The sequence below is a fragment of the Sparus aurata genome, chromosome 6 (assembly GCF_900880675.1).
Source record: "Sparus aurata chromosome 6, fSpaAur1.1, whole genome shotgun sequence".
Taxonomy (NCBI): Eukaryota; Metazoa; Chordata; class Actinopteri; order Spariformes; family Sparidae; genus Sparus; species Sparus aurata.
The window spans coordinates 10,963,117-11,077,283 of NC_044192.1; the positions used below are offsets into that span (position 1 = coordinate 10,963,117).

The window sequence follows — 114,167 nt, forward strand, 5'->3', positions numbered from 1 at the left end:
GCATGACTTGACAACGTGGCTATAAAAGTCTGGGAGTTTTTCTGAAAGCGACTAAAAATGTGCTTTTGGGGTTTTTTGTTTTGAGCGTTCTCATTTAGCAGAGAGCTGACAAACTCAAATCTTTGTCAAAAGAGAAAATTAAGCAAAGACAGAACAATGCCCAACAGTGGAAAAGCGTTCCTCCCTCATAGACTTCGACAAAGATGGGTTTTTTGCTCATTTCGAACGAGAGCCGAGTCCTTGTGTTAAACACCATTATATGCATGAATGAGATGGTAACAGATGATGGGTTTTTCAATGTCACCATGGGCGCATATTGACTGACAGAAGAGAACAACAGACATTTCTGTAGGGGAGATAAGCAGACAGACACTTGATTGCAAAGACAGCTTCCCGATAGAAACAATTTGGGTTACTTCAGGCAGTTTCGTGTACGCCTCTGAGGCTGGAAAAGAAGTGATTTGTGAGACTTCTGTCCTCCCTGTTTGCTGGTAATCTTCCACGATCATTACGGGTAAAACTGCAGATTTCGCACCTTCACTCTGGATTCGTCGTGTAGTGTGTTCGTGTACAAGAAAGGACTGAAGTGAGGGGGTTTTAAGATTGTTCTCGCTGCTCCTGATGAGAAGAAAAGACAGTGGAAGGCTCCTTCTGGCACCACATTTTGTCATTTTCAGCATTTTGACGGGGAGCAGTAACTACAAAGGCAGCAGAATTGAGAAGTTTTCAGGCTGGGTGGCAAACTGCATAAGAGATACACAGGTTGCCTTCCTTTTACACCTTTTTTGGCTACTTACAAAAATGTAGAATGTGCACCTTGCTTTGGGTTAACTTCACAAAATGGAAAATGCGGTATCTACTCACAGAATCTCCATTCAGCTTTCATTTTTAAAAGGAAAAAAACAAACATAATATTGATTGTTTACAGGATCTGTTTTTTGCTATGTGTCTGTCTCATGTCTATATTATTTAACTGTAAACCAAAACAATCTGTGTCTGTCTGTTATTCGCCTGTCTTAAGAATTGTTGATCCGATCAACTTCCCTCTTGGCAGGTTTGTTGCTGAAGACCCAACGTGATCACACGTGATCCCTCCCACGTGATCTCATGGGGAAGTAGACATAAAAACTTGTTGTTTTAAACGTGTTGCAGCGTGGAAAAAAACAAAAGCAGAAGTTTAAACACGAATCTGGGGGTCTGTTGCTCAGTGGGAGAGCCAGCGTTTTGTCATCGGAGGGTCGCTGGTCCCATTCTCCGGGTCTGCACATCAAACAGGAGCGTGTCAAACTGCTCCTGATTTGCTGGACTGCACCTTGCATGGTAGCCACCGGCATCAGTACATGAATGTATGTATGAAATACTGTAAGTTGCTTTGGACAAAAACATCTGATAAATGCCCTAAAATGTAAATGGTTGACTGTGGAGACGCAGTCAGCAGGGGTTTTCTCTTCTTCAATGAGAACTGGAGATGCCACGAGCCTCTCCTAACAGTAGCATGCTAGATAACATTAGCCTCAGGGGCTGGAGTGTTTACCATTGATTGGCTGCACCGTTTGATGCTCCAGGATGACTTTTATTCAAATATATAGACAAACAATAAACTAATCTACAACTACTGAACCTGTGGTGTAAAGGTAGCTTAACCACACCGAAATCACATTAATTCCATGAGGCAGTTACTGAACAGCTGAGCTAGTTCCGTTAGCTTAACCAGAAACTTAGCTACTTTTTTTCTCTCCATCATGATGCCTGGAGTTAGAATAAAACTTTAAATGACAAAAATATCACTTCATCAAAACTGATAACAGCTTTTGATAACAGTTCATCAAAATATAGCATTGTTTGGCTTTAGCTGTGGCTAGCAGCAAAGCTAAATTTCACTTGATACAGATACAGTGCAGTTTAGCCTCTAGCTCGGCTTTGCTGCTCGAAATCTGTTAAAAAATTACACATGTCCATCGAAAAGCCTAATATTTTTTTTACACATATGATTTAAAAAACGGTGTCACAAAGCCAGATTAACATCTTAACTGACTTTCGACCACATGTGTAGAGACTCTGTAGTTTTGAAGAGTAGTCCTTATCCTTCTGAAATAATTCAACTTCAACAGACTTGCTACAGTTACCAACTCTAGAAGGATGAATTGTGCGTGCATGTTGTATTAGAGCAGAAATGAAACACAACTGGGACAGGAATCATGTAAAATGAGGGATTAAAAAAACAGAATAATTCAGGTTACACATCATGAACCATTACACAAACACAGGAGAACAGTGAGCTTCTGAACACGGACAAGAGAGCACGAAAATGAAGATTTTTCTTATGAGGCAAAGTGATAAAGGCTCCGTGACGGCCAGGAACACTCTTAAGAGGCAGACATTTGCAACTACTTTTATATGCATGTATGGATGAGAACCATATGTTTGAGGTGATGAGGACCCTGATAAAATATTCAAGTCCTAAGCTGGAGGTGAGGTTATATGAAAAATTCATCGAGTCATATTCCAAATTTAGATTTTCAGAATTGGGGGAAACAAAAACAAACAGAAAACAGAGTGTCACAATCTCATCACCTCACGTGCACTCGAGCCTTTCACTTCGCCAAAATGACCTTTTACTGTCAGAGTTGTTTGTGGCGCCTGAGGGATACGATATTTATCTTACCAGGTGAACAATCAACGATTTAACGAAACATTTTTGTTTTATTCGTTTGGGAAAACTGGATTACCGTGATATTACACGACGGTCAGTATGAATGTAGATTTGTGAAGTTGCTTGGAAAATGACTAAACAATGAGCGAGAGACAGTTGTTGAATAAATTGTGATTGTTTAACCGTGTAATAACAACATCTGTGGGTTCGATTCCAGCTGTAGATCTTTGCTGCCCGTCACCGCTCTGATAAAAAAAAAAAAAACTCTCAAAAACACTTTGAAGGAAGAAAAAAACCACAATATTCGTAGCAGCTAATACGCTTTTCTGGAAAGTGAAGCGTGAAATACAGAATGCTCTTCTCAGTTTAAAGGGGCTCTACGCAACAATTTGTCCGTATGTGAGCGGATTGTAACGTGACGTGAAAGCTGAAACCCTCCCCGTCTCTCTCTCTCTCTCTCAGTTGCCTTTACAGGCCTGTAGACGATTTGTTTAAGTTGTTTGACTATGACTTTTTTTTTTTGTGAAGGACTGGGATTGGATTTTCTCAGCTAACAGAGAGCAACAGTAGCCAACGTTCGTTTTGAAATGGAGTCTGCCAACATAAAACTAACGACCTGCTTCCACAGAGCCCCTTTAATTAGATTTATGAATATTGACTGATGCCGGCTTCATTTATCTTAATCCTGTTGCTGAATGAATGTTTCCTCTGAGCCTGCACACAACACTGACATAAACAAAACTAAAAAAATTTGCAAATAACATTATTGTCCACTCAGAAATGCATTAAACACTGGTATGATATTCTGACACATCTGTCACCCATTTCTCTGTGTTATTTCACACACACCTTGTTTTTATCACGCTGCCGGTGAACCGTTGCGTAGATTGTTTGCTTGTCCTTTTGACTTTATGAAACTCAGCTGTGAAGTACAAAACACTTTGGATGCAAATGCTGACGGATGAATATTTAACGTGGTTATTTATAAAACATGGCAATGCACAACGCAGCGGAGCAGGTGAAGGAGAATCACTGTCAGTGTCCACAGAGCGTACAGCTGGCCGGTGGCAGGCCGCCACGGGGCCGGCTAAAGACAGTTTACACTGAAGTAGGGCAGCTAACAATGTTATGTGCGCTGAAAATGTTCAGCCAATGGCGGCGTGTGACTAATGCTTACAGTCACATTTAGACTCTCAGCTGATGACGTGTTGCTATCTTGCTCAAGGACACTCTGGCAGGACACACAGGCTTGTTTGTAGCGATCGGACCTTTTCTCACTGTGGTACTGTTAAGCTAACCGACATGCCTGTATGTACGCCGCACTGTGCCGACAGTAAATCAATCCTGGAGGGAGAAGTAATAATAATTCCATCTTTCTTCCTGGTCACTTACAAGGCCCGCTAATCAAATTAGCCCTAATTGAATCTAATTTGGTGTCATTCATTTGCTAACCAGCCAGGCGTTGCATTTCAACATCTGAGTGGAAGAGAATCATTCAGCTGGGATCATGAGGAGAGCCTTTTGATGTAAAGCGATGCAAAGTGCGACAAAAATAGTTTGTAAAAAAAAAAAAAAAAAAAGTATAAATGCATATCATTCTTCAACACCTACTGCTGTGTTTCGTGCAGCAGGTAAGTGAGAGATTAGATGTGAGCTTTGTTTTCTCAGATGCTGTGTTGTACTACATCTGTATCCAGCCCGCAGGCCCATGGGAGCCCCTGCTGGCCAACAGCACCACTGTCTGAAACAAGAAAATTCAAGAGGCTCTCCCGAAGGCCAGGGAAAATGGATATTGATCTGGAGCCATGACTAAATGGATTAAATTACAGAGTAGTGTTGGTAGCAGGGCAGCGGAGAGAATGAGACGAGATGAAGGAGGAGGAGGTGGAGATAGAGAGGAGAGAGAGACAAAAGAAAGGAGAGACAGGAGGTATTGAAGGAGTCAACCAAAGTATTTGCCTCGCAGACCGCTTTCTGTCTCTCTGACTCTTTTCATCAATAGCCCACCCAGCAGCCCGTTGAAATCACACTCCAGAGCATCATCCTGGTCTTTATGCAGTTATGAGCCAGTTGGCTTCGCAGGAATCGGCAGTCGGGGGATTATCACTTTCCATTCAACCAAGGCTGTTGAGTGGTAAGAACGCCAACTGCATGCTGGGAGGAAAAGAACACACACATCTTGAATACATAACCCCGGACGATCCTTCAGAGAGTGTAAATCTGGCGAGATCTGGTCGGCCCGGCAGCCGCAGTCAAACCTGTTTGGTGTAAACAGTTAATCAATCAGCAGTCCTCCTCAAGCTGCTCCTCTTCACGGCCTTGCTGATTCGGCTCTGAGGGCTGCAGAGAATCTCTCTCTGAGCACCTCACCTGTGAGACCTCAGAAGGTCTTGATATTCAGGACATTCACACGTTCACATGTATGACAGGAATATCAAAGAGGTGAGCGTGAACTGCACTGTAAAAACGAAAAGGTCACGTTGATTTCAAGACAAAAAAGGTCAATTTAACACATTTCCTTGGGTTCCGTCTTTGAACCGGAACCTTTATTACCAGGTCATATCACTACAATGTTGGTAGTATATGCAACTGAAGAATGGTAAACATATCCATTTTGTCTGCCCCCAGAGAAACACTTCTTTGCCAGCAAAAATCAGCCTTGCGATCAAATATGAACCACAATCCAGGTCATTGTTTATTTCCCGCCTAAAATGTTTTAAAAAAAAACATATTTTAGCGTCCTGTTTGGCTGCCTTACTGTTTCCTGTTTCAAAACTAGTAACCTAGAAATGTATCATGTGGTTTTGCTCAGTACTGGTGCAAACACGGACTCAGAAGTGGCTCAAGAACAGGATCAGTCTTTAATGATGTTGCATCCATTTCAGAAGATTGTTTCTTTGTTTGATTGTCTGTAGAAAAACAGTGGGATGTGGTTGTTACCCTTCATCGTAGTTTACACTGTTTTCATTTCAGTTAGAACACCATAACTTATTATCATCATAACCTTCTTCAGTTGGGAAAACAATAAAGCCAAATGATTAAACATAGTGTCTGAACAGGAACTAGATCATGTTATTCATCTTGATTTGACTTTCAGATCTATCCAATTACAACACGTTAATGATAGAAGATGAGTTGGTTTTACATAACTGATGGAGGCTTTACAGTGTCGACAACATCCTCTATAAAATAAACACAGAGTGAACTTGTGTTTTCCATGTTTGACATGTAAAGATCACAAGATTACAAAACATCAACAACAACTTTTAAAGAGGTCAGCTTCAGGCAACAAGTTATCAGGACCCGATCACTCAGGTTGAAGTTTTGTTTGTTGGCACTTCCTCAGTTTACAGCCTGCCGATTAATTAGAAAGAATACGAGCTATTGTTTATACGGTGTAGAGAAATACAACAGCAACAACAACATGACCCAAACGGTCAGTTCTCCTGCAGTCTTGTGCGAATAACTGTTTTTTAGAAAGCCAAACTTTTCTTCTCATCTACCGCTCAAAATATTCTGATCCAGCCCCACAGTGTCTGCCTGAGTAAGATTTATTATAATACATACAGTGTACATCATGATGGAGGCTTATTTCCTCAACTCCTGAGCTCTAATCATAAACACTTCTCCCCACTCCACTTCATTCCCTTCAGGGCAGCGCTCCACTTCGTGGACTAGATTGAATATTCATAAAGACTCTTCCGATTCTCAGCTGACACACGCGCGTTCGCCTATGCTCGACATATGCATAAAATGTGCATTAACATGGTTTTATTCCTGTCTCGCTGATGTGGAGAGTGGATGTTTATAGGACACTTAATGGAATCCATCCCTTGGAGTGGCCATCAGATTGCATGTAATCTGCCAGAGTCTCTTTGAAAATCACAATTTACAGCATGCATGACTGACAGCTACCAAAAGTTATCTGATGCGCTCGACACAGCACTGTAACAGTTCGGATCACCGTCACACTGCCTTTGTCCCAGTCTGCAAGTATATAAATTGGCAAACACGGCGTGAAGCATATGGCTACTGCCCCCAAAGAAATGGGTTTCTTTTTTATATGTGGCCTAGAAATTTACAAAACCATACAGTCACAAAAATGTCCTCTGGGAGTGTGAGATACAAAGAAATTTGACAGTCCATGGAAGCACATAATCAGTCACTGCACATCATTCCAGTGTCTTGGTTCTAATTGCAAAGCATTACGACTCTCTAGCTCCATCTGTTGAGACACTTCCATGACCATGGACAGATGTTTGCGATGGTGGATACTGGGGTTACGGTCCGGCCGAGTGGAGGAGAGCGCTGCCGAGCTCTTGGGAGGCATTGTGGACACAAATGTCAGCCGAGATAATGATTCACTAACAGCCACAGATTCTTATGTAAGAGCTGTAATTCTTCAAACATGCTTCACTGAATAAACTAATGAGGGCTGGGTCAACTTCCTCACTTCATTCCCATTTTCAGCATCCGGCTGTTTTGAAATCTGCTTGTAATATCCAGCGCTCCAAGAGGACGAGGCTCTTAAACAGAAATGCAGTGGGCTGACACACTTGACGAACACATTCACACCCCCAGGCAAAGAGGACATGTCAAATTCATTTAGGAGAAGCCCAGGTGGCTGGGACTGGCCCAAATCAAGGACCTCTTTGCTGTCCAATGACAAAAATAATGTTCTCAGTTTGTTTAAAATGGAGAATGTTGTCAACCCCGAAAGGATCAGCAAGGATATGTGAAGGTAAGATTATGCAGACATTCGGTTAATGTAAAGTGTGCTGTTTTCTTATCAGGATTCAACTAAAATGTAACTTGCTTTCTTCCTCTTAAAAAGCAAACAATTGATTTTGAAATAATTTTTTGGTAAGTTCAAGGGGAAAGCATGTTTTGCAATGCTTCGTCAATCTACGGTATGGAAAAGTAATCAGCAACTAGTTTGATAATGAAATAACGTGAGAATTTGATGCCAAGGTTCCAACACCTGCTTCAAATGGGCAGCTTGTAGTTTTGGAGGAAAAATTCAAACTCAGAAAACTGTTTGAAGCTGGAAAGGTGGCAGGGTCCACCATATGTAGACACAAAGTAAAAATGAATGGGAATTTCACTTCTGATTAAAATGTCTTTACCAAAACTACAAAGTGCACCTTAAACAAATTCAAATTCAAAAACTCTCCAAGCTATATTTGAACACGCCATAATTTCAGGCCACTGTTGGGTAGAGTTATTTTAGAAAGTAACTCAATACATTATAAGACTGCTGCTACCGCTGCTTAGCTTAGCAGAACCAGCCAGTTCTGGAGGGATAAACACCCGGAGTGGCATCAGACTGCTGATTTCCCTCCCCGCTCTGTCCTGGAAGTTGTAGCGGCAGGTGACCTAATGAAATACACCATTACCTTGAGAAACCTTTTGGATTTCTCTGGTTTGAACATTGTTTGAAATATTTGGGAAAATTTAACTAAACAACTCAACAAAATATATAACAGACATTTCAAATGCAGAATTACTGCATTTTCTTCTATGTTTAAGGACATTTCACCCACAATTTCGACATATACAAGGGCCCAACATGTCATAGTTTGAGACACAGAACACAGTTAAAGGTGCAACTTTTTTAAGAAAAGGCAGCTCCAAAACTATACCAGGGGGTGTATATGCCTAAAGCTGCTCACTATACTGGACTTGGTACTCTTTGGCTGTAGCCACTAGCTGCCGTTGGCCATGGAGCCAAGAGGCCCCATTAGTTGGCTGGAGCTTGCCAGTACCACAACCTTGGCTGATGGCAAGAGTCACAGCCGGCATTGGGGTTCATTCAACTGGCCTCCCACTGAACATGACAGGGCACCAGACTGGGCCTGAACACAGCCTCAGAGATCGACAGATGCCAGTTTGAAGACAGGGGAAACACTATGGAGGCGAGTTAAAGCAGCTCTGACTGACTGTGGGGACGAAAAGACATGACAGGCCGGGACAAGGAAGCCAAAATGCAGAGGATGTTCTTTTTTGCAAATATACACATATGAGAGGACAAGAACTAATTCTCCCTAATCCTCCTGTTAGTTTTGTTGCACCAAATTAGAGAAGTTAACCTGTTTTCATGCCAAATAAAGAGCTTCAACCAGACTAGAGTTTGAACCAGACAGAATAATTGAAGACACCCGCGTCTGTCAGTCCTTTAAAAACATGAGAACTGGCTTTGTTGATATGGACTACAATCTGAGAGCAACAGGTTTGAAATCACTGTTTTATTTATCAAAGCAATGCAATGAAAAACAACATAACGTGTAAAACCTAGAATAAAAGAAAAATATAGTAACAAATATTGTCAAATCAAACATCACTTTGAATGCGTGCTGAACAGTTTGTCAAAGTGAGACGAGATATTTTAATCTTGACAACACAGGAGGACATAAACAAAACATCTTTAAAAAAGGGGGTCTAAAATTAATTCTGATGAGGTGAATTGGAATAAATATCACGACTCCGGCACAAAATGAAGTAATTACACAAAAATGTCATAATTACATCAGGGACTTCCAGATCAAGGTTGAAGAGAAATAAACAGAATTTTAAAAAGGTCGTACTCATAAATTCGAGTGTTAAACCAAGTGTCCTCACTAGACAGAGTCTGTTCATGGCAACAAAGAGCAGAGAAAAATCCACTCGCTCTTATCTGTCTGGTCGCATCATGCCGGGCCTGACTGGCATCATCATCGGTCGAGGGTGACGCATCATGTGTGGTGGTCCTGGCATCATCTGCATGGGCCCTCCCATCGGCGGCCTCATGCCTCCTGAAAGTGACAGTGACAGGATACACAGCTTTATGTGCTGGATTGTGGCAACAGATATTAAATGTGACACTGGGGGGGGGGATATCTTAACCTTTTCTCTTTTAGTTTGCTGATTCTGTGCAAACTGGAATTTGATCGGCTTACGCCTGCAGCATATTGGGGCTGCAACTACGGATAATTACGGATGATGTAAATGATTTTTCATGATGATTCAATTCATCATCCAATCCATGAAACACCAGAAAGTTGTACAAATGTCCACCCATTAGTATTTAGAGTGAAAATTAAGTGTAAAACAAAAAAATATTTGAAAGTACATAAAGTACTTCATTAAAATACATTTGGATTTATGAAGATTACGTGTCTATGTCAGGCGATGCACCAGGAAGGGATGTTTCCTCAAGGGAGCGAGAGAGAGGCAACATGATGGTGCTTGTGCTTTTAAACTGGAAATATAAAATCATCCCAAAAACGTGAATCTTCCCTGGACAATGGACTTCTTGATTGCCAGAGCACAAGCAAACTGAATTGGTGCTCCAGTGGCCTTTTGTTGTCAGGTATATTTTTTGAAGAAACTCTTAAAAAAGGAAACAGAAATGTAGGGCAATAAAAAATAAAAAAAATCATGGAAGAAACCCTTTGTGACCAATAGTATGCTTTGCTAAAAGCTGACCGAATTGAGGTGAAAGAAACGGCTTTGTTTGCCTGTCTTGTTTGAATAAAATGTATCTGCCGAACACATCCAGGTTGTGAAAGCACTATTAAGCACATCAACATCAACTGCAGCTTTGTCAAAAAAATGCGTTTCTTACCAGGTCCTCCAGGCATCATTCCATGTGGTGGAGGCCCCATCATGGGCATCATAGGTGGACCTCCCATGGGGGGTGTTGGTAGCATTCCCGGACGAGGAGGACCGCCTGTATTATAAACAGGAAAATGTTAGAGTACAATTAATATTAAAACCGTCTACAATGCACATGAATATGAAATGCAAATGTTCTAAAATCTCAACATGATTATAAACTTCATAGAAAATATTTATTGCAGGACTGTTGCATTTTTCAGTGCACATTTATCCATGTGAACCTAATAAACTATTATCCTTCGACAGTTTTTTTTACAATAAATCTGCAGGCTATACAATAGACTTACTGAAGTCATCAAATAAATAAATTAATTCAAATTCAGCCACCAGTGATTTGGCTTCTATGGATCTCTATGTTTTGTAAAATTCACACATCAAAGGGGTGAAGGAAAAAACTATTTAAAATAGACAATGAAATAGAAATGCGGCTTATTTGCATCCAGTAGACATAGAGTGCAACTTAAATGTTTTGCTTCTTTATCAGCAGAACTCATCTGTAAAGTTGGTGAGTAAAATGTTACAACAAAGAGCAGAGAGGAAAACACTAAAAGTAAAAAGTTTATTTCTATGAGGTATCATTATCATGGAAAGTGATGTGATTTTATGTGGTTGCAGCTATTTAAATTAGATGTTTGTTGGAAATTCTCTATGCATTTTATTTCAATTGTCTCGATATGGAGCTAAATGCTCAAAGTCATTCCTACTCTATCAAGAGCCAGTGCCTATGTTACGGTTCCTTAATCAAATTACTGCAGAGCTGAAAGATGATAGACTCACCTGGGGGAGGGCCACCGGGGAACGGTGTGGGAGGAATCTTTCCCTGTTGAAAGGCCGCCGCTGTTGGGAGAAAAGACAAAATGTTAAGACATAAACAACCATACAAACATTTCACGGTGAGAATATTATTCACGCTTCTTGTGTTTGTAAAGAATTATTTAAGCCTGTTTTGTATTGTATGTGTGGAATGTGACAAAACGTGGAACACAAGGAGCTTTTCTAATAATATAGCATGGCAAAATAAATACTGTAGAGAAAAACTTGTGCTGCAGTGCTTCTGTCCACTTAACTGCAAAATTTTGACATGCTGAGAGGCTGCGTGGACTAAGATCATCATGTTGTTTTACAGACCAAATTCTCAGCTGCAATAAATCCCTTCAGAAGTGGACAATACTACACTCTTGCCCCACATGGGCTTTGAATCTCTTATGTGGATTAGCTGCTTGTAATCTCAGAGGGGGCCCAAGTAAGCTGGTGTACATAGTGCAGTTTAAGCAAAGAGTGTGTTATCCCACACACCTGCATTAGCATGCCTTGTATGTGGGCTATGAAAAAAGGCTTCACTAAAACACCTAATAACAACCGAATAAATCATCATTAGTGATATCATACTGCCACTAGAGGTCACTTTCACATTTGAGTTAAACTAACTGCCCACATGAGCCCAATCCTGCTTTGCACACTGAAAAGGTTTTTTTAATTCTCAGTAATCTGAATTATAGGGTATGCATAACAGAAACATGATTTGATTCTGTGGCAACATATCTCAACAAACAGAGTATGTTAGATGACTGAGACAATCATTTGCTCACTTGTTTTATCGATGAGGCTCTGGGCCTGCTCCTCCATCCATTTCTGGTAGTAATCTTTCACATTTTCTTTGTGTTTTCGGCCGCTGCAGTGGGTCTTCCTCACTGATGGCTGGAACAGAAAAAGAGCAAATTTTGTAGGTATTTATCAGGAGCAGAATAAATGCTTATATGCTTGTTTTTTCAACATTATAATTAGGTACTTGGCACAAACACAACTTACCGAGTCATGTGTAAGGTAGGTGTCACAGTAATCACAGTAAAACCTGTTAATAAACGAAAAGATTGAGGTTAGAATAAAAAAAATGTGGAGTTGTAGACATGATCTGTCCCCAAACAGCATAATTTATATCAAAGTTGGAGCATATGTTAAAGGTATTAAATCAGACTTGCTAGTGGGCTCTAAAACTAAAGAATCAAGAGATAGTGAATGCGATGAGTCCCCAAAAATAATGTGACACAGTTTGACTTTTATTGCATATCAATGCATATATATATGCATTTCACAATATCCCTAACTATTTTCAGTGGTTTATGTTTCAGATGCGAAGGGATCCTGTTGGGGGGAATAGGGTACAAATACATCATGCAGATGTAATAAGATGTCATTTTACGATGACCAACATAGTTTTCTGGTCAGCAGGACCTCTTACCAAGCAAAATACTTTCACACATCCTACAAAGAGGTTATATTTATATTCAAAATAATGTTTTAACATGCCACCCCAGACATACGGTGAAATAAAACACGTGTGATACTCTTTATCTCTATTAACCATCTTAGCTAAAACACTTATTTTGTGATCAGGTGTTGGTCTCTGCAGCTGAAGCTCCAGTCACGACGTCCACCATGGAGGTAAACTGAAGTTGGATCCAGTCAGAAGCCTGATCCCATGTTAACGTTACCAACTACTATCTAAAAACAGAAGAACAACCTTACTGTTGGACTCCACGTGGATAAAGATAATCCTTCAGTCCTACACATACGATAAAAATTTAATTCATAATTTTAAACCACACCGTGTTGTTTTGTCTTTGACATATAAGCTAACTGTTACGTTCACGTCGAGGTTGGCTCCAGCAAATAGACGCAGCCCAAACAAAGCTCACCTCGGTCATTCTGGAAACAAACCGCTCTGTTTCATTTGTTTTTAAATTAAATGTATCATCGTTCGTCACTTTATATACATATGGACAATATTTCAGTTCGCTGTAAAGTGGAAATCGTAGATTAAGCATTCATGGGAGATAATAGAAGAACTTACTTAGGCATGATCGGCAGCAGAGTCGGCACCTATCTCCGCCGAGAGCGCGATTCCGGTGTTCCCAATAAGTGTTCCCACCAGAACAAAAGGCCAACCCTTAGAGGTTCCGCCTGATTTAAAGCAGAGGTTCTGTTTATTTTGTCCTGGTTTTAGCCTAAATCAGACACGATAATCCATTCAGAAATAAGGTGCTGCACTAAAAGATAGTTTAGTAAGCCAGTCTACCCAATTTTACATTTTAAATGCCAAACATTACGTGTTAAATTTAACATGATATTTCTGAAGGCGGCAGTGTCTGACTGTGATACAGATTTCAGTCAACCTTTGTTTGTATTCAACCCACTCTAAATATAATTTTATGATTATTCTATTTCAACTTACTCAATGCTAAACTAAAGTGAAGGAAAGCATAACAAACATACCTTGAAGGAAATTTACCAAGTCAAAGTTGCAATTCCTCTAAATTAGATGTAAAATTCCTGCATTCATAAGTACAGACGTAGTCTCAGCTGAATTAACTAAAAAAAAAACAAAAAAAAAAACTTTATTTACTTGCTTTGACAAACAAGCACAAACAGGAAACTCAGGAAGACAATGTTACTGAATGAACCACCAAACAAAAGACAGCCATGTCTAAGGTGAGGTAACACAAGAAAGCCGAACAGAAAATGTAAAAATACAAACAGACAACATGAGTAATTACAAGTAAAAGGAATTAAATCCATAAAAAAGGTAAGATCACAGAAAAAGAAAGAGAGAGGAAAAGTGATGCAAATATAGAGATATTTAAAGGATACAATCAGTAAAGAATGATGACATCACATGAGTGGAATTAAAAACAGATAAGCAGTTAAAGGAATAAAAAGATAGAAAGACGAAAGTTGGTTTAAGGGGGAGATGTCTCCTCATGTAGGTCTTTCTGAAGTTGAGGAATGGCCCCAAATGAATAAACAAGAAAAACAATCTGACCTGTAGTAGAAAATCCGAACCAATGTTGGAAAGAAAAAGTGTACAGACGAAGCATTATTCTTATGTTTCAAGAAGACATATATAATTTATACACTTCATTGTTTATGAATGATGTCAGGTACCTGCACCAATAACAAAAATACCTTCCTATTCTACTATTCACTTTCCTTGTCTTACCCTACAGCTATGAGTCGGTAATACCTTAAATGATAGGTTCCCCCAAAAATGAAAACTCAGTCATAATCTACTCATTCCCTGTGACGATGGAAAGTCAGGTGGAGTCCAAAAAACATTTTAGGAAATTCACAGCAAAATGGTGATTCAACTTTGTTCTAAATAAGTAAAGAATATGGAGACTTGTTTAAAAACTTAAAATAATATATGAAAAAAAACACAGCTTGTCCAGCATAACTCAAGTTTCCAGAAGCTTGAAAACCCAAACTGATTTGATGCAATATCGTCACTATGGCTGCTAGCTAAAAACCTTAGCACGCACCACATCAGAAGTGGGGGCACAAGGTCAGCCAGGCTTATAGGGTGTAAGCTTATAGCCTCCAGACGCAAGTTTGTTTTTTTGAACGGTGCTATTCCCTGCGGTGCTGACTGCTGGATGGGTGCTCCATTTATTCTTTGTTTTATTTGTTCCTCTTTGTTAAGTGTCCTTGGGTACCCTGAAAGACGCTATATAAATTAAATTTATTATTATCATTATTGAAGATAGTCTTTTTAAGTCAATTTGGGATCTGATGGCTCCTGGAGACATGGACTGTATTCAAATGTCCGTACTTCGCAGGAGTCTTGACTTCCTGCCCACTTTCAGAAAGTCAGCTTGGACTGCAGACCTCACTGGACTTCACTGATTTAATTACCCACGATTCATTGCAATATGGAACTGACATGGTAAAACTTATTATGTGTAAAACAATTCAAAATAATATTCAGCCTGCAAGTCCAGAGGGTGGAAATTTGGATTCAGCGTGGAAGTGTGGAAATCACCATGACAAACTGGGAAGATGACTCCATCACGTGACACTAGCTGGAGTTTGGCCACATTGAAAATATTCTATTAGATCTGTGTAGTTTTACAGGAATAAATCATGATCATTAATCATCAGTCTCATTTTTCAAAGAAAAATTCTTATGCACACAGTATATGTCAGTCTATTTTTTTGTTGAGCAGGATCAGCAGCCATCTAATAAAGAAAATCCTGGTTCCAGACTAATTTCGTGTCAGACCATACAGTTCTCCCTCTCAAATTTCCACCAATTTTACACATAAAAATCAGTTTGGTACACATGTACTAATCTGTCTGTGAAAACAATTGTATAATGTGTTTCGGGGCTCTTGAGGAGCTTTGTTGAGTCCAAAACGTAATCAGTAGTTCAGGGAATTGGATTTTCAGCAGAAAGTCTGCGAGACAAAACAGAGGTGTGGTGTTTTGTGGATGGGTGTTAAACTACCATGCAACAATGCAGTACTGAGTCCCCTCCCCAGGCAGCTTAACAACCATTCACACCTGGGCTCACCTAGCCTTAGAAACCCCCATGAAGGCCATTTAAGTCAACGACCCACAAGAGGCCTTAACGACTCTGAAATATAGAGCATTCAAGTGTCCTTAACATTGTTTGGGAGAAAGCTGCGACGTTATGTTACTGTAAAGCTCCAGAAATGTTTTTTGGACAATGAAACTTCACCTGACTGTCCATTGGTATGGGGAGTGAGTAGATAATGACTGAATCTAAAATTTTGGTTGAATTTACCCTTTAAGTTTATCTTCAGAAAAGTAAAGCTGAGGAGAATCTACATGTGTAATCGTGTTTTAATGATTTGATGCCAGTATTTTTAATGCAACAATAATAAAAAGAAATGTATCCGATATTAAACTTATGACATGTATGGGAGTGAAAACCTGGACTCATTGATAAACCAATGAAAAGATGGCTGCAAATAGCAACAGATGACGTCGACGCCCACTACGTGATTGGTGTAGGTGACGCGCGGGCTGTTGCAACGTCAAACATCGTCCCTCTGGTCGTGCCATGCGCACTCACGGTTGTTGTTGTTGAGCTGGTTGTTATGGCTGGACAAGGCCTCGGAATAAACTGAGAGAGGACCCCCGTACCACCCCGTCTCTGTTGCGGGACACCCGCCACCCATGGAGGGCACGGACATGGACGTGGACGCGGAGCTCATGCAGAAGTTCAGCTGCATGGGCACCACGGACAAAGACGTCCTCATTTCGGAGTTTCAGAGGCTGCTGGGCTTCCAGCTCAACCCAGCCGGCTGCGCCTTCTTCCTGGACATGACCAACTGGTAAGTGCGGGGATGCGGGGGCCTGTTGTCGGACAGCAACCTGACGCTAACCTAGCTGTATAATTAGCTCGTTAGCATACTTTAAAAACGCAGAAACAAAAATGGAGGCAGGCGCACGGGGTGCTAAGTTGGAGCTGTTAAAAGTCGCGAGGCTCATTACATCATTCCGACACGGGAAATGGCAGTTAGGTTAGTTAGCTAACTCCTCGCGATCATTTCAGGGGCAAACGGAAGTGAAACGGTAAAGTTTGTCCCAACCGCGGGGTGTCTTAAGGTGAAACAACTGGAAGAGCAGAGAGCAAGGTAGCTAAGTAGCTAGGTGGCTAATTTAAGCAGAGTTAGCCCTCGGTGTAGCTCATCAGCCATATTACATAATACTGTCCGGAGCCAGTCCAAACCACGCTCTTTGGGAAGCCACAACTCAAGACGAGCGCCAGTCGCTTACCGTTAGTGCGATGACGTAACCAGTCGTGATCTATCAACAGCTGACAACAAGTGGTATTGACCAAGACGTCTCGGTGTCATCAACACACATCATGATTTCACTTAATCAGCTGTACAATCACAATAGCCGTGAACAGAAGTGAGAATCCAGCCAAGAAGGAGAATTCACAGCGTTATTTTCAAGTTTCATTATGGAGCATAAAGTGTGGAAATCACCGTGACACACTGGAAAGATGACATCATCACGTGACAGTAGCTGTTTGGCCGGTGAAACTAGTTGACCAGTTCTGTGGAGTATCACAGGAATAAATCATGATCATAAATCATCAGGCTCACAAGTTTGTTTGTTTTTTTAAAGAAAAATCATCCTGCCCACAGTCACATTTTGCACAGGATCAGCATCTTACTAATATAGAAAGTCAGATGATACATTTCTTCCTCTCATTAAATGTTTTCAACCCATTTTACACATATAAATCAGTTTATGACAATTTTATGACAAGAGCTGCTCAGTCTGTGAACACAGTTGTATAAAGTATTCTGGGGCTCTTGAAGAGCTTTACGAAGTTTAAAAAATAACTCCTGATAATGTTGATGATGTTCTTCAGGCTTACCTCAACTTCAGAGACTTTGGATGTCCAGCAGAAAGTCTGCCAGACAAAACAGAGGTGTGGTGTTTGTGGATGTTAATACGGCAGGATGGGTTTTTATAGAGAGCTGAAGTTATGTCCCTCCAGCAGACGTGGTGGGACCATATTTAAAATATTTGTACAGTAATTGTTGGAGAACATTTTCTTTAATCCCACTTGAATTGTGCGATGAATTACACATTTGGTGTTTGTGAATTAAAAATCTTTTTTTCAAAGTAACTATTGTCGCAGTTTGACATAAAGAGTGAAATATCACCTATCACTGCTAAGCGAACCACATTGTTTCACTCAACAAATGTCACCAACACCAAGATGGCACAAAAAGTATTGACAAAGGTTAAAATCCAAATAAAACGTGCCATGTTGACAACTACACTTAGGTGAAAGGATAGTTTATCTGTTATGTGGATAAAATTCAGTGTTTTGAGGTGACACAGACTGAAAGTTCCTATCAGAACGATGTTGCATCTTGCCCCTCTCCACCATATTTTGAGGTTAATTTCGCTTTCAACTGTGACCATTCGAAACAAGCATTAACATGTTTAAAATGCTTTCAGATGTTGTCGGTCAACGTACTCGTGGTTCATTTTGGGTGCACTAGCACCTCACCGTCAGGAGATCTTGGCCAGATATGGGCTATTTCCGTTCGATTTAAAATTGCTTCCCTTGGTTGTCTACCAGCTTTATCACCAGACGCTGCAAAACTGCTGGAGTACCTCCTAAAATATCTGCAGTCTGCAGCATCCCTGCCCTTATACCCTGAAGGAAATGTTTAATCTCATAAAACTGCATTTGAATAGGCCATAACAATTTCCAAAAGTCCAAGCTGACATTTATATTGCTTGTTTTATTTCCTCCAACACCCAAAGCACAACAATATCCAGTTTTCTATCATATAATTGCATCTTTCAAATTTTGAAACTTGAATAAGTGAACAATCTAACCATTTTCTACTCCGAAAATTAACAATTAATCGAACAATTGCTTCAGTATAAAGTGCTTTGCATACAAAATTAAATAAAAAGCACCATTAGAAGATTAGAAGCCAGTATCCCAGTTTTCTCTCCTTTTTACTGTGTATTAAGGAATATCAGGGTTTTCACCAGATGCTCAGTTTAAAGACAGAATTGACAATGCTATAACTGAGCTGTGTAATCTATGTGATTTCTATTTTGGGATGGATTTTTCTTGTAGTTGTCAGTGTCACATTGGTGGACTGTCACACTCTATCAAATAACTTTTGAGGGATACGATTAGAAATCTGGTGAGCTCTCTGTCACCAGGACCCATGACTCAGGAATTATGAAAAAGTATCCTGAAGAACAAACAGTCTGCACACAAAAAAAACTTTTCTTTGTTAACTTATGTTGTAATATTCACAAATCTTGAATGAATGCTCCTTACAACACAATGCTCTATCTCTTGTGTCGGAACAGGAACCTGCAGGCTGCTATTGGTGCATATTATGACTTTGAAAGTCCTAACGTCAACACGCCTTCCATGTCCTTCGTTGAAGATGTGACAATTGGGGAAGGAGAGTCAGTTCCTCCAGATACACCGTTCACAAAGACCTGGAGAATACAAAACACAGGTGTGCAGCATGTCACTACATTCACATGTTTAGTATTAGTGGCCTTTGTGAATCTGTATTATCTGTCTGCCTGAGAAAATGTCAGTTACAACTGTTTTTCTGACTGCTCTCCTCTTTGTGCATTACAGGTGCAGAGTCGTGGCCACCTGGGGTTAGTCTCAAGTACATTGGTGGGGATCAGTTTGGGCATGTAAACACAGTTATAGTAAAGTCACTAGACCCACAAGAAATATCAGATGTCAGCGTGCAGATGCGAAGTCCCACAGCTCCCGGCATGTACCAGGGCCAGTGGAGGATGTGTACAGCCACCGGATTATTCTATGGAGGTAGGAAATCAACAATCTTTATGTGTTTCTAATAAATGTATTGCTTATTGTTTTTTTTAGCATTCTGGTTATCTTCTTTTTGTCACAATTCCATTAAACTTATAAACTTAAATGGAGGAAATTCTTTAAATTGCTGGTTTTGTCTTACCATTCATACATGACTCCTGGGTGCGACTTAACATATTCATTGGTCACACCGATACGCCACCTGGGTGTGTAGACAGTTGCCTTTGAACAAATGTCATTCTGGTTTTTTTTTTGTTTTTTTGGGGGAATTATTCTGTCAGTGTGGAATTGCAGGATTTTATGTGTGACTTCTACTAGAAGGCTCTGCCCAGGCCTGACATCATTGGCACTCCACCTTTTCCTCATCCTTATGTGCTGTGATTCCTCTGGAAATTTTGCCAATGGCACTTCGCAGGAGAGGATGAGGGAGTTAGATAGCGGCTGGATGCAGTTGGGGCGGTGACATGACCAGATTATCATAGTTTATGAATTAAATTTTGGATAGTGTAATTCAAGGGCGTAACCATGGTATAGATATTGGGGGGGGGTCCAAATGAGATCCCTTCCCCCGAATTTTTGTTTTTTAAAGTACATTTCCCACGATTCTATGATATTTTATATATGAAAATTCGCACATTTAGAAGTTTTGAGGACAACATTGACCATTTGAATTCACATGTAAAGGAATATTCTGTGAAATTGCATGGATTCCTACAGAATCAATATAAAGCTTCTCTTTAAATTCCCATTAAGTGAAAATCAATATTTTTATCTCAAAGGTTTTGCTCTATATCTCACCTAGATGCCAGTATCAGGCCCAATGTTACTAGTTTTATTTACTGCTGACATGTAGGCCTAGGTCAAAACTGATGTTATCATGCTGTTTAAGTTCTCATTCAGATTTCTCACCTGATCATCTGTATCTCCAGAGCATGTCCCTGCCTGGCCACTGCTTTCACCTGCCTCTCCCTGTGTCTCTGTGCTGCCTACATTGTGACCAGATACCATTATTTTACCAGAAGAACAATGGCTGACCTTGATGATCATTTTAATTTAATACATTGATTTCTCTGCTTGTGTTACTAGTTTATTTGCTTTAGCTAAATAGTAAGTGCATAAATAACAGTGTACAATGTACAGCAGTGTAGCCCCTTTCACACATGCACTGCTATTCTAAACTTATCTGGACATTACCTGGAGGAGCTGTATGTGTAACAAATGAGAGCAGTAACAGGGATGAGTTTATGTAGGAGATTTTCTTCATTGAAAATAAGGTTTTAAGCTCCAACAAACCGCTTTAAATTACGTAAATTAACACCTACATGGCATTAATGCAAGAATATGAATGTACTCCTGTCACATAACTCCACTTACATGACAATTTGACTTGAAAAAGAAGTCAATCTTCTGCTGCCTCTTCCTTTTTGGCATTCATAATCATGCTGAATAATATCAAAATCAGTGGATGTTTCTAGAAAACTATCTGTCAGTTACCATTAACTGTACCTGGCGTACCTGGCTTGGCCTAATCCATCTGGCTTGCTTAATATTAGCAAACATGCCACGAAGCAAGACAAAGTTATTTACAGACAAAATTCTACATTATTAACTAGTTAAACAACAGTTTCATACCTCCACTCTGTTCGCTGTCTGCAGCAGCGAGTGAGGGCAGCTCCGTGTTAGCATGTTTTTGTTTACTTTCCCGGGCGTCCGGGACTAGTGGGTTTGATCAAATGGCTGTGATTGGCTTGATGGTTGTCAATCACTGTAACTTGACCAATGGGCTTTTCATGTATGGGGGAGCGACTCAGCTACTGAGGTGCACTCCATTTCAGTATGCTATTACACCGCGAGGGCGGGCGAACAGTTTAATACCTTAGGATGGGCGCAACCAAGTTTACAATTGGGAGAGGGGGGTTCACATAATTGTGTTTTCCTTAAAAACGGAAATAAATTGAAAATAAATAAGAAATAACGAGACAGATCTTTTGACAGGGATTATAAAAGAGTGCATATTTAACATTTTTTTCTGTATATTGGGGTGGGGGAAAGATTGCCATTTTCTCAATATTGGGGGGACACGACCCCCCCCCAAAGAATGCGTGGTTACGCCCATGGTGTAATTTCATATACAAGATGTGAGCTTTATAACATTGTTAGCGCTATTTAAGTGAAGAACAAATATTTATTTGCACAGTTATTCGTGTTTAAAATCATTCACATAATGTGTCAAGAAATGTCATTAAAATGTACCATTGGTTGCACCTACAAGAAGTTACGCATACCAGTGCAACCAGTATTAAAAAATGAGTCTGGAGGTTGTTTCACAATGACAGATTGGTAGGTTGACATTTGCTTCTTTTCTCCACAGACGTAATCTGGGTGATTCTTAGTGTAGAAGTTGGAGGTCTCCTCGGCGTGACCCAGCAGCTGTCTTCGTTCGAGACCGAATTCAACACCCAACCCCAGCGCAACGTGCAGGGTGACTTCAACCCCTTCGCCTCGCCACAGAAGAACAAGCATGACACCACTGACAACAGCTTCAGAGACCCCGGCGGAGCCTGGGAACATACACAAGAGCCAATCCAGCAAGATCAAAATGGACTGTCTCATAATGCTGTAAATAGAGCGTCAAATGGTCTCCAAACCAATCTTTCTGTGGTGACTTATGGTCAGGTATGTATGAATCAAATATCTGGTTTCACTTTCACACTCCATTCATAAAGTTAGCTCAGATCTGAAAGTAGCCCTTGTGATTAATTGTATGTGAGCAGGCTTTTCCATGACAGTGCCCACATCTGCACTCTCTGGTGTCAATTATATGCTCAGTTTTATACACTTGTGCCCTGGTGTGGCTTCTGTAAAGGAGAGATTTATAAGATTTTTCATTGAAACGATAATGATACCATTCTGTATCGCAGAAGGTGAGTCTGATAGCTCCCAGGGTTTTAGCTGGTAGTTGTAAAAGCAGTGCATCTGCTAGTGTATAAGTAAAGGAAAAAAAAACGTACACACTTTCCACACTAAACAGAAAAAAAAGACTGTCGGCATTGAAGTTTTCCTCTTTTACCAAACTAAGACAAGATAATTTCCTTTCCTAACTCATCATAAAAAAACACCTCATTCGCCAAAACAGTTGATGGGTTTGGTTTGTCTTGTCACAACCCCCTCTGGTTTGGTAGAGTGATATATTGCCACTCATGCCGGACTCGTATTGCCCCTCTGTCATTTCATGCCCTCTTTGTGTCCTTGGAGCAATTGTTCAGGTCAGAGCTGCTGTAAATCACCTCCTTACCTGACGCCCCGTCTTCAAACTGGCATCTATCAGTCTCAGAGGTTATGTTCTGTCCCTGTCTGGTGTCCAGCTGTGTTCTCTGGGAGGTGGCATAGGCCAGCTGAGCTGAGTCCTGTTGACAGTAGTGACTTCACTGTCACTTGAGGTTGCAGACTGAGTCAGCTAATATGTCCTTTATTTCAGCTCCTTGCTCAGGCCAAGTGTTACAAAGTAGCCCCACTAGTAGTGCCCAAGTATAGATGTTTTCTCTCATAGTTTTCTTGTGTTTTATGATCATTAGAGCCTGACGAGTCTTGTTACTGTGGCTACAGACTTAAGTCTTAAAATTAATATCAACGATGATATTAATGTACTATGACTTAGACTATGATGATGAGGTATACGGAAACAACCACGTGAGTATTTGTTCTGTTCATTTGCATTGCTTATATAGAGTGCAGCATCATTGACCTATTTTTGTTGGCTAACCTGAAGGTTAGCAGCACCCCATTTCTGGTCAAAAAGCCTATGGGTGTTTCGTATTGGATTTTGAATTATTGCAGGAAACAAGTTCTGTTTATGGTACCTACACATTTAGTTCCGTGAAATAATCTTCACAGATAATTGCTATTTTTGTGATTCTTTTTGTTTTTTTACGCAAAAATGGAACCACCAAAAGTAAAAAGCTAACGTTATGCTGTACACGAACTACATCGCAGTCACATTACTTCAACATCATCATCATACACCACAGTTTACTATAAACTGATGAATTCCCGAGTTGTTAAGTTAGAGTTAGAATAGCTTGCAACTAACTAGTGAGTAGAGTCTCCTGTTTTACGTGATGACCTTTAACATCTTCGTCACCTTCTGTAGTCTTGTTTAGCCACTTGTTAGCAGATGCCTTATTATTTAAACGTTGAGCATTTTCATGCATTTTCTGTCATAGAAGGAAAGGTATAAATATCTTAAGCCCATGGTAACCACAGACCTTTGTTCAGGTATTTAACTGAAAACCTCATTGACTCTGAGTTGAGGGAACTGGAAGTACAGAAATGCTCACTCATTTCCAGTTCTTAGGACGCATTCCTGCAGAATTTTTTTCCTAATTCATTGTGACATGCATAAAAAAAGCCACACATCTATCTTAGTGTTTGTGGTCTCTTTTGAGGGGAAACTCCTGTTATCACTGGTGAGTCGACATGATTAGATCACCTTAATCTCTCAGGGGGCCACATTAGTGGTTCAGAGCAGTATCACTTCACACCTCTCATAGCTGAGCCCTCTTTCAGTTTTGACTGATGGCCTCTGCTGGGTGGTTTAAGTGGACTGATGAGAATCCCATTTAAATGAGGCATTAATTCAAATGGACATTGACTATGCGAGTTCCTACTTGTAATGCTGGTTTTGTTACTGCCCAGAAACGGCAACAGATAATCTTTGCAGTTTGCAGCATGCAGACACTGAAGTTTTGAATCGATGCATTGATTTGTTGCGAGTGATACAGCAGTCTACTTCCATTTCCACATATATCCAGAGCTTCTCACAGGAAAAACCATAAACTGTTTACGACTGTAACCACCTTTTCTCTTGTTTTTTTCCAGGGTATTCATGGACCCTATCCATTTGGACAGAGCTAGAATGACAAAGACCCCCCCCTCATAGTGGATGATGACCTTAACACCCTGGGAGTCCTTAAACGCAGAGGAGTCGGAGGGGGGGAGGAACAGTTGTTTTATATTGACTCATGACAACCCTCTCCCCAGCCTCATGGCCCTTTCCACAGAAACACAAACTACAGTGGGGTGACGGATTACATCCCATCTGACATCAACACCCGGATTCGCATGTGTGAATGCTTCATTTACGAGTGCTATAAACCCTTGAAAAATGGATACACACGAGTATTTTTATTTTCCACCGTGAAACACAGCTAATTTAAGGGAAAACCAACCCTAAACAATTTGCATACAATTTGATAATCCCGTGAGTCAATCTCATACTTCAGTCTGTCTCCTTGGGGTTTCTACACAGGTATGTAAATGTTGGAAAACTGCAGGAAATGTTACAAAGTTAATTGTTATAGTAGATCATTTTGAGGCCTTGAAAAGTGTTCGAAAGAAACTGAAAAATATTTGGTACTAAAAGTGTGTGGATATTTTGTAGTTCTCTAGGGGAGAATCATAAACCAGTTCACCACACAAACATGGTGAACGATTTGTGATGTTATACAAGTTTGACCAGTTGTATCAGACGGATTAATACCTGAGCTTTGCCATTTAAAAAAGACAGAATAATTAACAGAACTGCTCTAAATTCATGGTTAAATCTGGACAGTAGAGACTGGCTGACTTGGCTGTCATGAAGCGTCCACAGCCGTTATGTTTCTAGACATTTTGATATTATTCGACACCCAGATGAAACTGCAGAGAAAGTTTCAGTTTTCCTGCTTCAATTACAATTTGAGATTGTGACATGAACACTATTTTTATGAGTAGGGAACATAACTACAATTACTCAAGTGTGCTAAACCTTAATGATATTTTGAGAACGAATAATCGGTCTTGTTTAGAGTATTATTGTAATGCAGATAAATGTAATTAAAGACAGAGAGGACTGTTTGTGACCTCACAAACCGCTGAATTACATTTATTCCAAAGGTTTCTTGTTGTAAACAGCGTTCATCCTTTCATACTAAAACTGAGCAGTTTTGGACCTTCTTTGAACCCAGGCTGCTGAGCCAGGTCAGATAACACTAGAACTTAATCATGACATTTAATCTATTTTGACAGTTGATGAAGACAGAAGACGAAAGAAGTCCAAACTCTTATTCCAGCATTTAAAATGTGATTATTTCCAAACTATTTGAAGCCTATGACAGTCACCTGAATATCTTTTGGGTTCTTCAGACAGACATTGAACCCCACATACTCTAATTCAAACATAGTCAAAGATCGTAGCAAATGTCCTGTTTTCTGAATATAGAATCTGAGTCACTCCTGTGTAGGAACCCTGTCTCTCCCAAAGATAAAATCCCGAGAACCAAGACACTAATCTGTTCAGTCGTCAAACCACACCGACTGCAGGCTCTGACTGCACGAGACGTGTGTTTTCTTTTTAGGGTGGGTTTTCGCTTTAAATAGATGCTGAAGTGCGAAAAAGGATGCGAGTGAGTTTGAGCAAATGAGGCGAGAGGAAGGGTTGAAAAAGCCATCTAAATCTATTTTGCCTGACGAGTGAGTGTATTTTCTGAGACCATGTCTACGGTATGTGTTGTAGACGTATGAGAGAGTGTGTGTGTGTGTGCGTGTGCGTGCACATGTATGTCATGGTTTCTCTTTGGATTTAACTGACATAAAATGGTGTATACTACTTGGGCAAAGGATGACGTGTCTATTTACATTCACATCACTATCAAGAGAGCTCTGCTGGGCGTGCGCCGCTGAAGTATTGTCGAGTGTTTCTGCACCATTTGGAAGAACTGACTCACTAATTGCCCTGTTGTTATTTATTTGCTGTCTTACTGTGCACTGCAGATACAAAAAAGTCCTATACACAACCAGCAGGTGGTGCTAAAATTCAATGACCAACTTTAACTTGACATCATGTTGAGTGAAGGAAAAAAGATGTAAGTTGAGGTTTCGAGTAAGACTGTTTGTTTAAATATGAAAATTAATGGTTTGCATCAGGATTAGCACTGATGTTCTGTTACTGCTATTTGCACAACGCTGTCCACCACCTCTGAGGAGGAAATGTGGTGATTTCTTTGGCTGATTGTGGATTGTGATACCAGCATTTTCTGGAAGGTTTTTTATTGATTTGTTTTGCCTTTCAACTCTCCCCTAAAGGCTCATGTTCTTCACAGCTTTAAGGTTTTTTTTCATGGTATTTTTGTAACCACATTTTTTTTTCTAACATCAACTCCATCAATGTCTGATCTTAAAAAAACGAAGATTGATTTTTCATGAGGTTTACTACAAATAAGTTACATGGTCTGTCTGCTATCACACCTGAATTTTGCTTCAGCTTTCAGCGGGTTTCTTCATGTATTTTGGGCCTTAAATAAAATGGTAGATGTTGATTGAAATGGGATATTTCATTCAAAAAAAGAAAAGCCTTTTCTGAGGGTTTAATTGATCAAACTTCCCCTGGTTGCAATTATGAGCACCTAAATGTTACTGATGATCATGTGTTCCCGTTTGTAAAATTCACCAGCATTCTGTGTCACATCGCTGCTTTTATTTGTACTGAGAGTCCTCCTCCCAAACAGTATACACTGTTCTGCATTGCCTCTTTTAGTCACGTCAGTCTTTTATTTTTTCTTTCCTCTTTGTGTGTGTGTGTGTGTGTGTGGGTGGGGGGGGGTTCCTTCTTGTGAGCTTGCTTGCGTGTGTGTGAAAGAGACAGATGGTGAGAAATCAGAATATGGCTGGATTCATTCTCTAGTTTTAGTTTGTGACTATGTACGGATCTGAGATGGGTGGCTGGCATGGTGTGTGGATGAGATGAAAGTTTACATAGTCCTAAAATAGCACATTTATCTGAAGAGAAACTGTCAAAATAAAGCTTTTTTTTCCTGTATCTATAATTAAGCATTTGTATGATTAAATTAACACTGAAACAATGAGTAAGTAGTCTTTTATTTTTGTTTTGAGAGGGGTTAATACCAGACATGCTCATTATTTTACTTCCTCCACCACTTCGACCTGAAGTTGCGCCAGCGTTAGAGCCACTGTCATCTAATTGTAAAGCTGCAGTTCGGTCGGTTTCGGGGTCGACATGGACTCGAGGATGATCAGAGTAGATTGGTAGCTAAAGGTCACTGCGACCTCACGATAACTCAAGAAGTCATACACTAATTATGACGAAAGTTCACGTGAATGTCTCATAGAATAAAATGAAGTGATGACATTTATATCCAAAATGTCAAAGTTCAACTTCACTGTAACAGAATGTTCTGCACCACAATATTCTTGCAGCCCCTGAACTCGGGTCCAAAGGGGGACACAATGTTGTATTTGACATTTAATTGGATACATAATCAGTGACACTAATCATGATTGTATAGATCAGGGCTGCCCACAGTGGAGCCTTGTGGGCCAGACACACAGGTGAGAAAACAAATACGATCAGACTTGGACTTTTTTTCTCTCACATGCTTCTCTGGGCTTCCATATCATACCTTTTCGCATTATAACAACACAACATAACCATTTTGATTGTGAGATCAATGAATGTAATGCGCGCTTGCCGGCTAGCTTGGCCAATTGCCCTCATTAAGTTTCAGGTTCGACCTTTGGGCATCCTTGATAAAGATCAGTTGTGCTGCCAGGTCAAATTGCACTCAATCGGTAGCAGCTACCTAAATGCAACTTAAAAAAATCAAGATTCATGTTTTTAGTTTTTGTGTAATCCTGCAGACAAACCAGCTGACCAACAGGCAACAACATGACCTCCTCGACAGAAGTAATTTTACACCCGCTTTAAGTCCATGGAAGATTGAGTAACGTGATGTAAGCAGAGGAGTGCACGTTTTAGCTGATACTAAGGTATCTTGACAAACAGTGTCAGGTATCAGTCTCGCGTACAATCCAGAGAATAGACGCATAACAGCACACTTCCAGAGAGGTGGCTACACATGCAAATATTCAAATTCCTTGTTTGTTCAGTGATGGTGACTTACTTGACACTTCCTTCTGCCACAGCTTTGATAATGGATTCCCCCTGCTCCTAAAGACACTTACTCATATATCCACTGGTTGGTTTGTTCTCACATGTACATTGAGAGCAACTTCCTCCACTAAAAGTAAATTCATTTCGAGTAAGAGCGTTATTCTTTGGTATCTAGCGTGAAACCTCTTCATTTGAACAGCATCAAAATGAAGTGAGTTGATACTTTATTCTACGGTCTTAAAATTGGGTCACTGTAATATTGGATGAGCCTGGGGATGCACACAGTAACACAGGTATACAGTGTCTGTGTGTGTATATGAGAGACGCTGTGTATGCGGGTGGGTGGATGTGATGGCAGTGTGCATGCAGGTGGCAAGCACCGAGGGGAGTGTTTGAACGGAGCTTGTGTAGACATCGTGTGACAGGGTAACCAAGGACTAATATTTACTTTTCTTTCAGCGTGGATTCTCCAGAGCTCCTATCACATCCACGATCTGTCATCGCTTTTGTGTCAATAGTATTGTTTTGTTAAAGATGGATAACTGCCAATCATTTCTGTGAAGTCAAACAGGCCCTCAGCTCGAGGCTCCAGGAGCATGAATGTGAAGGAATGAATCACAGGTGTCAGAGACGGACTTTGTTTTATGCATTTATTAAGTAATTCAGTTTTATTTGTAGTAGCTTTTTTGCAACTTCGGCGGCCTAAACGAGCATAGAAAAGAAATGCATGTATGGGTGAAAACATGAAAAAAAGGCACAATTTACAAGAGTTGCGCACAGTAGAGCGTATACCTCCACCAAAGGCTCACGGTCACCTTTAGTTCAATCGAGCCTAATCCAGAATCCAAAAAGGCATATTCAAATCTGATATATCTGAATTTTTATTTGGATCAGCTTCAAATTGTACTCATTCATAGATCCCAGCCACCTAAATACGCCTGGTTTTTTTTTCATTAAGAGCCAATGCACCAAAATTGGCGCCTTTTTTGAGCAGATACCCGTCCTCCAACCAAGTTTCATTGAAATCTGTTTAGTAGTTTTTGTGTATTCTTGGTAATAACCAACCAAACTACCAACTAACTGACCAACCAACCAACTAATCAACCAGCCAAACAAAATAATTGACCAGCCATTGAACCATGATGTCAGGATTTGAGGTCCTTGCAATGAGACTAAACAATTAACTAACTTGAGCTTCAGGTGGCTTTGCACTGGAATGGCCAGTCGAAATGTCCTTCAGAGGGATGCTTTTCACTTAGTACATATACACAAAGATGTACCTGTTTAAAGACACTGGAAGAAGTGCTTGAGGCAAACTGAAGTGTTTAGTTTAAAAATCTCTTCCTTTGATTATCTGTCAAAATTCAAATTACACCTCCCCGTTCCTTCCCGCCCACAGCAATGGAAAACAAACACGACTCCTCAAATATGTGCGTCACGACACAGCAGTGATATTAGATTTTACTGTCTCATCAGAAATCAGAAATTCAAGATCAAATATAAAGTTATTAAAAGGCAACTCCCACATTTATGCATTCAGTTTAATGTAAAGTGTTGCAGTCTGGTTGGAGACAGGAAGCCTTCGCGCGTTACCGTACACCATCTGGTTGACGGAGTTCCTACAGACTCGGAAGTATCAATGTGATTAGATTAGGGATTTTATTTGTCTGGGTGGGGAGCGCTGCAAGGTGTCATAAACGACGGACAACGTGAGCCAAACTTTTAGTGAAGGGATGGCTCCGAGCACCAAGAACTCAGAAGAGAGGAAATGATGGAAGATATTGACACAAGAAAAACAGGCTAATACATTGCTGATTAAAAAATTCCCAGTGGGAAAAGTTCAGAAGAATTAGCATCAAAAGTAGACGAACTTTTACAAAAAACTGGCCCCCGTAAAAAAAATGTTTTAATGTTCTGACTGGTCCAGGTGCCTGTTTAGTTTTACTGTTTTATATACGTCTGTTAGGAGATTATGGCAAGTTTTTGTCTGTAAAATCTCTGAAAGTAAATATTCACTACGGCTGTTGGGTAAACATAAATGTAAACATTTACACCAGGAAACCCATCACAATTTAAAAGCACAATAAAAAAAGGAGTTCTGTGTTCTAGCTCTAGGTTGCACAAGGAAATGTTTTATTAACGATTCAGAACCCTTGGCACTTTATTAGAAGCTGCAGATGTGAAACTGACCGATGTAAAATTTATTTGACCCAGGACCTTCGCAACAGCCTACGTGAAAGTACCTCAGACTGTGCATTTAAACCAATTGTCTTCCCACCTACTTTGTGTAATCTGCATCCTAATGGCAGACAGTTTAAACCTTGATCATGTTTTTTTTGTTCCCCCCTCCGTCCAGGCTCCTGTAAATTTATATGAATGTAGAGAATCTGACAATTTGTTAACATTTCACTGCTTCCTGGTTTATCGGCATCTGAAAAGATTACGGATAATGACATCTGGAGGGACATTAAGCGTATTTCAGAGTGAAATCAAAGTATTTGGTGACCCGTTAGCTTCTGTTTGGCGGCAGCTAACGTTAGCATTCAACCACTTCCCAGCTCACACACCGTTTGATAGTGTCACACGATTTGATATGAGGGGCAAAAACATTCATTCTAAAATATCAACACACACATTTATTAAAGCCAGCAAGTAAAACACGCTGGATGTAATCAAACTGTAGGCTAATGTTAACTAGAAAGTCCTAGAAAGGGTCAATTTTTTCTGTTGTTTTTTTTCCCAGATATTTTAGTGCTATCTGTCATCAGTGGAAACACAATAGAAGAGTCTGTGCGCTCCGGACGTGTCTATTCTTGTGTGACACCAACCATCAAACAAATTAATCTGCTTCAGATCAGCTTTGGTTCAGCCCTTCTGTTTAATAGTGACATGCAAAGTTGCATCCCGTAAACCTTCGACTTCCGTGTAATAGACAAGCTTGCACGGATGTAATTCAAGAGTCTAACTGAATACAATCACAATCTACTGATCAGGTAACATGAAGCTGGATAAATCATTAAGTTTGACAGTGTTGGCATTGTTAACTTCACAGGTGCAAACCAACAATTACCCCGGGTCAACGTTTTCAATCTCGCAGTACGAGGCACAGCTGCAGAAAATGCAACGTCTTTAGTGTCACACCAACATATCAACATTAGTATTTTATGACCATTTAGCAACTACAAACACATTTTTTTTGTCAAATACTTTTTCACTATCCTTGTTGATGTCATTGAAGCAGCGATTAATCAGTACTTTTCTGCTAACAATAGTTTATATGATATTGAATGTGTTATTTATCCATTTAAAGATAAAAGTTACATCATATTCATCATCATCAGCCAAAAAAACGGCAAAACTACATCCACAAATATTTTAAAGTGAGATGGAAACACCTAAAGTTGCAAATCACAGCTTGAATTTTTCACGTTTGTTGGAACGGTCACCGCTGTATGAAGGCTTCTCCCTCTCTGTCACACAAACTACATTTTCTTGATCTGCAACTACAAACTTTCCTGTTAGTATTGACATTTTTTAGACAAAAATCCACATAGTGTTACTCTCTTTGTTCGGTCTGTTTTATCAAAAGAAACCTGGGAAATTAAACGTGTAAACACTGTAACTGTATGATAAAAAAATACTCGAAACAACCAATCAGATTACAAGTACGCAGGAGTTGATACACATATTTTTGACACTTACGGATAGAAAACACGACCTGCACTGCACAACAGCTACCTGTTGGAGCTGATGTTACACAATAAACTGTCAAGAAGACTGCAGATCATTCACTGATACTTGCGAGGTTTGGATCATTTTGTCGAAGGAAACTTTCATCCGTGCACAGGGGGAAAACATTTTCTTTGTTAAAACTCCTCCACACCCTCCCACTGCTGCAGGTCACGTCTGCACCTTCTACTACGTAACTGTCCGTACCATTTTTTTCCCACCTCGTATCTGCTGGTCTGTGGTTTCACATCTGCAGGATCAGACACATCTCTTTAAAAGTGGCATCATGTCTTGGCAAGCTGCCTCGGCTGTTTTATGTAAATCACCAGGAAATAGATCTCAAACTGTCTTTGTGACGGTAAGATGAATTTGTCACTGTCAGAAAACCTCTCTCTAGTTTCAGGAGGATGTCTTGTAATCCAGCGCTCCATTTCTGACATGCTGTTAACAAGTTGTATCCATTAATGTGGTCATCAACGTGCTCCAAATCAACAGCAGGCATTCAGTCCTGAGGCATGCCTGACATGTGCCAAATGTAGTGAAGTAGTATTACAGCATGTTTTTAAAGGTGCAACATGTCAGAGTTGTCAAAGTCATACTCGAAACAAATGGTCTGCTCAGTCAGCCGTGCAGCTAGGCCGGGAACGGGCACAGGAGCTTTGGACCAGGACGAGCCGTGGCTAGCTGGTTAGCATGCTGACTTAAGTCAGTACCTCTGCAGCACAACACAGAGACAGGGTGACATCAAAACTGTTATTAATTCACCTTCTGTTGATGCTTTTTATAAATGTTTTCAACTAGATTTCTCACATGCAGCCCCTTTAATAGCACTAAAAGTAGTGTGAATGACATGTTTCCAGACTTAAAGGAAAGGTTCACTCAAAAATGGAAACCCTCATGATTTGTCTTAAAATAGATTTGAATGATTGTCTGACTGTGTGAGTCAAAGTGTGCATGCACGGAAGTCCTGATTGGACACAGAGATGTTCCAATGTTGTGATTTTGTCTGTTTTTTTCAGGGATGTTGTGAGTCACGTGGGGCATCGGAACACCAACCTGATTTTTCAAGGTAGTGAATATGAGTGAAGGCCTCAAAGAAGTTTGAGGTTGAGAACCACGGCCCTGAACAACTTAAGTAAGAGGGGATTTGTTTTAAATTATCAAAAAAAAAAAAAAAAAGGCTCCTCACTGCTCATCCAACATCGTCTACAGAAGCCCTGAGATCTCAAATTGAATTGAAAAAGATCCTCGTCGGGATCAACAGTCCTGGATCTCAGCGGTGTTGTTAAAAAGTACACAAAACTCATTCTTTTGTAAAAGTAAAGACATCACGTGATAATGTTACTCTGGTAACCGTGATAGTCACCTATGTAAATAGAACTGGAGTCAAAATAAAAAGTCTAACATTTGCTTATATGTGGAGTACCTCAAAATTGTAGGTAAAGTGATAATCTCAAAGATTCCCATGTAAATAAATATCTGTTAAGTCGTTAAATAATTTTGCCTAATGTTAGACAAAGAATAAGTATATCAATTTATAGCAACCATTTTTTATTCAGTCAATAGCAGGTTAGGGTTACATCATTCCCTTCTTGTTATCACGTGGTGTTGTTACGGAGGCTTAGCAACGCTGACAACCGACGACCGTCTGACATCACGTCGTCCAGATCGCCACTTTAAGCACAGCGCTTGATTCCCTGTGCTTAGTTACATTCCATCACCGGATCCCAGGGTTCTGCCGCAAAGCTCGAGAAAGGTTTTGTGGACTACGAAAACTTCACCCACTTCACTTTCCATCAGCATTCCTCGTATACAGGAGCAGATTTTCCTCCTGATTTTTCCCCGCTAAAGCAGTTGGAAGAGCTGTCATAGCCAAAGTCAGAGACAATATCTCACTTTATACTCATAATCTAAGTTCATCTGCCCCCAAAGCTCAACAACCATCGGGGCTTTATTGACTTTGCTAAGGCAAGTCAGGTCGGCAATTTGGCACCGGTTGACAGCAGGGACACCTGCACAATCATTACTCACGTCAAGATAGCAGCGCACCGATCGTGGCTTCAAACTTGACATCCAGTCTGTTGCCTTCGTTTAGCTCATTGTTTCTCAACCATGACATTATTGTTCTTGAGCCAAGGAAAAGGTCAAACGCAAGTTGAAGAAAACTGCCATGCAAATTTTTGTTGATGGACTGGATGTGGGTGAAGCGAAAAGCAAACAGGCCATCTCTCCTCACTCGCGTCACCATGATTCCCGGCTCTCAAATATAACATTACATTCGGTTAAACTCGAGGAAATGTGTCCGCGCGCCACAGCTAACAGTATAGATCTGTACGTGTGTGCGCACTCAAGCATTATGTCCCAATGAGACACACAATTTCATATTGAAATGTCAAATGAAAGGAGGTTGCCATCGCTCACGGTTTGATTTGGTGTGTCTACAAACACTCAGCTGCAAAGAAGTCTTGACGCAGTGTGTGCACACCCTCTCTGCAGCTCACAATTACTCCATTCAGACCGTGTGGCTAACCATATCAAAGTCACAGCTCCTGTATTGGAAGCAAAAGAATAGAAAATGTGTCCAGGACCTGAAAAGAAAAGGAAACTTTAGGATTTTGCGGTCGCTATCAGAAGACGGGCCATTTAGGAACTTACACGGGGGATTAAAAGCGAGATTAGAGGGAGAAGATTAGATATACCGGAGTCTGAAAGTACTTTATTGTTGCGTGTTACCGCTGTTTTACTTCTGACAAGATTTTCTTTGAAAGCCGCAGCCTTTGTATCTATTTGACTGAGCCACATTGTTCAAACAAGCTTAAATTATGCAGAGAGGAAACAGTTTTTCATGACAATGCTTCACTCTGCCATCAGCAAACAGACAGTTTCTACATTTGCGGTCAACATTCAATACGTCTGAATGAATACGAACAATACGCGGCTTCAGAGGTGAGATGAGGTGCTGGCGACAGTTTCTCCACTTGTACGGGAGTCGGTGCTTTACAGTATAGTGCAGCGACAGAGATCTTTGTTTTCTGCAGTTGTTATTGTTGGTCAAGAAGTCATCCATGCAGCTGATACGCACCCTGGTTGTGAATGAGCTCCTGGGAACTGGTGTGGACGAGAGATAACGATAATTATGACTGTCGCTGTCACGTTACGACATGACCTCATGAGTTTTGATGATGTAAAAACAAAAACAAACGTCAAATTGTTGAACAAACTGTTTTATGAACTTTTTGCGCGCACAATTCAGACAGTTCAGTCCTTCAGGATTTACATGATGTGTGTGGAAAGCTTGTTTGGACGGTCCTGTCCTAAAACATAATGTAAACATAACCTGTTACAAGCCAAGATAACTCTAACTCTGATAAACAATGTGTGATATAGTTAAAAGCTCTGAAACAGGTGAGAATGTGAGCCTTGAGTTTTGTAAATTAACATCATGTTAATGAAAAGAAAGTCTGTTTTTGAGCTGCTTCACAGAAAGCTAAAGTAAATGTCAATAATATTTTTTTGTACTGACACAATATTCTCCAAGGAAGGCAAAAATAAAAAGTAATTGTGTTGTGATAAATGTTAGTTAAATAGTCACAATGACTAGCTATGTTAAACAGCTAGTCACATGTTAGCTTGCTATAAACAGAAGTTGTTAGCAGCTATGCTAGTAACAACAACCACATTATACCTAGCCTACTAACCTGAAAATAAAAGTTCAAGTTGAAATGACAGAACTCAAGTGAAAATATGACAAATGACATAAGTTTTGTACTGATATTATATTGTCCAGGGACAGTATACATAGTGGTAAGTCAGGTTGTGTTGTGATAGCTAAAATAGTCACAATGTCCAGCTATGTTAAACAGTTAGCTGCACAACCTACAAACATTAGTATTTACAGCTTTTTAGGGAAACAACATTTCTTTTTATAACATAATGACTGTATGAATGGACAACAGCAACAAATCCATGAAGGACGACACTATACACTTTTAGTAAAATCAACAGGAGGTGAGTGTTTTGATATTAACAGTAATAATGTTGACAAAAATAAATTGTAACTATTCTTAACTACTTCGGTGTTAACATGTGGCTAACTGCTTCACATAGCTAGTCATTGTGACTAACTAACACTGATTACAACACATTACTTATTATTTTGCTTTCTTTAGAGAACTTTTGACTTCATCAGCAGAATTAAGTCACTCTAGTATCAACTTGACCTATTCATTGATGATTAGCGTTAGCTAGGTACACTGTGGTGATGGTTGCTAGCATGTCTGCTAACTGCTTCTGATAAAGCTTATGCAGCTAGTTGTTAACGTGTGGCTAGCCGTTTAATGCAGTCATTGTGACTATTTTAGCGAACGCAACATGACTTACTAATATTTTTGTTGTCAATTACCAGCAGTGGAAAGTAGCCTAGCTAGCTAAATCCATCACATGTTTGTTTAACTTCAAATTAGAGGTAAACTTTATGCTATTTTACTCTTATTTCACTACAGTTAAGAGGGGATTTTTGACTTTTTACTCAGCTATATGAAGGCTACTATGTACTTTCAAGACTTATGATCTCCGACTGCTTCAACTACATTATTACAAACCTGGCTTAGAAGGCAGTGCTGATACTGAGTGGATTATTCTGGTTAAACAATAATTAAAATCAGTTGATGGTGGTGGTGTGGCCTTGCAGGGAATTACACAAGGTCACCAAAATTAATTTATGGATACAAGTGGTTAAAAAAGTGCTACAAAAGCAACCTGAGAAGAGGTCTTATGGGGACTAAATGAAGAATCACAATGCCGATTACATGTTATTGCATTAATAATGATGATATTAGTAAAAAAAATAATAATAATTACTCACAAACCCACATGTGTAGTGATAGAAAAATAGTTGTTTTATTGTTCCTTTTGCCCAAACTGACTGTGACGATATTCCTTGTTAAAGCTTTTTCTCTGTCAGTATGAGAGGAAACAATTCCAGCTGTCATTCTGCGTAAAACATTTATTTCAAAGTTCAAATGAAGTTCATATGAGGCTTCAGCAGTTAGACAAATCAGGCATGAGTTACATTTGTTGTACGAAATTTTCCCCTTTTAGATATATTTCCCCCGTCGCTCCTCAGCAAGAAAACATCCTTAGTGGAAGCACAAAAGAAAAAATGTGGTACTAAAAAAGATGAACTTACGAGGATGCAGCTCAATTTGTAAAAAAGCATCATATTGACCTCTGCTGACCTGAGGACTGTAGATTTTGTCTCACATCACTTAACACCAAAGTCGTTTCCAGAAAGAAGCCTCTTTTTACACAGCACGGACGAAGAAGAGTTGACAAATATGAATATTTCATTACTTAACCTGGTTAACTTTTAAATTAAGCAACACGTTTTTACCATTTTCTATCCTAAACTTATTTTCTTAAGTGGAAATTGATTTATGTCTTTCTAATATTGTCCGAGCAGAATCACCCGCCATTTATTTAGTCTGCCTCTGGACTATAAAACCAGGACCTTGAGCGAAGTATAGACAATTAAAGTGAGAATATGTGAAACGCCAAAAAGAAGATTCACAGCAAGCACTCAGATCTTTTACTTAAGTAAAAGTTTCAACAGTAAAATAATCACATGTAAAAGTTTTACAATAAAATAACACCTAAGTAATAATGCAATATCAGTTAAATGAACCTAAAGTATGAAAAGTCAAAGTACTCACATTGTTATTAGACTTTCAATACTGATGCATTAATGCTTAAGTATTCTTTTACTGCTGTGTTGTAGGCTGAAGTAGTTTTAACTATTCTTTATATTTATATTAGTCCTGTGTTTCCCAACCTATGGTACGAGTCCCTCCAGAGGGTCACCACATTCACCTGAGATGTTCTGCTTCACATATTTTTATTCCTATTCAGAACTTTTATTTATTATTTGCTTATTTGAAAAATATGATATTGGCTAATCTGTCAATAACTTAAAATGACCATAAATAATAAATGGTATCTTAATTAAAATATTAGTCAACAGTTATTTAATTGTTAACAAACAATGAAATGCTTTAATAACCATTTATTAAGCAGTTCTTTAATGCAAAGTATCAACTTTACTTTGTAAATGGTTAATAAATACTGTGCAGTTTGTCTTGAAACATCTGGATGGCCATTTTAAAATCGCAGCTAATGTTTTTAAACCTTTACAATTGCTTGATTAACTGTTTATAAAAAAAAATCAATACAGTTACCGTTCGATAATGATGGTTATTATAAGAGTTACTGATAATATAACCTCAGTCAGAGAGGATTGTCTTTAACCTCATGGATGTCTCAAGACAAAATGTTGTGAATAATGGTTTAATTCTTAATAATAAATTGTATTTCACTATATCTAATGAATAAATGTTGGAAACTAAAAGGAAGATAGCGTAAAATGGAAATATTGAAACAACTCCAGTTTGTACTTGACTCAACATAACGTGGTAATATTCCAGCACTTTATTATCTTACAAAGTTTGTGTTCAAAGTCTCTTATCACTTTGAATTGTCTGTCACCTAAGAGCTGAGGTCAACTAGTAGTGTTTGAAGAGGTCTGAGCTAATCTGCAAGACATTGGCACACACACACACACACACACACACACACACACACTCACGCACACACACACACTCAGAGGTTTGTGTGCATAAGTAAACACGACTGCCCTATAAATATAAATTGCAGTCAATGGTGCTGGAATTCCTTTGCAGTCACTGACTCAGTCACTCTCCCTCGCTCTGTACACACCCCCAGCAGGTGCTTTCACTTGAGGTTTAGTTTGCAGTTGTGCTTTAGGCTGTGACTTTCAGGTTTAGTGTAATTGTACCAAAGAGCCTGGTAGGGTCTGAGGCCTCAGACTGGAGGACACTCACCGAGGGGGGAATCAGACGTGAAGGGTGCCGCTCCTCTGCCCATCAGGTAGCGCCAGGGCGTCCAGTCTGAGCTGAGCTGAGCGTTCGTCTGCAGCGAGATAAAAGGCCGTCCTTCATCCTCTCAACACAACCAGCTACAGCTGCACCTGCATCATCCAGCCGAGCCTTTGCATCCAGCCAGCAGAGCATCTTTGCATCGGTAAGAAGACGCCAACATCCTAGCTATAGTGATGTGTATCCAAAGAAAATACAGGTTTTATTTGCATGTTGTTGTTTGAGGAGCGTTTGTGTGACACTTTTCTGGAGATCCGTGATATCATGATGTCTACAGTGAACGTTACAGTTACATTTAAGCTCTCCAACTTCAACATCGTCCTCTCATCTCTCAGAGAAAAGGACATCCTCTGTGCAACTTACCTGGTATAGGATTAACAATACCTAGACAACTTCAGTCATTTATAATTATTTATGATTATTAATTAAATATGGTGCAAACTTACAGTCAGTTAAAAGTCTGATTTATAGCCAGAATTTAAAACAAAACATCTAGTCTGTGACAAAGTCAGAGGGAAAAGAGGAGAAGATGAAAAGATGTTTTTAATTCACCTCATCAGGCTGTTTCCTGCACATTCGCTCTGGCTCTTGGATAAACTTTCCTGTTTTTCTTGTCAAATTGCATGTTAGCTTTCACACCAAAGATAAATAAAACAAAATGTGGTCAGATAACTGGTGACAAGGGGGGGTTTGTCAGTGGCTGGTTGCCAAAAACCACAAGCTAACATATTCAAAATAAATGTGTCGCTGCCGTCCAAGTTGTTAAGCATAAACATAAATAGAAAGAGAAGTGGATTTTCTGCTTTGTTATTTACGAAGGTGCAAGTGCGTCATCCACATGACACAATAGTGTTCAAACAACAGAAACTTTACATTTCTTTATTTCAGTTTTCAATTTTAAGTTCTGGCAACGCCGTGCTTATGGTCTGGTTAGATTTAGGCATTATAAAAACTTGGTTGTGTGTGTTTTGTTGCCACTAACACGGAGGGAAAATGTCCTGACATCTCGATAGATATAAGCGGTTTTGATGCCAAGAAGACGGCTTCAAAATGGCCCAACAGACGTTTTTATTTCCTGGCCCTGTCACTTAAAACGGGACCCAAACGGTTGTCTTCAAGTGATCATGAAACCACCATGCCCTCCTCCTCACCTGATAAGAAAATACCTTATATATATGTTGTATGAATGTAATATGATACATATTGTAGAAATGTTGATGTGATCGGTATGAAACGTATCAGGAGGCGGTTTCTAGAAAAGCACAGAGCCAGCGTTTTATCCTGGCAGCTTGGCTGTACGCCCTGATGACTTGTTTAACCCTGTTTTCTGCTGCACTTTGTCACATTTATAGCTCACAAGGCCGCATCCAGACATTTGGAAAACAAAAACATTTGGATGTTTGAGTGAAGAAGACCAATTTGATTTAGTTTGATTTGCCCTGAGAGTCCTAAAACATAAAAACACAGAGCAGACGCAATGATTCTAATAGATTGTGCAGCAGGTTCAGCATCACTAAAACAACAAAAGTGGATCAATAAAGTAAAACAATTACACTTGCAAGCTGCAGGAAACCCACCTCATGTAGTTATTGATATTTATATTATTATTAATCATACTATTGTCATGTGTTGAAGGTGCACCATGTAGTTTTGGGGGAAGTAATTGTAATCAGAAGAGAAATATCTTCATTGACTTGTTGAAGATTTATTTATATTTCCTCATTCATGTAGTAAATATTATAATTCTGAGTTTGAATTTTGTCTCCCAAACTACATAGTGACCCTTTTAACTTAGAAAGGACAAAACATTTTTATATCTGTTTCTCCAGTTGTGTTTGTTTATCCCACACACACTGACACACTCGGTTTTAAATGGCACCTTCTGGACCAGTTTCTGATTAAACCATATTTCTACGTAACTTTTAAAACTGTTGCCATCAGCACTCTGCTCTCTGGGATCGTCTGACAGCCACCAGGTTTAAACCAGCAGCACCAGCACACACCTCTGGCCTCAGATAAACGGGTTAATTTGGCCCTCCCCCAGTGCTTCACCACCAATCTTCACGTCAAATCTTTTATTATTATCTTTGTCATTAACTGTGAATAAAGCTCTCTTTAGAAATTAATTTAAACCAACAGTAAAAAGTGTTGGCAGTGGTTTGGCATTTACCTCCGAGGCTGGCCTGATGCCAGTGCACCTGACGATCAGTAAAAATGAATCACCGAGTGAACCAACATCCTCCACAGTTAACAGTTAACACAACGTCAGCGACAGGATAAGTTGACTGCAACAGAAAGGAAGTGCATGATCTGTAAAATACAAACTAAACAGAAGCTACTGCAAACACACATGCAACGCACATTTGCAATTAATACTTAAACCTAATTTATAATGTGAACAGAGCACCTGCACGTGTGGGTGTTACCGTGAATAAAACCTGCGAGGCAGCAGTCAGATCCTGAGCACTTCCTCCGTCCATCTCCATCTTTTTTCCTTCTTCTCAGAACAATGACTTCCAGAGTTGGTCCGAGTTTCCCATGAGAAACAATAACAAGGGGGGAAATCTCCCTTTAACTCTCGCACGGCAAACAGTCACGCCTGGCTGTACACACTCCTTTAACTCCAGACTCAAACAACACAGACCTTTAATGTGTGTGTGTGTGTGTGTGTGTGTGTGTGTGTGTGGAGCTAAACACAGGATCCACACTGCGGTCACTGTTAGATAGATGCTCTCGAATCTCACACGTGACCTTTTTTTCTTTTTTTCAACTTTTCAACAACAAGCAGGTCAAGCACGCTCTGGAAAAGACTCGACTTTCGCTTGTTTTAATCTCTTACTCATTAACCTTAATCTAAACACCGCGACGATGTCTGTCACACAACTGTTGCAGCAACAGTGATCGATGGGCTGACGGGTTCATTTGTGTCGGTCTGCAGCTTTCACCACTTTCATTTACGACTTTACGGCTCTTTAACTTAAACTTTTACATTTTTTTCCCTTTGCTTTCCCTTGGGGTTTTCTTTTGTGAAGGAAGGTTGTGAGTCACGTATCAGATGTAGGTTGGGGATGATATAAAGACGTTGTGTTAGGATTACCCTGTACAACACAAGTGTGGTTAATGATATTATGCTGATAATCATAAAAAATATTCCCCAAAATGAAAACTAAAATGCACTAAAACTTACTGGAATCACTCAACTTTGCAAACAAACAATCAAAGAGTCTTAATAAGTGATCATAAATCATAAATAGGTCTTAATGCACGTTTCCTGTCGTTTTACAGTTTTGGAAGTTAAACTTGTTTGCGGGGGTCCCAGTGTGCAAACCTTACCTCCAGGCGACCAGGTGACAGGCTGAATAAATCAGGAAACCAATATTAGACTTGTTTGTTGCGATTGTTCTGATAATGAAAATTCACAACAATTAACATTAACTGGAGCGTAATCTGTTAATGTCCCACCACTAACCATGCGCAGCTGAGAGGCCTCTGAAAGTTAAAAGGGCCACGCCGGTACAGATTCGAGATTACTTCTACTTTACTTGAATATTTTACATTTTAGAGGCAAATATTTAACTTTTCTCTCCACTAGATTGATTCAATAACATTATTTACCAGTTACTTTGAAAGCTGAATGCTGCATCAGAGCCAAAGTATCCACTTTGACGTATTGAAGAGCCGGAGACATCAAGGTTTAGGTGAAGAGATATTTTCTTTTATACGGTTTTCAACACATGTGATTTTAGGCAACGTAAAGGGGGATCAGTGTGAGGTCATATTGACAACTGCAGTGATGTGAAAAGCTTCAGGCTCCGTAATGATTCAGTTTTGGTGACCATTCAACAAGTCCTTTCTACAATACCACTCATGTGACTTAATTCTTGGCTGGTGTAACACGCAGGTAGAGCTTTTGTCAGCTCTGAAGAAAAACGTACTTTTGACAACACAACCACCAGTTAATAATGATACGAACCGCGTTTCAAATAACGGCATTCTTCACGTTAGATGAGACTGAGCACGTAGAAGAAATACGGTTCCCAGGGTGGAGGCCTGCGTGGAGGGAGTCCTCCTCCGTCTGTGTCAAAGGCTGACTTTGCAGAGTAAATGGAGCGAGCTCTAATGCTCCTGAAATGAATATCGCCGTCTTGACCAAACTCATTTAGAGATCAGTCAGGGTCTTAATCCCTCTCCATAGGGGTGTGTGTTTGTGCCTTTTTCTTATGCCCCCTCTTCCTTTTCGAAGAAGGTAATATGGCTAAATTTGCTTTGCTAATGGGCTTAGCGCAAGCTGTTACAGAGCAGAGTTGACACACAGGCAGCAGCCAGGCTGGGATACCAGTGGCTTTTAATCTGACTCCTGATGGAGTGAAAGGGAGTGTGGGCGATAGTTTACGAGAAGTCTGAAGATAAAAGGAAGACAGGGGAGGAGGTTTTACAGCAGGGGGCCGGCGACCAGAGAGTGGAAGGGAAATCCTTTTTTTTTTTTAAGGGGCGGGAGAGATAACTTCATTTGAGTTTGGTAAAAGAAAAAAAGACAAGATGTTTTCTTTTTCTAAAGTTTTTAGCAGCTTCGCAATTAAAGTGTCATTGAGGAAAAATAAAAAATAATCACGTGAATCATGATTTTTCACTCTTGAATTGAAGTTTCCAAGAAGTATTCAGACGTCAGTCTTTGTCTACTCGCCTCCTTGTCGATGGAAAGTCGGGTGAAGTTTCGCAGTCGACGAAACATTTCCGGAGCTTCACAGCAAAACAGCGTTCTCTTTAACTACTGAAGTAGAAAAAAATAAAGTGAAGTCTATGGAAGCCCTGAAACCCAAAAGACAAACTTTAGACCCTTGAAGAAACTTCACCTGACTTTCCATCAGCATGAGAGTGAGTTGATGATGATTTGGATGAAATTCTCCTTTAAAATCACCTGGACACATTTTACTCTACCCTCACAGATGATTTCTTTTGCTCACGGCTGTTCTCTGTTGTGACATTTTATGAGGCCTAACTTTTTTTGTGTCTCGACAAATAAAGCCGTGCCTCTCCTTGAACATGTGCGCGGTGGGGAGTGCACCTCCTTTACCGAGGCGTGAGCTACAACCGCTGATAACCCGGTGTGTGACAGCAGTGTGCCGTCCCCGTATGCCAGCTGTGGCAGCCACGCATTATGGGCGCCATATGCGAGTTTGCCCTGAGATTACAACACTTGTGCTACAGCTGACGTCCATAAATGACCACTTATGATGGCAATTTCCTGTCCTAGCTATCAGTAGAGTCTTCATAAAGCAGGCTGCCTCGGTGGTGTTGTGCGCGCTCTCCTCTCCACATTATCTAACTTGATTAAAAACTCCAGCTGACAGTGGAGACAGAGGGCTGCAGAGACGGCACCTTGAAAGCCGAGGCAGGCGGGCCGAGCTGCTTCGGGTCTCAATACGAGTCACCTTGCCCCCGAGGCATCAGCCATTCTGGGCCACTGACCCACAAATAAGAGACTCAGTCAAATCCATTTTGCCCCATGCCTGTCAGCACTGCGTGTGCTTTAACTCTCTTGAGGGTCACTTCACCAGTATCCCCAAGTTAGGCTTCTTATAGAGCATCGACCGGCGCTCACCTCAGATCTGCTCCCAACACGTTAAGAGAGAGAGTTCCGGCCTGCAGCCGCTCTGATGGAGTTTCTCACTAAACAAAAACAACTGCAGGTTTAGCAGCCAGAGAATTACAGGACAGGAGCTGCAGGAGAAGGTATTTTCTACTTTTTTTGACTCGAAGCATGAAATCGCTCGACTGTTTCATCACGGTGTCAGACAGGATTATCGTTTGGATGCAGATTTATATGATGCGCTTAAACACGGGTTATGAAATAGTCTCAATTTAACGCTGATGCCTCAAATATGACTCACATAAACACAAGAGAATATCAGGGAGTCGCTGTTTTGAAGACTTGCAGCCTGACTTGACGGAGAACAAATGACTTTAGACTCAACTTAGACTCTGAAGTTAAAGACTTGACACCTGGTGACTCGGCTGAGTCGTCTGTGTTCGTTTTGATGTTTTCAGTTTAGTTTGTAAAGTTATTTGTTTTTGTTTGATTATATTTGTTTAACTGAGTGCCAATACTTATCATGCAAATTCCATTCACTGTCATACTTGTTGAACAGGTTAGATAAACTGGCTTATAGCGTCATTATTTGACTGGTACTCATATTGAGTCTCTTCTCGTTATAAAGACTGCAGGTGAGATCTTATCTTGGCAGGAACAGAGTGACTTGACTTGCCCCTCTCCCCCCAAAAAATTTCTTGTTTGAGACTTGGACTAAATGACTATACGACTCTTTGACTGCATGAAACACTACATTTATTAAACACACTGGCGTCACAGGGTGGATGTCCGGGTGGACAGCAGACATACAAAGTCAAAGATTGTCACACCAGAATCCAGTCTGTGGTTTGGATCAGGCAACGAAAGCACTTTGGTTACAGTTAGGAAAAATATTTTCAGTTTGCCGAACAGTCAAGACATTTAATCTATAGGACTGATTTAGGTCAAGGTCGGGAAGGTTTGTGATTTTGAATATGTTAAATACATTTTTAATTTTATTTCAAGGACATAACGTTGTTAAGAAATGTCAATAACTTCAGCTGCAGCTCAATAAAAATGCTTCACTAACTCTTCATTTTACGGGCTCAATTTAATGGTTGGTTGATTCCATTACAACAATAATTACCTCAAAATGTATGAAAAAATTAGCCCAGCATAGTTTCATGATAATATGCTATTTTCCAACAAGCAGTCATTAAATAACTGGTAATTTATTTATTATATTTTTAGGAAACTTCAGTCAAGCTTCTGCTTAACTTCTGCTAATCGTTTCATTTTAATTTCCAACAAACTTCTGTTATATTAAAGTTATTAATCTGACTCTTCCCTGTGCATCTTACAAAAGTTACATTCTTCTGTCACTTGCTTCCCAAACAAATACGCATGTGGCAGGTGTGCTCATACCGTTTTCTTCCACAGGGGCTGCCAAAATCAACAAAGATTAAAGTTCCTTGTAGCGACTTTAACTTCAGAATAACTTTTATCGAGTTTGAACGTGCTTATGTTAAAGATAAGGGTGTCACAATGTAGCGACACTGACGATAGTCTTGATAATTAGAAGTGATATTGATATCATGTTAATGAAACACATACTGTGTATCATCCAAATAATCCAGTGCCCCTTAAATCATTTCTGTTTTGTTCCATTCTCACTTTATGTGGTTGCCATCCACCATAAACTGCAAAGAAAATAAGAAAAAGATGCCAGTTAGCTCATGGCTGTCACAGTGTGTGGCTTCTACCACACAGAGACAAGAGCGAGACACTGGAGACACAGTTCAGGCTCCTTGTTTCGGCAAATCTGCTGATTTTCTTCAACAAAGAATCTTTTTTTGAACATCTTGCAAAGCTTAAAGGACAAGTAAAAAGTTCACATGTCTCTCAGTTCATGTGAATTGACCTTTCTCGAAATATAAAAGTTTAATTGGACTTTTCTTGTCTCCCTCGCCTGCAGGTACCAGTTATGTCAAATCCAGCGGGCCCGGTGTATGGATCCCGGATGACAGAGGACTCCCTCGCCATCCTGGATCGAAACAGGGTCCCTGGGGAACCCTGGGATCTCGAGGAGACCAAACCGAGCCTCTACCTGTCCTGCTTCGACATGCTCCTCACCGAAGACGCCACCTGGCTGGTGAAAGTTTCCGAGGCTCCCCCGACGCTGGCTGTACCCATGACTCGCATGGAGCCCCAGGAGGAACCGGAGCAGTGCCCAGTCATCGACAGCCAGGAACAGGGACTCTCTCCTGGGCTGGAGGGTCAGGAGGAGGAGCGCTCTCTGGAGCAGGTGCAGAGCATGGTGGTGGGAGAAGTCCTGAAGGACATCGAAACAGCCTGCAAACTGCTCAATATCACTCCAGGTAAGCCGACTTCCACCACACCTGCTGCTGCAGTTTGTCATCCGAGACACATAACTGACAAAGACACCGATCTTTAAAGCACACAGGGAGTTTTTCACGGCACAAAAAAGAAAATGTTGCCCGTTATTTGCAGCTGAAGGGATCTTGAGTCAGAGACTTTTAAGCTTCTGGATCTCGCACTCAAAACCAACATATATTTGTGTGGATAGTCCAGGAAAGATGACAGATCAGATAAATCATATCCTTACTGACGCAAAGCTGTGTTTGCCTGCTCCAGGATCTGTTTAATCCTGACCTTTGCATGCGTTCGCTCTCGGACTGTGACAGTGATGGTTCTTTCTTGCCATATTAGACGTCGTGTACACAGTCTTAAGGGCGAGGCCTCCTGTTCACTGAGCAAACAGACGAAGCATTATGTACTGTAAGGCCTCCGGCTGTCATGAACCTGCGCAATCCCCAGTGATCTGTTCCACTGATTACGACTGCACTGGCATGAAAGACTGATGACTTTGTGGTTTCAGTAAATGTATTATGCGTTAAAGTAAGAGGACATAATAAACACTGAAGACACGTAACTAAACTTGACTTAACTAGATTCAATGTGACTTTAATCTCACTGGAGGTATAAGCTGGGGTTTTTCTCACCTTCCTCCCCTCTTTCCCTCTCTCTCTCTCTCTCTCTCTCTGTCTCTGTTTTTCGTAGACCCTATCGAGTGGAACACGGGGAACGTCCAGAAGTGGCTGCTGTGGACTGAACATCTGTACAGGCTGCCACACGCAGGAAAGGCCTTCCAAGACCTGACAGGAAAGGACCTGTGTGCCATGAGCGAGGAGGAGTTTCACCAGCGCTCTCCGCAGTGTGGAGACACGCTGCACGCACACCTGGACATATGGAAGTCAGGTGTGTGTTTAGCAAGTGGATCAGAGCCACCTGCAGCTCCCACGATGAGTGTATTAACCAGTGAATGAGTGTTTTTCAACTTGTCTTTGTGTATTTATGTGCAATATGAGCAGATCTGGATGGACAAGTCAAGTCATTTCTCTTACCTCACAGGACTTTTTCAATTTGTGCAGAACACGACGTGCTCCAAACTCGTTTTTTTTGTTGAGGAAACAACCACGCAGAAACAAATGAACAAAAACATTGTCAGAGAAAGAAGTTTAAGCCTTGAATTCATTTAAAATAATTTCTCTTCTCTCTTCAGCTTCCTGGATGAAAGAGAGGTGTTCGATCGGAGACACGAAAACCACCGGTAGGTTTGGTTTCCTGATACTCTGAATTGAATAATAAATCCATTATAACTTTGGACAGTGGTAAAATATATTAGACTCTTTTTGGATTTTTGCTTTCAAGCTAAACAAGCACCTTCTTGTTTTATCTCCTGTCTCCTGGTTTAGTTTGGAAACATAAGTGGCCTCACCTCACAACGTATCTGGCCTTGAATCCAAAAACTGTGGCCTCAAGGTCAATGAGTTGTTAATATTTGTGTTGTTGTCGTAGGTGGTGAGGAGCTTTGGTCCGAGGCAGACTCGTCTTGTTCGGGTCAGCCCATCCATCTGTGGCAGTTCCTCAGAGAACTCCTGCTGAAACCTCACATTCACGGACGCTGCATCCGCTGGCTCAATAAAGAAAAAGGTATCTTCGTGCTTTCAGCTCCGACTCCACTCACAGTTCAACTGCTTTCAGAGCTTAGACCGCAACTGAAGTGTTTTTAATGCTTACACAGAAAGTGACACTTCACCTGCCGCCGCTTGTTGCATGTCAACACAAACTTCAAGTGCTTTCAGTATTTACTCATAAACCAAAAGTTCAACTCCACCTTCAACTTCAATACTTATTTTGTTGATTAACATTCACACACCAACTGCTTTCATTGCTTACACTTCACTTTACTGAGCGACACTTTGGTTTATCTTCTTCTGCTGCTTTCATCTGTTTCACCTCAACTACTCAGAGCTCACGCTTTGTCTGAATTTTCAAATCCTTTCAACACTTCAACAAACACTTCGTCTACTCACATTTTATACGTGTTCATCTATTATTCTTCAGCTGAAACTTGTACGAAATCTGGTGATTGCACTTCGAATAAAAGTTCAGCTCATTGCAGTGAATATCCTTAAAAGTGACATTTGAGATCCTTTACATGCTTATAATTTAACCTTTTAGAATACTAACTCAAGTGTTAAACTCGAATTGAACCGAAACTTTTACCTCAGATGCAGAGAATTTTAAAGTTGTTCACATTCATTCAAATGCTATTTTTACATAATTTAACATGCAAGTTTTTCTTACAAAAATTCAGACTTTTTTCATTCTTTTTACAATCAATATTTGATATATAAGAAACAAGGGTGTGGCTCTAATATCAATTAAATGGCTTAACAGTGGTGACATTTCTATTGGAAGCGTCAATAGAGATCGTAGATAAGATAAAGCAAGGGCTTAATTGTCATTCTCCTCTCAGTCAATACAAATAAACTGATAAACAAGAAGAAAACATAACTTCTCTAGGTCTGCATTCTTTTTGATTATATGTCACAAGATTTTAAAGGTGCACAGAAAAGGTATTTTTACATTTTTAAATCTGCACATCAATTTTTTCTTACGAGCAGTCTTCCTTCTTTGTGCCTTTTGCTGGCACATTGCAGGGTTTTATTCCACATTACTGTCATGTGTCGATCAGTGGAACAGCATTAAATTATCGGCAAGGTGGACGTGAACAAATAAAGCAAGGACCCGCTGACGAAACATTCCTCTGTATCACCACTAGTGGTCAAACACTCCACCGAGTACCTTTAATCTCAGTGTGACTTCTGGTTCAAACAAACAACAAAGAATGTGTGTAAAATGTGTAAAACGCACTGTTTATTTCGTGGCGCTTACAAATGTCGATTCTCTTGTGATTCCACCAGGTATTTTTAAAATCGAGGACTCTGCTCACGTCGCGAGGCTCTGGGGGCTCAGAAAGAACCGGCCTGCTATGAACTATGACAAGCTAAGCCGCTCCATACGGCAGTACTACAAGAAGGGCATCATCCGCAAGCCCGACGTGTCTCAGAGACTGGTGTACCAGTTTGTCCACCCGGTTTGTGGCGGCAGCATAGTGGGAGGAGCGAGAGGAGGAGGAGGAGGAGGAGGAGGAGGAGGAGATGAAAACCTACCAAATTAAAAAGGACACATTATCTCACCGCCGCGCACTTGAAGACCTAACCCGAGATGAAGAGGTGACATAAAACACGTGCACTGACCAACCCCAATGGTACACACTTCCACTGCCAACAGCTGGCAGCTGCTGTATGAAGGCTTATCTGAAGAAACACAACAAAGGTGGCTGTTGAGGCTTTTTTTTCCCCCCTGCTGCAAAAAGAAACAAAAACAGATTAAAAAACGAACTGCCTTGTCTTTTGCATGGTCTGCCTGTTTATCTTTCCATAATGTGATTCTCAGTTATTCTTTTAGTCTTCATTTCACCAAACAGCTTGAAGCGACCGGCCCACAAGCTGCAGGGAAACGCCCAGCACTCACTTTGCCTTTCTGTTCTGCTCGTCCTGACCACTGTCTTCTGTTTGACTTAGAGCCAGTTCTCCTGACGCAGTTGAAAATGTGGTTAGGATTGTTTCGTTTCTTTTTTGGGCTTGGTCCTCGCTGTTAAATAAACAGTCAGGCTGCTCTGTTATCTCGTCTGCAGACAAAGAGACTTTATTAGTTTGCTGGATCTGGACCCCACATTTTGGAGGATCCTCACACCCTGCTGGGACTGTACTGATTATGCAACTTTAATGTAATATTGTAGTTGAAAAGCGATGCATTCTCTTTATATTGTTTGACTGCTGAGGAGCCCTGCTTTATAAACTGCATAATATACTCTGACATCTGGTCCATACTGCTGTACATGTTGCATTTTATGTTCTGGGTGTTCTATTGTTGAGACCCAAAGTGTTAAGATGAAATAAATTGATATAAAATAAATACTCACATGAATAAATGAACAAAACAGAAAAAAATGAATGAGAGAATCATGAGATTGTTAAATGATATAATGTGTTTTTAGCCTTGTTAGCAGCGCGTACACGGCGATCTGTTGGTCCAACACTTCTGGATGGTACAGTTCATGTTCCTCCTCATGATTAACTTACAAACTTTGATGATCTGTTAATGTTTCAACAGGTCGAAGTATGAGTTTGTCTGATGGTCAGAAAGCTGCAAAATAACACTCCCATCAGCCTCAGCTGGACCGAATGTTAGCATGCTAACATGCTAAACACTGAACATGGTAAACTGGTTAAGATGAGCATGTTAGCATTTAGCTCAAAGAACCACTGTGACTGCTCTACTGTTGACGTCTGTCTACATTTTTAAAAATAAGAGACTTCTTAATTGAGATTCCATCAGTTTAAACTTCAAAATGTGCCTTTTTTCAAAACAGATGTTCTTTAATTAACCTGGTGCATCAGAGGATATTGAGATATTCACAATAGCCATGACATTAAGAAATTAAATATTGATTTTATGATACACATATGATATCATGTGAATAATCCAGGATATGTTAGGCCCTGTGCGTCTTTTGATTATTAGTAATCAGGTCGCCTTTTCACGAGTAATTGTGTGTCACTGTTCTTTTTTTGAGTCATGGTTACAGACTCTCTCTCTCCAGCTCCCTTCACTTGTATTGTGATTGAAAGATAGAAGGATAAATTTTGCTTTTTTCCCCCGACATTTCTATAGAATTGCGATAATATCGTTATTGTGACAAACCGCTCACACGCTCAGTTCAAACGGCTGGTTAATCAGACAATTTTAAACTCTCACTCTTGTGCTTCTTATTTTCATTTGCCTAAAGGCCTGCCTGAGGTTCTCATTAAACTTTATTTTCCGACTATGACTCATGAAGTGTTTGTATATTCAGTTACACCAACGGTGCACTCTTAACTTTTATTAGCAGGCCGTACAATGATCATTTAATTATTTTTACTATGTTTACTTTGCTGTTTCAGATCTCCATTGACACTTGATCTCTTTATCTCACCACTAACTGCTCTGTTGTTTTAAGAAAAAAAACTGGTTTCAAAATGTGTCATAATTGCTCTTCTTTCTGAGGCGGGCAACAGGTTTGTTCTGCCAAGAAAAGATGGCCCTGAGCTTCACTGAGCGGTTTGGTCTTTCAGGCGAGAGTGGAAGTTAAACGTATCCTCGCTTTGACTGCGCCGAGATAAATCTCACTGTTCCCCCTCTGCTTACATTGCGGATCAAGTTGGGTTAAGGTGTCAGTCTTCAGGTGAAAGGATGCGATTATCATAGATATCAGCGCCATGGCGATGGGGTAATAATACAGATACAAATGTGTAATGACAACAGACAGGGTTTGGTCTGTGGGTAGGATGTATTAATGTATTTATAGGCCTCATCCGTCGCTTCACTGTGGCGAACAACAACAAAAACTGTTTTGATACAGCATCCACCCTACAAACACTCTCACTGTAGGGAGGGCAGCTGAGAATATTAATAAAACAGAAACCCGTCCTGAAACATTCACACTCACATATAGTCTGGGATACTAGGATATGAGTGCATATGTGCTTGTGTGTGTGTGGATATAAGATACAAGTCAAATGAAATGTGTTTTATTACTTTGGGGGAGCAGAATTATTCAAAAAAAACGCAAATAAAAAAAATCAGATATGTCACAGAATACTCACTAAATATCCCTGATTAGGTTTTATAGTATTCACTTTAACTTATTTTTTTACTAATTTTCAATGCGTCACACTGTTTGTAACTTCTTAACTTAAATTCCCAAAGTTCCATTTTCAAATCAGACACATCTCTCTGCATCGTATATGTGTGTGTTGTATTGTTGAGAGGTCTCATTAATCAAAACTGGTTTCTGACTGAGCAGCTGTTATTTCTTATTCTTCAACAATAAATCATCCCAAAAAGTGACAAAATGATATGTGTGCAGACAGAAAATGATGCTTTGTAAGGTCTCAATAAATAAATAAATAAAAATGTAATTGTTTCGTAGCAGTTGACAAGTTTACATCCACCTCCTTCTGGTCGATCACCTGGACCATCGCGGTGCAGCTGTCTGGTTTGTTTTGGTTGTTTCAGACATTTATTCACGTTCAAGCCTTTTACGTTCTCTTACAGTCTTTTGGCCCTTCGATCACTTTGTTGGTAGGTTCATTGATAATAGTCAGCTGTTATGTTGCTGCCCTGCTCAGAAATAATCTTATTTCATAAGAAAATCTGAATCAAGACTCTTTAAGGGTGGGAGTCAAAATGCATTTTTTTTCCTGCACTTCTGAGTGTATGTTTCTTTTTCAATTAAAAAAAATAAACAAATAAATAAATAAGAATAAAAGATGCATTGTTTTAACACATCTTAATACCAGTCTTTCCCAATCAGGAAGGTCTGCAGTAAGGTATGTATATATATATATATATATATATATATATATATATATATATATATATATATATATATATATATATATATATATATATACACACACACACACATATATATATATATACATTTTAATTTGTATTGTTGTAGTTGTTGTAGTAGACTTGTTACCACAGATATCAGCGTCTGTGTGGAAGAAAGTTGAAGAAAATCTACTTTGGTTACATAAAGCTTCTCAGATAAAGCGGTTGTGGTCTAACCACTCTGAGTAATCCAGGTCATGGTAATTCTATTTGCTGTATCATAGGCAACTTGATGTGTTTCAGTTTCTCATCCAAGAAGCTTCCTCAGTTCTAACTAACTGGGGGGGAGTTGCAGGGTTAGGGTTAGGCTTTCTGTGTGGGAGTGTCCTTACAGAGTTGTTAAGGACACCAGTTTACAATAAGTACCTACAGAAAAATTACTTTGTTAAACTGTGAATGTTGTTGAAACTACCAGCCAGCTGCTGCAACACGTATTCAAACTTCTCTGAGCGGTCCCCGTGTTTGATACGGTGTCAATGTCAGAACCCCTGTTGACTGATTGGACTGGATTCAGAGCTCCTGTTGTGTTCAGACCGGCTCCTGATTAATGATTGAGAGTTGCTCGGGGGGGCCATTCTCCTCAGAGCCAATCAGGGTGGTGACGACGCCCTCTCACGAAAGCTTTCGTGAGGTGAGATTTGGAAAAAGAACTCACTGTTTTTGTGCCTGATGCCTGCAGGTTTATTTTGTTGTTTATCTCCACTTAACTCCTTTAAACCCACTAAATTATTTTCCATTTAATTTGGGGAAACTTCAGAGGGAGGTGAAGTTTCATTATCGCCGAGAGGCATTAATAATTATTACTGAAGAGGCAGCTGTGAGATTTTGGATCCCCAGTACATATTTCTTTATAGTTTTATTAGTTGTACGACTTGTTCTCATTCTTCGTCCTGCAAGTACCACCACATCCTGGTTTTGATACATGTAGTTCTATAATCCCAACGCTGTAAATTGATTTAGTTTTTGTATTGCACCACCCAACTGCAAAACTTGGGTGGTGCAAAAGAGCTTGCAACAGTAAAAAGGTTGTCTTGTTTTTGTTTTGTTTTTTTGTTGGAGAGATCTGTATCGTTGGGAAAACAAATGTCCTCACCAGCAATTTGAATAAGTTGATCACCATGAAATAAGTTAAAACGAGGCTTATCGTCAAAGTCCTGATGACTGAACTCAAATCAACCTGAAGTCAACCTGCGAGAATTATGATGGTCCGCTGACGGGCAGCAGGTGTTGCTGATTCTCAAAGATTGTGGTCGTTTGTGAGAACCTGACTCACGAACATGGCCTCACATCTCTGCAAGGCCGCCTGACAAAGAGCTTGGATGTGGTCACTCCTGCCCTCCAGTGGCAGACCGTGTCACTGAGTCAGACCCAGGAGGAAACAGCAGATGGGAGCCGCAGCCTTAACCTTAATTTAAGTCTTTCTCAGACCAGATTAAAGGTGAGGAGGCTCAGACTGTCACTGCTAAAGACTTGTGTTCGAATGAATTCAAAAGGGGGCCACAGTTAGCTTTTAGATATTTAGACACTGTGCTCAAACATCATATTCTACTTCACGTTTACAGAGTCTCGTGTGTCTCAGCGTTCTGATGACATCTTTTTTTTTATTTTTTTGCGTATGCAGATGAACAGGCACTACAGTTTGGAAAGTACAGCACTACGCTAAAGAAAAAGAGAAAGCCTTCTAAAGTCCCCCTAAAAGGTTTTTTTTTTCCCCTTAACATTGCAGAACAATGTTTCCAGCAGACAGAAAAAAGAAAAAGGAGCATCTGAGTATTTTCTTCTTTTTTTTTTTTTTTAAACATGATTTCACCGTCCTTCAGTGTATCACAGGAGTTTCACAGTGGACGCTGCAGCCGTAGCTTATTACACACTTTAACAGTACACTTGTTAACAGTCCCATTCTGTTTTTGTTTTTTTTAAATACAGTTAAAAGTCCCGTGGAGAGGCTGGAGTCTTTTGAATTCATATCGTCCTCAGACAAAAGAGGGCCCTGCGTGTCGTGTCGGTGGAAACCGAGCTGGATAAGCCGGAGTCAGATTCTGCAGGAGCGTGCTCTCTTTCACTTTATTGGACGTGGTGGTCGAGAGTCTTTGGAGTGGCAGAGTTGGAGGAATTTTTAGTAAGGCAATATTGATTTCACCCGTCTGAGTCCACTGCTAACAAGGAGCAACACTTTTTAAGAAGTATACACAAGCATAAACCCTGCACAAGAGACGATTCCCTCCTGGACCTTCTTTTCATTCTCTCTTTTTTTAAATGGACTTCTCTCCTGCAGCAGAGAAGCCAGTTGTCTCATTAATATTTCAGAGACGGATCCTCTTTCTGCTTTCTTGTGCAGAGCTCGTCGCAGCTTTCTCTGTCTGCATCAGTAAGAGAACACCCGCCTCCCTCATCGACGAGGGTGTAGTTTTCACCGACACCTGTGGTAACCAGGGGTAACAAATCTGTCTCGTATAACACGTACCGTTCCGCCACATGCACTCATACTCTTTGTCTGATTCAGGTCATTCTGATTAAAACTAAAACATTTAACTATAAAGACGTGTACAGCCGTTATCTAATACAGCATGTGTGTCGGTGCCCATCAGGACCGTGTAACGCAACGTAAATCATCCTGATAAAGAGTTTTAATTCGATCAAGAATCTGTCAATAATTTGGTGGGAACTCAATCGAGGACATGCACTGGATCGGTTCAGATCAGAGCGATAAACAGTGTGTGGGAGCATCAGCATGCACATAATCACAGAGATAAGAGCTGGAAGCTGATAATGCCGAAGTCAATGACAGTCGCTCAGGGTAAACAAGTCTCACTGAATGCAGAGCTTAAAAAAAATAAAGAATAAAAAAAAAAAACCCTGATCGTGAAATGAAGCTAATCTCCATACAAAACAGCTCTGAGTTTGTATTTTTCCGAGCAGGTTCAGCTCTTGGCGCCTGCATTATTAACACAGTGAGGAGACACAGGAGGGGAAACTAAACGACAGGTAGAAGTTCTAACAGGCACCTTGTTAGAGACAGGTGGGACAGCCGAGGTTAATGTAAACAATCCTTTTTTCCATTTCAAAGAGAAGCTCTGCTCGGTGACTTTTATCTCGCTTCAAGAAAATGTTAATTCTGTGACATGTTGTGCAGCGTGGCAGGAAAAAACAACTAAAAGCATTAAAGGAACAGTTCAGCCAAAAATGAAAATCCATCGTCATCTGAATTGCTGACTTCCGATGGAAAAGTCAGGTGAATTTTTGTAGTCCGCAAAACATTTCTGGACCTTCACAGCAACACAGCGTTTGCAGCATTCTCCTAAACAACAGAAGTAGATGGGGACTTAATGCAACCCAAAAAATGACATAAAATGGCTTCTTACAGCTCGTCTGCTGTAATCCAAGTCTCGAAAAGCCCCTAGATCATACACTGATTTTAAAAGATGTCATTTACACCCCTTTTAAAGCAAAAATCTTCAGTGGAGCTGCTGAGCTAAAAGAATTAGTGCTTATAATAAGATCTGGATACAGTGTTGAAGGCACACTAGAGACTTCCTCCGACGGAGCCGGCTCATGAAGGGAGATAAAATGATTTAATCGTGCGACTCTTCTAGACTTTCCAAATATTATTGGACTGTATGTCTCAAATTACTAGACTGAAGCGGGTCATTTTGAGAGGTTGTGAAGCAAAAAAACGGTTTTACAAATGCTTCTTTCACAATGTAAGCAGATGGGAAAAGGTTGTTTTGGCTTCAAAGCTTCATGATCTTCCTGGGGAAAAAAACTACAGAAGTAGAAGTCCTCATATACTTCTGTTGTTTAGGAGAATGATTCAGCGCTGTTTTGCTGTGAAGGTCAAGAAACATTTTCCATCAGCATGAAGGAGAGGTCATTTTACAAAGTTTCCTGTAAAGGAGTAGATTGACATGGTGGGAAATATGCTGAGACGAGAAGAGTAAACAGGGGGAGATAGACACCGCTCATCTCCACACACTAAATATGAAGCTAGAGATAAACTATAAAAAGAGATATAATTATAAACTTTTGGGGGCTTTAGAGATGTTGGTGGTTGATTGATTTTGTTACCTTCAGATGGAGCCAGGCTAGCTGTGATACCCTGTTTACAGTATTAAGGCTAAGCTAAGCTAAGCGGCTGTTGACTGTAGCTTCATATTCACTGTACAAAGAAGAGAATGGTATCAATCCTCTTTTCGCACTCATGATGAAGTCGAAGCGTATTTCCCAAAATGTTGAACTTTTCCTCAAATGGTAAACATGTAAATATTTCACAAAGAAAAGAAAACACTGTCTCCAATGAGAACACAACTGTACAAGCATCCAGACTGTAAAAAAAAAAAAGATTAAAATATATACATGAAATGCACAATGCATAGCTCATTCTCACTATCCAGGCACAACTGATGAAACCATATCAATATTATGATGAGAGTTAAAATACTGTATGGCGTGTTAGCATCACATTGGAAATCAAACACGGCTACACACAAAAGAGGCTATAATATGTTGCTTCAGTTGCAGTATTTGGAGATGATGATGTGATCCTGAACAGTCCTCTCTGTGATGAGCGCTGAGATGAAGACACTGTGCCCGACAGCAAGAGGAAGCTTTGCTTTCAAGTCTCTGGCAATGTGCAGTTATGACCGGACGGTTCAGTCTGGGTTTGCCCTCAGGTGACACAAGCGTCCTCAGCCGGAACAGTTAGATCGGCTCCACGTAATTGGCCGGGTAAAGACCCAGCCGGCCGTTGTCTAGGCGACCTTTACACCAGCCCTGCTCGTCCTCCTCCTCCAGCTTCATCAACTCGTCCCCTGGAACAGAGAAAGGACAAAGAAATGTACAACAGGAGGACATTGTGTCAGACAGTTCCGCTTATTGTTATACAGAGTCAAAGTAAACATGGATCTTTTAACTGTCAGCAGGAAGATTAAAGGAAAACTCCACCAAAAACCTGTTTTCACTATCAAACATTCCCCCCCAATATTAAAACTTTTAATGACATAACACTAAAGGCATTATAAAAGGCTGCCCAGTCTTCTAGGTATAATGTTAGCAGTTTAACAACAGGTACGTCCCAGGTCGACATTTTTTGCGGACCATGCACATACAGTATTTCTTGGTCCATAATTTATCCTTTTTGGACTTAGAGGCTCAGAGGTAACAAAATCTGATTTCTCTTTCACTTTTTTATACCTTGGGCATTTTCCTAAAGGGCTGAGTAAAAGTGACACATACCCCTTTTTTTTTAAAGATTTCTTACAGCCGCAAGTAGAAAAAACAATTAAGAAATGCAGGCTTGGCGTGCAGGTGGTCGAGTGGTTAGAGCGCATGCCACATACGCAGCCGACCCCGGTTCGATTCCGGCCGGAGGTCCTTTGCTGCATGTCACATCCCCTCTCTCTCCCATATTTCCTATCTGTCTACTGCTTAATAAAGGTGTCTATGCTGGAAAAAATCTTAAAAAAAAGAAATGCAGGCTTGAACCCTCCGACCATTGGCATTCTAATCAAGATAATCACCTCTTCTCACTCAATGGATAGAATGGCGTTCACACTTTGTCTCTTTGAGGAATAAATGTCGGATATTTTATATTTTTCTTTGTGTTTCTTCTTCTTTTACTGATCGTGCAACGACGTTCGAGACCTCATCTGTCCTATGTTCTATTCTTTTTATATAAATGACATTTTTTGCAACAGTATATTGAATTTAATATTGAGGCCTTTCTCCTCGGAGACTCTGTGTCCTCACAGTGCCTGCTTCTGCTTATTACAGTAATCACACAGGTATGTCTGTCTCTGGTCAATCTTGAGTTGCACAAATAGTTTGACATTTTGTGAAGAAAGCGAATATGCTTGCTTGCCAAGTTAGATGAGAAGATAGACACCATTATCTAATCTGTCTGTTAAAGATGATATAACAGCTGGCTATCTTAGCTTAGCATAAAGACTGGAAACAGCTAATAAAATATATGCCATTAAGCAATCCTTCTTATTGATTATTGATCACCTTAGATATCACAGTTCACTTCTAACTCGTGTTTTTGCCAACATATGGCTAAAAAAACAGCTGCTGTTTGTTGTCGGTGCATGTTTATCTTTGTCACACCGACTACATTTGCTGACATTGACAACAAAAAGTTAGTGGTGTATTTCTTGGTAATCTGTGATGTTGTTGATTCAAGGATTCAAAACAGTTACAGACACTCAAAAGACTTGATCCTTTGACTGTCGCGCTCACCTGCTTTGAAGCTGAGCTCGTCCTGCTCCTGGCCGTCGTAGTCGTACAGCGCTTTCACTCTCACACCTTTGACCACATCTTCGTCGAAAGGGTTCGATCCTCCGTTGGTGTCGTTGCCTGAGTTCGGGGCTGTCTGGTCCTCGTCCGACCACTCTGTAGAGGCCGTGAACGCCTGGTTCTTCTCGTAGCTGCTGACACTAAAGATTACACATCACAGTCTCGATGTTTATTTTCAGTCTTACCAGAAAACTGTTATGATGTTCTCATACCAATTCTGCTCTGACTGTGTGTCTGTTTTATGGTGTTTTAGTGTGTGTAGTTTGTTGTAAATCATTTCTTCTATCACTGCTCATAATACTACTGTCGCAATTCCTATTATTCCTATTAGTATAACTACAGTACTTCTTTTAATCCTGCTATATTTGTGCAGTTGACAATATGACAATAGTTACTTAGTTATAAAAACCCTTTCAAACAAAACAAAATTACTTACAAAATGACATGAATACTAACAAATATTAAACATTTATCCGACACCATACAGGAAGGCAGACACAGGGCAGTGTGTAGAAAGATAAACTGGTGATTGAGAGTGTTTGAGAGCTTCTATTAAATATGTCAAAAGATATATTTGTGTTTAATTTTACCTTCCCCGGTCTCCAGTTTGAGCGTGATCTACTGCCGATGAGACGTTGGTCAGCATGACTCCATCACTGCTTTTCTTTGACTTTTCTTTCTTGGAGATGTTATGACTCAGGTCATGGTTGTATTCCTGAAAAACACGAGAAGAAACCTGTAAACTTTGGATCGCAAATTCACTTTACATAATGCTTAGCCCTCCCTTTGCAAATAGTATTTGTTTGTAATCTTTGCCTTCAACGCTACCTTTAAACTAACATAGAAACAAGGTGTAATATTAAAGGAATAGTTGAACTTTTTGGGAAACGCTTTTCTCTCCTGTCCAGAGTTAAGTGAAAATAAGTAATTTCCTAGAGTACTGTCATCACTGTGAGGATCAGGAGTAAAAAAATATCTACATGGCAACTTATCATATCAAACAAAAATCCTGCTTTTTGCCTTTTCCAGGGGTATTATTTCACCCTTCAGTTACACAGATATTATGATGAATCGAAGATGATTTATCACATTATTGCTGAATCATAATACCATTGCTATCATGAGCAACATATTGTGGGGCCAAGGAATAGTCTAGAACATAACATATTCCGACTAAACAAATGAGATATAACATTTAAATTAGCTGTTGATGAATGATAAGATAATCTAACCCGCTGCTACTGTAGCTTTGACCTCATATTAGGGTGAAGACATGAGAATAATGTAAATCTTGTCATTTAACTCTCAGAAAGAATGCAGATAAACGCATTTCCCAAGTATCCCTTTAATGATTGGACAGTAGAGGAGAATGCTGCAGGTCTGAAATGATGATATTGTCTTAACCCTGTAACTACTTATTGTGTTTCTGTACCTCAAACTGTGGCCAGTTCATATGCATGCCAGGGCCGTGAGTGTTGCTGAACCACTTCAGATCATCCTGTGCACTGGCTGATGTGATGGTGCGTTCAAGTTCTCTGTACACTGTAGCATAACTGTGAGAAGACAGCAAGGATTTAGTGTATGGCTAAAGATACGTTTCTGTCTTGTCATATTAACTGTATAATCGTCTCAAACCTTTGGTCTTCTGTGAGGTTGAGGTGGCGTTTGACGTCCAGCAGCACCTCCCTGAGGAAGCTCAGCCTCTTCTCTTCAAACTGCTGGCACTGATCGAACACCTGCTCCATGTTTTCCATGTAATTTGGAGTGCACTTACTCAGCTCGTCCAGGGCCTTCTCATACTTCTCCTTGGCCTACACACAAGAAAGAAAAAGACTCTTAACACCCTGAAATATTGATGATATATAATGTGTCACTCTTAGGCAGGGTTGACTAATGTTTTAAAGGCACATTTCTAGTCCACATGTTGCTGTTTTTCAGTTCGGTCGTCAAATGTGAACCCCATTAACCTTGGATGGACAATCAGTGCGTATTCAAGCACAAGAAAGAATTTAACCTCAAGAGTGTAAAGGTCAAGGCCGTCAAAGCAGAGAACTGCTAATGTTGGAGTCGTGAGGGAGAAAAACAGAGGGGGAGGTGTGGGATTCAGTCACACATTAACTGTGCTGCGCTGACTACAGCCACGACACGTTAATAACACTTAATAACACCCAGGCTGCAGAGGAACCAGCGCTACATCTCAAAATAGCCTCTGAGCTGATTTGCTTTTGGCTTGATTGTGGAAAACAACATTTGCATAATGATGATCCCATAGCAGGCCTGTTGGATCTGCAGCAGCTGATGCTCTCACCTTCTGGGAGTCCTGTTTGCACTTGTCCACCTTCTCGTGGAGTTTCTTCTGTTGGTCGGCTGTCACAGAGGCCTCTCCCTTACTGTTGGCCTCCCTGATGGAAGCCAGCTTCTCCTCTTTGCAGGCCATGTGATAGGACTTCTTAGCAGCCTCGAGCTAAAGGAACAAGATGACATAAAGCATGTGTGTCGGCTAAATCGTAATTCCCAATAAATAAAGCAGGGGTGAAACCAGTCATTACTTAATCACATCACAATCTGACAGATGACCGGACGGCTGGTTTGAAGAACACTTTTTAAATACAGGCTGTGTACATTTCTGTATAGAGTGGGCATTTTGGTACTTTCACAATATTGTTTATTAGTTTATTATATCGAAGACAATCCCAATTAATTAACTGCATCAACAACAGTATCTACACAGACCTCCTTTATTATAAAGAAGACATGGAAATCTCACTTTCTACAACGTGGGTCCTTTAAGGTATTCAACTTGTTATCACAGACGACAAAGAAAAACAGCAGATCTTCACAATTTGGAGGCTAAACCAAAAGGAATGTATTTTTGATAACATTCTTAATGATTAACATTTGATAATCAAAATGGTTGCTATTAACTGCAACAACAAGCAGTTTCATTATTAGTTCCAGAAGTTCTCTTAATTGTAGAAAAAAGACATGAAATCAATAATTCTAGTTGATGCTGATATCAAAAGTTCCCCATAATAACGAAAAATATGTTTATCCCAATAATTTGTGCGCTTGAGTCACTGAAAAAAATATTTTAGAAAACCTCAACAGCACGATGTCTTCTCAGACACAATAGCCTGATTACTGTTGACTTGTGATTCAATTTTTCAAAGCTGCCAGCACCACAGATTCAACCCTTTGAAATTAGCTAAATGTGTCTACACCTGAATGGATGTATAAAAACAGACGTCCTCACCTCTTTTAGCTTTTTGGCCCAGGGTTTCTGGGCCTTCTTGAAGCCCTCCTCTGCCTCTTTGGTTTCCTTGAATCCTCCCATCATCTGTTTGTGGTACAAGTCCTTCTGCCAGTTCTTCACCTTCTCAAAGTCCTCGTTCATCAGGTTGTTCTTCACATCCTGGTGGAGCTCGCTCACCTTCTCCGCCTCCGTCATCATCCCCATCCAAGCTCGCTCTACGGTGCCGTACTGAGGCCCTGCAGGAGGAATGAAGGGCAAGTTAGTCAAGTGAGGCATTAGATAAAAAAAACAAAAAAAACAAACCTACTTGTTATTTGAAAGAAAACTGCTCACCTCTGTCGACCAGCTGTCTCCATCTCTTGGACCACTCGGTCAGTTGCTGTGAGTAGGCTTTCTCAATTTTGGCACGCTCCTGGATGCAGTTCATCAGGTCACTGCAGAGCCGGTGACCATCATCAATCCGCTTTACTGTGCGCTTGTAGTTCCCGACCTTAAAACAGAAAAACAACATGTCTTTTTTTTGTGTTCTCTGAACAGTGATTTGTTTTAAGCCTCTGGACGTGCCCTGGTACTTAATTTGGGGTCAGATTTGGATTTAACAAACATATCTTCTCAAATTAAATAGTGAATAGTGATGGAACGAACTCCCGACCAATATCAGGACAGCAGTCACCCGCCATCTTCCGCAAAAGACTCAAGACTCACTTGTTCAGACTTCACCTCAACCCCTGCATAGCATGACCAGCTCATTTTTGAGCTGCTTTAAAAGTTAAGAGGTGATTCAAGAGCTGCATCCTGTTGGAATAAATGGTTACAGAAGGCGTCATGGTTGTATTTTGTTCCTGAGAAAAGTGATGTATACTGTATTGCTGTTTAAAGGGATCATCGCGTGCAGGAGGTGCCACCTTTAAAAGGAAATTTTCTCTCAGCCTGGAGGTGATGCATTGAACAGGCAGGCAGGAACAGCAGGGAAGAGACTGCTGCTGCGTGTGGAGTTATGCAATGAAAGCAGAGGGTGGGTCATAATCATATAATTTACAACTCTACATGGACGCAAGGGCAGAAACCTCCCATGGAGTTCAGAGCTTTGCCCAGAGACTGAGAGAGAAAGAGAGCATAGAAATCCCAGCTTACTGCGTTTATTTTACACCTTTGTTGCAGAGGGGAAAACAGACCGTGTCTTTGCTGTATGTGTGATAGATGTTTACCATGAAAATGGCACTCAACAACTCTGGAGTGTGGACTAAATGAAAGCAGCAGGAGGACAAATGATTGTATTCCACACCAGCCCTCCTCTTCAGCAGCAGCCAGCCGAGTCAGCGATCAGCAGGCAGCACTGCAGCAGCTCTACTGTAATGCACCGACTGACTGTGATGTAGTGACTGTGTGCTGGAAACGGGCACCTTTGCTGCTCCAGCTGATTCCTGAGCACGCTGCCCAGGCTGGAGGATAAAAACACAGCCGAGTCTGAGAGGAAATTACAATACATAAACCCTGAATGTGTGATGGGATAATTCGTCTTTTCTGTCTCAAATACTCCCTGACTGCATCCGTCACGCATACAATATCCACACATGCCGTGACATGAAAGTCAATATTATCTGCAGCTGAAGATGTGCCAAAGCTTTTCCTGGTTTGAACACTGCGAACAGTCAGCAGCTCTCATATATAATGAATGGACTTCTAGGAACTTGTTGCTCGAATTACTGGGGGCTTTTTGTGCTCAGAAACGGTCTTTGAAATCCAGTCCAACGCATCTAGTCATCTAGAGCAAAACAATACGTCAATTATTCAATCAACAAAATAACAATCTGCCAGTATTTGGTTCAACGAGCAGCTGAGTTGATTTACAGGCAAATATATCCAAGTCTCAATTTCTCTGGAACAGTTTTCTGCTTACGTTGTTTTGTGTGGCAGTAATCTGAATACTAATGCTACCTGCAGTCTACATATTACCCTGTCATCATAAATTAGATAATTAGGCATGCCTGTTATTCCCAGTTTACACTGGGATATAAAGGTTGCATCTGTCCTGCCTGGCATTGGTCCAAAATGCGGCTGCCAGGCTCCTGATTGGCTCCAGGACGAGGGACGATGTTACTTTATTTCTAGCCTCCCTCCACCTGCTTCCACTATGCTTAAGGATTGATTTTAAGGTTGGGCTGTTCTTTTTCAAAAGCCCTAAATGCACTCACCCTATCATATATCACAAACCTCTTAAGCCTTTATTCCACATCCAAGCTCCTCAGATCATCTGACTTGAGCCTTTCAGCTGCCCTGTGCTCGAAACTTAAACTTAAAGGTGACCACGCATTTGCAGGAACGAACGACCTGCCCCTTTCAATCAGATTGACTAATTTAGGTATTGGTTCATGACATTCTTTTACACAATAAAAGGACATTAAAAACCCAGAATGGTGTAGCTGTCAGTGTGCTGGTTGGAGACAGATACAGTAGTTCCTGGCCTTTAACAAGCTCAAGAACCTAAACATGTAGAAGCTAACTTCAACCACAAAAGGCTCAGGCCTCTTTTAGAAAAAAAAAAAGTCTACTCTGTGCTTAAAAACTGAGAAAGTTGTTAGTTAACATGAGATGAGAATGTACACAGATAATGGACCTTCCACAGATAGGTGCATTAATGAAGGCTTAATAGCACAAAATGCAAATGCAAAACTCTTCAAACATACAGTAATGGAGGTTACTAAATGGTAACTAAATTGTTTAATGTGTTGATTTCAATTGTGGTTTGTCATAGAGCAAAAAAGACAGCATGAAGTCAGGTGGTGCTGCAAACAGATTCAGGTCTAATACGAGCTGTAGCAGGAGAGAAATTAAGTCATGAATGTGCTGGAAAAGAGAAATTACAGCTCACAAAAGAGACATCGGTGACATGAGAGGAGGCAGAGTGCCACTTCAGAGTCCTCCACAGATATATAAAAAAGGTGGAAATCATATGTAAGAAGTCCCTGATGGCTACAATGAGAGAGTAACCATTTACGGGCTTTACCAAAAGAGTACATCATTAGTTTTTAATTGCTGTGCTTATTTTACCAGTTGCATATTGGCACTGAAGCTGTCGTGAGTGCCATCAGCAGATCTGTGATGGCTCAGAGATCAGTGATCGATCACACTTCGATAAATCCTGAGCTCATGCGTTTTCGTACGAGTCTCTGCCCACACACAGATGACAAACGAGGCCCCCCGATCGTTCTTCTCACCTCCCAGAGGAAGCAGGTTCATTGAGAGTTCATCACTCGGCAGCGTCAGCTCCGAGCAAGGTTTAATCTGTCAAAGACTGTTCCCTGCTGTCTCACCTCCCAGAAACTGTCTGTGGTCTCCTCCTGGATGGCGGACTCGTCGTAGGCTCCAGACATGGTCCCAGATTTGGCAGGATGGCTTCAGGCTGTGGCGGTCTGCGGCAGAGTAACACTCCTCATGCACTGCGAGAGAAGACGAATACAGATGAGTGTAAACAGAGGTAAGTATGCTAATAAGCTGCAAGGCGCTGTCGAATAAGGTGACTCTGGCTTTAACCACTAAAATAATTATACACATTTAACTCGAACGCGAGCAGTTATGACGCTGTCGTTTCAAACAAGCTTGTACGTTTCAGCTCATCGCTCACAGATTAAAGTCTTTGGCCTGCAGCTCATGTGATCACGAAAACACACGACACTTTGTTTATGCTCTTTCATGGATTTTAATGTGGATGTAAAATGATTATGTAACAAGAAGGATGTTGGCATGAAAGGTTTATGCATGAGATTATTAACCACACATTTATAACATAAGCTGCTTTTTAAGAACAATAGATAACACCACTCTACGGCTAACAAACAAATGGCATATTCATTGCTGAAATCAACCATTAAGTATTGTCTAAGGCTGAAACTAAGCAACAACTATTTTCCTGCCAATCGTTTTTTAAGAAATTGTCAATAAAATGTAAAAAAACCCCCATAAAAAATGCTTGTCACATTTCCCTGACAGTCATATAAGTCACATCATGACATCTTCAAATTGTTCATTTCATCCTTCCAACAGTCAAATAACTAAAAATACTCAATTTACAATCATATTAAACATTGGAAAACTTAAAATTCACAACTGACAACCTGAAACCGATAAATGTCTGGCATTTTAATTTTCAAAAAAAAAAAAGATCAGTATTATCAATTATCAAAATCGTAGCTACTACCTTTCTCTAGAACAACTACAAGGTCAAATTTGAAAGTTGAATTTACTTATAAAAGTCAGTAAGGTGATTACCTCAAAATTCACAAGTAGACAAGTAAATTCAAGTTGCACAAGCTAAAAAGTTTAAACAACTTAAAATTTGAAGTCTACTTCACTGAGTAATTCGGTTTCCTCTGTCTTTTTTTCAAAGTAAAGTCACCGTCAGATTTTACAGTGTAATAAACTAATCCATAATATGTAAGAAATATATATATATTTTAAATCCCACAATATATATTTCAGAGCTCAAGGTAACACCAATCAAAAACAACAGTCTGAAAACATTTATATTCTATAAATGAAGATACAAAATGGAAAAGAAATTACATTAAATTAAGTGTTTTTGCTCTTGGAACAGTTTTAATCAAATTTTCCTTAAATAAAGGAGAAGTAAGCCAACAATTACAACAAGAGCTGCAATGATTAGACGATTACTACAATGCAGTCCTCCCCAGACAGCTTAACAACCATTCATACCTGGGCTCACCTAGCCCTAACAACCCACATGAAGGCCCACAAGTATCCTTAACGACTCTGTAAGGACACTCCCACGCAAGAGTTCAAAAGCCTGCAAACTCCTTTCCAGTTAGTTAGAACTGAAGACGCCTCTTAGATGAGATGAGTTTTTTACGATACAGCACTTATCATTAGACGATTAATTTAATTTAAAAAAGATCAAATGAGTTGCTGACTTATTTTGATGATTAGTCATTATTCGGGCAAAAATGTCAATTACTTGTTTTTTTTACGACAAACTAGAGCAGCAATAATGAGTCATTTACTATATTAGTCTAAAGAAAATCAGCCTAAAATATAAAAGGACAGAGTTTTCTTTCCTTTTTCATTTATGATGGTAAATTAAGTCTTTTGTCTGGATAAAAGAATCTGAAGAAGTCACTGTGGAATAATCTGCCAAGCACTTGTCACATATTTTTGACATTTTAGTATAGACCAGACCTATTAATGCTGAAAATAATCTTTAGTTGCAGCCCTAAAACAGATACCGTAGATAACACAGCTTAACAAGCAAATACACAAAGTCCAACCAGAAGGTGACGAGATCACTGATTACCATCAGCAGAGCATTTCACTTTGCACAATACTTTCCACATACTGATATCAGACAGGCTCCGGTACTTACAAAACCATAATCAACTTCATAAGCTGCACAACCTGCACTGTGAGTGCTTCCAGTTATTTCTCCCTCTGCTCCCCGGAGATGACTCTGTCAATACATTTAATGACTGGATAGTAATTTTCAGCAGCATAGACTCAGCCGCTGTCAGAACAGTGCAGCCTAATTGCAGAGTAATCTTCCTTCATTCAAGTCATCTAACATTATCCCAAGGCCTCACTGGAACACCTCATTCTGCTGCGGAAATTAATAGCTGTGACATGACTGTTAATGATGACGCTGAAATCAGGGCCCAAAAATGACGGGCGAAGAGAGAAAGAATAAACCAACAACCATCCATCCAGAACCGTGCTGAGCTGCAACAAACAGTGGATTAATTGTAGTCAATCAAAAGAACTATTTTGATCATCAACTAATTGTCAGTTTTCAAGCACTCTTTAGGCTTTTGGCTGTTGTTGGACAAATAAAGCCATATGAAGACATCAGTTTGGGCTTTTTTTTTTCGCAATTTGTTTAATATTTTTCAATTGTAAAGGATCAATTGATTAACCGTGAGAATAATTGCATGATTAATCAATAATGAAAATATTGTTAGTTGCAGCCGTGATCCATTGTGGAGACGCTGAAACGTTTGGGGAGACTCGGATGAGTTCGGAAACAAATCTGTTTTGTGTCTTCAGCTGTGTTGGAAGCTTTTGGAACCACGCGGATGTGTCTGGTCAGATTCAACTTCGGAGGATTGGACGCCATCGGATACTCTGATTGGTTGTCTGCTAGCCATGGCCATTCTGGTTGGCGGTGTGCTAGCGAATCAGCGCGGTGTGTGGTAGGGGCAGAAGTTCTCTCCTGTGACATCTTCGTATAATAACGAGCCCGAGAGCAGACAACGCGACCATCAGCTCAGCCACAATGATCTTCCAAGTAATGCCAAGTATTGTATTCCACAAACGTCTTCTAAGGTCAAACGAATACTGAGCCAATACTGTGTGCGCAATACTGTCTGATAATCTATGGGCTGCACTCCATCATTTCCTGTTTTCATGTTTTGGATTACTGGCACAAGAGTAGCGCCACCAGATGTTAAGCAGACTTATTGCATCTCGTGCAAGCGCAGAACGTAACATACTACTGTGTAGTTGGCAGTAGTCGAGGTATTTTTCAATGCAGCTTTTTTTGCTGAACAGGTCAGACGAGAGGCAACGGAGTGGTCTGATGAAGGCAGTTGGCCGTTGGTTTGAGTCTGGGCGGTGTGTGGGTCCCTTTAACATTTGTTGTTGAAATGAGAACCAAACAACTACAACAGAGATGCAAAATGAGGATCAAAACAACAAAGACAGATGCAACACAAATGCAAAGAGACTGAAACGATGCCAAAGAGACATAAACCGACCTGGGCGGAATTGAAACGACCACAAAGAGACGCAACACAACCACAGAGAGATAGGAACGACCACAAAGAGATGCAAAACAACCATAAAAGACAAAAAAAAAACTACAAAGAGATCCAACGGGATGCAAAATGAGATGCAAAACTATGAAGGCACACAAAACAACCATAGAGACGCAAAATCTGACACAAAATGACCTCAGCAGCACAAAGAGATGAAGGTCGACTACAAATAGACACAACAACCACAAAGAGTGTCTCTTTCAACCTGAACAGATCCTTTTACATGCCTGTGTTTTAAAATCTGTATCTGTGTATGTCTGTCTGCACAGGGACCGGTTGTCACGTAAAAAACAGATAACGTGTGTGAGTGACAAAGACAAGGACTGAAAACACAAATATTATTCTGCTACTGCTGCACCTCCAATTATTCAGGTTCACTTCACAGCCCAAACCTCAATTTGAAAAGTGACTACACTGCCAAATGTTCACACAGCGTACTGAAATCATGACGGGCTCTAAGAAAGCGGTAATTAGACACAGCTGATGATGTTTATCACTACAACTCTATTAAACCAGAGAGGCTGGGTTGTTGTAACGATTGTCTACAACTCCTGACTTTGACCAACTTTTTAGGCGAAGTCAACAACATATACAAGATTTTAAAATAAGTATATATAAAGGTAAGGTGTTTCTACCATTTTAGGCACCATCATTGAAGATAGGCTGACAGTAAAGGACCATACCAGGATTTTAGCTGTTTTAGCCATTTTTATGAATAAACTACATAAATTACTTCACAGAAATCGTTTTAAATATATGTGTTTCTTGAGCATGACTTAAAAGCAACAACAGAAGGTAGACCATGGGATTACTGTGGCTATCTGCACATGGATTTACTTAAGAGGAAACCAGGTCAGGGTTCTCCCCAGACGGTGGAACAGCGGCGCTGCGCCGCTCTACCGCTCGGTCAGCGCCGCTATACTCCGCGCGTGACAGTGTCGAGCGTCCGTCCGTCCGTCCGTCCGCCGTCCCCCGGTTGACGGCTAGGAGCTCCCGGCTGACGGCGATGAGCGTCCGTCCGTCCCCCGGCTGACGGAGTTGATGACCGGCTGTCCGTACGTCCGTGTTCCCCCCCCCCCGGACTGACGTTGACGAGCGGTCGCGCACCCCCCCCCCCCCGGACAGACGGTGCGCCGCTATACTAAGAATTTCTGGGGAGAACCCTGCAGGTAAATTTTAATTTTTCTGGATCTCTCCTCTGAGTCTTGGTTATCAGAGCTTCCCACCTGTACATGAGCTCAACAGTCTTTTATAATCAGTCCCCTACTTTCAACTGCACCATCCCACTATGATGTGATAACAAAAGCCCTAATGTTTTTTCTTTACTTTAGATATTTGCACAAGCTTAAATCACAGTGATACAACACTGAGATAAATAATGATGCACGGCAAAAAGTAAGATGAAGGATATGAAGGTGCGAAGGTGAGGCAGACGCGTCCAACTAAACAAACACACAAACCCACCCAACGAACAAAGAGAATAGCAGATCAAGATAAGATGCAAAGCAAAGATGCAAATGAACTGGATGACAAACATGAGGTATCAACAAAATATGAGAAAATACTGTTATCAGTGCAGTGAAATGCCAGCGGCAGCTACAGACCAGTTTCACTCAGCTGCTGCTGGAATACAAAATACCAATTGACAGATGAGAATGTGAAAGCATTAGACAGGGATTTGATGTTGTAATCATGGTTGTGATATGCAAGGTCATTTCTACCAAAGTGATTCATAAAACAACTAAAGTATGCTGAGAGAATGAGTCATCTGAGCTCTGATGAATGACAAACTTTCTATGTTAAAGGAATTGTTCAACATTCTGGTAAATACTCTGTGTGATTTCTTGTCAAGAGCTAGATGAGAAGATCATCACTGCTTTAATGCGTATTAGCTTAGCTTAGCACAAAGACAGGAAACAGAGGGAAACAGATAACCTGGCTCTGTATGAAGGTCACAAAATCTGCCTCGTAGCACCTCTAAAAAACACATTTGTTTACTCTGTAACTCGGTAACTGTGTAGGAACCACAAGCGGAGGTTTAAGCAGATTTTGTGCCAGACTATTTCTTGGCAGGGAGCAGTGACTTCCTCTCCAGGTGAGCTGGCAACCTAAAATGAACCCCCTCTAAAATCTGGTTGTTTTAACACTTCATTTTTCTGTACACATTACACAAATGAGATATAAACTGTTGCTGAGGGGTTCTGGTAGGCAGAATTCTGTTATCTTTGGACATAGCAAGGCTTGAAGTTTGCAGTTTTTATGCTAAGCTAACCAGCTCCTGGCAGTAGCCTCATTTATGACGCACAGACAACATAAAGGGGAACACTTATAATAACCCTCATTAATAAGTGGTATATCTATAGCTGATTAAACTTCAGCTTCAGCTTAAGAAACATTGCTACTGGCTGCATAGTTGGAGGAGTTAGTTCTAAAAAGCGAGGTGACTTCAGCAGAGTGGTATGGGTTACAAAAGATCAGATACAAAATAAACAGTTATATGCAAGGTGTGCAAGAAGAGCAAGTGCAAGAAAACCACTCATATGTTTGAATTTTTAGGTGTCATAACCTACATAGTACAATATTGACATTTCTACAAAACACGTCATATCAGTTCCACATGTTTTTGGCCTGACTTTCATGTCCAGGAGGTGGGGGTGGTGGTGGAGCTACCTGCGAGAAGGCCGCCAAGCCAGTGGCTGCAGTTCAAGGAAATGTTTAAACATTTGTATGTGAGAAACAATTGGATATTTTTAAGAAGACCTCTGGAAAATGTCTAGCCATGTTTGTGGCGACAAAACAGCGTCTTTAGCAACCAAGTTGTTTTTGTGCCTAAACCTAACCCGAGCATAATCACAGCGTTGTCACAACATAATAGAAAACAGAACCTAAAGTAATATCATGTTGCAAGACAAATAAGTGTAGAGTTTCAACATATCCATCGATTTTTCTGGCAATTGGGTTGCCCTTAATGTAGCCTAGTGTATATTTGTTTCATTGAATAACCTACTCTACTGAGGCCACCAGATGATCACAAATTGACTGTTAGCTGGTTGTCTCATAATTGACAAAAAAAACATCTCACAAAGCCAAAGCTGTTGATCTGATGCAGAAGAAACACATATGAAACAATAGAAAGAGAAGGAGCAGTGATGTGTTTTGATAGGAAGTCGAGGGGGGAGGGGTGGGAGCTGCATGGGTATTTGGGTCAACCGTGGTCTAAAGGATGGAGCAACACTTCTGACAATGAAGAGGCAGAGATGAAACGATAGAGGGAGGTGAGGAGACACCGAAAGCCAAAATCCAGTTAATCGAGGGGAAATCTCCAAAGCGGTCCAACCCAACAGCTTTGGGCCAAACAAACGCCTAGACCGGATGCAGCGTGGAGCATGGCATGAGTGGATGTTTATCATGCTTGGTTAATCCATTAGCTACATGCCGAGAGGGGGCTTTTGTTCAGGGTAGCCCTTTGCTTGGCTCACAGAAAGGCAGATCGCCGTCTAGGGAAACAGCCACTGACCGTCTTCTTCCACTTTTTAATCGAAATAAAATAGAGAAAGACATAATTTAATCTGACTGAATGTCTCATTTGGAGTACACTCTCTATGGAGTAGATAAACAATACCTTCCCACACACACAAACCCAAACATTGGCAGCACCCTCCGATGTTTAGTCACCACCACGCTGCTTTGATTCCTTCTTCACCTATTTCTCCTTTTTCATCAGTACAACCTGCAGTCTTGGTCAAACATCCACATCCTCACAAACATTTCATGACTCTAAAAGAACATCCCTGTCCCTGTTACGCAAGAGCAAAAGAAGCTAAAAGCACCACCGCTTGTACCACGGCGAGCATCAACACGTCAAACCCCCGAGACAAAGGCAAGAGAGAGAGGGAGACCACAACCCCCCGCCACAGCAACAAAAGCTTACCCCCGGTCCTCCATTAACAGCGGCTAAGGCTGCAGCTAGGAGAAAAGAGACACGTGGGCTCCTCCAGCAGTCAGCCCCTCTCCTCCTCGCCTCCTCTTCTCCCCTCCCGTTCGCTTATTTTTGCGTCCTCCCTGACTGACGGAGCATCAGCGTGCAGAGCGAGAGGACCACTAATCTGTGATCTGAGATCTTCCTGCCCGGCGCACTGTTCAGGAAGAGACTGTGTGTGTGTGTGTGTGTGTGTGTGTGTTTTTGAATGAGTGAAGGATAATCCTGTGGTGCTTTGCTTCAATGGCTCAGACAGAGCAGCAGGCCAGAGGGACAGAGAGGAGAGAGAGAGCAGAGGAGGGGGTTGAGAAGGTGGGGTGCTGCTGCTGTTAATGTACTGCGCTGTAGATGCTGTGGGTGCGTGAGGTGTTTAATGATCAGAGTTTGGTGAATTTCATGTCTTGCATATGCTTTGTAAAGGATGGAAAACGAATCGACAAACGTATGCTCTTCCTGAAACATGAGTTTAGTCTGACACACTGTGTGGGCTCATCATGCAATCACACCTGCTTTTTCAGGTCAGGAAGATACCTACCTACATTAAAATCCATAAACTAGAATGGCACTCAGTAGAGCGCAAACATACACATAGTTCTATTCATCTTGCAATGTTAAAGAAAGAAAGAAATCCTGAATATGTCCCTTATCACCAAAAGTTACATATACTTCTGACCTGCTGCGGTAGGACAAATGTGTGATCTGCTACGATGACATTTAATTTAATTTACAATGACATTTAAAAAGACAAAGGTTTAGTTGGCATCTTGACTTTGCTGCCAGGCTTACCTCACTGTTCTAGTTCTAGTTTTATAAGAAAGTGCCGCTGAAGTCTTCAGATTTATGCACTCTGGAATAGCTTATTTGCTTATTTTAACTTAGTCTGGATGTATTTTCTGTGAAAAAGGAAGGAAGGTAGGTAAAGCTGTAGAAGGTGGGATGAGAGAAACTTTCAAGATTCGGTCCAGTGGTCCAGATAATAAAAGAGACTCTATCCCAGTAAACCACAAATTCCTTGAGCAAGCTTGGGTAAAAGACGAGCAGAGTGGGGGGCTAACCAACAGGGGATTATGTCAGTATCAAGCTGAGCACAAGAAGGGTGGAGGTGACCCTGAGGTAGATATACGTAAGCTGTAATTAATTTGCATGGAGGCCAGAGAGCAGCCTTGTGCTGTTGACATGGCAGCCATAAAATGATTAATAAGTAGACAAGTTGTCATAAAGTTCAGAGCACAAGTTAAGCTACACAGGTGTACTGTGTGGGGACAGCATTTCACCAGCAGCATTATTTAAATCATGGCCCCTTATTCAAAATATCCTGTGTTTTCAAAAACAACAGAGGGAAACCTTTATCACCATCTCGGCTGCAGCTCCATCACCTCGCCAACCAGACTGACAAGACGTCAGTGTCAGTGAGAGCACCGAGAGAGCTGAGTGGACGACTGTGTGTCTGCTCTGTGTGGATTGTTGAGCTGTGAACAGGACAAGTGATTAGTGGAGGACAGACTGGTGACCTGAAAATGATGATGAAGCCTCGACTGTGCTTCAGTATGTAATCAGTGCTGTTATACCGGCGGTTTCACAACTGAGGCGAAAATAAGCTGGAAATCAGGAAGCAGAGCAGCAGGTTTTGATAGATGGAAATAAATACGATTATGACACATACAGAATCAGGATTAATTATAATTAAAAATCTACAGCCATTCTAGCAGCTCCGCAAGGCTATAATAACTGTTCTTTGAGCTGAATGATAACATCAGCAGGCTAACATGCTCACAATGACGATGTTAACAAGCTGATGTTGCACAACTGTAATGTCACCATGTTTATTAGCTGTGTAAATGGAAGAACATTTAAAAAACACATTTGACCTGATGTTGGTGACAAATGAGAAGTTAAGGAAGCACTAAACACACATCCAGAGAGATGTTTCTGTCTGAATTGCAGCAACTTGATTGGTTTAAAGTGACATCATATAGTTGTATTCAACCACAAACCGCTGGGCTGGACTGCTGAAATGTAATTCAAAGATTCCAAATATAAATATAAATGAAATACAAACTGAACTTCCCAGCCATGTTTGTTTTCCATTCAGTCCTCTACTGACTAAAATGTCAACTCAACTAAACTGACACTGCCTACATATGTTGTTTGCCCTTCTAACATCATATCAAAACCAGAAACATGGCAAATATATAACATCAGAAATGAATTGCATCAGGATACAGTGATATACAATGGGATGCAAGTACATTGTTTCAAACAAGCCAAACCTTATGTGTTATACGCACACATAAAGCTGCAAACCTGTCAGAGCAGTTTTAAGTTGAAGCTGAACTTCAAATAAAAACGTAAGCTCTTGCTCACGATCTATTTCTTACTCTTTTGTTTTCAGAACTCCTCGAGCTCTCGGTGGAAATTAAGGAGAAACTGGTTCAAAGTCGGTTCTTCACATTGAATTTGGTTAGCAAGAGAAGTAACTGCAAAATAAAAAACAAGCACATTCAAAGATTTTTAACTAGGTCAGGGAAGTATCAAATCTCAGCAGGTGCAGCAAGACAAACTGATTAAACACATATTAGCATGTAATACACACCCACAAAAAACGTCTGCTGTCCAACCACAGGAGATAGATAGAGACCATTTTTGTTGACACCTGACTGACGGCTAAAGAACAACACTGCTGGCCACGGATCCCAGCTGACAGGTTTTTGAATTAATATCCAGCAACACAGTAGTTTGGGCATTTTATCTATGTCTGGTTGTTATCAGCTGAGTCCAAACCTTTCACAGAATCCATTAGCCAGGATGATGTAGTATCGAGTACTGAAAACTGGCTTTAAATGCTTGGTCAGACTTTCAGTCTTGTTTACTTATTCCTTTGATAACAACAAGGACATCTAGCAGGAAAAGGGGGTCAAATGACAGACAAGAAAGTTGCATTATGGGAAATGTAGGTTGACCCATACTAAAGACTTAAATTCAGGGTATTTCTGCCTCTCCTGCTTCAATTTAGACCATTCCTTTTTTTGTGTCTCTTGTGAATGTTGCATCTTTATGTTAGTAAAATACTAGTGTGTCCCTTTAAACTGAAAACTCCTCAAACTGAGACATTTTAAAAAGTCTTGTTTTGTTTTCTGGGACCAAAATGCAAGTACTGTATTTGCACTAGTGTTGCAAGTTTTCTAATAAAACCCAGCACAGAAAAGTGACTTTAAAGATGGATCCTTAAAAACTGTAATGGATTCCTGTGAAACGATAAACGGGTTGCTTGTTCTATGCTTGGTGTTGGATTTATTCACTTATACAATTTCCAGTCACTGCCCCATTACAGTAAGCACTTTGTGACAGTATATCACTTGCTAAGCTTGCCCAAAAGTACAACTGCTACCACGTATCACTTAGGTTCTGGTGAAACATATTAAACTAAGTCAGACTGAAAACTGAAACTATAAAACTTTCATAAAAGAGTTATAAAATGAAGAAAGAGGTGGCACTTCAAGGAGAAGCAATTAAACAAATATACTGCCTCTTATGCAGCCTGACAGTCACGGCAAAACTTTCTGTATATTTTGAAAAACAACCAATTAATTATTTCCACTATCTATAACATCTTCAGATACGTTCATGAACACACAGGCAAACACATTGAGTGCATCTCTCACTGCCCTGAGCACAAATGACTCCTGTAACGGTGAAATCTTGGCTCCATTATTCAAATGCAGCACTTTTTCTTTCCCTCAGGACAAACTGTGTTGCTGCTGCTGCCCTCATCAGATTCAGATCCTATATATAGAACCCCATTCATCAATAATTCACACTGCTGTGTAAACAGATAAGAGGAGATGACCAGCCTGACTCACGTGGACAAATTCTTTAAGGTCTGATGTAATCTCACGTAACTGTCAAGACAATTGGATTGTGTGACAAATGAATCGATAGAAGTGAGAAGCACTACACGCCCAGACAAGAACTTTGTGTATAATGTCTTTTACAACCTGAGGGCAGTTTGGTAAAAAAAAAAATAAAAAAAAAAAAATGTCAGCCAATCCCAGCAGCACAAAACACATTTAGTTTATGTACTACAGACTGAAACACAGATCGACGAGTTCATTTGAAATGTAATCTTACAAAACATAAAGCAATATTTAAAGTTATTAATATCACCACTGATTGTCCCTGGTAAACACATTCAGCACTGCAAAACATCCTGGATTCTCTACTTTGGTTTTCTCTGCAAACATAAGTGTTGCAGGTAAATTAAATGTGAATGAAGGGAGAGAATCCGTGTGTCTCTCCCCTCGCCTTGATAAAAAAGTACTTAACCCTCAGTTGCTCTCATCGTGTTGTTTAACAGCCAGCAGCAGAGGGACTGCAGTTGTGCAATTTACTGGGTACAAATATGTGTAGCAGTATGAGCAAAAAAAAAAGAAGTGCACTCAGATCAGAAAAAAGGTGTCTGTGCTGGAAAAAAACCTCAGCAAGAGAAAGCACTTAAAATTCATGTAACAACATTTCGGCAGCCACCGACGCTTTGTTGAAAACCCCGGCTGCCAGACGGTAGAATAAGTGGAACTCATTCCTGTTCTCTACAATATTCATGCAGCATCAATAATATACAAGTTCTGGACACAGGCAAACTTCAATACATCCACAATGGTACTTAGTTTAGGAGTTACAGCCTTTATACAGTGCAGTTAATGTCTTTCTGTCTGGAAGGAGCTAAAGGTGATCCCCAACTTGGAAGCCAATTATCCACACAGGAAATAAAGCCTCAGATGATCAATAACAGAACTAAAAGATAAATGGGGAGTGAATTGGCCAACCACACCTTATCAACATTCATCTGTATACAGAGGGTGTCAAAGGGTATGTCTGAGAAACTTTTGTGAATACGTATCTAATGCTGTCTTTTTTTCATGGACTAGACAAACATTAATGTTAACTGCTTATTGAGACAAGGTGTTCATATTTCCCATTGAGTGCAATAACTCTTTTTTGAAACAGGCAAAAAGGGTTAATATTTTTTTGCTAGATTGAGGACGTTTTCTCCAATTCTTTTCAATGTGATACTTGAAAATGTGCGTAGATTATGTCGATGGAAACACGGCTTCTTTTTATAACTTGTGAAGCTTAGATCAAAGCATTCCTGACTGCACAGGGAACAGCACAAACTCTGATCAGTTGTCTCAGGTGATGTCACTTGACGCAGAAACAACGTCGGGCGTTGGTTTTGACTAACAACTCGAGGCCACATTAGCCGCCACTAGCATGACACACTACATCTTTGAACAATCAGCTGTGAAGTTGACTTTTAAGTAATGTATGTCCTCGGTTTTGGGGCTGCTACTAACAGTTACATTAATTGTCAATCAATCAATCAATTGATAATTTCTAGATTGTTTAGTCTGTAAAATGTCATAAAAATTGTGAAAAATGCTTTTTTTAAATTTCCCAGAGCAACGTCTTCAGATTGCTAATTTTGTCAAACAAACAGTCCTGAAGCAAATCCTCATATTTAAGAAGCTGGAACCCACATTCTTGCTTAAAAAAATGGCTGAAACGATTAATTGATTAACAAAATAGTTGGCAATTGATCGTCTTTTGAGTCATTGATTAATAGACTAATCGTTGCAGCTCTGGTTTTGACAAAGATGACAGAAGCAAGGAATAAAAAAGACATCAATATATCTGGTTGTGAAGCTTTGTCAAAAAACTGTATATCATACATTCAATGCTAACTGGTACAGGGCTCTTAAAAAGTCCTTAACCTTTAATTAGATAAGACAAAGAGTCTGTGCGTACTTAGTCTAAGATGACTTTTTCACCAGCATCTGTTTTAAATAGCACTTGAATTTACACAAAAGAAACAATCACTCATTCAACTCAGGTGTTATTATCTGTTACATGACAGCTAATATGGAAACAACTACTGGAAAAAGCTCTCAACTACAAATTCAGCAATACAACCACAAACACACAACACTAAGGTCTTAAAGAAATTTAAACATGTCATTACAGATTCTGAGGATATAACCAAACCTCGTCTGTCCTCTCTACAGCCGCTCAGTTCTCGACAGCGTCACTTCAAGTAATTTCTCACAGCTTTCAGTAAAAGTGACACCTGAAACTCAGACTAACAGCACGTCACTGCTCAGTTGCAATCATGACACATCCTGCGGTATGCAGGAGCACACCTTTTACACACACACACACACACTGCGAGACTGAACTTTGACAGATCCCTGGGAGGACACTTTATTTGACCATCAATAATTAGCTAGCTGCGAGGAAGGGTGGAGACTGAGGGCTCTCCCTTGTCACACACACATTCCTCAGAAAGGCGTCCATGTGGTCAGTAAAGGAGATTCAGAGACAGAGAGAAGGACACAAAATTAGTCATCACAAAGATGGAGGCAGACAGGAAGAGCAGAGGGAGGAGACGGTCACACAGGTGGTTAGATAAAGCCTGTTCTGTGGAGGACAGATGGGCATCGGACAACATCAGGGCATCAGGTCAGCTGTGCTGTGCAATCAATCAATACCGATTTTGCAGATGTACAATGGATGAAACGTGCGAAGGGTGCATAGTCTGAGTGACTTTCAACTAAAGGAGAAAGATCTCGGAGCCACGATAAGTCACGAAGAGAAGAATATTAGTATCCTCAAAATAACATATCGTTAGTGGAAGCCGTTTTTTTCACAGAAACAAAAGCATTAATCAACACATTTGAGGACAAACACACAAAGCTCTTTTGTCATTTGGTCTGAATAAATTGAATCAAAGCAAACAGGTGTGTGTCCTCCGATAACAGACGGAGAAGCTCCTGCCAAAGCTGCCTGCCACTTTTTTTTCCACACAGCAGAGGGTAACAACTTGCAGGACTGTCAGCTGAAATCCATATAGTCCTCAAAGACTCCAATAAAGCCAGTCGTCTTTATACACAGACAGATGCTCGTCTCCACGGTATGTGCCATCTGTGTATCATCTAATCACATTTCTCCCTGTGGGGCTGGCTCCATTTGACCCCGGTGTTCTATCCCATTATAGCAGGAAGTAATATACGACCTCTTGTGCAGGCAAAAGAAGAGCTGAAAGGGCTGCGGGCCTGGTCTTATTACTCGAATGGGCAACACAATCTTATAATTGAGTCTGTCTTTCTGCAGTGATTTCACATCTAGCGTCCTGAGATCATGAGTCAAAGTCCCCCAACAACTTCCTCACCAAAACACACTCTTTAGTTTTATGTATTGCAGTTAGTTACATTTTGAACTTTTCACTATAATAAGATATTACGTTTCAATATTACTTTACTTTGGAGTTTCTAGTTGGCAGATTTTTTTTTTTTAAAACTTCAACCGAGACTGAGAGGTGAGCTGTTCCCCCTGCCTTCAGCCTTTATGCTAAACTAAGCTAACCATCTCCTGTCTCATGCTCCAAGTTCAAAGGTGCAATATATTAGAATTTAAGTTTAAAATGTTCAAAGATTAACTAAAATTAACAACAGAATTTGACGTTATGTCAAAGACATCTTTTTACTGTATTGCCAAGATATCTACTTAAAGCAAAACTCTCGCCAAAATGCTTCCGAGGCTTTTTTTGTGAATGTATATGAGTCAGTCCTTCGTGTAGAAGCATAATTACGATGAAAGACGCACTTTTAAATCTTAGAAGTACCTCTTTCATCGTAATTATGCTTTTACACAAAGGTTTGACTCACATACATTCACAAAAAAAGCCTTGGTTGCATTTTGGTGAGAGTTTTGCTTTAAGTAAGCAGGCTAAGGAGGCTAGCCCTAGCGCATCCTGTTGCATGATACCACTCTGGGATCTAAGTCCTGACCAGAAGCAGTATCACAGGAATCTTCCTCAGTGGCTGTTGTACAATTAGAAATTTAAAATTACTTTATTTTAGGTTGGCTGAAAAGACTGAAAGTTCACTCTTGACCTTGCAAACTTAAGACTTACTGATATTACAGTTTCTCTTTACATTTTAAATTTACTGTACACTTATGGAAACAAAACCCAAGACACAGAGTGCTGCCTACGGGTTATTTTAGGTAATAATTCATCATCATTTTTCTTTCATTTTTCTTTTGCAGGTGCTGAGTGACAACATCTCTTGCCTTGTTTCCAGTTTCTATTCACTTCCCCATGGACATGATGTGTGTCATTCACCTACGGTCCACTACTTCAATTTAACTATGATGTCTCCGGAGAAAAAAGCACGGCTGAGAAGTTTCTTTGCATGTACGGTTATAAAAGACCGTTTAATATTCTCTGAGGAGCTACTTTCTCATACTCCACGGTTAAAAGAATTCAATCAATACTCAAGGACAAGTGTGGAGGACACTCTGTGCTTTCCGTAGCAGTTCGTCTGTAATCAATAACCTTTTTTTTTTTTCTTTTCAATGCCCGGTGCAGGGAGTCAGTGGGGACAGGGCCTTTATTGAAGCCCCTGGTTCAGCTGCTGGAGTCAGAGTGTAGTCAGGACACACTGACGCCGATACTGAGCAGGGAAATGTAAGTGACTCATTCAGTGACAGTGCAGCTGCTAAAAGCTATGAGAGCTACACACACTTGCCCGCACACTCAAAAAGCCTCTGTTGTTGTTCTCATGAATGAGAACTCCTCTGGGCATTCGAAGTGAGAGGAAACACCATCAGTGATGCACTCAGTGTGTGTAGGCTGCGGTTCAAACGGCAAACAATCCATCAATCTACAATATAGAATGATTGTATGCCAATTTTCTATGGATAAATAATCAATAAAGCAACAACTCGTCTGATACACAGATTTAATAAAAGTTAAAGCAATTTTGTGTCTAAAAACACACTAGATGGTACATCAGGACTTCTTCACTTATCATGACTCATCGAGAAAATAATCTGCATATCAATCAATGATGAAAATAATGGTGACTTGCAGCCCTTCTTCACTCCTGGGCACACAGACCCCATCTTTAACAAGCCCAGTCGTCATGGTAACATCAAGCCCTCTTCCTTCCTCCTCTTTTGGCTCTACAGCTCTTCACTGACACTATAAATCTGACACGCTTGAGCCTCAGAGGATTGAAGCGAACCTGCGGCCAACAACCTCTAATAGCCTCTCCTTGTTCCTCTTAAGCTGTGAGATGGGTTCTGTAATGTACCATCCACAACAGGGAGCCCCGGAGATACGGGCTGATTCATGGCCCTCCGGAAAGTGGAGGCATGCATCAACGATTCACATCGGCTTATCGCACAACTCTTAGTGGCAGTCATACAAGGCTGACTTGTTGACTGACATTGAATTAGCCTAATATGTAGTTAAGCTACAGCTACTATATATATATATATATATATATATATATATATATATATATATATATATATATATATATATATATATATATATATATATATATATATATTCAGTATACACAAACGAAAGAGATTTCAAAAAGCAGAAAACCCTCACAGTGAGCGTTTCAGCTTGTAAAAAGGGAAAATACAGAATAGGTCTTGAGACTGACCTTAGCCCACACTGTCTGTCTGATCATGGATTTATCACCAAGCGGGGACCTCGATGCACCTCAGGACAAAACAGCTGCGTTGGCCTGAAGCCGTTTGCTGCTGATCTGCAGCATACAGCCTCCTGGTTAAATTCTGCTGATTCAGAGACTATAGGCACGATGCAGCACAGTCAGACAGTATGGACACAACAGGGGGAATTTCTAATCAGCGTCTGGGAAGACCTCATACATAACACAACTCCCACGTCTGTTGTAGATTTGCCTTTCATCATGACTGGATTGCTGAGTCAGCTTCGGATGAAAACTGGGAACTTAAACAGACACCTACCCGGACAAATGTGTGTATTATTTATACTGTAGACAGGACATTTCGAAGCCAAAATGATTAATCAGTTAGTCAGAACACGATTTAGCAACGACTTCCTACAATCAATTAATGATTTGAATATGTTTTAAGCAAATTTGCCACCAAAATTCCTGGTTTCAGGTTCTCTGTTTGGTGATTTTTTTGAGCGGTGTCCAAAATGACTCCTTTGTTTTCTCATCCACTACTCCTCAACTCAGCGCTTCACAATCATTTTGAAGGTACAGTGTCTTGTAATAGGGTGAATGATGCCCCCTGTGTCTGCTCAGAGGGAATCAGGCTCGTCTTGGTATTATGTCTTCACAGAGCTGCCTGCCATCTTTCATAAAACACAAAACAATAAATGACATTTACTATCTGGCAAGGCAGGACAATTCTTTCAATTCAATTGTTATCTCATATTGGGCTGCCACTCCAAGGTTCCAACGGTTGCACAACGCAGCATGCCTTGGTATGTAATGACAGTTTTGCCCTTTTCCCCCATTGTATCACGGCAATACCAAACACACCACATCACAGGTCAAACTCCTTGAATCTTCTCCTGTGTGACATCAGCTAGAAAAAATGACGGACAATTCAACCCCCCCTGGCCCTTTAAGGACACGCAGCCTGCCTTTCTGCCATGATCCCCTGTGAGGATCCGATCTCAGGCTCCAATTACTTTACAGTTTACAGACCACAGCCAGAGCCCTGCTCTCTTGCCATCACGCCTGTACATCTTAACAGTCTCTGAATAAGCAGGAAGCTTCAAGTGCTTTCCATTCAGAACATAACACAACTGTTTGTCCATACTTGAAGAGAAGCTCCAAACTGAGAGACCTTACAGGAGAGCAGCACTCAGCTTTAAACAACTATAACTAATTTAATGTTGACGTCATTCTCAAAGGAAATGAGATAAAGTCAAAATTTTAATTGCATTCATCCAAACCCAGACATATGTGGGTGAAAAAGGCTTATGAAGTCTAAGCCATATTCTTGGTAACAAAAGGGACTAATAGAAAAGAATAAGTTAGCTTAATAGCTTTCAATCAGCTAACGTCCACTGGGGCTCGTCAGCACCAGATGTGACATGCCCCGCTTGTAAGTGCAAATGGAAATTGGAAGCAAACAGTGGTGTCTGTGCCCACTGGGAATAACATGGTCAGATCTATAATTATTTATACAGAGAAAGAAAAAAAAAAGGCGACTTGGGGTTTAGTCTAATTAATTACATTAGCAACGACGGCTCATCTGCCAGTGCGCCCACAAAAACAGACAGGAGTTGAACCGGGAGCCACAAATCAAATGAGTGTCGCTCATTTGTCACATGGATTAATCCAATTAGACAGTCGCTCAAATCAAAGCACTTGTGTGCAGAGACGCAAATCCACTCTCACCTCTCTCCCTCTCTCTGGATGACCCTAAGCTAAGATATTTCCATGAAATAAAGTACTCTAGCATGTGATTTATTTATCAAACTGAATACACCACATACAAATGGTTGAATAACCCTGAAAGATCTATGTATAGTTATGATAACTATAGAAAAAAAAACATTTTGTAGTTCATGAAACTGAATCAAAATGTATTCCTCAGTAACAATTTTCTTCACACAAATGAACCTATCTTATAGCACAGCTGTTACACTGTGTTGCAGGTCTAAGGGTGTGATGATCACAAGTAAAATGACATGAAATAGCGTAGGAGGCCGAGGATTTCTGCTCAGCTTGCTGACAGCAAAAACACTTTTTTGTGATTTTTCTGAATAACTAATTTTTTGTCAAACTGCACGTTACTGTGAAGGACCCAAACGCACACAATTAACAATGACTACTACCCAGAGAAAACCTCAGGTTTGAGAAGCTGACACTGCAATTATTTGCTTGATAAATAATTTAAAAATTAAGCAATAATTAACATTGTTTTTGATTATTTAGTGATTAAACATCTGATCATTTCAGAACCAGTTAGAATAACATTAGAAGTACGTAATCAAGCAAACCTACTGTGGATTACTCTGCTGCCAACTACATCATTGTAGGAATGACTAACTTCACAAAATATTACTTCAATGAAAATATTTGATAAATAATCATGATTAATGTGGATACAATGGCTAAAGTCCTTTAAGCAAGGGACTAGTATCACCAGGGGACCTGATGAGATTTAGAAATTAACTCCCCACGTCTGTTTCATTTGGTGCAGTCTGTGTTTTACTCTGATTCACTGACATTATCCCCTGGATTATAATGCTGAGGCTCTGTGTAACTTCAAAATTCCAGAAGCAGAGCGTCTGTTTGTCAACAGCCACATTAATGTTCTGCATGTGGTACAAGCATAAACACACATTTACAGCTCTTGCCGTTCTTGAATGCGACAGCATTCTGTCGCTCCTAATCTTCGCTGCCATCAATCTTTTTAAAAGAGGCACTATGTATTTTTGGAGAGGAAATTCAAACTCAGAAATTTGATATCAACAACATTAATGAAGTAATATTCGAAACTCAGACATATTTATTTTTCTCATCACAGAATAAACACGCTGTTCTCAGAGTAAAATAAGGTCCCCCGAACACTGTTTGAAAACAAAAAGATGGCAGGGTCCGCCAAATATAAACAAAGTAAAACAATATGAAACTGTGTAGTTCTTTAAGGGCAGTTTGTTTATTCAGTCATGATTTTGTTCATTTAGGCTTAAAAAACTGCCAATGAAGATCATCCTCTTCTTGTCAAAATCCCTCCCCCAAAACTACATATTTTATGTTTCAGTTGTCTTACAGCAGGAAAATAGATGCTTCAAAAGACATACAACCCAAAATCCCCAAGATGATGATCACTCTGTTTGTTGAAATATGGCAGGTAGTTTGCGCTGGAATTTTTACTTCACAAACTACAGACATGGCAGATTGGGGATTGAGATAACAGACGACACCTGTAACTATTACACATAATTGAAGGTCCAGAGGTGTTACTAGTACCATGCGCTTTTAAATGGGTAAAGGCAAGTATTGGAACAAGTAGAACAGTCTTGTAAGTTCAGAAAATGAAATTACTTTAGTGTAATACAGCCTTTAAAACAAGGAAAAGACATCACCTGTGCCATTTCACAACCTTATCATTTTGAAAATATAAGACGATATATAGCCTCATACTACGATAACAATAGAATATCAATATATTGTTCAGCCCTAGTTCTACACTTCCATAAAAATGCCTGCCTTGAAAATGTCCACTTCTGTCAAACTCCACACCTCCAGTGTGTTGTTAAAGAGCCGCTGCTGAAGTAACTCTGATAGGTTCACAGACTCAACAGAGCAGGCTCCAACAGATCCACACGAAAGGGTGCAGTGGCCTTTTAAGACACGAGGGAGAACACAATGTTTTTTTGTCCAATAGATTGACTTCTGTTTAAGGCTCTCCACTCTCCTCTCTAGATCCTATTTCATGTTATCATTTCTATAGAATAGTTTCCGCTCCAGATGCCCTGCAGGGTGTTGTTGTACTGTTCTGTGATGGATGTGGTCCATCAGTTATCAGAGTTCAGAACCGTGGACAGAGCTCTCTCAGCAGATCACACTCTATATGTTCACATGGAGGTCGGCACATCGCAGCAGTCCTGACCTGATTTACCACCAGCTGCTTTACAATGATAAATCAAAGAAATGTGTTGGTGTGGAGGCAGCACAGACTCTCCCCAGAGACAAGCTGTCTTTTCTTTTTTTCTTTTCTTTCTTTCTTTAAACATCCCTGCTGCCCTCTGCTGCTGCTGGGTGCCTTCTTCTCTACACTCATATTCTCTGCACAACCATTCAAATGCTGTTAATGTATGTCTTATGTCAAACTGTAAACTTATTTGATTATTACATAGGCTTGTTATCTTTAATTTGTAATGGAGTGTCACGAAGCAGGTGCACAGTCTAGCGGTAAGTTAGCGTCAGATCACTTCAGCACCAAACTGCAGGTTTTATGATGCAAACCGAGAAGAAGCTCCCACAATGACGAGACTCATTCTCAGAATAAGTAACTTTAAACGCTGTGGACTTTAATTTAGTCACATAAAAAACACAGCTGATTGTAAAAAAAAAAAAAAATGTAGCAGATGGAAAAGGTTCAGCAACATGAACTAAATTAAGCTAGTTTTAGCGACAGCAACCCCGCGCTAACGTTAACTCAGCCGCTGGAATGACTAACGGCTGACAAAGATGAGGAATGACTCACCTAAAACGATTTTTTAATCCAGCTTCTTTGAGTATTTCTACACTGTAATCATTGTCTTCATCAGCAGGGACTGCCTCCGTTGTATCGCCGGTGTGTGTGTCGCTGAAAGCAGCCGCCAGATGGGGGATGGTCCCTGCGTCCGAGTCAAGGTAGCCATAACGAGCAACAGGACATCCGGGAAGACCTTTCAAAAATAAACGTTTGTGGTAGGAAGGATCGGCGGGAAAACATGTTGTAAAAAAATAAAATAAAATAAAATAAATACAAGAAAATGAATTAAAATTATATATGTAAAAACAATTTAGAGAGTTCTTAAGATAGAAATACAGAGAAATAAATAGTAACGAGACGAGCACAGTTGATAGCAAATAACTGCACAAAATCTAAAAATGACTTCCGGGAAGCCCTTTCAAAATAAACGTTGGAAGAGGGGACGATCAGCAGTGTTGCCTCACAGTTAGAAGGTGCCGGATTCGAGACCCTGCTGGGGGCATTTTCCGGCTTGTTCAAACCCATTCATAGGTTAAACTGTAACTCAGATCTCTCTATGTCAGTGTATATGTCACCCTGATGACATGCTTAGGGTGCACCCTTCTGCTTTTGAACAGTGTCAACTAACATTGTCTCCAGTCCTCCCTGTGACAAAGATAAGGATTTAACAATAATGAATAAAAACAATGATAAGATAATACACATAGTAATACATACATAATACATATAACCAAGTCGGGAAGTTCTTAAAATAGAAAAGAGAGAAAGGAGAAGAAAATGTACAAAATTTGACTTTGTCATTTTATTACTTGTTGTCCTGAAGCTGAGTGGAAGTTGTTTGTTATGAGGAACTAATATCAGGTCATTAAACTCTCAGCCTGTCATAAAAAGGCTTAAACAAACACAGCTCTGCTTTAATATGGGATCATTTAGATGGACGTCATTGCTAATGTTTCATCAGTAAACACTTGAGGAATATGAATTTGATTACATTTTAGCATGTTTACCACAAGTGTTCTGGCCGTTCTTCATTTTGAAGATTAAAGGTTTAATTGGCATATTATGTGCGGACTTTGCAATTCATGAAAGTTTATTATGTATATTTTTGTTATCCTATACTTTGCTTCTTGCCTTATAAAGTCACCGTGCACAGTTACTGTTGATCATTCCCAGTGGTGGAAGAAATGTTCAGATCTTTTACTTAAACAAAAACAGTAACACTACCTTATAAAGATAGACCATTATAGGTACAGGTCTTGAATTTTCATTTAGAATATCACATTTAATGTATGTAAGTATTAAGTAGCAAAATGAACATCAAGTATCAAGTGCTGTGTCACAGCAGCCAAAAGACAGTAATATTACAATAAACAATAATAATAGTAAAAAATAAACAATATAATAAAAATGTTGAGAAATGGAATAGACTTGTATATACACAATATTGTACAATATGAACACTAGAGGTGCTTAAAAGATAAATGGCAGACAACCATACAGAGCAGTTAAAAACTGTTAAATTTAAATGATGAGTAGTTTGAAATCAAAGTCTTAAACTGACCTATATGCATAACTCTGTCAAGTTTAAATGTACATTGTACAAGTGTATGCGGCACAGAAACTGAATGCAGTTTTCCAAAAATGTACTGTTGACCTGAGGAACATCAAGCATTATACACTAGAGTGTGTTGAAAAGTGACTCTGTCTAATAAAGAGAATAAAGAGAATTCAATATAATTAACTGAAAAGAAAAAATAAAATACATACATTTTGTCCAATGTTTTGATACCAGTGTTTTTTAGAACTGGCCCATGGATGTTTTTATTTTACTGAAATTTGACACAGCGGCTGTAGAACAGGTTGGAAGGTCGCTGGTTCAAATCCCAGCTCCGGGCTGAGCTGCATGTCGAAGTGTCCTTGAGCAAGACACTGAACCCCAAATTGCTCCTGATGTGCAGTCGGCACCTTGCATGGCGGCCTCAGCCATCAGTGAAGGCCCTGCAATGAGCTGGCGACTTGTCCAGGGTGTACCCTGCCCTCACCCAGAGACAGCTGGGATTGGCTCCAGCAAAAACCCCCGCAACACCATAAAAAAGGGATAAAGTGGTTACAGACAATGGATGGATGAATGAAATTTGACACATGAGCAGACCAATGATGTCATAATGACAAAAATTTGTTTTAAAACATCATATTAATAATAACTTTAAAATGTTGTATTACAGCCAAATAAATGCAATCTGGTATACTATTTAATACCACTAACCCAGCACTGTCTATTAACCCAGCAGGTGTTCCCTTCCACGCCGGCAGGGGGCGACACACCTCCAGCGGCGCCGGGCTGAGGGGATAAACCTTCCTGATCAACGACAGCCGTTCCTTCCGGCTCCGGTCCCATATCAAGTGGAAAGGTAAAGACAGACCCGGCGTCGTAATCTAAATATATCTTCACCATCTCATGTCCTATTAAACAATAATCTTCGATGTTCGATAGTGTTTGATATCATAATATACCCCGTGAACGTATGTTCGCGTTAAATATGTTACAATCGTAGATATTAGCCGCTAAAGTTGGGAAGTTATCCAGGCTGTGGTGCCTACTGGCGACTGCCATTTTTCTCTGTTAAACGCGGGCGGCTTTGTGAACGTTAATGTTTGTAAAAGTCTGGCTATTAATACGAACATAGAAAATATCACCAATGTATTCATTAATAAAACCTAAGATATGTGGTTTTCTGCTTCCTTGAGGTTTATCAAGAGATGTTGCCTAGTTAGCTATCAGGCTAGCAAGTTAGCATGCTATCACAGAGGAAGCTGCTGCGAGCTGGCTTGACATGAACGCGTGGATATTGATGCATAACCTGTCACTCAACACAGATGCTGATGCCCAAGAAGAACCGCATTGCTATCTACGAGCTCCTCTTCAAGGAGGGAGTCATGGTGGCCAAGAAAGATGTCCACCTGGCCAAGCATCCCGAGCTTGCTGACAAGAATGTGCCCAACCTTCATGTGATGAAAGCGATGCAGGTGAGAAACTGGGTGATGGAGGATGTAAAGTGATATTATAACTGTAATTGTACGTGGATGTTGCCTGAATCCCAGTTGTATAGACAGTGATCATCAGTTTCCTGTGGTAGTTGGCCCAAGCTTGACCTCCATCTTTGGGTAGTACTGACATCACGCACTCAGGGTCGTTTTTGGTGCCGTGTCTGTATCCTTGTTGAAAGATCTGACGGGAAAAAATTATATGTAAGGCATAAATATAGGCAATCACTGGTTATTACACTTGTAGAAGCACTTCCTCAAGTGTAACAGACATCGAGAGGCCACAGAAAACGAGAGCAACATCCACTCGCATTGTGTAAATATTGATATATTTCTGCCTCTTATTTGACCATATTTGAGTTAATAAATACATAGTTAAGTTCACATCCTTCGTAATGGGCAAATTAGGAAAAACTCTAAAGGTTAGTCAGAAATACTTGCTGCTGTTTTGTTTGGGCAGAACCCTCAGTTGGATGTGTTCATTAACAAAACTATAACACATTGTATCTAAGATGATGGATTTTATTTTTTTTGGATGCAGATGGTTGGAGTCTGTGAACATCCTTAAAACTTGTCAGAATAGCAAATGTTGTGAAATAGCTATCTGTGAAATGTATTAGATTAGTAGTAGATTACAAATGTAGTGTGTTGAGGGAGAAAAGAGAAATGGATGATGCTCATCAAGTACTGCATCTGTCAGTATCGAGAGTTTTGTGTCTTGATTTTTTAAAAAGCTGGCAGTTTGTGCAAAGTTGTGTCATGTTCTTCACTTACACAACAGAACACAGTGACTTTAATGGGAGTAAAGAAACACGTAATGTTCTCTGTGAGGGTACTTAAGCTCTTTTTGGTTTATTACGGGTGATTATGATGGGAATAATTACGTGAAACGATACACTTGATCAAGTCAGTAAATACTTACAGTCAACTAGTTGGTAGTGCTCCAATTTCAGTGGGAGAACTACATAATGTGTGTGCTTTTCCCTCCAGTCCTTGAAGTCCTGTGGGTATGTCAAGGAGCAATTCGCCTGGCGTCACTTCTACTGGTACCTCACCAATGAGGGTATCCAGTACCTGAGAGACTTCCTCCACCTCCCCCCTGAGATCGTGCCCGCCACCCTGCGCCGCCAGACCCGCCCTGAGACCGCAAGGCCCAGGCCCAAGGGTAAGATCGCTAACAAAAATGATTCTGGTGGTGGTTAAATGTTGTGGGGGGTTGGAGCTAGTGCAGCAATCTGCAGAATACTAGCAGTGATAACTACTGATTGTCCCTTTTCTAAAGGTAGTGTCAACTAATTTATAATACATTAATGTGTCTTTAGTTTTCACAAAAGAGAACACAAGTCATTAGCTGATGATGTAAACCTGCTGAGTGGGTGCATTCCAAAGAGATTAACATCATGGTATCATTCAGAGTTCAGCAACTCTGTTAAGTTCCAGGTGTGTTGGCTTGAAATCACCTTTACATGAAATATTGTATAATTTGTGGAAATTAAAAGCCAACAGTCAAGTCTTAAAAAACAACTTTTACTGATTTCCCCAGAAGCACTGAAACTTGAGATTTAATGTCAAGCCACATAATCATCCTTATCAGCACATCTTGTTAACATTACGTTCAGTCTTGTCTGTTGTATGAATTAGAACATTATTAATTGAAATTGGACAATGTGCCTTTGCTTCTGTCACATGTCACTGGTGCTTTATGGCATGTGGAAGATGTGTTAATCATTTTGTTTTTGGTTTATTAAGGTGAAGTTGATGGTTACACTGAGACTGAACTTTAAAACTAAGTTTGTGGCCTTGCAGCATCCAGAACAATACTCCAACAGCTGATGTTTCTTAATTTTAGTATCCTAACATTAAATTGGAATGTTTTGAGAAGAGAAAATTGTGCTTAAGATAAGGTTGCACAGATATATTGGCCTACATGATTCTATAACAGATAATATTAATACGATGGCAACATGTGAACAATGTGAAAAGGAAGATACATTTATTTGAGTCCAACCAGTTTATTTTTCTAATACAGCATGTAATGCTATAAAAAACAGTAGAATAACCTCTGCCTACTGTTGGACTGGTTAATGGTTACCTAAACTCGTGGACTTCATGTTCACCACCGCCCTGTGGCGTCATTGATCTTCTCCTGCTGAGTGGAAGGTATTCGCTGCTGGTAGAGAGGCTGGGTGGTCTCAACTTCAAAGTGTAACAACTAAACTAATTGCTGTATAACATGTTCAAATGCAAAGTTAATTTGGCTCAGCTGTTCTTTACAGTCAGCACTCTTTTCTGGCTCATTGATGAAATTTCTGTTGGCATGATGAGCTCTGTATGTTAGTGTAGAACAAACTGGCTGTGGCCCCAAAAGCATGTTTCATTCTCTCTGCTGTGGCCTCTCTGTAGTCCATGTGTGGAGCTCAGCCTCAGCCAAATTTAGAGTCAGCAAGAATAAAATCCCCACTCAGAACTTTGGTTGAGTGCCATCCCATCTGAAGTCCTCCTAAGCTTTATCAACTGAAATCCCATTATAGGAATAGCAAATATTTAATTTTCTTGATTATTGGCCACCATTGTGCTGCTTTAGAGCTCACGGCAGTTAAGGGCAGTATGAAATGTGACCGTGCTGCATCTGTTTACCCCCTAAGCATACTGATTTAGTTTTTCTCATTAAAACGAAACATTTCCTCCCCTTTGTAGAGTGTTGTCGTTGTCTTCTGGTTACATCTTTTATTGCAAGAAAATTACTTGTAACCAAAGTGGTCCTGAGCTGAATTTTCTGTTTTTCCTCAGGAATGGAAGGAGAGAGGCCCGCTCGCCTCAACCGTGGTGAGGCTGACAGAGATGCATACAGGCGATCTGCTGCACCCCGTGAGTATACTTCTAAAAATATGTGGTCTTGTGCTGAAATAATGGTTGAAATGAGCAACACAGTCTCAAAGTGAGGCTTAAATATAAGTAAGGTATATAAAGTTATTTACCTTGACATCCTCTCTTTTAATGTAGTGGAGAGTACTTGCTCAAATAAACCTAACATTGTATATGTAAAGGAGCCTTTTAACTGTCCTAGTTTGAATCTGATTATATGAAAATTGCTGGCTGACGTGGTAATTTGTATTTTCTCAACCAGCTGGTGCTGACAAGAAAGCAGAGGCCGGTGCTGGAGCTGCCACAGAGTTCCAGTTCGTAAGTATTGCAGCTTTTTCTCAAATTTCCCTGTGTGGGTTTTCAAATTTGTTTCCAAGATGACTATTCTTTTGCTCTTGAATAGGTTTTGTTGTGGCAAATAAGGAATGCTTTTTTACAGTAATTATACAAGTCTCCCTGAAACTGTGCGGTTTTATAATGGGTTCAATAAGGAACGGCTGCAAACTAAACTTAATATGCATAGAGCCATTATAAAACTCATATCTTCTGTTCATCTTGGTTCGCCTGATGTACTGACAAAATCTTTTCTCTGTTGCAGAGAGGTGGCTTCGGACGCGGCAGAGGACAGCAGCCTCAGTAAATTTCACACGCTCTTTCTGTACAATAAAGAAAAACAAACAACATCTTGTCTAAGTATGGTTTATTGATAGGAGATTGTGGGTTAACAATGAATGATGATGAAGAATTAACAGTTGGTTTCAAACACTCAGGTGAGCAGATGTGTGTTGTCCAGAAAATAAAACTGGATCAAGTCAGTCAATGAGACTTCATGTAAAATAACATTCTTTGATCACAGATTAGGTCTTAAAAAGACAAAGTGTTTGTTCTTGCAAGCATTTATCCGCTCATAATATTGGATGCACTTTTCTCCCCACAATGGCAAAGATATGACCAGCCTCTTACCCTAAACAACCTCACTTCTCTTAGATCAACGGAAGGCAGGAAGTACAGGCCAAATTGCATTCATGGTGTTGATCCTTATGGATTTCAAAGGGGGATGACATGAGAATAAAAAAAGAGGGACAAAATGCCATGGACATTATACTGACCCTCAGTCGTACTCCGTAACTACAAAATACTTATTAAAAACAGATGGGGAACATTAATATTTGAGGAGTTTCTGCCTTGATGAATGAAAGAATGTATGTGAGTTTGCTTAATTAAAGAAAATACCTCCTGCTCCTATTAACACAAAAACTCTCATTGCCAAAATGTTACATTGTGAGCGACAGGAGATTCTGAATGCATTGACAACAGATTTTGAAAACTGGTATTGTTTGTTCTTCTCCAGACATTTAGTGTGGAATTGAACATGGCAGCTTCTGAGGGTCGGTGGCGCTATTGTGTTTGAAGTCTATACAGCTGAGAGTGTGAGTCTGTTTGCGAGCAGCACAACATTTCCTACTGATCTGATAGAAAACATCTGACAACAACAGGCTTGTAAAATAAGTTTGACTCATTTAATGCTGCATCACAGATGGACAGAAACCAAAGCAGTCCATGTTGAGAATGTTTGGGAGTCTCACAGCCTGAGGACAGAAGCTACGTCAGTGGTTACTTCTGGTTCTTTTAGTCTTTTTCAGTATTCGTTGAGCTCTGTGCAGACACCTCACCTCTCCACTGTCACTGATGCTCTGTGGATGGATGGATCAGAGCATTCCTGTCCTGGGCCGAGCACCAACCACTCAACATGTCAGTCCACAAAACTTGATTACAGGAAATCAGGATTCAGTTCAGGACACCGTTGTCCAGCTCCTGGCTCCTCTTGTTCTGGAGAAACGAACAGTGACCATCAGTACACTGCAGATATATCAGCCATGTTTGATCCCCCTGGTAAAGTTCAGGTGAAAGATACACTTTCCCTTTAGGCTCCTGTGGCAGTTCGTCTCCATTATTTGGCTCATCTTGTTCGTCTTGGTGATTTGTCCTTTCAACCGTCCATCACCTGCAAGATGAGAAAGAAGAGCAGTGGTAGTTTCACGTCTCTTTGCGCAGGTTTTGTGGGGATTTTGTGGAAGTTTTTTGTGAATTTGTGGAGGTTTGTAGAGATTTGTGTGTCATTGTGGAGGTTTTGTGATTATTTGTGGCAGTTTGGTGTGTATTTGTTGAGGTTTTGAGTCTCTTTGTGGACATTTTTTGTGAATTTGTGGAGGTCTGTAGAGATTTTGTGTGTATTTGTGGCAGTTTTGTGTGTATTTCTTGAGGTTTTGAGTCTGGAGATTTTGTGTGTCGTTGTGGAGTTTTTGTGTGGCGTTGTGGAGGTTTTGTGTATATTTATTGGGGTTTTGTGTATTAGTGGAAGTTTTTAGTGAATTTGTGGAGGTTTGTAGAGATTTTGTGTCATTGTGGAGGTTTTGAGTCTCTGGAGGTTTTCTGTGTCATTGTGAAGATTTTGTGTATTTGTGGAGGTTTGTAGAGATTTTGTGTCATTGTGGAGGTTTTGTATCATTGTGGAAGTTTTGTGTATATTTTTGGAAGTTTTGTGTATTTGTGGACGTTTTTAGTGAATTTGTAGAGGTTTGTAGAGATTTTGTGTGTCATTGTGAAGGTTTTGTGTGTCACGGTGAAGATTTTGAGCCTCTTTGTGGAGATTTTGTGTTACACAGTGGAGGTTTTGTGTATATTTATGGTTATTTTGTGTGTAATTGTGAAGATTTTTTGTCTTTTTTTGGGAGGTTTTGAGTGTATCTGTAAAAAGCAATGAACATGTGTGTACACTGAGAGCCACAACATTAGAACCAGTGACAGGTGAAATAAATAACATTCATCATTGTGTTCCAATGCCATGTTAGGCTGTGAAACAATGAGTCCTAGAATTCATGTCGATGTCTCTTTGACAAACACCAGTCACCCAAACAAAGCTGCAGACCAAGTACACCCCCTCATGGCAGCAGCACTTCTTGATGGCAGTGCCCCCCCAGCAGGACAATGCACCTGCAACGCTGGAAAAAACTGCTCAGGAACGACCGAGGAATGTGGGAAAGAGCTCAAGGTGTCAACCTGGCCTCCAGATTCCCCAGATTTCAATCCAACTGAGCTTCCACTGGATGCAGTCTGAGCCAAGAACGATCCATGGGGGCCCCAACATAGATGGGAGTTGGTTCTGGCGCTTCCAATAGATGCTCAACTGGATTGGGGTCTGGAGAATGAGGAGGCCTGTTTGATACCTTGGGTTCTTTGCCACCAGGAGGTGTAGTTGGTCTGAACAGTGTTTGTGTGGGTGGTGTTTGTCAAAGAGGCTCCACAGAAATGGCAGAACTCAAAGTTTCCCAGCAGAACATTTGATTGTAACAAGATGATCAATGCTCACTTCACTTGTCAGTTGTTTTAATATTATGGCTGAACAGTGTTGATATACATGTTAAATAAAATATAATTATATAATTCATATTGTATATATAAATGAGCTAAAATAAATGCAGGCATTCTAAACAGACATACTGTTTATATTTCTTCTCAGTAAACAAAACCCATTTAACATTTGAACTGAAACAGGGCCATTTGACTAAAATAATATTGCAAAAATATTGCAAAACCCATTTAAAATACAACTTTTACTTCCTTCTTTTATTTCCCATTGGAGTTACTTGTACATTGCTTGTTTGCAAATGTGTTTGCCTTTTTAATTAGTTTTTTAAAAGGCAAACAGCGACAGAGGGAGAGAGACTGGTGTCCTAGCAGTGAGTGACACTGTAGTGGCTTCTGCCAACCCAAACTGTCAGTATTCAACGACTTGTGAATGAGACTCGACTATCCTATAGAATCATTTACTGATCCTAGAGTATTAATGAACAGCAAATGACAAATCTCACACTTTCTGCCTTTAATTTTTGCACCTCCATTGCACTGACCTTGTTGGACCAGGTGTCTCTCCTCTCCAGGTCTGATCACCATACAGGTCAGAGCTGCTCCACTTGAAGCTGATGACAAGTCCCACTGTTCACCTAGAGAGAGGATGAAGTACTTTAGTACAACATGATGACTACATACGTGTGTGTGTATTCTGATTGCAACAGGAACAAATAAGATGTAATCAGAGTACAGACACATCTGGCAAAAAGTGGATTTCTTACATGATTATAATTTTATAATAAAGAATGATATAGTCTGTAACCATGTGCATGACATCTCTTCAGGAGTCTCACATCACTCTGCACTGTAAAATCTACAATAATCTGATTTAATAAATGTGTTTTTTTTTACAGGTAAAGCAAAAGTAAACCAAATGTATTAAGTCACGAGAACATGTGCTATATACACAGGTAATGTGATTTTAAAGTCTATCTTTTGAAACACAAGGAGTCAGTGCAGTGATTTAAATAACACTAAACCAGAACTGAGACAAACACACGTAATACAATTGGTGCAGATTACTATGAGGCTGCTATTGTGTGTATAAACTACTCAAGCTGTTAAAAATGACCTTCTATGCTGACATACTAACATACTTAGACATTACAACACATGGAGCCTGTTGGATAACTGTGCTGTACTCTGATATTCGGCTGTAATGATGCTAGTATTAACAAGTTAACGCTACACAGCATGATAATGGCGTCATGCTAACACTACAACAGACACACACGTTAGCTAACATGCAAACCTGTCTGTAAAAACACCACATGAAATGACTCACACGTCTTTAAGCTCATTATACTGTCCGTACACGGTTAATGTGTCCTCCTTACCCATTAATGAAAGCAGCTGAGCTGCTGCTAACGTGTTTCCCAAACCGTGCAGTGCATCTCCAACAACTTTAAAGTCAGCTAGCTAACATAGCATAGCATAAGCACTCACTTAAAACGACCAGTATGTTAGCTAACCAGTTTTCGTGGTGTTCTAAAGAATATACATTTCAAAAAGTTTCATGCCGATTTTACCGAAACTACAGACGTGTTTTGAGGAAGTGACCTACATCTAATTAACTGTGCATTATTCAAGTAATTCGCGGCAGAGAAAAAACGACCAAAATCACAATGGAGGTCTGGTGCACCGAGCAAAACATAACGTCCATTACGGATTTAATTGGATGTTGGAAAAGGATTATGTTCCAGCCGAATTTACCTCAACACCTAACCTAAATGAGAGATCTTCAGCTTCATGTTCAAAGTTATTTCAGAAACATTCAAGGCAAAAACAAATGTCACTGACATGAGAGGGAGGCTGGCTCCCTTTTAACCCGCACATATGCACAACGCACGATGATAGTTATGTGGAGCTCGCTGATACATGAAGGAACATCACCTGGGCTTATTACTTGAAATCGGTAAGTAATAACTGATCTGTACACCTCCCACACAGACATGAATACACCTGTACTGAGCAGGTAACTGTAGACATAAAGCAGATTTGTACAGAACAGTTTACTGACCTTATTTGTGTCCTCAGAGAAGAGCCGCTCAGATCAGAGTGAAGATACCTCAGTGATTAATATAGGCATCTTAAAGTTTTGGAGGGAAATGCACTAGCTTCACGGGGGAAACGAGCGAGACCGCCCCTTTTGGCGCTAACCACCTGCATTCGTCTGAAAACCTGTGGGCGGGACTTATTTTGCTTGGTTTACTTCAATCCAATTCCAACCAGAGAGTCAGGTGTTGAATGGTGTATAGCTCAGTTGGTAGCAGGTGTCCCGTTGGCAGTAACTTTGCCTTTGCCCGGGTTTGAGTCCCAGTCTGGATTCCTTTACTGTGTCATGTTTCCTGTAATCTCGCTATCAGTTTTGTCAAATGAGGCTAAATTAGAATTATAACAAATATTAAGAGAACCAACTCAGATAAGTAATTGTTAATAGGACTAAAAAATGTCACATTTTTTATTGATATTTCATTTCTCTTGTCTTTATTTGTTATTATTCCAATACTAACAGAATGTAATCAAGTTACATTACTTTAATATTGTAATCGAGTGAATTCAGGTAATTTGGACACCTCAGCTCAAGTATAATTGATTTCTGTTCTGTACATTTACCATAAAATTAATGAGATTAAATGAATGATGACTTCATGGGGGTGATGTCACAGGAAGGGGCGGGGCAAGTGTACATATTATGTGTATAAGAATCTATTTCTTACCTTTTTATTACATTGTTTATTTATTGTTTGTTGTTAAATTGAACTGTCCTTAGGCTGCTGTGACACACAGATATCCCCGTTTGCAGGACCAATAAAGGAATTCTGATTCTGATTCTGAGTCAATCACGATCCCTGGGAATTGCATAAGGAGGTCAGTGATGTAATATTCTGATCAGTCACAAATAAGAAAATGTTTCTAATATTTTATCACATTATGTTTGTGTTGGGACCGTCACATGGTTCTGACATGAAAGTGGCCTAAATTACACTAACAAAGGTAGGTACATCACCCTAATGTCCAGTAGGTGGCACCTGCTTGACACAGTCCCCCCATCCATCTCCCATTGTCTGAGAGCACACCTGAATGCATCGTCAGTTTCCGGATCCTCTAGGTATCTGGAGGTGTACCTTCAGATACCTTCAGATACCATCATTGCACAGATGGAAACTGAAGAAGCTAAATGGCATTTCACCCATAATTGATGCCATTTATACCTGTGCTCTTTTACCATGACATGTCAGAATGTCTTGTGTGAACTTGAAGGGCACTGTAACACTCTTAGGGTTGGAGAAATTATACAAATCATTTTTATGAGCAGGTTTTACTGATTTGATGACCCAGTGTAATCTCTATCATGACACTGGCCAAACCTGTAGACTTGCATGAAATGGCACATGCAATTTACTATGACTGCCATTAATGTGAAATGAAATCCATCAGCTGCAGCACATTTCCATACTGCAAACAAATTCTGATATGTGGCCACACTGTAAATATGACTGCAGTACACAAAGTCTGAAGTGTGCTAGTGATGTACACTGTTGTCCCAATGCAATTCAAAAAGAAATGAATGTAGTGTGCCCAGTATTCACTTTATTACATGTTCTTTATATTTGAAATAGAAGAAATAAACGTGATGCTAATTAAACTTAACTATTTTGTTGTTAAGTTGTTGTCTGACTTGTTTCCAGAGCTCCTTCACCACCATCCACAATTAAATTTTTCCCAGCTGTGTGGAGCTCCACCACTTCCTTTGTGCACTGCATTGTGGAAGAACAGACTGCATCAACAGCAAACTAAAAAATCAAAGCTCGTTAGTGTGCATTCCTAATGTGTTAAAAGGAGAAGTTTACAAAATCATCATTATCTACTCACCTCCATCCTGATGGTTTGTCTACAAAACTTCACCTGACTTTTTTCACTAGCCTCCCTGCCATGTGACTGACACGACCGTGAAGCTATTGGGGGGAAAATTGCAGATTTTTCATAGAAAAATATGAAATATAAGAAGCACTAAACTCCAATAAAGGGAGGTGTGTCTCATTCAAACAGAACAGGAAGACATTTTTGCACAGATTTTGAATCAATGATTTCATGGAGGTGGAAATGTTTTGTGGACTACAAAACTTCACCCAACTTTTCATCTGCATGTACGTCTTATTATTTAGTGCAAAGTTGGAGGCTTTAAAACAGCTTTTTTCTCCTCACATTTATTTGATAACTTTCAATACTACTTACTTTGCAAAAATGCTGACAATCAAATTAGATAATCAGCCACATGCCATATCGGCCCATAGTATTTACAGTCCATACATACATGTAAATGTATGTAAACTAAATGTTAGTGAGAAGTCATATTTCAGTTAAGATAGTAGGTAAAGATGTTGTGTTAAAATATTACTTTGGTGAAGTTATCTATATGAATTATACTTGAGTAAAAGTCTGGAAGTACCTGATATTTAATGTACTTTAGCACAAAAGTTCAGTCTGCAATAAATGAAATTAAGCATCAACAGTATAAGTTAAAGTAAATTCTAAATATGTTTACATGCATGTTTTCACTGTATAATATGGGTTGATGATTACCTGCCTGGCCAAATATTGGATCTGATATTTGGCATTTTTTTTGATTATTGTAATCAGTGTTTTTTTTCTAACTGATTGCTGATAAAATAATTTAAAAATACATCTGATACAGCTTTGAACCTATAAAGTAACTGCTAATTTATTTTATCAGGTGATTGTATTGAGATCAAAATAGTTTTTGTCTCTAAAATGTAGTGAAGTGGAAATATTAAGTAGCAGGTAAATACATAAATATATACAGTACCTCGTATTTGTACTTGACAATTGTACTTGACACTAAGGAACATTCAATACTTTATATTTCAAATAGGGTTCGCCAAATTTCTCTTTTACCCAAGTAATACTTACACATGATATCTTTACTTTTACTCAGGTGTAACCTATGGGTACAAATATCTCTGTCTAATCTTCTAATCTGTCTTATAGAGTAGTATAATTGTATGGAGTGAAAGTCCTGCAGGTGCAAACATGAAAATAACACTCATGAACACAAACAATGACACAGGCCTGAATGTGAAATACTGGTGTTTATTTGTTGGCACATTTATATTACAATCTTCAGTCTTCTCGCACTGGTTTTATTCCACAGTCCCAAATGACAAAAGAGAGGAAAAGAAAAATTCCAGTGACACATACACCTTGGAGAACACAATTACGAGTACGTAACTTCAAGGCTGAGGTCAACGGCTACAAGTGCACAAATGTTTGGTTCGTTATTCAATTGCAGAATATCTTCGGGGGCTAAATCTTTGAACAGCCTTTCAAGTCAATTTACAATTATGCTGTTACACTAAAGGAAACTCATTGTTTACAATCCTCTGCTGCACAGTGATGTGCTTTTAATGTCTTATTTTTTTTTTTTGCTTTGGCCACCAGATGGGGCTATACATATTTAAACCATCGCCTTTGGTAAATTTAAGAAAGTGACTTCAAGCTCGAAATCTTCAATTCGTCATCTGTTTTTGACAAGTTCTGCAGCTTTAGTGCGATTTACAAACGAGCCAATTATTATAGCAGAGATAAAAGGGGGTAGATGCGTTTGCTCCATTGTAGCTCCACATTAACTCCAACGTGCGTATGTGGAGACGTTTACTTCATAGATTCCCTCCTGACCTCATTTTACTTATGACAAGAACTGCCTTAATTTTGAGTTAGAAGGGAGTTTTTATACAAAAGAAAAAAAAAAGGGGGACACTAATCCTTATTGACCAAAGCCAAAGTGCGTCCTCTGGCTGTAAGGGTGCTGTGTTAGCTATATACATGACATTAGCTTGTCAATAACACAACAGATTAAAAGAACAAACAGAAAGAAAAAAAAAATGGATAAAGAACAAGTGGTCATTAATAATTAAGTCACTGGCTGTTACTTGTGGAAAATCCTCCTCACATTCATTTTGACAGTACCTGTCACCTGTGTCAAACCGTCAAGAGCGAATAATAAAATCATTGCCAATTATTCTGGGATAGTTTTTTTTTCTCTCCTCTAACCATATACAGGTCCATCCCCTTAACATCCAATTGCACATTTCAATGAAGACTAAAAGTTTCCGATCGACACAAAATCTCTTATGAAGTGCCAGGTAGGGCATCATAAAGCTAAACTTTGGCCGCCACACCTTTCTGATACACAGCAATAAAATCTGTTTAAAGTCTCAAACTGTCACGAAGAAGACCTTGGACTTCATTCAATAAACTGTCATTCAGAAAAAGTTTCCATTCAAGGGATTTTAAAGAGGCCAATATTTTAATATTAAGAGTTTGTCTACAGCTTGATTTACTGGCAGTTGTGACCCCCTCAAAACAATAATTCAGAGAACATACCATGAAGGAAGACACCCAGAACTGCTGTCACTGTAGCGTCTCTCTGCCCCTTTTTCTCCCTTCGCTTCTGATCTGCTAGTTTACAGAGTGTAGTTTGATTCCTCAGGAGGGCTGAACCATGATACTGAAGTTTTCTGTCCTTGCTCAAAGTTGAATATGCATCTGCTACAGAACCTGAAAGTAAACTTTGAGCACTGCATCATTCTAACCATTCTTATATTGTTAGCATTGTGTTTGAACGAGATCAACCAGAGGATTACTATCATTAAACCATAACTTAACTTTGAAAACTGTTATAATCAGTACCAGTATTTCCATATAACCGTATTAACACAACTACTTGTGAATGAAAGGGCTTCTTTTAACATGCAGACAAAGTTAGCAACCATCTGGTAAACAAAGTGGAGCATTTTGATCGTTCCCTCAGGTTGGTGGGGACTAGACCACATCTGGGTTAAGAGAATCATTAAAATTGGACTAAACCAGTGCAAAAAATAATTGAAATATTGGTTCATATCAATTCCCCATATCTGAAATGATTTTACTGTTCAATTTTCCAGCATCGATACGACAGTAATAGCTCAGGTTTCTTTGCTCTCCTCTAACAGTGAGTTGACAAATGCACTGCTGTAGTCCACAGATAGATCCTCCTCCAGAAGAAGATTACTTAGACACTGTTGTTCTTAACACACAGTACACAAGCCTTAATACACTTGTCTTTAAATAAGAATCTAACCATTTTTGTCCTTAATGTTGTCTACTTTTTCTCATGGTATCGAACATATCAATAAGGTTCTGTATCCGATAGCCGCAAGAGTCCAAGAAAGTTACTTATTACAGGTATTAATATGGACAGAAAACTACAGTATCATTTATAAGAGACAAGTAAAAGAAGCCCACCATGAGAAAATACACCGACTGGGGATAGTGGAGCAGTTACTAGCTTGAAAAGGACTTCAAGTCTACTTTACTCCTAATCTTGGTTGTAGATGGAAACGAAAATAAAAAGTAATCCTTCACTGTTACAATTTTGTTTTGGTCTTAAATAAAATGTTAGGATTTTGGGAATATTAATTTATTAATCAGTTCTTCACTCTCACCTACAACCAAATCCACATTCCTTGTTCTTTAGCCTGAAATGCTATCTCGAGAGAAAAAGTTCCCCAGCAGCTCCAAAGCCAACGCCATGAGTTCAATCGGTTCTTCCAGCCTCAGTTGAAATGACATGTACAACTCACAGATGTGTAAGAGGGTATTTTGTCATTTGTACTCTCACCTTTGATCTATACAGAAATAAACAATTTACAATAAAAACCTCTAACATGCTATCTACAGCGCCTCCAGTTTCACAGTATTGAGCCAGCTGCCTCACGCCACATCGAGGCCATAGTGACGCAGCTCGGCTAAAGAGACTTTTGCCAGACGTTAGAGAGCAAACCCAAAAAAAAAAAAGAAAAGAAAAGAAAAAGAAACTAGTATCCAAAAGCATTTTACATGTTAAAAACGAGGTCTCAAACTGTACAAGGCTTGTTTGTTCTGCATCTTGCCAAAGACAGCATTATAGATTCCATTACTTTCAATGTCAAGCAGGTGTTTTTGAGTGTTTTTGGGGATGCAGATTAAATACTACAGGAAGGGTTAAAAAAAAAAAAAAAAACCATGACCATAATGAAAAGTGCCCACTAAAGTCACCTGTGCTATGTTACAAACACAATGTAAACAATTGCATTTTAACCAAACTGAATGTGAGGAGTAAAATATGGAAATGGGTTTTAATAACTTAAGTGATATGTGTTGAATTTTGAAATTACAAGTTCATGATTCTGACATCTACTACTTCTACCCTCTCAGTATGTGGAGGAAGACGTGGTAGTCAGTCACAAAGCATTAAAAAGAAAACAAAAAAAGGGATTAAAGGAGGTAAAGACACTGAGGAGAAAAGGTGGTTTGTTTTACATTGTACGTTGACATTCTTTCACTCTCTTTATAGTATATTATGCTCCGATCGAGAGTGAAGCTTGTAGTGCTTGGCTAGCTTCCCCAATGAGAGAGAAACACACTTGACACTATAAATTGAATGACTAGTGAGGGGCCGAATCCTTCTTGTTTAAGAGACATCGATAACCACGATAAGGACTGAAATAAAGACAACCCAAAGACCTTACCACAAGTCTGTTGCACAGTCAGCATCAGGTCACTCGAGTGAGTGAGACACAACAAAACAGTGCTCATGCAAGACAAGTCACTTCCCACAACTCTGTTCATTCAGATACAGACAACATTTTCCTATCCTTATAACAGGGGAGGGAGTACACTAATGGGCACATTCATTCACAGGAAAGTAAAAAGAAAAATGGAGGAAACATTAAAAAGACCACCAAAAGCCTTCAGCTTAAGCACTAAGTATACACTTTTACATTACAACGGTAAAAAGTAGTTCTTGCATTCAATAAACACCACGCTAAGGGCGCGTTAAGGAAAGAGAATGAGGGGGAGCGAGGGGGGACATATTCATGCAGTTGTCAGTAAAAAGAAAAAAAGAGAGGGGTCAAAAATTACATTTACATTTACAAAGTGTTTCAGACTATTCACCCGACACTTGTCATCAAGTCTGTGCCACAGTTCTGGCACAAAGGAGTTGGCAAGGCAAACCATGTTATTGAGACAAAAAAGAAAGAAGAGAAGAGAAATGACACAAGTAAGAGCGCAAGTGGTGGCGAAAGCTCCTGGGGGTATCAGAGTTATGGTTTTAGTTATCTGATACCCGAGACGGAGCTCTGATTGATGCTGTAGGTAGGGGAGAGGTCCCCACCTATCGTGGCCACCAAAGGTGTTCCGTTACTGGTCAGGCAACTCTCCTGGAGAGCCTCGAAGTAGGTGGCCTGCACAGGCTTGTGACACTGCAACACTTGTATGGCATCGTCTATTTTAAACCATTCCCTTTTTCTCCCTGTTGACAGAATGAGACACCATTGTGGAGCAAGTTTAGACATGTGAGGGACAGCAGAAAAACAAATTGTGAAGTTAGGTTCTGACTAATTATTAGTATTGTACACGACATTAAGGTGAAAATCTAAAGGGCAGGAACAAAGCTGGTGGTATTATCTCCCTTACAATAAAATCCCTCAACTGCAATATCGCTGAGGCCTGGGAAGGAAAACTAAAGCTACAGCGAGCATGTGACTGTCTGAGAACTTTGTCCGTATGATCCCCATTTTGACAAGTAAACAAATGCTTTACCAATGTTGACTGAGTCCTCCCAGTCCTCCAGCACCTCTGTTACAATAAGAACATAGACGTATGTTCTGTGTTTCCTCTCTTGGTTCTGCAGGAGGGAAAAACATGTTGTCTTAGCATATTTCCAGTTCTCATTCACAAACACGCAGCAGTTTGTTGACATTTGTAGACTAAAAAAAAGTAAGCAAACAAGCGTTACCTCAAATACTCCAACTAAGCGACCTAGAGTCCCCTTCACACCGGCCTGTAAAGACAGAACATTTTTTTTTATTGTGAACAAACACAAAAATCAATCAGACTTTATTTATAGAGCACTTTTCATACATTGTAATGTAGCACAAAGTGCTTTACAGAATTAAAACAGCAACAATGACAATATGACAGTGTAAAGTTACAACTGAGGGCATTTCATGAATATGAAGAGTCAGAGGGAGGTTGACACAAAACTATAACACCTGTGTAATGAAATGTCTAGAAATTAACTACATTTTCTTTAACATTGTAGTGTTAAATTGAGACTGAGTCACTCAGGTATTGATTTCATTGGTATGGTAATTTTTGAAACTGTGGCTGAAGTGGATTAAATTACATCATTGTATTGCTTTTATCCTCACGGCTCTAATTCCTGTGTTGCTGCCGAATTCTCTAAAAAGACTCACTTAATTTGATCAAATGTTGAGATCATGTACTGCATGTACTGATTCTCTCACACTTTACTGAAGTAAAACTTGTTTAGCCAACAGTATGATACAATTTGATTAACAATTAAACTGCTGGAAAAAACATTAACAGTCACAGCGCCCAAGTTTGAAATCAAGTTTTTTAACGTTCATGAACTTTCTTGTAACTTAAACTACAGATAAAGATAAAACATGAATTATATTGGGATGAAAACTTAAGGAAATAAGGTTATAAAAAGGAATATAACCACTACCAAAACAATGAGGATAAGTATGTGATCATCCATACTGACACTCAGTAAAATGGATATTAGTTACTGCTGTGGGCCAACGCTGCACAGAGAAACAAACAAGGAAAACCCCCGGAAGAATATGGTTTCACAACATTTTTCACAGATGAGAAAAGTTAAAAGAATCAGACACTCGGGTTGGGAGAGTCCTCGTCTTTTTTATTCATTCTTTTGGCTGAGTCAACATCAATTATCCTGGCAATGGTTTAGAAAGGACATCAAAGCAAACTTCAGACATCTCATCAGCGGCAAAGATCATTTGGCAGTGTGTCTAGATTAAATTGGGGGTTTTTATGTGTAATTTTCCATTGTCTTCTAAATGTCATCAATGTGCTTACATAAAAAGAGGTTGACTACAGTTAGGAACAAATATTATAAGCACTTCTTTAACATTATTTTGTAGGAAACTTCCCCATAATCAAGCCAACTGATGGCCCTGTAAATTCAGATGACTTTTGATTGGCTGGGTGTGTTTCTATCATTCATCCAACTGCTCTGAACGTGATCCCAACAATACAGTTAATCACTATTGTTGTTGTTATAGTTGTGGTGTGGACTCGGCCATCCACTTGAGTTAGAAAGATTTTTTTAAACATCTATTTTTAGTTACAGTTAAATGTTTAGTTTTTGATGTGGGTGGTCCTTTAGGATTATTTTCATTATCCAGCTATTTTCTATATTAACTGATTACGTTTTGGGCAACAAAATGTTAGAAAGTAAAAAGGAAAACTGTTAAAATGATCTACAAATTGTTCCCGTTACAAATGTTACAGCCGCAAAACACATCTAAACAGCTCTGCTTGGCAAGCACTCACTCTCACATACTGACGCCCTCTCTACAAGATGTTTTGCGCATCATAAAAGATCATATAAAAGGTCAGAAGCGAACAACGGAATGACCGCTTTGCTATCAACTCGGACTCTTCCCATGATCCCAAATCCAAAGCCGGAAGAATGTCACTAACTTCCCTAGAGAGAGGACAATGTGAACACTGGTTACCTGTAAACAAATTATAAATTATAAAAAACAATCCCCAAGGCAGTTTAAACTCAAAGAGGTGAATAGTAGGTCAAGTTTAGGTGCAGGGCCAGAACACTTGCTGACATCTTTGCAGCTTCTTCTTCTTCTCCAGGTTCCAGTTTCATTCTATAAATAAAATGTTGACAGCACGCTCTGTACCATGGACCCAGTGTTGGACTCCTCAAGCCTTAAGTTCATATGTAAAAGAACAGGCTCTCCACTAGAAACCACAAAGATGTGCCGGGGATTAAGTAATAGGTCAAAAGTCAACGCATGTTTTTATGAGATGGAAAATGTCTCCCAACTCTTTCATGTAACTAAAGACTAGTGGGGAATCTTCTTGAAAGAAGATGTAGAGTATGGAAGCAGCGTTACAACTTATGCAACGCTGTCCTGAGTCCTCTCGATGCAGGATCAGGGCGTACGATTCCCAAGCATTAGCAGAAGTTGTGGCCAGTTGGATAGACAAAGGAGCCCTCTGTAACCTTTGGCCTGATCCTGAGCACTGTGTCTACACCATCATCCCTGGCAAGACTCCAAACCAATAAACATAAGCAATCTCTCACTGCTCATATGGTCATCAGAATAAGCTCACCAGGATTAGGATATGTCCTGTTACACCACCGTCCAATAAGAGGCTTAGTAAGCCACAGAACGTGGTGATGGATCAAGTACCACTCAAAGTCACATCAAACTTTCTAAATGTGCCCTTTTAGGACTTTTAACAAAGCTCAGTCAGTAGTGATGTGACATTGCTTTTGACCCTCTGTTGGCAAGCCACAGTGTCCTGCGACCGTCAAGGCTACCAAAAAGCAGGAGCCAGAATAAGGGATGATATCAGCATCCATCAGTGTGATGGATCATACATAGAGAATAGGCTTTATTTGGGCAGTGACCCGCCAAGAACTGACAGCCGTGTGAGATTCAATGCTGCAGTGCCCTGTCGCCACCCTGATCGAAATGTCCAAACAGTCAACAACATGTACAAAAGAGGAATACCCTACTTAAGGGATGGACATAGGTGGTTTAGGCAGGATATTGATTTTCAAATCCAACTGTTTACCAATTGCTACCAATCCTCTACTAAAAAAAGGATGCATTTTGCCCTTCAAAATCTCTCTGCTGTTGTAAAAATAGACCTGTCTAAAAACATACAAAGAATGGAAGCTGATTGTTTTCCGTTAGTGTTAGCAGGATTGGATATTGCTGCAGCGCAACCGCTGGGCAGCCAGTGTTCAATCTCAGTGTGTCCTCTTTTGACACCTAAACACTGCTTTGTAACATGATGCTATGATACAGCTTACATGTTGCTAGGCTCTCGCTCTCTGTCCATGCAAACAGGATGACTGCACTGACAGAAGGGTTTTCAGAGCGAGGTATTACTCCCAGTGTTAAATACAGACACGAACTAATACAGATGAAACACAATACATCTTATGTGCCACCCTGAAAATGGAAATCCATTCTCAGAAAAATATTCCTGGCTATGAACTAAGTCTAGAAATGCACGTTTCACATCCACGCTTTGGATACAAGGGTCAAGTAACGTTTGCCGCTTCACAGTCAATTACAAGATAAAAAAACACAGAATAGACACACCTTTTAGGCACAAATTACATATAATATTGATGAAAAACATCAACAGAACCAACCTCTTCACACACTTCTCGAGCTGCTGCAACATTGGGCTCCTCCTCTGGCTCCATTCCCCCTCCAGGAACTATCCACTTATCAGGATGTCTACTACTGCTCACCAGGAGCACCTGCAAAGCATCCCACACAAGACTGGTTAGGCCTTAATGTCTAAATCAATGTCATTTGTTAACAGTGATCATATAGGCATGTGTTTACAGTACACAAGTGCTGCTGCTATAGGAAGATATTCAGTGATCTAGATGCAGGGAGAGCTACATGTCAGCTATGACAGCTATCACATTGTAAATCAGCTGGATATTCATGTGAATGCAGTTCATTTTCTGTTTGCCTGCATGCAAATCCTATTTATTTTTTTTTTCCCCCTAAAAGCTGGTGTGTGAGTCATTGAGTTTGCTTGTTTTTCCACATTAGGTTGGTGAGTTCAGGCTGTCACCAATTTGAGGCTTGGCTGAGTGGGCAAAGAGGTACAGAAGTTTCTATCAGGTCATACAGATGTGTTTCCTGTCAGCAACAGCCGACGATGCTCACAATCTGGCCTCCCTGGACAAAATGAGGAATTAGTTTAGTCTCAATTTGTCTCCTTCAATGGTAAAAATTTCTCACTACAAAGACATCTTTGTACGTGCTGTTGACTGGACATCAGCCTCCTAAAATCGCCTCTGATGTCAAATAACCTTCTTACAGGATACTTTAAGTGTTTTTTAAGGGAGAGTGCACGAAGATAGCTAATGATAACATTTATAGACAACTTAACAGGTTTTGAGTTTGACATCAAGCCGAGTAAACGATCCAAATTTCAGTAGTATGAATGTTATTTCATCAAGTAAAAAGCGTACAAAGACGTAGTGATGTTTTAACGTTAAGCTAACCCGGTAACAGTGTTGTCTTTCGGCTAAAGCTAGCTCAGCAAACAGCTAACGTAACAGCTACATATCAGTCCAATGTTTGGCTAGCAGTACCAGTTGCATTAACGCTAACACAGTTAACAGTTATTCGACTTATCAAGCCGCCAGTAATATAAACAGATACACATCTTAGCCAGTCATTTTAGAGACATAAAGAGTTATTTCTATCCACACACATCTCATTTTGATAAAGTCATTGCTCACTCACAGCCTGTTCTGTGGGCTGTGGTCGCTGGCCGAGAGCCGGCTGCCCACAGCAGCAACACGGCTAGTTAGCGAGCTAACATTAGCATTAGCATGCAGCTAACGGGTTGACTTTAAGTAACGGTGGGTAGAAAACCCCGAGGCTGCTATATGCACAGCTAAAGAGGCTTACATAACACCTGGGTAAGTACGAGCTGAAAAACAACGTTTAAAGCACAAACCCAAGAGTCGACACAATATTTTTGATAAACGAATGAGTTGTCGTTTCAGACTGCCATAAAAACACAGCTGTGTTGATAAACACACCGATTTACAGACAGAAAAGACAGTGAAAGCAGCTACAGCTGCTAACGCTAGCTTGGCCCTCCAGACAGCATCATCACCGGACTCACCTCCTCCTCCGCGTCGCTCCTGAAGCACAGACAGGCGGCCCGCTTCTTGTACCCATCCCCGTCGTACGTCCGGGTTTGGTTCGACTTGAGCTTCATCATTTCAAAGGGCACAGAAGTTCAAAAGTACAGCGAAGTTTACCACTTAGTAAGATGATGGTCGTAGACGCAAAGTCCTCCTCCGGGGAACCTCGGCGTTTTACTTAAAAGAAATAACTTCTTCTTCGCTTCATTTTCACAAACCTAGGCACATCTACGGCACGGTCGCCATTACAAGGAGCCGCTACGCCCACGACGTAATTTAACCTTTAATGGCTCGGCGAGCGTAATAAAATGACGTAAGCGGCGTTGCAGAATTGGGGCAGCGGATGCGTGGAAAACGCAACACCACGCTCTGACTGGAGTGAGCCGGTGCGGGAAACTGGCACTTTTGGCTCCAACTAGCTCGTCGCGGCCACTTGTCTGAGCACCTTACTTATAAAAAAAATCACGTGTGACGATATCCAGGTAATATATAATAGTTAATCTTTTTTTTTTTTTTAAATGGATGTAATGCTAATTTATGAGTTTCAGCACTGCAGGTAATGGACAGCGCCGGCAGGATTCTCAAAACTGATCCAATAATGTGAAATAAAATGATAGATTTCACATGTACCCTTTAATAAACAACAACATGACACTCAAGCAATTATTACTATTAGTAATAATAATAAAAACAACAATAATTATAATATCTTGGTTTTATATGTCACCTTTCAAGAGACCTGAGGATGATTTACATTAAGGAGGGCACAGAAAAAGATTGACAAAAATAAATACTTTTCTTTTTCTTTTCTTTCTTTCTTTCTCTCTTTTTTTTTAACCTTTATATATACTTATTGTAAAATCTTGTCTAGGAGCTGGAGAGATGGTTGGGCGGATGACAGAGTAGGTTGGATTGATGGAGGGCTGACAGTGTTGGCTGAGGTTGTAGGCCTTGGTGAACAGGTGGTGCTTCAGGAGGGTGTTGAAGGTGCAGATTGGAGAATGGAGAGAGTTTCACCGGATGGAGACTGCAACATCGAGGACCCTGTCTCCAGAAATTTGCAGCCAGGGGTGTTGGAGTTGGAGAGGAAGCTAGAGTCTGAGGACAGCAGCTCCTGGGATGGGGTGTAGGGGTGGAGGAGGTCCGTATGGTAGTCGGGGACAAGGGCATGGAGAGATTTATGGGGAGCCAATGGAGCTGAATGAAGGTGGTCGTGATGTGTAGGTGTGTGTGAGAACCCTGGCAGCTGAGTTTGGCACATATTGGAGCCTCTTCAGGGCCTTGCCTCTTGCTGGGGCCCCTGAACAGCACACCACTGCAGGACTGGCTGGAGTCTGGAGATGTTGTTTGGATGGAAAAAAAAAAGTGTTGATGGATTTGAAGTGGGCCTGAAAAGAGAAAGTAGAATCCATGATGACTCACAAGTTGCTGACCTCGGGGAGAGATGGAGCGGCCTCCTACGTCAAAGAGGAGATCTCCAACCTCCTGGAGCAGGGCCTTTGGGCCCCACAACCATGAGCTCCGTTCTGTTTAATGAAGGGCTATCCTTAGCCCGAGGCTAAGAGAGGATCCTGGGATGAAATAGCCTCGTTTCAAACACAGGTTGTTAACCCAGGAGTAATCTAAGCCAAGGGCTATTATACTCACACCGCACTTCTGTTAACCCGGGGTTAAATGTCTGTTGAAACCCATGACTAATGTTAACGCCATAATGTTGTGTTCTACTCAGTTTACTTTAGCTCCGTTTCACACTAGATGTTCAGGAGACTGTCTGTTCTCTGTTGAGGTCCCATTGTTTCTTACTGCTGCAACAATCCAATCTCCCACCAGGGATCAATACAATTTCTGTACTCGTGGTCCCCCTGGTATTGTATGAAATATGTCTTGGTTATGTTTTAAGAATTAGAAAGGTCTTTTTTATGTTATCTATAATTACTACAATACTATCACTTCACTATTCATATTATTTAAATAGAGAATAGGTCGATTACATCCATCACTATCTAGTAATCACTAGCCATCACCATACTGATGGAAACTCAGTCCACACAATGTTTCTGAAGCCTCAACAACAACATTCCCCTAATTAACAATTAA

General features: G+C 40.1%; 6 protein-coding genes and 1 long non-coding RNA gene across 12 annotated transcripts; 3 read left to right on the forward strand and 4 right to left on the reverse strand.

The window, feature by feature from the left end:
• Nucleotides 1-8,883: 8,883 nt before the first annotated feature.
• snrpc (small nuclear ribonucleoprotein polypeptide C) lies at nt 8,884-13,280 on the reverse strand. The gene is made up of 6 exons (XM_030420036.1): nt 13,161-13,280; nt 12,119-12,161; nt 11,899-12,007; nt 11,087-11,146; nt 10,257-10,361; nt 8,884-9,444 (listed from the first exon to the last, which is right to left on the reverse strand). Exons 1-6 carry the CDS (start codon nt 13,166-13,168, stop codon nt 9,323-9,325), a joined length of 447 nt encoding a protein of 148 aa, XP_030275896.1. The 5' UTR covers nt 13,169-13,280; the 3' UTR covers nt 8,884-9,322.
• A 2,853-nt stretch (nt 13,281-16,133) lies between these two features.
• ilrun (inflammation and lipid regulator with UBA-like and NBR1-like domains) lies at nt 16,134-27,361 on the forward strand. The gene is made up of 5 exons (XM_030420035.1): nt 16,134-16,443; nt 18,974-19,128; nt 19,257-19,454; nt 21,832-22,136; nt 24,339-27,361. Exons 1-5 carry the CDS (start codon nt 16,286-16,288, stop codon nt 24,372-24,374), a joined length of 852 nt encoding a protein of 283 aa, XP_030275895.1. The 5' UTR covers nt 16,134-16,285; the 3' UTR covers nt 24,375-27,361.
• An 11,546-nt stretch (nt 27,362-38,907) lies between these two features.
• Nucleotides 38,908-51,910, forward strand: spdef (SAM pointed domain containing ets transcription factor). Of its 2 annotated transcripts, none has more exons than XM_030419096.1 (6): nt 38,908-39,231; nt 46,631-47,033; nt 47,737-47,934; nt 48,239-48,286; nt 48,535-48,669; nt 49,947-51,910. In XM_030419096.1, exons 2-6 carry the CDS (start codon nt 46,640-46,642, stop codon nt 50,201-50,203), a joined length of 1,032 nt encoding a protein of 343 aa, XP_030274956.1. In that variant the 5' UTR covers nt 38,908-39,231; nt 46,631-46,639; the 3' UTR covers nt 50,204-51,910. The 2 variants fall into 2 exon arrangements, with proteins under 2 accessions (XP_030274956.1, XP_030274955.1); XM_030419095.1 differs by lacking the exon at nt 38,908-39,231 and adding an exon at nt 44,711-44,819.
• A 3,197-nt stretch (nt 51,911-55,107) lies between these two features.
• Nucleotides 55,108-88,143, reverse strand: pacsin1b (protein kinase C and casein kinase substrate in neurons 1b). 4 transcript variants are annotated; one of them, XM_030421045.1, is made up of 10 exons: nt 87,944-88,143; nt 66,385-66,510; nt 63,404-63,560; nt 63,071-63,306; nt 62,126-62,281; nt 61,453-61,628; nt 61,250-61,370; nt 60,408-60,532; nt 59,761-59,957; nt 58,225-58,334 (listed from the first exon to the last, which is right to left on the reverse strand). In XM_030421045.1, exons 2-10 carry the CDS (start codon nt 66,442-66,444, stop codon nt 58,225-58,227), a joined length of 1,338 nt encoding a protein of 445 aa, XP_030276905.1. In that variant the 5' UTR covers nt 66,445-66,510; nt 87,944-88,143. The 4 variants fall into 4 exon arrangements, with proteins under 4 accessions (XP_030276907.1, XP_030276905.1, XP_030276908.1 ...); XM_030421048.1 differs by lacking the exon at nt 87,944-88,143 and adding an exon at nt 79,910-79,928; XM_030421046.1 differs by lacking the exon at nt 87,944-88,143 and adding an exon at nt 73,823-74,105.
• A 2,046-nt stretch (nt 88,144-90,189) lies between these two features.
• rps10 (ribosomal protein S10) lies at nt 90,190-94,527 on the forward strand. Its single transcript, XM_030421588.1, has 6 exons — nt 90,190-90,345; nt 90,812-90,961; nt 91,970-92,144; nt 93,770-93,847; nt 94,107-94,162; nt 94,443-94,527. The coding sequence occupies exons 2-6, from the start codon at nt 90,812-90,814 to the stop codon at nt 94,482-94,484; spliced, it is 501 nt and encodes a 166-aa protein (XP_030277448.1). The 5' UTR covers nt 90,190-90,345; the 3' UTR covers nt 94,485-94,527.
• Nucleotides 94,528-94,529: 2 nt separating this feature from the next.
• On the reverse strand, nt 94,530-99,351 carry LOC115584154 (uncharacterized). The gene is made up of 3 exons (XR_003984492.1): nt 99,276-99,351; nt 97,756-97,848; nt 94,530-95,849 (listed from the first exon to the last, which is right to left on the reverse strand). It is a non-coding gene; the product is annotated as an uncharacterized LOC115584154 (long non-coding RNA).
• Nucleotides 99,352-102,350: 2,999 nt separating this feature from the next.
• Nucleotides 102,351-112,459, reverse strand: nudt3b (nudix (nucleoside diphosphate linked moiety X)-type motif 3b). 2 transcript variants are annotated; one of them, XM_030420277.1, is made up of 5 exons: nt 112,049-112,459; nt 110,544-110,654; nt 107,100-107,144; nt 106,904-106,988; nt 102,351-106,613 (listed from the first exon to the last, which is right to left on the reverse strand). In XM_030420277.1, exons 1-5 carry the CDS (start codon nt 112,145-112,147, stop codon nt 106,417-106,419), a joined length of 537 nt encoding a protein of 178 aa, XP_030276137.1. In that variant the 5' UTR covers nt 112,148-112,459; the 3' UTR covers nt 102,351-106,416. The 2 variants fall into 2 exon arrangements, with proteins under 2 accessions (XP_030276137.1, XP_030276138.1); XM_030420278.1 differs by lacking the exon at nt 112,049-112,459 and adding an exon at nt 111,661-111,704.
• Nucleotides 112,460-114,167: the final 1,708 nt, after the last annotated feature.

Excerpts from the sequence above, each read along its gene's own strand:
- snrpc (XM_030420036.1), bottom strand. Across the intron at positions 11,147-11,898 it reads GAGCCTCATCGATAAAACAA|CGGCGGCCTTTCAACAGGGA; the intron begins GTGAGCAAATGA and ends TTCTCCCAACAG. Across the intron at positions 9,445-10,256 it reads AATGATGCCTGGAGGACCTG|GAGGCATGAGGCCGCCGATG; the intron begins GTAAGAAACGCA and ends TGTCACTTTCAG.
- ilrun (XM_030420035.1), top strand. The coding sequence starts at position 16,286 with ATGGAGGGCACGGACATGGACGTGGACGCGGAGCTCATGCAGAAGTTC. Across the intron at positions 19,129-19,256 it reads CTGGAGAATACAAAACACAG|GTGCAGAGTCGTGGCCACCT; the intron begins GTGTGCAGCATG and ends TGTGCATTACAG. Across the intron at positions 22,137-24,338 it reads CTGTGGTGACTTATGGTCAG|GGTATTCATGGACCCTATCC; the intron begins GTATGTATGAAT and ends GTTTTTTTCCAG.
- spdef (XM_030419096.1), top strand. The coding sequence starts at position 46,640 with ATGTCAAATCCAGCGGGCCCGGTGTATGGATCCCGGATGACAGAGGAC. Across the intron at positions 47,034-47,736 it reads ACTGCTCAATATCACTCCAG|ACCCTATCGAGTGGAACACG; the intron begins GTAAGCCGACTT and ends TGTTTTTCGTAG. Across the intron at positions 48,287-48,534 it reads CGGAGACACGAAAACCACCG|GTGGTGAGGAGCTTTGGTCC; the intron begins GTAGGTTTGGTT and ends TTGTTGTCGTAG.
- pacsin1b (XM_030421047.1), bottom strand. The coding sequence starts at position 66,444 with ATGTCTGGAGCCTACGACGAGTCCGCCATCCAGGAGGAGACCACAGAC. Across the intron at positions 59,958-60,407 it reads CAAACTGGAGACCGGGGAAG|TGTCAGCAGCTACGAGAAGA; the intron begins GTAAAATTAAAC and ends TGTAATCTTTAG. Across the intron at positions 58,335-59,760 it reads CGAGCTCAGCTTCAAAGCAG|GGGACGAGTTGATGAAGCTG; the intron begins GTGAGCGCGACA and ends TCTCTGTTCCAG.
- rps10 (XM_030421588.1), top strand. The coding sequence starts at position 90,812 with ATGCTGATGCCCAAGAAGAACCGCATTGCTATCTACGAGCTCCTCTTC. Across the intron at positions 92,145-93,769 it reads CGCAAGGCCCAGGCCCAAGG|GAATGGAAGGAGAGAGGCCC; the intron begins GTAAGATCGCTA and ends GTTTTTCCTCAG. Across the intron at positions 93,848-94,106 it reads CAGGCGATCTGCTGCACCCC|CTGGTGCTGACAAGAAAGCA; the intron begins GTGAGTATACTT and ends TTTCTCAACCAG.
- nudt3b (XM_030420277.1), bottom strand. The coding sequence starts at position 112,147 with ATGATGAAGCTCAAGTCGAACCAAACCCGGACGTACGACGGGGATGGG. Across the intron at positions 110,655-112,048 it reads GGAGCGACGCGGAGGAGGAG|GTGCTCCTGGTGAGCAGTAG; the intron begins GTGAGTCCGGTG and ends GATGCTTTGCAG. Across the intron at positions 106,614-106,903 it reads GGAGGACTCAGTCAACATTG|GGAGAAAAAGGGAATGGTTT; the intron begins GTAAAGCATTTG and ends TTCTGTCAACAG.